At 45.3% G+C, this 125871-nt stretch overlaps 2 protein-coding genes and 1 pseudogene across 7 annotated transcripts; 1 reads left to right on the top strand and 2 right to left on the bottom strand.

Annotated features, from left to right (window-relative positions):
* Positions 1 to 59095: 59095 nt before the first annotated feature.
* Positions 59096 to 103992, top strand: TICRR (TOPBP1 interacting checkpoint and replication regulator). 3 transcript variants are annotated; one of them, XM_055326406.1, is made up of 23 exons: positions 59096 to 59819; positions 64561 to 64840; positions 65769 to 66007; positions 67129 to 67363; positions 68334 to 68463; positions 72290 to 72429; positions 73213 to 73416; positions 75737 to 75888; positions 77621 to 77718; positions 78062 to 78155; positions 78240 to 78319; positions 78487 to 78726; positions 79224 to 79320; positions 81776 to 81833; positions 83660 to 83806; positions 95045 to 95135; positions 96239 to 96300; positions 97374 to 97508; positions 98072 to 98229; positions 99976 to 100376; positions 100872 to 102118; positions 102250 to 102375; positions 103130 to 103992. In XM_055326406.1, the coding sequence occupies exons 1-23, from the start codon at positions 59157 to 59159 to the stop codon at positions 103240 to 103242; spliced, it is 5190 nt and encodes a 1729-aa protein (XP_055182381.1). In that variant the 5' UTR covers positions 59096 to 59156; the 3' UTR covers positions 103243 to 103992. The 3 variants fall into 3 exon arrangements, with proteins under 3 accessions (XP_055182381.1, XP_055182380.1, XP_055182379.1); XM_055326405.1 differs by having other exon boundaries at positions 65769 to 65998; positions 99976 to 102118; positions 103130 to 103983; XM_055326404.1 differs by having other exon boundaries at positions 99976 to 102118; positions 103130 to 103982.
* LOC129510542 (serine/arginine-rich splicing factor 10-like) lies at positions 87140 to 87951 on the bottom strand (annotated as a pseudogene).
* A 251-nt stretch (positions 103993 to 104243) lies between the features above and the next one.
* KIF7 (kinesin family member 7) lies at positions 104244 to 123506 on the bottom strand. 4 transcript variants are annotated; one of them, XM_055326408.1, is made up of 19 exons: positions 123411 to 123506; positions 121396 to 121747; positions 119375 to 119575; positions 118659 to 119049; positions 117962 to 118511; positions 117367 to 117483; positions 116659 to 116877; positions 115779 to 115918; positions 115293 to 115408; positions 114976 to 115128; positions 113392 to 113594; positions 109072 to 109269; positions 108623 to 108748; positions 108286 to 108459; positions 107150 to 107365; positions 106368 to 106574; positions 105497 to 105695; positions 105254 to 105400; positions 104244 to 105039 (listed from the first exon to the last, which is right to left on the bottom strand). In XM_055326408.1, the coding sequence occupies exons 1-19, from the start codon at positions 123486 to 123488 to the stop codon at positions 104666 to 104668; spliced, it is 4161 nt and encodes a 1386-aa protein (XP_055182383.1). In that variant the 5' UTR covers positions 123489 to 123506; the 3' UTR covers positions 104244 to 104665. The 4 variants fall into 4 exon arrangements, with proteins under 4 accessions (XP_055182383.1, XP_055182386.1, XP_055182385.1 ...); XM_055326411.1 differs by having other exon boundaries at positions 104245 to 105039; positions 108286 to 108462; positions 114976 to 115125; XM_055326410.1 differs by having other exon boundaries at positions 104245 to 105039; positions 108286 to 108462; positions 115779 to 115915.
* Positions 123507 to 125871: the final 2365 nt, after the last annotated feature.

Genomic DNA, 125871 nt, shown 5'->3' with positions numbered 1-125871 from the left:
AACCTCGGTGGGTCTCCTCCGTTCCCCGCAGCCTGCCTTTCCGCTTTTGTTCGGCGCATCAGGATCCGAGACAGAAGAGGCCAGGTTATCTGCCTCCTACAGAGAGAAGAACGGAGGGATTCCTCGACAGCGCTCATCAGCATCACCAGCATCGCCACCATCCCTCCCTTTTTCTGATCCCAAAGTTCCTACAGGGAACATGAAAAACCAACAAAAGTGTAAGAACCAGCATAGACCAGAGAAGCCTGGAAGAAGCGTGACAGTTCATACAATTGGTGAATTGTATCCTGGAACAGAGAGACGATGTTAGTGGAAAACCCGGTGAAATCCACATAAAGTCTGAAGTTTAGTGTTGTTGTTGTTTTTTTTTTAAGATTTTATGTGTTTATTCATGAGAGACACAAAGAGAGGTAGAGACATAGGCAGAGGGAGAAGCAGACTCCCTACAGCAACGGGGAGCCAGATGCAGGACTCAATCCCAGGACCCCAGGATCACACCCTGAGTGGAAGGCAGACACTCAACCACTAAGCCACCCAGGTGCTCCAGGTCTGAAGTTTAGTTAATAGTTATTGTGCCCATGTGGGTTTCGTGGTTGTGACGACTGTACCAGGCACTTATGTGAGGTATTAGAAGGGGAAACAGAGTGCCTGGTAAAGGTGAACTCTATATTGTCTTTGTAATTTTTCTGTAAATCTAAAATTATTCCTGAAAAAAAAGGAAGGTATTAAGAAAAAGAATTATATATATATATATTCCTTAGCGGGTCAGAGAGTGGAGTGTGTGTGCGGGGGGGGGGGGGGGGGGGGGGGGGAGCAGTGTAGCCATTACCATAAAAGGAGATATAGATAGGATAGGAATTGAGAAGAAATACTCCAACCTCTACCTGCTCCCAGTTGATAAGGGAGCCACAGCCACAGGTACGCAGTCCCTGGGGGTTAGCTGCTCAGGACACAGGGCAGGACTGAGAAGGGCAGATCAGATACTTGGGGTGAAGATGGGCTAAATGGAGCATAAACAGCAGGGGCCTTTAGGTTTTCTTTATATATATATATATATATATATATATTTTTTTTTTTTTTTTAGTTGTTCTTGATCAGGAATTATTTTTTGGTTAAGATGTGTGATCTTCAGGTGAGGAAACCAGAGGGTTTAAGTGAAAAAAAAATTTTTTTTTGGTTTAAGTGAAATCTATGCTTAGTCTATATTTTGTCAAAATAAATTTGATTTTCTAATTTTTCTTTATAAAAGGAAATACTCGGGGCACCTGAGTGGCTCAGTGGGTTAAGCATTTGCTCTGGTCATGGTCCTGGAGTCCTGGGATCAAGCCCCGCATTGGGCTCCCTGCTCAGAGGGGAGTCTGCTGCTTCCTCTGCTTCTTACCCTACTCGTGTGCGTGAGCGCTCTCTCTTTATCTCTCTCTCAAATAAATAAAATCTTTGAAAATAAATTTAAAAATTAAAAAGGTAACACTGTAGAGATTTTGGAAAATACAGAAAGTAACAAGAAAACCAGCTGTAATTCCTCTACCTATGGACAACCCTAACATGAGACAGAGAAAGGGAACAAGAAATCCATACTGTAATACTGATATCTAGCTACTTTATCCACTTAGTATTTTGTAAACATTTCCTGTATTCTCATTCTTCTATACCATTTTTAATGGCAGGATATACCATGCCTTATTTAGCCAACCCCCTAGTGTTAGACAATGGGGTTGCTTTGGGTTTGTTTGGTATAATAAATAACCCTGTCATGAACACCCAGGTGTATAGGTCTTTGTATGGATTTTCTGTGAGTTTCCAGAGGCTAAATTGCTTTGATACATATTGCTAAAGGTCCTCCAAACAAAGCATGTGTGTCATGTGCTGCATGGCACCTGTGCACCCTCACCAACGCTGGATTATAAAAAACCACTGCCAGTTTGAATCCCAGATTTGTAAAAGCTGGGAGTGCCATGCAGAACATCTGAGCCTGAGCTCCTGATCAAGGTGCTGGAAACTCAGGACGCCTGGGCGGCTCAGTGGTTGAGCATCTGCCTTTGGCTCAGGGCGTGATCCCAGGGTCCTGGGATCTAGTCCCACATTGGGCTCCCTGTGTGGAGTCTGCTTCTCCCTCGACCTCTGTCTCTGCCTCTCTCTGTATGTCTCTGATAAATAAATAAAATCTTTTAAAAAAAAAAAGATGCTGGGAACTCAAATGTGGTCCCATTGCACCCACATAGGCAACAGGGTGTCCCCCATTCCCTTAGCAAGAGAAGTACTCGGCTTCAAGACACAGCCAGACATGGAAGAGCGATACTGGCAAGAGGGGCCATTTTTTACATGCTTGCTTGGCCCAACCTTTTAGATTCATTCTAGTTCTCAATGAAACTCTTGCAAAGTGGATGATGGAGCTCCATCCTACAGATGACACTGAGCTGAGATTCAAACTTAGGGCTGTCCTAAGTCACCACATATGCTGCTCACCCCTGCTCTGGGCAGGGCAGAAGAAAGGTTTGGTTTCAAGTACCCACACCCCCTGTTGCAGAGAGAGAGGTATCTAAGCACACAGCCAGGGGAGAATGAGGGGCAGGAGGCAAGGGCTGGGGATGTTTGGAGATGATATCCTGGGAGCACAAAGACTCCTGGAGTCATCCATTCCTCAGGGGGCCACAAGTTCCTTTAGGAGAGGAATGTATCTTACATCTAACTCTCTCCCCTGCCCACAGCACAGCTACATGAAGAGCAAGAAGGTTGAAGGAGGTGGAGGATAATATTCTTTGAGCACCTAACTGTATCCCAGGCACTATATTCTAGGTGCTAGGAGGTAAATCCCTGTCCCCATGGAAATTATTGGGGTGGGAGGTGACAAAAGCAAGCACAATAGCGAAGTACAAGGTATGTGCCAGAGTGACAAGTGCCAAGCAGGACAAGGATGTGGAAAGTGGACTGTGGGAGGGCTGGGAATGTCAAGTAAATGCAGGGACCAGGGAAGGTTACACTGGGGAAGGAGGGATAAGATGTGGAGGGAGGAGGTGAGGGAGGGAGGGAGGAAGTGAAAGAGGGAGGGAGGAAGAGAGAGAAAGAAAAGATTCTTCTGCTGGCTCTGGTCCCACCTCATCCCTGACCTGGGGACATGGCCCCCCTCAGCAGCGTTTTGATGCTGCTGCACTTTCCTGACTGTCCCAGAGCAGCTGTTCCCTTCGTTGGCTGCTGCCCATGGTGTTCTGGTAGACTGCGCTCTCAGTGCCCACCCCTGGCCCCAACCCTCACCAATGGCCAGCAGCTTTATTTCTGGTGCCCCTGGGGCAGGGGGGATGGCCACTTCTCCTAGAAATCTAGAAAAAGAATCTCCTTCCAGATTGTTTTCTCTGCACCTACCAAAGTAAGGCCAGGCCAGCAGGCTGCCCCACCTGTGATGAGGCTGGCCCCCTGCAGAGAGTCTATCCTCCCCGCTGTGATGGGGGGCTGGAGCTGGGGCAGGGGGAAGATGGGAGCTCTCTCCTCTGGGCCCTTTGTTCACTTTCTTCTATCCCCAATTGCCATCTCGTGCATTCATCTCATCTTTCCTCTTAGCACTGGCCTCATGTGATCTGCTCCTCTATCTGTCTGTGGTCTATCCCCCTGTACCAGAATGTCAGCCCCCAGGGCAAGGGCCCCTAGAAGAGAGTCTAACTCAACATAGTTACTCATTAATGACTTTTTGAATGAATGAATGAACTCTTTCAATGTATTCGGTAATCCGAGTGTGTCCAGAGCACCTACTGCATACATAGTTCAGTATTAGGCCTGAAGAGTCTCACAAAGATGCCCCCTACTTTGTGCTATACAAGAGGAGGCACAAGTGATTTGTCCTGGTGGTTAAAGCAGAATCAAGGACTTTCTCATGTAGTTGGGAAACACGCCCCTGTGCCGATCAGAGTGGGCTTCCTGGAATAGGAGAACTGATCTAGGATGTGCAGAGCAGGTAGGAGATAGACCTTTCCTTCTCTGCTGTCTGGCTTGTCTTGTCTCACCTGTCCCCCCAACCAAATGATTCCAGGCCACTTCCCCAGCCTGACCTGGTGCTTCCTCTGACCACCAGCAGGCTGGAATTCTGGGCATGTCCTCTGAGACCAGGGTTCAAGAAACTGGCTGCTCAGGTCTATCGGGCCAGGCAGGGGTTTGCCAGAGGAGCTAGCCACTTCCTCCTAAAATGTGGGTGACTTGACAAGTGAGGATGACGGGCAGGAATGATGCATTGAGATGGCTCCCTCCCCAGCCGGAGAGCGGGGTGTGGCAGTTATATGGTCTGGCAAGGTTGGAGGTGGTGGTGGTGGCATGGTTTGGGCCAGAGGTGATTCAGATTGTCCTGCTTTGTGTCAGGGTCACCCTGCTCCAAGCACGGTGGCCATGCAGTGGGAGCTGTGCTGGGATAGTCACTGCCATGGCTCTTCCCTGTGCCAATCCCTCAGGGCAGATCACCATCAGCACCTTTGGCATCTCTGGCCTGGGTCCCACAACCCACCTGAGGGTGTGCCAAGGGCACTAGGCCAGGTCTCACAAGTTCTTGAGGCTGATTCCAGTGCTACTAATTTGCCAGTACACACAATCTCTCTGGGCCTTATTTCCTCCATCTGCAAATGGGTACCTGCCCTGCTCACCACTCCAATCTGCTGTGATGCTCCAAGGAGAACAACAGTGTGGTGCTTAGCACCTTGGCCCAGAGAGAGTTACAAGGGGGCCAGGGCTTGAGGGCCAATGCTGTTACCTCCTAGCTGGGTGAACTTGGGCAAGCCATGTAACTGCTCTGTGACTCCATCTGGTGCAACATAGTACTCACCTCTCAGGATGGCTAGGAGATCAGGATGACTCTAAGGCCCACAATATTTTAACATAGCAAGGCAGTTTCTGCAGGAAACGGTAGCTCTCATTTGCAAGTAGAAATGAATGGGAAAGTCCCTTATAAATTGCAGAATCATAAATATAATTAGGGGTGACTTCTATGAGCTGGCTGATGGCATTCTCCTCTGGTGCTCTTTGAAAATTCTGCAGAAGGGTCCTGGAGGGGGAGTCCCATGCCCTCCCCAGAACCGCAGAGCTGGGACCAGGGGTTAGGGCCCTGGGAAGCAGTTCTGGCTATGCACCATCCCCTTCATTCCAGTAGAGCCACAGAGAATGCCACCTCCCCACACCCATGGGGAGGTCTTCAGTGTGGCCAGCCTGTGGGTAAGGGAGAGGATGCAGCCCTCTCTGCCATGTTCCCTCCTCTGTGACAACTTGTGGGATCAAAAATATGGCCTCCGATAGTGGGAAACTGGCCATCTTATTTTCTCTGCCTGGTGGGCTGCTCTGAAAAGGACATAGCATCCCATCCATGCTATTCCTGCCAAAAACACTTGCCCTGAATTCAGTCATGCAGAAGCAGCAGACAAACCCAAACCAAGGGACAGTTTGCGAAACGACTGGCCTGGATTCTTAAAAAAAAAAAAAAAAAAAAAAAAAAGTAGATATCTCAGATGATCAAAGAAGGGGAACTGAGTTATGAAGGCATGACACACACAATGCTTCGACTCATCTGCGCCTGGCTCCTGGATCAAAACAAGGGCTATTAAAAAAAAAAAAACACTATTGGGGGCACCTGGGTGGCTCAGTCAGTTAAACTTCTGCCTTCAGTTCAGGTCATGATCTCAGGGTTCTGAAATGGAGTGCTGCATCGGGCTCCCTGCTCCTGGGGAGTCTGCGTCTCCCTCTCCCACTCCTGCTTGTGCTCTCTCTCTCTCTCTCTGTGAAATAAATAAAATCTTACCCCCCCCCCAAAAAAAAACCCACTGTTGGAACAACTGGGGAAATCTAAAAATGAACCATCCACTAGCTGAGGGATTTATCAATGTGAAGTTTTATGAGTATGATTATTGTTTGGTGGCCGTCTAGGAGAATGTTCTTGTTCTTAGAGGGTGTCTGGGGAAGCATTTAGAAGCAGAATGTCATATCTACAACTCTCAAGTGTGTGTGTGAGTGTGTGTATACAGATTGAGAAGAAGCAAGAGTGGTGAATCCAGGTGAAGGGCAGGCGCATGTGCACATTGGACTATTCTCGTAACTTTTCTGGACGTTTGAAATTTGTAAACAACGTTGGAGAAAAGCCCTATGGGGCTGTCATTGGAAATCTCTGGATCTGTAGGGGAAAAAATTTGCCTCCCCAAGGCCTGGGGCAGAAGCCACAGAGTCCTAGCCTCAGGGGGAATCCCATGCACACACTTTGCCTGATTACCTTTTAAACCCTGCAAGACCCACAGGGCTCTCTGTGTTCCTTGCTGCCTAGGGGCTACATATGAGGCGCCCACCCACTCCATGCTAGGGCTGTGGGTGGTGGCCCTCGTCGACGCAGAGAATGGTGTGAGTACAGGAGTCCAAGAACTCACCAACAAATTAGAGGTGGGGGTGGGGTCCAGGGAAGGCAGACACAGAAATTACGACAGCAGCTCTGTGAACTGGGAGCTCCTAGGAGCCAAGCACAGAGCTAGGCCTTCCCTGGGCATCACTGTGTCTCCTCCTAACAATGGCTGATCATGCAGGTGGGATTTTTTTTTTTTTTTTTTTAACAGGGTGGAAATTCTGACTCTGAGAGTTTAAACCATTGGCCTAATGTCTCACAGCTAGAGGATGGCAGGTGTGGGAAAGGAGGTGATGTGATCTCAGCCGTGAAGGGGTTTAACAAGCTGGCTTAGCAGAGCAGGGCATGCCAGGTAGGCAGTGGGACAATTTAAGGAAAGATGTGGAAGGACAAAGGTGTGTGTGTGGGGGGGTTCTCAGCTTGGGCATGGTGATATTTCCAGCCCCATAAATCTCTGTTGTGGGGTCTGTCCTGCGCATTGCAGGATATTTAACAGCATCCAAGCATCCTGGATGCCAGTGGCCAGTAGCACGCTGCACTCCTAGTTGAAACAACTACAAATGTCTCCAGACATTGCCAGACAGTGGGGCAGAGCATCTACGTTATGCCCTAAGCTGAAAGGCAGCTCTTGGCAGGGCCCTGCTCTGGGTTGGAGGGCTGAGCCTCTGCTCCCAAGGTGGGCAGGCGGACAAGCCCTGGTGTGAGTTCTGTGCTACCTCTGCAAGTTCCTCCCACTGAGCTGGGAAGGTGAGGCTGGACCTGGCTTTTCCACCCATGCTGCTTTTGCCTCCATTGCTGCCCTGGTTGCTGTCCTTGGGGAGTCCAGTGAGTGACAGAGTGACACTGAAGACAGAGTGACTTCACTCACTTTATCATTCAACCCCACTGGGACAGGTGAGATCCACCAGAGACAGGCCATGCCCTGCTCATCACCCTCAGGGCCAGGGAATATCTCTCCTCTTCTGTCAGTGCCTCATTGTCCCAACCTGTAACATGCTTCAGGGGGGTCCCAGTGGTCCCAGGGTTCCTGACCAGGCCTGGCATTGCAGACAGTCAGATGTAACAAAGGGCAGGATCTTACACAGGGGCTGACCTCTATGTCCCCAGGCAGGGGCAGCTGGAGTTCTCTCTGAAGCCCAAATGGAGGTGCTTCTCTCCATACAATTTAAAAAGGACTCAGCCCTTGGACAGCCAGGCCTCTGGGAATTTGCCATTGGCACTAAAGTGCAGCCAGTACGCAGTGGTATGACCAAACCAGCGTGCTTCTCCACCCCAGCTGACCTGGACCCCTGGCTTCCTCCAAACCAGCCACTGAAGACTCAACACTCTTCTAATAGGGACCTTCCAGAACCCTCACCCCTACCCCAGCCCTACCCTGCTGCCATACTGGTTGTTAGAGATTTTGACCATCTCTTCTTCACTCACTTTATCATTCAACAAACTTTTTTTTTTTCATTCAACAAACATTTATTGCAAACCTACCATGAGCCAGGTCCTATGCCAGGATGTGTTCCTGAGCTCCTAGGAGAGACAGACATCCAAATGCCATAACATATCACAGTAGGTGTAAAGATAGAGGCCTGTAGAGAGTCTCCTGGGGGCACCGTGGAGGTAGGAAGATCCTGCAGTAGAGTCTCAGAAGAGGTGTGGAGGGTGGCTCTTGAAGAATAAGTGGAAGTTCATAGTGAAAGACAAGGAAAGGGAAATCCAGGAGAAGGGACCAGCATGTGCAAAAACACAGAGGTCATAAGATGTGGAGAGAAGATATTAGAACTTGTATTTATACTCATTTTTAATCTCATATATTTTCTATTTTATAGACACTTAATGATGCACATGACATTAACATAGTTATATATATATATGGTTTATTTTTAATATACATATTTTGAGGTGTTCACCCCCACATTTTTGATTGATGCATAATCCAAATTGTTGCCAAGCCTGGTTTAGGATGTGTTGTATTTGAAAGCATATAAATGCCCAAGAGGGGATGTCTAGGCTTGGAGCTAGACATGGGTGTGGGTCAGGGAGACAGCCTCGGGTGCTGGGTGCGGAGGAAGGGACAAGAGTTTAGATTGAGTGGAACAGAGCAGGGTGGAGGAGGAAGCAAGTGAAGCAAGTGGTTCTCAGCCTGGCTGCCCTTTGAATCAATTAAGGAGCTTTTAAAAAGTACACACTCCCAGCTTCTTTGATTTTTAATTGGCCTGGAATGAAGCCCAGGCATCATCTTTTAAACTCCTCTAAGTAATTCCAATTGTAACCAGACTTGAGAAACACTACCCTAGATCACATGTCTCCAGACTTTCATGCTTGTGTGCCCGCTAAAAGGATTTTAGAAAACAACATACTCCCATGTTTTTAAGTTGATGTCTATATTTTTCATCATAATTTTATTTTTTAAAAAGATCTATTTAGGGGCACCTGGGTGGCTCAGTGGTTGAACATCTGTCTTCAGCTCAAGGTATGATCCCAGGGTTCTGGGATCGAGTTCCACATCAGGCTCCCTACAGGGAGCCTGCTTCTCTCTCTGCTTATGTCTCTGCTTCTCTCTCTGTGTCTCTCATGAATAAATAAAACCTTTTTTAAAAAAGATTTATTTATTTGAGACAGCATAAGCAGAGGGGCAGAGAGAGGTAAAGAGAATCTCAAGCAGACTCTGCACTGAGTGTGGAGCCCAACTTGGGGCTCAATCTCATGACCCTGAGATCACCACTTGAGCTGAAACCAAGAGTCTGATGCTCAACCAACTATACCACCGAAGGGCCCCTAATCATAATTTTAATAGCTGCAAAAACATAACTTCCTGCATCTTATATATATTTTTTCCAGAAGCTCAGAGTTTCAAATTTGGTTAATTTATGGAAAAGGTCTGCCATAAAGCTAATTAGCAAAGCCAGAATTCATTGCCAAACCAGTCAGTCCAATGAGACTCTCTGTCAAAAGAAAATCTGGATACATTTCTCAGTTCTAATAAATATATTACTACATAGCTTTGTGACAACCATCTCACTTCCATATTCTATTTCTTTTTTTAAAAAAAAGATTTTATTTATTTATTCATGAGAGACCCAGAGAGAGAGATTGAGGCAGAGACACAGGCAGAGAGAAGCAGGCTCCATGCAGGGAGCCCAATGTGGGACTCGATCCGGGGTCTCCAGGATCACACCCTGGGCTGAAGGCAGCGCTAAACCGCTGAGCCATGTGGGCTGTCCCCATATTCTACTTCTAAGCTAAATAGTGCACAGAGTCTTGTCACCGAGAATTGGTCCCTTCAATATAATAAGATGCTGCCCTATCAATATTTATAGCTGATGCTTGGTGTGCTTTTTTGAAGGGGTCTCTCCCTCAGAAGTACACACACTCTAATTGACCCTTTGTTTGGGTCCCCAGTGGTTTGTACACATCTAGATGACCCACCATGGTCAGAGTGGGATTGAGTGAAAAGTAACCCTTACTTGGAATGCTAAGTGAGATGAGAAGGAAAAACTGGCTTGATGTTTGACTGTAGAGAAAAACAGATTCATTTTAGAAAGGAGAACCTAGAGAAGTTGAGGGTCTGGAAATTATTATCTTTAAAATTGTTCATGATAGAGTGATACATATATGGTAACTTGATTTACAACAAAGATGCCTATGCAATTCCACGAGGGACAGAGTGGTTTTTTCTATGCATACTCATGAGGGAAAAAAAACCAGTGAGATCTAATCCCTTCCTTGCACCATACACATTAATTCAAGATGGGTCCTAGTCCTAACTGTGAAAATTAAACCAGTAAATCTTCTGGAAGAAAGCACAAGAAGGAATCTTTATGAAGAGGCAAAGATCTTTTGAGCAGGACATAAAAGGCACTTACTATAATTGTTTTTAACTTTTAACTTTTAGTTACAGTACACTATTGGTTGTAATTTTTTTAATTGCAAATTAGACTTCATTAAAGTAAAAATCTCTGTTTATCAAAAGATGCCATTAAGAGAGTGAAAGGACAAGTGCCTGGGTGGCTCAGTTGGTGAAGTGTCTGCCTTCAGCTCAGGTCATGATCCCAGAGTCCTGGGATCAAGTCCCGCATGGGCTCCCTGCTACTTGGGGAGTCTGCTTCTCCCTCTCCCTCTGCCTGCTGCTCCCTGGGCTTGTGTGCACTCTCTCTCTCTGTCAAAGAAATAAATAAATTCTTTTTAAAAAGGCTATGAAAGGGGAAGAGACAACTTTCACAAAACATATATCAGACACAGGACTCATGTCCTGAATATATAAAGATCTCTTTCAAATCAGTAAGAAAAGGACAACCAACCTAACAAAAATGTGGGCGAAAGACTTGAAAAAGAGGCTATTCAAAGGAGTAGTAAGCATATGAAGAGGCTCTCAACACTATTAGTCATCAGGGAAATGCAAAATAAAACCTCAGTGAGATTCTATGATACTCATCATAGACTAAAATTGAAGTGATCAGCAGTAAGAAAATTTGTCAAGGATATGGAGCAGCTGGAGAACTCCTACACAACCAGCGGGAGAATAACCAGTAAAAACCAGACATACCCCTACTCTAGTCCCAGAAATCCCACTCTTAGGCATATATCCAAAGTGAAATGGTAGCTGCAGTTGAATTAGCGTGCAGGCTGTAAGGAGGTGCTCGTAGAGAATTTAGCAGTAATAAAAACAACTAGAAGTCAATCTGCTTTGGGGGCTTCCAGCTGGCTCCGTCAGTAGAGTATTTGACTCCTGATCTCAGGGGTTGTGAGTTTGAGTCCCACACTGGGGGCAGGGTTTACTATAAAAAAAAAAAAGTTGGGGCACCTGGGTGGCTCAGTGGTTGAACATCTGCCTTTGGCCTAGGTCCTGGGATCAAGTCCCGCATCCAGCTCCCCATAGGGAGCCTGCTTCTCCCTCTGCCTATGGCTCTGCTTCTTTCTCTGTGTCTCTCATGAATAAATAAAAAATAAAGTCTCAAAAAAACAAAGAAGTCAATCTGCTTTTTCTTATCACTGTGCACCAGGATCAGCCATTCCAAACAACAGTAAAGTATCCTCTGCCCCAGAACATCTATTTTGGTCTAAGGTTCTAAACAATTGCTGTGATTACTGTGGAGTTTTAAAAATACATTTATAAGCTTCAAATTAGCATATTTACAGTACATAAGCTTTCATTAACATTGCATTCTACATGAAAGTTAATTTGGAGGATGTCCAGTTATACACATGGCCCCTAACACATGTGGGTTCTGGGCATTTATTTATCTATTTACTGAGAGATTGTTTTTTATTTTTTTTTTAATTTTTTTTTTTTATTTATGATAGTCACAGAGAGAGAGAGAGAGAGGCAGAGACACAGGCAGAGAGAGAGGCAGAGACACAGGCAGAGGGAGAAGCAGGCCCCATGCACCAGGAGCCCGACGTGGGATTCGATCCCGGGTCTCCAGGATCGCGCCCTGGGCCAAAGGCAGGCGCCAAACCGCTGCGCCACCCAGGGTTCCCTGAGAGATTGTTTTTAATTGTGGTAACATACATGTAATCTACAACTTGCCATTTTACCCATGTTTGAATGTACAATTCAGCAACATTAATTACATTCACATTGTTGTGCAACCCTCACCACCACCCATCTCCAGAATTTCTCATCTTCCCAAAGGGAAGCTCTACCCATTAAACACTCACTCGCCACCCCTTCCTCCATCTTTGTAATCTCTAACATATTTCTATGAATTTGTCTACTCTAGGTACCATGTGTAAGTGGAATCCTATAGGATTTGTCCTTTTATGTCTGGTTTATTTCACTTAGTATAAATATTTTAAGGTTCATCCATGCTGTCACATGTATATGATTACTTCATTGCTTTTTATGGCTGAATCATATTCCATCATACCTGCATTTATTTTGAGAATAATTTCCTAAAGGTACAGAACCATGCAACCTTTTTCAGATTACAGTTCCTGTCTCCGGTCCCTGTGGTATGGCACGACCTGCACTTCCTGGGTATTTGAGATAATGTTAGCGCCATGATTTTAAAGACAAACAGAACCTAAGGTACTTTAGTTCCATCATTTTATGGGATTACTGGCATTTTTGTGTTTAAAATTGAGAATGGTAGGGGCACCTGGCTGGCTCAGTCAGTGGAACATGCAACTCTTGGGGTTGTGAGTTCAAGCCCCACATTGGGAGGGGAGTCTACTTAATTAAAAAAAAAAGTTAACATACTTTTTAAAAAAAGATTTGAGAGAGAGAGGGAACACACAGACAGAGGGAGAAGCAGACTCCTCATTGAGCAGAGAGCCCAATGCAGGGTTCAATCCCAGGACCCTGGGATCATGACCTGAGTTAAAAGTAGACCCAGCCAACCAAGACACCCAGTGCCCAAAAGTTAACATACTTTAACAGTATTAATCCTGTTTCTGGTATGGTAATATTTATTGTATTTTTAATTTTTTTGCTGGTGTGATTACATGTACATGAAGTGCAATAAAATAAAAGTGTCTCTTTCCTTGCTATTATTATTATTACTATTCATTATTATTGCTGAAACTAATTTTGTTGCATAGAGGACTGGGAGCATTAAAAATGATCCATTCATTGGGCCTGGGTGGCTTAGTGGTTTAGCGCTGCCTTTGGCCCAGGGCATGATCCTAGAGACCTGGGATCGAGTCCCACATCGGGCTCCCTGTAGGGAGTCTGCTTCTCCCTCTGCCTGTGTCTCTGCCCTTCTCTCTGTGTCTCTCATGAATAAATAAATGAAATCTTAAAAAACAACAAAGAATATGTGCCTTACAACTCCATTTACATCAATTTTAAAGACAGGCAATTTTTTAAGTTTTAAATTCCAATTAGTTAACATACAGTGTAATATTAGTTTCAGGTGTTCAATATAGGGATTCAGCACCTCCATACAACACCTGGCGCTCATCACAAGTGCCCTCCTTAATCCCTATCACCTGTTTCCCCCACCCCCCACCCCCTCTGGTATCAGGAATGTGTTCTCTAGACCTAAGAGTCTCTTTCTTGGTTTACATCTCTTTTTACCCCTTTGCTAATTTGTTTTGTTTCTTAAATTCCACATCAGTGAAATCATATGGTATTTGTCTTTCTCTGACTTATTTCGCTTAGCATAATACTCTCTAGCTCCATCCATGTCGTTGCAAATGCCAAGATTTCATTCTTTTTATGGCAAAATAATATTCCATATTCCACATATATATATCACATCTTCTTTATTCATCTATTGATGGACACTTGGGCTGGTTCCATAATTTGACTATTGTAAATAATGTTGCTATAAACATAGGGGTTCATGTATCCCTTTGAATTAGTGTTTTTGTATTTTTTTGGGTAAATAGCCAGTAGTGTGATTGCTGGGGTGTAGGGTAGTTCTACTTTTAATGTTTTGGGGAACCTCCATACTGTTTTGCACAGTGGCTGCACCAGTTTGCATTCCCACCAACAATACAGGGGGGTTCCCCATTCTCCACATCCTCACCAGCACCTGCTTTTTCCCTGTGGTGTTGATTCTAGCTATCCTGGCATGGCATGTGTGAAGTGATATCTTATGTAGTTTTGATTTGTATTTCCCTGACGATGAGTGATGTTGAGCATCTTTTCATGTGTCTGTTGGCCGTCTGGATGTCTTCTTTGGAAAAATGTCTATTCATGTCTTCTGCCTATTTTTAAATTAGATTATTCATTTTTTGGGTGAATTTCATAAGCTCTTTATATATTTTGGATACTAGCCCTTTATCAGATATGTCATTTGCAAATATCTTCTCCCATTCCATAGATTGCCTTTGTTTTATTGATTGTTTGCTTTGCTGTGCGAAGACAGGTAAATTTAATTGATGGTGAAAGAAGTCAGGAGAGTAGTTAGTTACCTGGGGTGTGGGGGGGCAGTTATTGACTGGTGGATACTCAGATGTATACATTTATAAAAATGCATCAAGCTTTACACTTAGAATTAATATATTTCACTATATGTAAATTATTCCTCAATAACAAAGGAAAAAATGCAAGCTCCAAAAGGGCAGAGCTTTTTGTCTATTTGGTTCAACTCCGTATCCTCAGTGATTAGAGCAGGGTGTGCATATGGTAGTACAAGGGAAGTACTGAATGAATGAATGAATGAATGAATGAACTTAAAATTGCTCTTAGCATACCATCATTTAAGTCTTGCAAGTCTACGTTTATGGATCTGTCTCCCCAGTTCATTTCTGACCTTCGGGATCAGGGACTTGGTGGAGGGGGGTGAGCAGTGAGGCTGGTCTGTGCCTGGGATCTGGACAGTTTCAAGACCTTGGTACTTTTCCCCCACCCCCAACTCCCTTTATGGGAAATTATGATGGGCTGGTCTCTGGACCTACAGAGCATTCAGGATGCACTCCAAAGGCTTTGAAATGGATCATCAAAAAAAAAAAAAAAAAGAAAGAAATGGATCATCAATGTTAATAGAATGAAGGAAGGAGAGAAATAAAGGCTCTCTAGCCACACTGGCTCCAAAGCCCTTCGCCTTCCCCAACTTTAGACCATACTGTAGGCAATGGTTCTTCAGCCCAGGGCCCCTCTGTCACTGCTGGCTCAGGTGGGAGGTTTGCCTGGGCAGCTCTTCCAGATTCTTTCCCATCCCTCTCCATGGTGGATGCTCCCTTCTGATCGCCTCCACCAGTTTTCCCGCTGATCACTCTCTTTTCTTTTCTGAATAGAATTTATTAAAATGTTATTTCTCATCACACAACCATGCATATTGTTGTTGTCCTTTCTTTAAAGCAGTTCAGTGGGTCTCTCTCCTGTCCCCTGCTCCAAACCTCTCATCCTGGTCTCCAGCTCCCATGTCTGACCTCCAAGAGTGACTCATTCTGAACCTGACCTCCCCAAGGCCCTGTGTTCACATGGAATGCCTTTTAAAACCAAGAGAAATTTGGAGAGGGCGGTGGTTTTATCCACAAGGGTTAATAATCCCTGCTTAAGTCTTTTGTTAAATTATAATCCAAATGTGACAAGTGGATCAGGATGGCCAGGAGGGGCCCTTGGCAGAAGTGACAGCAGTGAGAAAGATCCCCAAACACATTCTTGGTCCCTCGCGTCTTGGCTTAAAGTGGCTCCAAAAGCTGAGCAACGACAGAGACACACCTAATCGTGCCTGTCTAGAACTGAAGAGCTGTTCTCCAACAGAGCAAAGAGACCTGCTTTTTGTTTTCAGTTTTTAAATCCTTGAGGATGAAGCAAAGGCCACTGGATTAAAAGCAGCAGGAAGGATTTGGGCTCGAAATCAGGCAGAATTTCCAAATTGACGGTGAGAACACGGACTTAGAGCATGAGCCGGCAGGAGCTGTGGCGCAAGCCCCTTCTGAGAAGCCCTGAGCACAAAGACAATTCCTGATTCAGCTGAGTTTATGGGCTGAGCCTGAGCCAAGCCCTGTAGTCATGGCCTACCACTGTTGCAGGGCCAAGCAGGCTAGTCGCCAGAGTGACAGGGGCATGAGATGGCCAGGGAGTCTGCCCCAGCCAAGGAGGGCTTCTGGGCAGGGTCAGTTCTGTAAAGGCCCATCAGAAGCCTGAAGCAACAACAGATTTGCCCATGAAGGTTGGCTGTTGTCTCTTTTCTTTCCTGACTAGCTTCTCTGCATCTGTCAGGATCCAGCACAGATATCACCTCCTCCGTGAAGCCCTCCCTCAGGGCTCTAAGCACACAACAGGGCACTCTGGAATTAGTTGCTTCCCTCTCCAGACTGCAGATCCCTTAAGTGGGGACAATGGGTGATTCATCATCGTGTCCCTCGTGTTTGACTGGTGCTTGGAGATGAGAAGGGAATGAAAGAAGGAAAGAGGAAGGGATGGAGGGAAAAACAAAGGGAGGAGGGAGAGAGGAAGGAAGAGAGGTAGGGAAGGAGTGAGACAGAAGGATGCAAGGGATAGAAGAAAAAGGAGGAAGGAAGGGAAGAGGGTAGCAGGCAGGGACTCCTGTGCCCAGAGCTTACACAGATGCCCAAGGATCACCCCTGCTCCAAAGACAGTGGTTCGTCCATAGCAACACAACCCCAGGCTTTCTGGCAGCTGGGACATGGGCTGCAGGCCCAGCCTAGGGAGAGGGTCAGCCCAGGCTGGCAGTTGCTGAGCATCAGAGCTGGGGTTTGCAGGGGTGGTGATGGGCACAGGCTGGCAGGTGAACGCAGACAGGAGAGCTCAGATTGTGATTAGATCTGATTCTTGTTCCTTTCTACTTTGATTCACATAATTTCTGAACTGTGTTCTTACAGAGAAATGTGCTTTCATTTAATTTAATGTTTTTCACAAAATGACGCTAGCATTTTTGTTTTTCCTGAATATAAAGAAAAGAAAGAAAGCACATTCTAGCAAATCTACACAAAGGAAAGAACACAAGAATGACCTGAAATTCCAGAGGCAACTATTGTCAATATTTTGTTGCATATTATTCTAGAATTTATATATCCACGTATGTACATTGACATATTTAAATATATAAAAGACTTCTGAAAGCAAACACAACTGGAATCACACCATACATAGTGTTTTTTAACCTGCTTTTTTGTCCATTCAGTAATGCCCTACGAACACTCTTCCGTATCAGCAAGGGCAATTTTGCATCATGGTAATGGCTGCCAATATTTTGAATGAATGAAGTTCCCATCATCTATTTATTTAACCTCTTTGAACATTTAGGATTCCTGCCTCCCCTCGCCCCCAGTTTTTACTGCTAAAAACAACTTCAGGGAAGATGCAGCCCTCACAGCATTATTTTTAAAACACACAGACACAAATGCACTACAGAAGATGGTGGATTTTGAATCACCAGTTTTAGAAATAACTTACTTGTACATCAGCAACCACATCATTCATTAAAGTCAAAACTTGTGGTAAAAAACAAGAATTTCGGACTCTCTGAAATTAAGATGATTGAGAGTGAGATGAGAAAGGGAGAGATTTCGTCCTGAAAGGAACACTGGGGAGATTGATCGATTGGTCTATTGATTATCTGTCTATCTCACTCTCTTTTTTTTTCTTGCAAAAACAGACCTCTCCACATAGCTTTGTTTTGAACAAACCATTGCCTATAATCATTCTGTCTACCAATCTCTCTCTCTCTTTCTCTTTTTTTTTTCTTTTATTGTGTCCTCTGAGGGCATGCCTGGTGCAAGTGTTCACTAGGGATCCTTTTCTGTTCCAGGCACTGTGCTGGGCTCTGGGGACAAACGAGTGCACAAGACACATCCACTTTTTGCCTCCTAACAGGCTTTGTGGAGGAACAAAGGAGGCGCTCACATCTTTAGTAAAGATGGCACAATGGGTCCCTAAGAGCCAGTCTTCCCCCTTCTGTGTTCTGAGCAGCTGCTGTGATATTTTTTAAGAAGTTCCTGGGCGCTGGTTCTGTGCTGCCCACTCCCGGGGAATGGGAAGAGGCTTCTCCCAAACAGGACAAGGTGTTGGAATCCGCTGCCTCCCCCTTGCAGCTGCTCTGAAGTTACCTGCCCCTCACGGCACACACCTGCCACCCAGACCGTTCAGGCACATGGTGCTTAAAGGTCGCCTTGCCTAACTGACCTGGTCTGCTGAGGACTGAATCTTATCTTTGATCCCCAGTCTGCCTTCAGGGGACACCTTAAGTGGCAAGAAGCATTTTATCTCTCAACGTGGCCCAATTATTCTCTGGATACCATGGACTATTTATTGATCCATTCAATCAAATGTTATGTATTAAGTACTATATACTGAGCACTTACGATACACTTAGTAATAAATCAGTGAATAAAACAGACAAAAATCTCTGCTCTTGAGAATGTTACCTTCTAATGGGGAGAATAAACTTTAAACAAAGCAGGTAAATTATAAAATGCTAGCAAGTAATAAACGCTATAGCAAAAAAGAGGAGGGGTAGTATGCAAAACTAGGTCAGGAATGGGAAGGATTAGGGCAGCCCTGGTGGCTCAGCAGTTTAGCGCTGCCTTCAGCCCAGGGTCTGATCTTGGAGACCCAGGATCGAGACCCACGTCGGGCTCCCGGCATGGAGCCTGTTTCTCCCTCAGTCTGTGTCTCTGCCTTTCTCTCTCTCTCTGATGAACAAATAAATAAAACTTAAAAAAAAAAAAAAAACGAATGGGAAGGATTGGATTGCAATTTTAACTAATATCAAAACATTAGTAAGTGTTATTATGTATTAACTAATATTAATACGTTTAGCTAATTAGTGAACTTAACAAGGTCATGGCATATAAGTTCAATATACAAAAATCAAACTTATTTCTATATATAAGCAATAAACAAGTAGAAATCAAAACAAATTTTGTTTGTTTTTTAAAATTTTGTTTTATTTACTCATGAGAGATACAGAGCGAGAGAGAGTGAGAGAGAGAGAGAGAGAGAGAGAGAGAGAGAGAGGCAGAGACACAGGCAGAGGGAGAGGGAGAAGCAGGCTCCAGGCAGGGAGCCTGAAGTGGGGCTTGATCCGGAGTCTCCAGGATCACGCTGTGGGCTGCAAGTGGCGCTAAACCGCTGCACCACCGGGGCTGCCCCTCAAAACAAATTTTGAAAACATCATTTACAATAGCACCAGAAAACATGGAATACGTAGGTAGAAATCTAACAAAACATGTGCAAGATCTGCTTGCTGAAAACTGCAACACACCGGTGAAAGAAAAAGAAAGCTGAAAACATGTAGTGATATATCATGTTCATGAGTTGGAATCCAGGCTTAATAAAATTCTCCCAACATCAATCTGTAGATTCAATGCAATTGTACCAAAACTTCCATCTTTTTTTTTTTTTTTTGGTAGAAACCGACAAGCTGATTTTAAAGTTTATTTGGAGGGGATCCCTGGGTGGCGGAGCGGTTTAGTGCCTGCCTTTGGCCCAGGGCGCGATCCTGGAGACCCGGGATCGAATCCCACATCGGGCTCCCGGTGCATGGAGCCTGCTTGTCCCTCTGCCTGTGTCTCTGCCTCTCTCTCTCTCTCTCACTGTGTGACTATCATAAATAAATAAAAAAAAAATTAAAAAAAAAAAAAAAAAAAAAAAAAGAAAACATGGAATACGTAGGTAGAAATCTAACAAAACATGTGCAAGATCTGCTTGCTGAAAACTGCAACACACCGGTGAAAGAAAAAGAAAGCTGAAAACATGTAGTGATATATCATGTTCATGAGTTGGAATCCAGGCTTAATAAAATTCTCCCAACATCAATCTGTAGATTCAATGCAATTGTACCAAAACTTCCATCTTTTTTTTTTTTTTTTTTTTTTTGGTAGAAACCGACAAGCTGATTTTAAAGTTTATTTGGAGGGGATCCCTGGGTGGCGGAGCGGTTTAGTGCCTGCCTTTGGCCCAGGGCGCGATCCTGGAGACCCGGGATCGAATCCCACATCGGGCTCCCGGTGCATGGAGCCTGCTTGTCCCTCTGCCTGTGTCTCTGCCTCTCTCTCTCTCTCTCTCTCTGTGTGACTATCATAAATAAATAAATAAATAAATAATAAATAAATAAATAAATAAATAAATAAATAAAATAATAAAAATAAAGTTTATTTGGAAAGGCAGTGGAACTAGAATAGCAAAAGAATTACGAATAAGAACAACAAAGTTGCTCAATTCACTCCTAACTAATTTCATGACTTACTCTAAAGTTATGATAATCAAGACAGTAGGGCATCTGAGGGTGCTCAGTGGTTGAGTGTTTGCCCTCAGCTCAGTTCATGGTCCCAAGGTCCTGGGATTGAGTGTCCCCCCACCCCCACATTGGGCTCCCAGCAGGGAGCCTCCTTCTCCCTCTGCCTATGTCTCTGCATCTCTCTGTGTGTCTCTCAAGAATAAATAAATAAAACCTTTAAAAAATCAAGACAGGGCAGCCCGGGTGGCTCAGCGGTTTAGTGCCGCCTCCAGCCCAGGGCCTGATCCTGGGGACCCGGGATCGAGTCCCACGTCAGGCTCCCTGCATGGAGCCTGCTTCTCCCTCTGCCTGTGTCTCTGCCTCTCTCTCTCTCTCTCTGTCTGTCTCTCATGAATAAATAAATAAAATCTTTAAAAAAAAATCAAGACAGTGTTTTAGTGGCAAAAGATAGCAATGGAACAAAAGAGTCCAGAAATAAACCCACACATACATGGTCAATTGAATTTTGACAAAGCTGAAAAGGCATTTCAGTGAGGAAAGGGCAAACTTTGAATAGAATGATTGGCTAGCCATGTAAAAATATATAAAATGGGGCACCTGGGTGGTTCAGTCGGCTAAATGTCCAACTCTAGATCTCGGCTTAGGTCTTGATCTCTGGGGGTCATGAGTTCAAGCCACATCTTGGGTTGCACACTGGCCAACTTAAAACAAAACAAAACAAAAAACCCTTAATCTACGCCTCACACTCTCTAACAACATTTACATCAAAATGGATTTTGGAATTATATGTAAAATTAAATACTATAAAAGTTCTCAAAAAACCAGGAGAAAGTCTTTGTGGCCTTAGGCTAGACAAAAATTTCTTAGATATGACACCAAAAGCATGATCCATAATTTTTTTGATAAAATCAAAGGTAAGAACTTCTGATTTTTGAATGACGCTGTTAGGAAAATGAAAAGATAAATGACAGACTAGAAGAAAATATTTGCAAGTTACATATCTGATAATGGACTTGAGTCTAGAATATGGAAAGAAGCCTCAAAACTCAATAATACAAAACCTCAAGAAATTAAAAATAAAGTGACCAGGGGAAGCCTGGTTGGCTCAGGGGTTGAGTATCTGCTAGGGCGTGATCCCGGAGTCCTACATCGGGCTCCCTGCCTGGAGCCTGCTTCTTCCTCTGCCTATGTCTCTGCCTCTCCCTCTGTGTGCCTCTCATGAATAAATAAAGTCTTTTAAAAAATTAAGTGACCAGATTAGTCAGTAATTCCACTTTTGGGTATGCATCCAAAAGAACTGATGGCAGAGTATACAAAGATATTTGTATCTCCATGTTCTTAGCAGCATTGTGCACAATAGTCAAAAGGTAGATGCAACCCAAGTGTTCACTGATGGATGAAGGGATAAGCAAAATGTGGTATATACATACAACGGGATATTAATCAGCATATAATGGATGCATATAATGGAATATTAATCAGCCTTTAAAAAGAAGAAAATTCTGACACATGCTACAACGTGGATGGACCTTGAGGTCATTTTGCTAACTGAAATAAGCCAGTCACAAGAAGACAACTACTGTATGTTTGTATTTACACGAGGGACCTAGACTAGACAAATCCACAGAGACAGAAAGAAGGATGGTGGTTGCCAGGGGCTGTTGGGAGGGGAGAACTAGGACTTTGTGTGTAAGGGGACAGAATTTCAGTTTGGGAAGATGAAAAAAGGATGAAGAGAGTTAGTGATATTTGTATAATATGAATGGACTTCATGTTACTGAGTGGTACACCTAAAAACAAGTTAAAATGGTAACTTTCATGTTATGTGAATTTTGCCACAACTAAAAGTTAAATTTTAGTTTTAAAAGATTTATTTATGTATTTAGAGAGAGAGTGTGTGCCTTTGCGCATGCGAGCAGGTGGGGATGGGTGGGGAAGAGCAAAGGGAGAGGGAGACAGAGAATCTCTAGCAGACTCCACACTGAGTGCTGGGCCTCACACGTGGGCTCAATCCCACAGCCCTGTGGTCATGACATGAGCTGAAATTAAGAGTCAGAGGCTGAACCAACTGAGCCACCCAGGTGCCTCTAAAAGTTAAAATTTAAAAACTCAAAAGGAGGGGTGGCTGGCTGGTCAGTTGGAAGAGAATATGACTCTTGATCTCAGGGTCAGGAGTTTGAGCCCCACATTAGGTAGGTCTAGAGATTACTTAAATAAATAAAACTTTAGAAAAAAATAAAAAAACAAAAATCCAAAAGGAAATAAACCCCTGTGGGAGCATATACAAGTCACTACTAAGATCAGTGTCTGGAGTGAAGGTGGGGACTAGAGTGAGAAATAGGTAACAAGGGGATAGCATTAGGAGGTAGACTTTCACTGTGTGCCTTTAATACATTTCCAGTGAATGTATTGCCTGTTCAAACATTAAATACATAATAAATTATTTTTTAGAAAAAAGAAAATTCTTTTTGATATTGAGCCAGAGATCTGTCCTACAACCACGTTGAGCAAGACAAATGCCTCCTCTAAGTAACAGCCCTTTAAGTCCTTAAGACAATAGTCTGCTGAGCATCCTCTGCAGCATTCTGTTCCTCCTTCTCAGTATTGGGGACCGATCACTGCAGAAGGGTATCTGAGTCTGTGGACTCTCTGGTGGACACCTGTGGTTTGGGAATACCCAGTATCTAATTCCCCTGTCCCATAGTACCCTGCCTCTCCTTTGGAGAGTCTCCCACTGTGCATAGTCTCTGAAAAGGATGCCCCAACTTCCCAACATGAAAGCAAAATGTAGCAGTGGGTCCTCCCTCTGTCTACACTGACCCAATTAGAAGGAAAGCATGTGACTCAACCCATCAACTCACTTTTCCTAGGCTTTGTTCTTCAGAGTACTGCAAGGAATCTGGGCACCTAGAGGTCATACGTATTCTAGCAGTGAATGGGCTAGGCTATTTGTATTGGGCAGTCCTTATGCTCCTCCTTTGTGGGAATACCTGCTGCCCAGGCTTCCAGAACTCCTTGGTTCTGGGCCATTTGCCAATCCTGGCCCTCCAGCCTCCATAAATTGTGAGCCCTAAAGGCCTTACCGAAATTTGTTGCTTCAGTTAACCAGAGCCAACTTCTGTAGCATATGAGCAAGAATCCTGTCTGATTAAAAAGCCCTGATTGACATATGAATTTGGAAGATGTGATAAATTGCATTTTCCCAGGATGGCCTCAACAGTTTCTCCTATCCCACGTGCTGATTGACAATATAGCAGTGCCACTCCTTCCCTGGAGAGGTGGAGTCTGTGTCCCCTCTCTTGAGTCGGAGCAGGCTTCCATAGGTAAGGTATAACAGAAGTGAATGCTCTGTGACTTCTAAAACTAGCCATGTCTTTTTTGTCCTGGTCCTTTTGAGATGCTTACTCTGGTGGGGAAGTCAGCCCCCATATAAGAAATCCAACCACCCACATACTGGACAGTGCTAGATGGAGCTCCCAACCAAGAGCTATCATCAACTGCCAGCTGAGTGAGTGTATCATCTTGGACATCCAGCCCAGTTGAGCCTTCAGATGGTGACAGCCCCACTCAACAATCACCTGGGGGAACCTCAGCAAGAACTTTCCAGGTGAGTCTTTTCAAATTTCTGACCTATTATGAACAAAAAAAAAAAAAAAAAAAAAAAAAAATTTAAAGTAGGCTCCACCCCCAGCATGGAGGCAATGCAGGGCTTGAACTCATGACCCTGAAATCAAGACCTAAGCTGAGATCAAGAGTCAGATACTTAACCCACTGAGCCATCCAGGTGCCTCCTCCCAAAAATATTTTTTTAAGGTGCTACATTTGGGGATTGCTATGCAGTAATGGACACTAGAAACTCTGGCTTACTTGCTTGCTTACTTTGCCCCACACAAAATTGCATAGTCTCAGGAAAAAGAAAGATAATGGGATAAAAGCAATAAGACCTACATTTATTGAGCTGGCTACAGGACAGATCCTTTCCATACACTACCTCATGTAATCCTCATGATTCTGTGAGCTGAAGACCATTATTCCCTGGATGAAATGAGGAAGACACAATGCTGCAGTTAGTAGTCAGATTTCAGAGCTGGTGTTCTTCCTGCTGGAACAAAGCACCCAAAAGCAAGAGTAAGTCAAGGAAAGAAGGTTTAATGTGACCACATGATGTTGTGAGAATAAAGATGACTACAGTTATGTGATCTTTTAAAGGGATTGACGTGCCCACGTTGCTTTGCCCCACGCATTAGTCAAATGAGTGGCAAAACATGTTGTCTACGAGGAATGAGAATTTCTGCAGAAATTTCTGGGGTTTTCATGCTTGTAAATTACCTCCATTAGTTCTCAGGCAACTCTGCTAAGACCTAGGCCAAGCTCACCAGCAGGTAGTTGACTCTAAGATGAAGAGATAGAATGTATTAACATTAAGATGGGAAATACAAGGTTTAGTAATCCCTGTGTGAGTTCCTACCATGAGCAGGGCACCTCATGAATATTATCCCCAAGTGCCTCAATAGCAACACTATTACTCCTTGTGGAGGGAGACACAACTGCAGCTGATTATTTGTCCTAAACATCATACAACAAGGAGGTGCAGGCCACAGAAGGGTCCCACTGGGGTGGGGTGTACAGACGCAGAAGGCAGTGGATGGGTAGCAAGGCTCTGCTGGCATGGAACCGTAGGCAGAGACACAAGCCTAGGGCCCCCTTGAACTGTGGGAACAGACAGAGGATCTGTTGGAAGAACTAGCAAAATGTGGGGTCCCCAGCAGGCCACGAGGTAGGTCATCAATGCTGGAGCAGGGGCAGTGTCCCCATTGACCTAAGGATGTCCCTCCTCTGACCCTCTCTCAGCTCCTGCTCACTTACTTCAGAGCAGTCATCATAAGTTGGCATTGGTCTGTGTGTTTGTTACTGATTGTGAGAGGTTGGTACAGTCTGCCCCAATTCATTGTCTGGTGAAGCTTCTTCTCATAATGACAGGGGCCCAAGCAGGGATTGGCATAGACCTATGGCACACTAGCAAGATGATGCAGTCACAGGCGTGAAAAGCATGTGTGCATGGGGCTTGCCCTCTTGGAACACTTCTGTCAAGTGAAGAAGCCCAGGCTGGCCTGCCTAGAGATGATCCTTCTGTTAGAAAAATGTCAGCCTCCTGCCTGTATTTCCAACCTGTGCAAGTGGGAAAAAAAAAAAAAAAGGTAGGAGGAGGGACAGTGCTCTAGCAGATTCAAACTTGACAACATAGAGCTTTGGTTCAGTGGGTATCACCTAGAGGGAAGCACCCAAAACCGGAGCTCTGCTGGGCACGGCAGGGCACTTGCCCTCTGCTAGGCAGGAAGAGTAAAACGGGGCCTCTGTTTATGTGTACACAGCTCTGAGTGGGTAGGGAGGCCACCTACAGAGCAGCCAGTTCTAGGGCACCCTGGAAATCTCTGGGAAGACCAGACCCTCAAAGCTGGTCCTCCATCCCCTCACTGGGCTCAGAGAGTAAAAACAAGTTCTCAGGTCCCTTTAGTCATAAGGCTATGGAGAAGCTTTCCTGGTGGACAAGTGGGTGGCATTCAGCTGTCATGCTAGAGTGATCATGTGTCCCATTTGCCCAAGGCAGGCCTGTTTACACCTGCTGTCCTGGTGTAATTATTAATAATGCCCTCTCTCACTCTATGGTTTTGGTGATAACTAGGGTCACCCTAGTTATGGTCCAGGTTTGATCCCCGGAACCAAAGGAAGAAGAATTTTTTTTTTTTTTTAAGAGAAGGAGCTGGGAAGGGGCAGAGGAGAGGGAGAATAATAAGCAGGCTCCATGCCCAGAAGGGAGCCTGACTTGTGGCTCAGTCTCACAACCCTGAGGCCATGATCTGAGCCAAAATCAGGAGTCAGATGCTTAATGGACTGAGCCACCCAGGTACCCCAGGAAGATGATTCTAAAAGAGAGCTGGTCCAGAAGTGGCAAGACTCTTGTCTTGCCCTGCTGCTGACAAACACGGGACCTTGGCACGATTTCTGTGTGTGAACTGAAGAGGTTGGATCAGACAGGCCCCTTCTAGCTGGGGAGTTAATGTCAAATGTGGGTCATTGGGGTTTCTGTTTTAAGGCCTTTCTGATACAAATAAGACCTAAGACAAATCAGTAAAAAACAAACAAAATAAATAAAATGAGCACTCTTAATAGTGGTCAGGGAAAATGTTCAACAATTGGAGGATGTGGTAAAACACTGAAGGGAAATCTGTGAAGTGCTCCAGAAGGAAGTCTGTCCTGGAAGTTGGATAGGACCTGGTAGGAGGGGAAGAGAAGGAAAAGAAGAGGTTTAGGAAGGAGGAGTTTACAGCGTCATAGAATTAGGAGAGGAAATGGGAAGGCTCCAGGCAGTAGCTTCGAAAGGTATGAGTCTGTAGGGTGATGAACCTTCCCAGAGCCACCTGGACCTTTGGAATTTCATCTTACAAGGGTCCTATGGGGGCCCATCTGCAGCATCCCAGGCATGTAAAGAAAGATTTCATTATCCTCTATCCCACCTCCCACTTAAATTGGCTGAGCCCACTTGCTCTCACTCTGGGGTGTCTCTCCATGGTCACATCCAAAGGAAACACCAATTTTACTTTGAATGTCTTGTTTATGCATTTCCTGGAGGTTTTCCGGGATTTGGGGTCAGGGCAGCAAAAGAGAAATCATCTCCCCCAGTGTCTGCCAAAACCCTCCTTACCCATCTCTACCCCTAGACACCCACTTCTCAGTGAGGCTTCGATTCATTTGGATCCCATTCTCTGTAAACTCTAAAGCGGTGGTTTTCAAAGCATGATCCCCAGACCAGCAGCCGTCAGCCTCATCTGGAAGCTTGTTAGAAATGTAAATTATTGGAACCTGTGGTATGTAGCATACTGGCCCCCATTCTTAATCCCCAGAACCTGTGAAAATGTTACTTTACTTGGCAAAAGGGACTTTCAGATGAATTAAATTCAGGATCTTGATCTGGGGAGATTATCCTGGATTATTTGAGTGGGCCCAGTGTAATCAAGAGGTTGCTTATAAGTGAAAGAAGGAGGCAGGGGTGTTAGGGTCAGAGAGGGGGATGTAGACCAGGGGAAGGAGGGCTCTGATAATGGAGGGAGGGGCCATAGCCAAGCCAGGTGGAGGAGCTCCAGAAACTGGGACAAGCAAAGAAACCGGCCTCCTGAAGAGCTTCTGGAGGGAACACAGACCTGCAGCACCTTGATTTCAGCCCACTGAGGCTCACTTCGAACTTCTGACCTCTAGCACAGAATGATAATTGATTTTTGTTTAAGCCATTTAGTTTGTGGTGATTTGCTAGAACAGCAATAGGATGGACCTAGAGGGTCTTATGCTAAGAGAAAGAAGTCAGAGAAAGACAAATACCATATGATTTTGCTTACAGGTGGAATCTAAAAAACAAAGTAAGGCAAAAAAAAAAATCAGAAACAGACCTATAAATATAGAGAATAGACTCATGGTTGCCAGAGGGGAAGGTGGGGAGGAGGGATGGATAAAATGAGTGAAGGGAAGTGGGTGATACAGGCTTCCAGTTATGGAATGAATAAGTCACGGTAATAAAAGGCAGAGCTATATAGGGAATATGGTCAATGGTGCTGCAATAGCGTTGTATGGTGACAGGTGGTAGCTACACTTGCAGTAAGCATAGCTTCACCTATACAGTAAATCACTATATTGTACACCTGAAACTAATGTAACACTGTGTGTCAACTAGACTTCAATTAAAAAAAAAAATGCAGCAATAGGTAACTAACCGCTCTATCCCAGACCTGCTGAGTCAGAAACCATGGTGGGGCCCGGCACCCTACATTACAAGCCCTTCCAGGGATATAGAGGTGAGCTAAAGTTTGAGAACCAGTGCTCCCAAACAAGGCTGCTTGACTTTCATTGTGCATCAGACTCATCTGGGGAGTTTTTAAAAAACACGAACACCCAAGTCCACCCCCTGGAAGTTCTGAATTAATTGGCCTGGAGGAGGGTTCAGGCACCCTGTTCTCAAAATCTCCATTTCTAATTCTGGTGCCCTGCCGAAGTTAAACCCTGGGATTCCCTTTCGCCTTCCTGCTTCAGCCTCTGCTCTTGCCTCTCCCCTGGGTATGGGTTTCCTCTTAGTCTTCTAGACTCCTCCCAGGACTGAACAGTGAGACGTGAGACTTCATCCTGGGATGGTTGGTAGGGGACAGGCTTGCCAATATTCTTAATTAAAGAAAAAAATATATGTCACAAACTCAACAAGGAGTGCAGGGTATAGATTTCGTCACACACACTCCTAGAAGGAAAAGACCTTGGAGAACTGTCTGATCCAGCCACATTCTTCCCAGTTGAGAAAACTGGGGCCCAGAAAGAGGACGTGACTAGCCCAAGGTTGTCCAGTGAGTGAGGCTCAGAGCCTGGGGCAAAATCCTAGTTTGTAACCCATTGTCCTTTCCAATCCACATGTCACTTTGACCTAGTGCCCTGGCATGGAAAGTGGAGAACTCCAGGATGGGAGTTGGCTCTTTAAAACCATCCCCCACTTCAAGCAGAAGGGGGCCTGTGCAATTAGTAAGTGCTGAATCCTCTGGAGGTGACCTTGGGTTGGGGGGGGGGTGGCCAAAGCATGGGAGATTCTGATCGCCCAAGATAAGGGAGCTGCCGGGGAGGAGAGGCAGCCAGCTGAGACTATCGCCTGCCTGAGGAACAGCTAGCCTGTTCCCAACCACCCACACACCACCCTGGGTTGTGGGGGATGGGGGAAGAGGAGAGGGCAGAGCGGGGAGGGAACAAGGGGCAAGCACTTGCAAATAAATGACAGGGGCCTCCAGCTAACAGGGGCAGAGCATCACTGTGAGGCCTCTGGTGCCCCCTTAACCCTCCCCTTAATACCTGCAGGACCCTCCCCCTGCAAGAGGCAAGGAGGGCACTCAGCTTGGCTGCAAAGTGGCGAGTTTGGGAGGGGCAGCAGCTTGGTGTCTTTAAAAGCACAGGCAAAAAAAAAAAAAAAAAAAAAAAAAAAAAAACCCCAAAACAAAAACAAAAACAAACAAACAAAAAATAAAAGCACAGGCAGTCTTTGGAATCACACAGATGTGAATTCAAATCCCGCCTATGCCAGCACTTTCAACTGTGTGATCTGGGCGTTTCTGAGTCAGTTGGCCTTCCTGTGAAATGGGGCTAATGATCCCTGGTCCTTGCAAGAATTTTGAGAAAATTCACATCCATGTATGTACACGTGTGGCTTGAAAACAGAAGGCAGCATGAAGAAGGGTCAGACTCCTAGGTTCAAATCCCAGCTCCGGTTCTATCTGGCCCAGGAATGCTTATTGCTCTACTGGAAAGGGGAGGGGAGGCACCCACCTGACAAGGGTAAGTGAACTCCTAGGTGTGAAAGGCTTCTGGTCGGGGGTGGGGGGGGGTCGCTGCTCAGTGGGTGGTCCAAGGTGGCAACCTCATTTTGTTGCTCCTGCTCTGTGGTGACCCCAGAAACTCTAGACACAGCACAAGGCCTGCCAGGTTTTCCTATCCACAGAAATATTCATAAAACCTAGAAAAAAAAAAAAAGATTGGCTCCAAAATATGAAAGGAAAACTGTAAAGTCAAAATTAGTGAATGCTTTGTTAAATGCTCACAAAACATGCTATTATTTTAACATTATAAACTGTGTTTGGGGGCCCCTGGGTGGCTCAGCCAGTTAAGCATCTGCCTTCAACTCAGGTCATGATCTCAGGGTCCAGGGCTCCCTGCTCAGCAGGGAGTCTGCTTCTCTCTCTCCCTCTGTGTCCTCTTTGTCTCTCAAATAAATAAATCTTTAAAAAAACCCAACTGTTTGTAAACATTTAATAACATCTGAAATTCATTTATTGGCTAGATTTTCTCATCCTATGAAAATTGCAGTGATATAGGAAATCAGACCAATTATAATTTGAGTAATTTTTAACACCCAAATAACCTGAAATGCAAAAACTGTAAAAATAATTTTAGTCGATCACTGTGATAGAGTTGAAAAATGCAAAAAAATTTAAATCTGTTTAAAAATATATAAATATTTATATATAAAAAGTTTAAAGAAATGAATGGAGATAGTACATTCCCACATCAGCATGGTAGATTCCTCCAAGGGAGGGGAGGCGTATACAGAGTGTTTCAACTATCTTGGTAACTTTTTACTTCTAAGTGGGTGAGTACTGCAGACTTGTATTTTATTATACTTTTTCTCTTTTTTTTACATATGAAAATGCAATGAAAGTTTAAAATATGTTTTGGTACCAAAAAGAGGAGAAAGAAATGTTCCACATCATTTATTTTTATTTTTTAAAAAGATTTTTAAAGGTTTTTTATTTTATTTTATTCATGAGAGAGAGAGACAGAGACAGAGACACAGGCAGAGGGAGAAGCAGGCTCCATGCAGAGAACCCGACGCAGGACTCGATCCCAGGTCTCCAGGATCATGCCCTGGGCCAAAGGCAGGTGCTAAACCGCTGAGCCACCCAGTGCCTCTTTTTTTTGTCCCTACATAATTTAAAACAATTTTATGGCAAATGTCTATTTAATGTAAAATGTGTATGTGTGAGGGGTCCTTTAAAATGTTCTATATAATGTAAGGCAGGGCTTCCAAAAGTTTAAGTCCCCAGGGCTGACTCTGCCAGGGCACCTCCATGTCCCAGACCCCTTACCTGGGATGGATGATCATCAGCTGCCCACTGTGCCCACCCACCCCCACCGCCCTGCACAACCCTGTGGGGGGTTTGTTTTCTTTATTAAGTGTGTGTCTGTCTAGGAGTGGATATATCTGTCTCTCCCTATGTACGAAGTTGGGAGATCTAGGTACATGGAGTTGTAAGAAAGCCAGTTCCAGAAAAGTAGGAATTGAGTAGACCTGGAAGTCTGAGCAGACCTGGGCTAGAGTGGGTACAGCTGCGTGGGACAAGGTGCTGGCTCAGCCTGACGGCCTGAGAGCGTGCCTCCTTCACCTCTGGGGACTGGCAGTGGCTGCCTGAGCCCTGCCAGTTATAGGGAGATGCTGATAAGGTATCTGGGGAAGGGTGAGCCATGAGACTTCAAGGGGAAGGAAGGCAGAGAGGGGAACAGTGTGTGTGTGTGTGTGTGGGGGTGGGTGTGTGGGAAAGAGTCTCAGAGATGAAAAACCTGGAGAAAGGGGGTTATTATCAGCAGTGTGATGAAGCCAGACTCCCCAGAGCATCACTGGGCCCCACCCAGGGCCCTGGCTTGTTGGAGCTCCCCAGAAAGGGGAAAGGTCCTAAATAAGAATCTGGGGGGGCACCTAGGGGGGCTCAGTTGGTTGAGCATTGGACTCTTGATCTCAGCTTGGGTCTTGATTTCAGGATTGTGAGTTTGAGCCCTGTGCTACTTAAAAAAAAAAAAAAAGCTGGATAAAACCTTCCTACTTCTATGGAAGATGCCAAGGAACCTCTAGGCCAGTCTTCTGGGTGGATCTGACTTGGGGCCTTGTTTGGCTTGAGGTTAGAAGCCAGAGTCCAGGGGGACCTGGGTGGCTCATTTGGTTAAGCGTCCGACCTGATTTCAGCTCAGATCATGATCTCACGGTTGTGAGATCGAGCCCCAGGTTGGGCTCCATGCTGAGCATGGAGTCTGCTTAAGATTCCCTCTCTCCCTCTCCGTGGCTTCTCCCACCCCAAAGTGCACTCTCTCTCTCTTAAAAGAAAAAAAAAAAAAAGCCAGCATCTAAGGAAGAGGTCAGCTGACACCTGATCCCTGATTCCTGGGTCTGGGTAATGACTCCTTTGGTCATCGACTCCTGAACAAAAAGTAAGATAAAGATGGGACATTAAAAAGAGAAAGAAGAAAGAAAGAAAGAAAGAAAGAAAGAAAGAAAGAAAGAAAGAAAGAAAGAAAGAAACACACACATCTCTGCTCCAGTTTCCAACTTGGGGCTCCCAAAGACCCTGTAGATTGCTAAGTGATAAGAGCAGGAAGAACATCTTTTGTTCTAGTATTTGGTCTTTGACCCTAATTCTTGACACAGAGTTCCCAAATCCCTTGGAATGTCCTAAGTCATAGAAGTGTCTCTTGTTCTAGTGTGGTGACTCTGGGTGGGCTCCTGGATAGCTTCTGGGCAGGGGCCACTCACCAGACAGACCAATCGGAGATGGGAAACTTGGAATTTTCAGTAGCGACTGATCCTCTAGAGAGAGGAGAGGGGTTGGACATGATCCTGCCTATGTGAGGAAGCTTCCATAAAATTCCAATAATGGGGGGGTCTGGCGAGCTTCCAGGTTGGTGAACACATGCACACGGGGAGGGTCATGCATCCCAGCGCCATGGGGACAGAAGCTCCTGTGCTTAGGACCTTCCCAGTCCCCACCCTATATGTCTCTTATGTGGCTGTTCATCTGCATCATTTGTCATGTCTTTTAATAAACTGTAAACGTGTTTCCCTGAGTTCTGTGGGCCACTCTAGCAAGTAATTGAATCCATGGGGGAAGAGGTCACAGGAACATCTGGTTGATAGCTAAGCCAGGCAGAAGGTGTGGGTTACCTGGGGACTATGCCTTGCGATTGATACCTGCGGTGGGGGCAGTCTCGTGGGGCTGAGCCTGTGGGATCCAAGGCTACCTCCAGGTAGATGGTGTCCAGGATTGAGTCAAATTGTAGGACACCCTACTGGGGTCACAGAGAATTGGTTGGTAGGGGGAACCCCACACATGAAGTGTCAGAAGTGCTGTGGTGGTGGCCATGTGTGACAGTACAGAAGACACAGGAAGCTTTCTATACCAAAAGTTTCCCCCTAAATTCTTATAATCAACCAGAAGAAGGGCCAGAGGGTTAGATGGGGGTGGGGGGGTGCAACTGAAGGCTGGACTCCATGCAGCCTCAAGATAAGGAAGGAAGCCTGGAGCCTTGGCTAACATCAGTCCTCTAATAAATGAAACCCTGCGGAAACAGTCTAGTTCATGGCAGGTGCTTCCCTGTCAGCAAAGGTCTGAAGTCCAGTGGAGAGGGAAGGTCAACAGACAGGTAAGAAAGAATATAAACACACTGATGACTTTAATTTATGAAAACCTAGAGGAAACATCATTCTTTGCAGGGAAAATAGGTAACATCTCTTAAAATCCAGATGAAGGGGGCACATGGGTGGCTCAGTCGGTTAAGTGTCTGCCTTTGGCTCACGTCATGATCCCAGGGTCCTGGAATGGAGCCCCACATCCCATCAGGCTCCCTGCTTAGGGGGCAGTCTGCTTCTCCCTCTCCCGCTGCCTGTTGCTCCCCCTGCTTGTGCTCTCTGGCTCTGTGTCTCTGTCAAAGAAATAAGTAAAATCTTTAAAAAAATCCAGATGATGATCACCAAGGCTTGCTACCACCTTTTCTATTTAGCATTGTGCCAGAGGTCAGGTCATAAAATGAAAGGAAAGGAAAAAGGATTTGGAAAGAAGGAGATAAACCATCCTTGCAAATGATGTAATTGTCTGCATGGAAGGCCAAATGAATCCACAAGCAAATTATTAGAAATAATAAGAAAACTTAGCAAGATGGTTGGCTACATGATCAGTAATGGACAATCATTTTCATTTTCACTGACCTCACATCATGCACTATAATAATAATAATTAACCTTTACTGGATTAGGGGCACCTGAGTGGCTCAGTGGTTGAATGTTTGCCTTTGGCTCAGGTCCTGATTCCGGAGTCCTGGGATTGAGTCCTGCATCAGGCTCCTCACAGAGAGCCTGCTTCTCCCTCTGCCTATGTCTCTGCCTCTCTCTGTCTCTCATGAATAAATAGGTAAAATCTTAAAAAAAAAAAAAAACAACCTTTACTGGATTAACTTTTTCCAGGTGCCATGAGCTTTATATTTATTCTGCTAAGTGCTTTCTATGGATCAGCTTGAGTCCTTATAACAACTCTGTGGGGTTGGTACTATCACCATCTTCATTCTAAAAGTGAGAAAGCTAAGGATCAGAGAGGTCAAGTGAATTTCCCATAGTCACACAGCTGGTATGTGGTGAGGTGGGACTCACCCCAGAGTCTCCCTTTTAACCACTATACTATCCTACACACTCAAGGCTGCCAATCTCTGACATCCACAGTGGGACTCAAGATCTAGGATCCTTCTTCCATTCTCCACATGTCATGAAAGTTGCCAAGATTACTGTGTGAGCAGAGGGGGATCAGTGGGGGAAGGAGAGAAGGAGGCCCTGGGAAGGACTGAGACTGACTGTCCCTCCAGTCTGTTGGGAGTCAGGTAAAAGCTGATTTCAAGAGAATAAGCAAGTATGATATTTCTCGTGCCCTTGGTAGTAGCTGCAAAGTCCTGTCTGTACCTTATTTAACTCTCAAAGGAAACGTGTCTCCATTTCACTGATGAGGAAAGTGAAGTTGCTAGAAATTCAGAGACTTGTTCAAAGTCACAGAGCTGGGAAGTGGCAGAGGCAGCATTCTAGCCTGAGTGCATCCTTCTTAACTTAAAACTGTTTAGACTTTCCCTAAAAAACTAGAAGGGAAGGTGGGAAGGGAAAGCATGTCCATAGAGCCATGCATGTAGCAAGGGTACAGAGCAGGAGATGAGCAGGCCAGGCAGGGCAGTTAAGGAGAGGTAGAGGGTCACCTGTGTGGCTCAGTGGTTGGGCTTCTGCCTTTGGCTCAGGTCATAATCCCGGGGTCCTGGGATCGAGTCCCACATCGGGCTCCCTGCATGGAGCCTGCTTCTCCTTCTGTCTATGTCTCTGCCTCTCTCTGCCTCTCTCTCATAAATAAATAAATAAATAAAATCTTAAAATAAAAAAAAGGAGGGGTAGAGACCACTTCCTGGGAAAGGTGGCCTTCAAGCCAGACTTTTGGGGATGAATAGGAAGGAGCCAGCAGAAAAGGGGGAGGGTGGAGAGAGCATCAGGTGTGAAGACCCAGAGGTGAGGGAGAAATAGCAGGTTCTGTGAACAACTAAGAGTTCAGACCAGAACGGAGCTGGCTGAGGACTCACCTTCTGTAACCGCCAGTGACCACTGGCCTAAGCCACAGGCAGGCCCCTCAAGAAGCAGCCCAGCGGCTGGGACCTCAGCCATTTGGACAATGCCCATTGGACAATACAAGTGGATGGCTGGGAGCTTTGCCTGGGGTCAGCTCTCAGCAGTCCCAATTCCTTAGGCGTGGCACCCTTCCATTCCTCCAGTCCAGTATTCCTCAGTATTCCCAGTGGCACCCTTCCACTCCTCAGTCCAGTATTCCTGCACTGGCCAAGGGAACTCACAGTGCTGCCTGGCCCTGGCTTCCTCCCCTAGTCCCCCTGAATTATATCATCACATTCTCAATACCCCTCCTGACCAAGCAGGGGCAAGTCACACCATTTACTTCAGTGCTTCTCAAACTTCAAATTATGTTCCAATCACTGGGAATGGCGTGAGATGCAGATCCTGACTTGTCAGGTCTCGGATGGGACCTGACATCCTGCCTTTCTGTCATGATGTCAGGTGATGCTGCTGGTCCAAGGACCAAACTTTGAATGGCATCATCCAGGAAACTATACTGATCCCCTGAGATCTGCCAGGCATTGTGCAAGCTGCCTTCTACACTTTTGCTACATACTAATTACAACAATGCTCTGAAATAGGACTTAATGTATACTTTTCAGAATAGGGAACTGAGGGTTAGAAAGGTGAAATATATTACAAAAGAAGTATCAGAGCTGGACTTCAAACTTGAGTCTGTCCAACTCTCTAGCTGATGCTGGGCCTCCGGGTCAGAGGGACTGAATTGTATCCCTCCCCAAAACTCAAATGTTGAAGCCCTAACTCTTAGCAGGGCTGCATTTGGAGTAAGGAAGCAATTAAAGTTGAATGAGGTCATAAGGGCGGTACCTTGATCCAATATGACTAGTGTCCTAATAAAAGGAGACATCAGAGAGCTCGCTTTCTCTCTCTGCCACGGGAGACACAGTGAGAAGGTAGCCAGCTGCAAGCCACAAAGAGAGCTTGTACCAGGAACCAAACTGGCCGGCACTTTGATCTTGGACTTCTAGCCTCAAGAACTGTAAGAAATAAATTTCTGTTGTTTAAACCACCCAGTTTGTGGTATTTTGTCCTGGCAGCCCTAGCAAACTAAGACAGGGGTCTGGCTGCTACCAATGAGCCAAGGCTACTGATTAAAATGAATGGCTCCCCTTGCGTGGAATGTTGCTCTTCCCAAACTGAGTGGGACCGGAGGAGAACCAAGATGGTGGTGATGGTGATGGTGATCACAGCGATGCTGGTGACAATGACAGTGATGATGATGGTGATGGCAACAATAATTCACATCCAAACCAAAGCCACCCCTACCATTCCCCAAATGAAAACTCAACAAGCTCAGAACAATGTAGCTGTCCCAAACCTCACACTCTAAATCCACGCATATTTCATGAGAAGACAGGAAATGGCACAGTAATTAGGTACCATCCACTAATTTGCTCTCTGTACCAGGATGACCCAGTCTGCGTCCTCATGGGGTGGATGGATAAAACGAATAAACAAAGCCTGCTTCCTGGGTTAGCCAGGCCCCCTGTGCCTGCATGTCAGTGGAAAACGGGAATGTGGTAGATGAAACACCTGAAAGAGTCTTCTAGGGAAAAAACTAAAAAAACTGAATGCTGAGTAAAAGATTAAACACTATATATATATATATATTTAAAAGATTTTTATTTATTTATTCATAGAGACAGAGAGAGAGAGAGAGAGAGAGAGAGAGAGAGAGGGAGAAGCAGGCTCCATGCAGGGAGCCTGACCTGGGACTCCATCCAGGGTCTCCAGGATCACCCCCTGGGCTGCAGGTGGCGCTTAACCACTGCGCCACCGGGGCTGCCATATATATAGATTTTATTTATTTTAAGATTTTTTTATTTGAAAAGATTAGAGATTTAAGATTTTATTTATTTGAAAGAGAGCACATTAGAGAGACAGAGCAAGCATGAGCTTGCGCTTTGCTGCCGCCCCCCGCCCAAGAGATTAGAAGATAAATCACAGGGTCCTCAGAGGATGTAGGGAAAAATGTAAGCACGTATCTATAGGTACATTTTACTGATACAAAGACTGTATGGCACTCTTTTATAAATAGTAATAAAACCTCTTTCCTGTAAATTCTACATAATTAATTCACACAAAATGCTTTTGTTGATTTTTGCCAAACTCTTGTATCCCTAGCCAAGACACAGCTGTCGATCTTTGTAACGACAGTTGTCGTTCTAATGTAAATGTTGAGGGACACTTCCCTGATTGATGTGAAGGAGGAAGAGGAAATGAAACAACCAAGACATGTTGGAACATCACTCAATAGTCAGTAACGTGAGCTGCTGCTTGGTTAAAGCAGGTAATTATTTTTGAATGGTGGGAGAATATTTCCTCAGGCTTCTGGGTGTGAGTGTGTATGCATGCATGTAATTCACAGTGTAATGGCCACAGACATAACACATTTTTTAATTAAAGTTTTTATTTATTTGAGAGAGAGCAAGAGAGCAAGGGAGAGCACAAGTGGGAAGGAGAGGGAGAAGCAGAGGGCCTGATGGGGGGCTCGATCCCAGAGTCCCAGGATCACTACTTGAGCCACAGGCAGACATCCCACTGACTGAGCCACCCAGGCGCCCTCATACATTTTTTTTAAGATTTTTTATTTATTCATCTGAGAAAGAGAGAGAAACAGAGCACAAGCAGGCGGAGAAAAGAAGCAGACTCCCCACTAAGCTGGGAGCCCAATATGAGACTCCATCCCAGGATCTGGAGATCATGACCCGAGTGGAAGGTAGACACTTAGCCATCTGAGCCTCCCAGGTGGCTCAACATAACACACTTTTAAGTTTAATATGAATTATAAACATTTCCCCATCACTTAAGGCTAGACGATCAATAAAACACTAAACCAACACTTGATTTGTGGTTCTTAGAATACTGCGTGGCAAACTGAAATGCTGGCTGTTATTTATTATTATCATCTGTGGTCCAAGTCACCCGGTGACGACGCCTGAGTTTGAGTACAGCTGGCTACTAGATTGTCTCCATATGTGCCTGGAGAGCTACATTCCTGGTTCAAGTCCCAGAGAAAGGCAGGAACGTGGGTAGACACAGGGGGTTAAGGAGGAGTTTGGGCTGGGAGAGCAGAAAATGCAGTGGATCACGGGAAGTGAGAGTCTTGCCCTACCGCCCACTGTGTGCTGTGAGGGGCCTCTGGATGGATGGCTGAGGCCCAGGACATGCATGGGTTTCATCCCCACAATGGCATCAATAGAGTTGAGTCAGAACACACTGTTTAGACTTGGCTGCTATATATCATTCGGTTAATTGATTTGGTTAACTCTTTCTCAATATTCTGAATTTATGGGTGTTGATTTTTTCCCCGCCTCCCTGCCCCTCACATGTAGTGCACTTTGGTCTTTGGGAATCTTGGGGATCAAAGGTTCATAGGGTCCTAGGACCTAGGTGATACTATCCTGAGCTCTGAGAGCATCCGGAAGGAAGTATTCGTCACACAAAATTCTTAAGTTTCATACAGGGCCCAGGGAAAATCTTCTGGGTTGGCTTGGAAGACAGTCAGCTCTCCTTTGTATGATCTAATTAAGGAGACTAAGTCTTCTGTGCCAAGAAACATGAAGGTAATTGCCAAGGTAGACAAGATAGTACTCTTTTTTTTTTTTTCCAGACTTCACCAGTGGAACAGTGATTCCCTCACTCAGCAGCCGTCTTGATGATGCCACCCCAGACCCCTGGGGATTCACATCTCTGTGGGGGCTTATTCCCCAAATGACTAGGGCTTGGGACATGGAGGACGTGGATGAAAAGCGCTCTGGCTACATTCTACCAATGTCTTCTTCACTCTTCAGTCACAGGTCTGGAGAGATTAGGTGGCAAACACTCAAAGCTGTTGGTTGGAAACAGAACTCCTTGGGACAGGTGTAAGCAGAAAAAGGTTTTGGATGCCTCTAAGAAGCACCAGGAGGATGTGAGGCTGGGTTTGAGAGCTTGGACAAGACAGAGCCGCTATAGGGACGCCTGGATGGCTCAGTGGTTGAGCATCTGCCTTCAGCTCAGGGCATGATCCTGGGGTCCTGAGATCAAGTCCTACATCAGGCTCCCCACAGGGATCCTGCTTCTCCCTCTGCCTATGTCTCTGCCTCTCTCTCTCTCTCTGTGCCTCTCACGAATAAATAAATAAAATCTTTTTTAAAAAAGCTGCTGTAGGGGGATCCCTGGGTGGCGCAGCGGTTTAGCGCCTGCCTTTGGCCCAGGGCGCGATCCTGGAGACCCAGGATCGAGTCCCACGTCAGGCTCCCGGTGCATGGAGCCTGCTTCTCCCTCTGCCTATGTCTCTGCCTCTCTCTCTCTCTCTCTGTGTGACTATCATAAATAAAAAAAAATATAAAAAAAAAAAAGCTGCTCTAAGGAGATATCATGGCCAGGCATGGGCACTCACAGGGCTGATGCTGGGCACCTAGCTCTGCTGCTGCTGCTGCTTCGGGCAGCTGGATGCTTCTGCCACTACGGCCCCCAAACTGGCACTCACTTCCCAACTGTTAGGCTATCAGGTTGCATCTGATTGGTGGACACTGGTCACACAGCTATGCTCTAACTGCAAAGGAAGCTGGGAAGGTACGTTTCTAGTTTCTACTTTCGGGAGACATAGAAGGTGGAGGCCATCCTAAAACATCTGAAAAGTGTTTGTGGGCAGTCAAGAGGAAGGATAAATATTCACACATAATCAGTAACCTAACATCACATGACTAAGACACCCCCAGAGCTAACTGCACTACCTTGAGAAAGGGCCCTGGGTCCTGTCCCAGTGCCTGGATCCTGAGGTTCTCACTCTGCTCTCCTAAAGCTGGTCCTGCCTCCTTCCCAGGAGCCTTAGTTTAAATGAGAAGTGATGGTTTAATTATTGCTTGTGGGTTTGGTTGGGTCTTTGTAGGCAAATGCAGATGCCTTCAAGGGCCAGGCAGCTAAATCAGTGAAGGAAGTGAACAGAAGCAGGATGTGCTGGAGACAGAGGGACTGATGGAGAAGCTACTCTCTAGATGTTTCCATTTGGAAATATGGAACTAGTGGCCAGATACTCTGTGGATTTCTTTTTATTTTTTTTAATATTTTATTTATTTATTCATGAGAGACACACAGAGAGAGGCAGACACACAGGCAGAGGGAGAAGCAGGCTCCAGTCAGGGACCCCGTCGTGGAACTCCAACGTGGGACTCCATCCGGGGTCTCCAGGATCACACCCTGGGCTGATGGCGGCGCTAAACTGCTGAGCCACCGGGGCTGCCCCTTCTGTGGATTTCTTTATGTGAACTATCCAGATTTAACAATAATTAGCCAAATATTCTCGATCTGATAAAAAAAATTTTATTATAAAAAACTGCAAAGGTACAACAAAATAGAATGATAGTATAATGAACACCCACATCCAAATAAACTCATCACTCCGATTTAACACTTTTAACACTTTTCAATGTTTCATCTAATTTTTTCCTGCCTAAGCATTTTTTTGTGTAAGTTTTTTTTTTTTTTTTTTTTAAGTAATCTCTACACCGATATGGGGCTCGAACTCACAACCCCAAGGTCAAGAGCAGCATGCTCCACCAACCAAGCCAGCCAGGGTGCCCCATCCTGGTTAAGTATTTTAATGCAACAAAATCAGAGGAGCTAATAAGGTATCTTATCCTTAAATACTTCAATAGGCATCTCTTCAAAACATAGATATTTTTCTAAGTAAAGCTACTTAAAATTAACAAATGCTTTGTCTTTACCCAGATTTCTTTCTCTATCCCAAAGATGACACTTTATTTATTTATTTTTTAAAAAGATTTTATTCATTTATTCATGAGAGACCCACAGAAAGAGGCAGAGACATAGGCAGAGGGAGAAGCAGTCTCCTTGTGGGGAACCTGTTGTGGGACTCGATCCCAGGACCCCAGGATCATGCCCTGAGCCAAAGGCAGAAGCTCAACCACTGAGCTACCCAGGTGTCCCAAAGATTATGCTTTAGATGGATTGTTCAAACCAGAATCCAATTGAGGACTAAGAATTGGATTTGATTGTTATGTGGCTTAATCTCTTTAATCTAAAAGAGACCTGCATTGTTTTGTTTTGCTATTTTTTGTGTGTGTTTTTACTGACATTGATTCGAAGAACTCAGACCAGTGTCTCGACTGTCCTATTTATCTAGATAGGTCTGATTGTTTCCTTGTGATGTCACTTAACTTGTTCCTTTATTTTCTGCATTTTCTGCAAACTGGAAGTTAGATCTAAAGGTTTGATTAAATTTACATTTGCATTTTGGCAAGAATGTATCTCAGGTGACGCTGACTGCCTAATCCATGACCTCAGAAAGCACAGGATGCCATCCTCTTAGTACAGATGTCAGATGAAAGACCAGGTTGAGATCATTCCCTACCTTGTAACTTTGCATTTTCTTCCTTAGATCCACCATTGCCCCCAGAGACATTTCATCTAGTGGTTTTAGCATCCATTGATACTCCTTGCCTGAATCAATTCCTTTATTAGGGATTGCAAGAGGGTGTTTTCTAATGCTATGTCTTTGACATTTATTAGCTGGCATTGTTCTGTAAGGAAGAGCATTCTTGTGTCATCAGCTGGGACTATGTGGTCATCCTGAAACTGGCAGTACTGGTTCCTACTGGAAGGCAGAAAAAAAAAAATGCATCGTGTTTTGGCTTTAATGAACATTTCTCAGAGTAAGGAGTTGGTGTAACAACCTTGGCCAATCCAGTAGTCCTCCTTATTCCTGGGGGGTATGTTCTAAGCCCCCCAGAGGATGCCCGAAACTGTGGATAGTACTGAACCCCATATACTATGTTTTTTCCCTATACATACATACCTACAATAAAGTTTAATTTATAAAATAACACAGTAAGAGGTTAATGACAATAACTAATAATAAAATAGAACAATTGTAATAAGACCAATATACTCTATGCAATATACTATATATGTTATGTACTGTAATAAGAGTTATGTGAATGCAGTCTCTCTTTCTCTCAAAATATCCCATTGTTTTGTGCTCACTCTTCTTATGATGATGTAAGATGATAAGATACCTGCATGATGAGCTGAAGGGAAGTGGATGACGTAGGCTCCATGACTTAGCACTAGGCCACTATTGACCTGATGATGCATCATCTGCTTCCAGGCTGTGGTTTACTGAAACCACAGATAAGGGGTGGGGGAGATTACTGTAATAACAAAGTGTTCTCCTTTTGTAAGTATCCATGTATTCCATGTTGTATAATCAATTACAGCCTTTTTTTTTTTTTTTTGACAGAAGGAGAGAGGGAGCCAGAGAGCACAAGTTGGGGAGGGGGGTGCGGAGAAGACAGCAGAGGGAGAGAGAGAGAGAAGCAGGCTCCCTGCTCAGCAGGGAACCTGAAACGGGCCTCCATTCTAGGACACTGGGATCATGACCTGAGCTTAAGCCAGAAGCCCAACCGACTGAGCCACCCAGGTGTACCCTTTTCCAAATATTTTAAAGGCAGTGGACAAGTTAAGTAAACCATGCTCCTCTGCCGGATACAGCCTATGGCATGCTTGTTTGCCACCTCAACTTTTAAGTTTCTGTAGTTTTATGCTACAAGACACAGGCAATCAAATGTCTCTGCATTGTTGTTGTTGTTTTGTTCTTAATTGTTGATTACTTTTTCTTAAACATAATAAACATCTGTGCAGGATCCACCTATCCATTAACTACCATGCTCGCTGTAGCCTGTGAATACTCTCATTTTGTAAAGAGTTCTAAGGAATAATTTTCTGATAATATAGGTTTACCTTGTCAGTTCCCAACTTTGGTCTCACTTATTTAGGATTATGCTGTGTCCCTCTCACAGCTTCATGACCCACAGCATTTCAGAACAGCTGGCTGCCTAGCTGACCAGGTGAGAAATCCATGGTATACTATTAAGTGGGTGCAAGGAGTAGGGCCTTAGAAATTGGCATTCTCATCCCATGCTATTGGGATCATACATTTGCATCACTTTTCAGGAGGACAGCATTGAGCATTGTTCAGGACTCCACTTACAAATGACAGCAACTCATACAAAACTAGCTTAAACAAACAAATGATATTCATTGACTTAATTAAGTGGGAAGACCTAGGGAGGGATGGCTCCAGGCACAGCAGGATTCAGGGGCTTGGGGAAGGTCATCAGGGCTCTGACTTCCTATTTCTTGACTTTCCCTGACTGTGTTGGCTTTGCTCTCATGAGACTCCAGTTACGTGGCAGGGAAGATGGCCTCCAAGAGCCTCAAGACTATATTTTTGTGACTTCTGGTCCAAAAGGGAGAGAAAGAGCCTGCCTTGCACAAAAGCTTCATCTAAAGTCTCAGGGAATACTATGATTAACTTTGGGTCTTATGCACATCTCTGAACTGAACCCTGAAGTTAGAGTAAGACAATACTCTGGCTACCTCAAGTGATATTCAGCCCTGTAGAGGAGAGGTTCATAGAGTCACTGACAGTCCACAGGGGCCACAGAGAGTAGGGGAGGTGTGGCTTCCCAAAGGAAAAACAAAAGGCTGTTCTTAGAAGAAGGAAAGAATTCTGAGCAAGGAAGCACATCAGATGTCATTACATTTAGAAAAAAAAGAAGAAGTCAACAAAGACTTTAAAGCAGTCCACCTTCCATCTAAGAGAATAATTCCACATGAAAGAGTTTGTGAGAAAAGGAAATAATGGACAAGGGCAGATTTGTGTCCAAAGATGTCTATAATCACAGTACTGTTTATAATAGCAAAATACTTTAAGAATCTAAATGTCCACTAAGAGGAGATTAAACAACTTAGTACACATCCATGTTATTGGGATGCTAAGCATCTGGTGAAAATGATCATTATTTCCTTGTATTTCATGAAGGAAAGACCTCCATGATGCACTGTTAAGTGGAAAAGGCAGGCTACAAAGCAGCACACATATTATAATCTAATTTTTTAAATTGGGTATATACCCATTAGGAAATAAACCTTGTCAGGAAACACACTGCAGGCTTAATAGAGATTACCTTTGGGTGATTATTTCAATTTATTTAATTTGCTTATCTGAATTTTCTATAATAAGTACATATTATTTTTTAATAACAGATAATTTTTTGGAAAAGAAATCAGGATAAACACACAAAGACACTCGAAGAATAGACATAACAAGTAAGGACACAAGATTGGGGGTGATGCAGGACCAATGCCCACAAGGTCAGAGAGGCTCAGATGCAAGGATTCCAGGCCTGTAGGTGCCTGTGGGGACATTGCACACCTATTCATCACCTCTCCTTCCCTGTCATCTTTACGACTCACAGTTATGACACTAATCACAGGGTAGGGTTGGCAGGATGGGTTGACCAGGGCAGGCTGCCACTGGCCTCCAGCAAGTCATCCTCATCTTTTTCCTCATCTGGCCCTGCCTGTGAAAACTACCTTTTCTCAGCTAGCCCTAACTCCACTCCAAGCCCTGCCAGTTCTGGCAAGAGCAGCTCAGGCTGGTCCCTGTGCTTTCGGGTTAACTGAGCAATCACCCAACCTGGTAGTAAAAGCCAGCAGGCCAGTAGGCAGGGAGGTGCCATTGTGACCTGGGAGGGTTGGTCGCATTGGCCTGATGCCCTTATGCTCAGCTCCCTGGTACTAGCTCAGCAGACCCCACCCCAACTCTTCCTTTCACTCCCCTAGGGGCTGGGATAAAAGGCTTCCTCCTTCCAAAGACCTCAGCTCCAAACTAAAGTCAGTCTCTGCACAGTGCCTATTGCCAGGTGCTGGGCCTTCTGGCCTTAGGTTACTTCTGTGTCTCCACTTGGGGAATGCTGAAGGATTTGTCCTCCAGAGGCCTTGATATTATCCAAATAGTCAACTATAACTGATTACCTTTTTTAGACAAGCACAGTGGGCAGTTCTCTTGAATCTTCAGTAGCAGATTAAAACTGCCAAGAAGCAGAATCTACAGAGAGAACAACAGCCCCCAGCACAATTTGCTAGACTTGTTTCCCAAGAGAAAAGAAGAGGAAAAAAAATCACTATGATTAAGTGTTGGGAGGAAGGGGCACTTCAGGCCAATAAAGGGAATATATTCAAGAATTGTCTGGAACATTCCTGTTCTATCATATAAAGTTCACAAAGATTTTATATGCTACTCCATGAAATAGCTATGTCTTTTTTTCAACATTTTTAATTAAAAATTTCAAATATAATGAAAATATCCCTATACCCATTTCTATTAATATTTTACTATTTCTACTATTAATATTTTATTATATTTGCTTTATCATATATCTCTTTACCTCTCTATCCATCCATAAATACATGTTATTTTTCTATGCATCTCAAAGTAAATTGTAGACATTAGGTACTTCCCCCTAGTTACTTCAGTATGTTTATCTTTAACCAGTATTACTAGTTTATAGTTTTTTTTAAGATTTATTTATTTATTTATTAATGGTAGACAGAGAGAGAGAGAGAGAGAGAGAGAGAGAGAGAGAGAGAGAGGCAGAGACACAGGCAGAGGGAGAAGCAGGCTCCATGCAGGGAACCCGATGTGGGACTCGATCCTGGGTCTCCTAGATCGCGCTGTGGGCCAAAGGCAGGCGCTAAACCGCTGAGCCACCCAGGGATCCCTACTTGTTTATAGTTAAAAAAATTTTTTTAAGTAGGTTCTATACCCAATGTAGGACTTGAACTCATGACCCTAAGATCAAGAGTTGCATGCTCAACCAACTGAGCCAGCCACGCACCCATTTATAGTCTTTTGAAGTGAAATCTATAAGCAATGAAACACAGAATCTTAAGTGTGCATTCATCCAATTTTCACAAATACATAAAGTTGTACACTCCAACCTCTGTCAAGATATAGACCCCTACCATCACCCCAGAACATTTCCTCATGCCCCTTCCCAGTCAATATCTGCCCCCAATCTCTCAGAGGACACCACTGTTTGTATTATTCCCACAATAGGTTAGTTTTACCTGTTCTAGAACTTCACATATAGAATCATACAGAATATATTCTTTTGTGTAAGGCTTATTTCACTCAATATAATGGTTTTGAGTCATTTCTGGTTTTGCACGTACCAGTAGTCTGTTCTTTTTTGTTTGGAGTAATATTCCATTTTATGAACATAGCACTGTTCCCCAATCTCCTATTGATGAATGTCTGGGCTGTTTCCAGCTTTTTGGCTATTATGAGAAAGCTGCTATAAACATACAAGTCTTTTTTTTTTTTTTAAGATTTTAGTTATTTATTCGTGAGAGACACACAGAGAGAGGCAGAGACATAGGCAGAGGGAGAAGCAGGCTCCTGCAGGGAGCTGGATGCAGAACTTGATCCCAGGACCCTGAGATCACACCCTGACCCAAAGGCAGATGCTCAGTCACTAAGCCACCCGGGGCGCCCCTGTTCAAGTCTTGTTGTGGACATAATTTCATTTCTTTCAGGTCAATACTTAGAAGTAGAATTGCTGGGTCATAGGGTTGGTGTATAATTAATTTTAAGAGAACTGACCTGGGGATCCCCGGGTGACTCAACAGTTTAGCACCTGCCTTTGGCCCAGGGAGTGATCCTGGGGTCCTGAGATTGAGTCCCATGTGGAGCTCCCTGCATGAAGCCTGCTTCTCCCTCTGCCTATGTCTCTGTGCCTCTCTCTCTCTCTCTGTCTGTCATGAATAAATAAATAAAATCTTTAAAAAAATAAGAGAACTGACCTTTTCCAAAGTGGCTGTATTATTTTTATTATTTTTTTTTGAAATAAGGCTTTGATTTGTTTTTTTTTTTAATTTTTATTTATTTATGATAGTCACACACACACAGAGAGAGAGAGAGAGAGAGGCAGAGACACAGGCAGAGGGAGAAGCAGGCTCCATGCACCGGGAGCCCGACGTGGGATTCGATCCTGGGTCTCCAGGATGGCGCCCTGGGCCAAAGGCAGGCGCCAAACCGCTGTGCCACCCAGGGATCCCCACTGGTTGTATTATTTTATACTCCCAATAACAATATTTGAGTTCTGATTGCTCATTATGATCATTAGTCTTTGTTGTGGGGGGAAGTCAGTCGTTTAAATTTTAGCCATTTTGTTGCCTATGTAGTAGTATCTTATTGTTTTAATTTGCATTGTCCTGATTATTAATGGCATTGTCTTTTTTACATGCCTATTATCAAGTCATATATTATCTTTTGGGAAGTACTTGTTCAAATCTTTTGCCAATTTTTTAATTTTTTAAAATTTATTTATGATAGTCACAGAGAGAGAGAGAGAGAGAGAGAGAGAGAGAGAGAGAGAGAGGCAGAGACACAGGCAGAGGGAGAAGCAGGCTCCATGCAGGGAACCCAACGGGGGACTGGATCCTGGGTCTCCAGGATCAGGCCCCAGGCTGAAGGCTTCGCCAAACCGCTGAGCCACCGGCGCTGCCCTCTTCTTCTTCTTCTTTTTTTTTTTTTAAGTTTGTTTGTTTCTTTCTTTCAGAGAGAGAGAGAGAGAGAGTGAGAGAGAGAGAGCACAAGCAGGGGGAGCGGCAGGCAGAGGGAGAAAGTGAAGCAGGTTCCCTGTGGAGCAGAGTCAGATGTGGGGTTTGATCCCAGAACTCTAGGATCATGACCTAAGCTGAAGGTAGATGCTTAACCAACTGAGCCACTCAGGAACGTGGGTTGTAGAAATTCTTTTTTTTTTAAATCTTTTTATTTATTTATTTATGATAGTCACATAGAGAGAGAGAGAGAGAGGCAGAGACACAGGCAGAGGGAGAAGCAGGCTCCATGCACCGGGAGCCCGATGTGGGATTTGATCCCGGGTCTCCAGGATCGCGCCCTGGGCCAAAGGCAGGCGCCAAACCGCTGCGCCACCCAGGGATCCCCTGTAGAAATTCTTTATACATCTTGAATACCAGTTCTTTTCAGATATATTTTGCAAAATTTGGCCCCAGTCTATAGCTAGCCTATTTTTTTTTTTAAGATTTTCTTCTTTTAAATTAATCTCTATGCATATATGTCATGGGGCTTCAACTCACAACCCTGAGATCAAGAGTTGTATGTTTTACTGACTGAGCCAGTCAGGCACCCCTTGCCTTTTTTTTTTTTTAAATAATGTATTTGATGAGCTTAAACTATTGATAAAGTCTTATTTATCTGTTTTTTTTTTTTTTTAAACTTACGGCTATTGCCTTCCTAAGAAACATTTGCTACTCTCAAGCCACAAAGATATTCTCTGTTTTCTTTTAAGAGCTTTATGGTTTTGGCTTTTATGTTTGCATTCATGATCTGTCTTGAGTTACTTTTTGTGTATAGAGTAAAATAGGAGTTAAGGCTCATTTTTTTTTTTTCTATTTGGATATCCAGTTATTCCAGCCCCATTTATTGAAAAGGTTTTTCTCTCCCCCTCGGATTGCTTTGGCACCATTGTCAAACACCAAATGACTAAATAAGTGTGAGTCTATTTTCAGTTCTCTGTTCTGCTCCGTGATTTACTAGTTGTTTCTTATAACATTACCACACTATGTTGATTAATGTAGTTTTATATTTAGTCTTGATGTAAGGTAATGTAAGTCTTTAACTTCTTTTCAAGATTGGTTTGGATATTCTAGATCCTTTGCTTTTCTGCATAAATTTTAGAATTAGCATGTAAATTTCTATAAAAAAGCCTATGAGGTTGTGATTTATGAATTAAATCTCTAAATCAATTGAGAAGAATTAACAGTATTGAGTGTTCTAATCCATGAACATGGTATGTCTCTTCATGTGTTTAGATCCTTTAAGAATTTCCCTCAGGAATGTTTTGTAGTTTTCAGTGTGTAAGTCTTGCAATCTTTTGTTAAACTTATTCTTAAGTATTTCCTGTCTTTTGTTTTTATTGTAAATTGGATTTTTTTAAGGGAGGAGGGGTAGAGGGAGAGAGAGAGAGAGAGAGAGAGACTCTTTTTTTTTTTTAAGATTTTATTTATTTATTTGAGACAGAGAGGGCCCGAGTGGTGGGGAGGGGCAGAAAAAGAGAGAAGCAGACTCCCTACTGAGCAGGGAGCCCAATCAACTGACCAGAGCTCCATCCCAGGACCCTGGGATTATGACCTGAACCAAAGGCAGATACTTAACCAACTGAGCCACACAGGTGCCTGGAGAAAGAGAATCTTAAGCAGCCTCCACACCCAGTGTGGAGATTGGTGGGGCTCAGTCTCACAACTCTGAGATCGCGACCTGAGCTGAAATCAAGACTTGGACACTTAACCAACTGACCCACCCAGGAACCCCCAAATTGGATTTTTTATTTTATTTTTAAATAATTTTAAAAAAGATTTTATTTATTTATTTATTCATGAGACACACAGAAAGGCAGAGACACAGGCAGAGGAAGAAGTAGACCCTCTGCAGGGAGCCTGATGTGAGACTTGATCCCAGGATCCCAGGATCACGCCCTGAGCCAAAGGCAAATGCTCAATCACTGAGCCATCCAAGTGCCCCTTGGATTGTTTTCTTTAATTTTACTTTTCAATTATCAATTATCTACTACTAAAAAATGTGGAGTGCTTCACAAATTTGATGTCACCTTGGGGAGGAACCAAGTTAATCTGTATCATTCCAGTATCAGTATACAGGTTGTCAAAGTGACATTGTATATGTTTTTAATAAAAACACAATATGATCTACTCCTGTGAGTTTTTAAGATACACTCCAGGCAAGGAAGTCCCTTCTTTCCTGAGGCTTCTTGTGCTCCTAGCATACTGCTGGGACTCCTAGACGGAGCATTATGGGATCTCTGCCCAAAGTGCCTTTTCTGGGTCATTATCTGGCTCTCTGAGGTTGGATACCTATATTCTCCACTACAAACTCCACACAGTCACATCAGCTGTGATTTTGTAAAATGATTGATCAGTCCTAAAATGTGGTGGTAAAAAATGCTTCCTGAGTCAGGACCTGATATCTATTGGTTCATTCCTCACATGCATCTCTAAATATTAGTGGATAAAGAAAATCCTGTCTCATGTACCTAAGGATAGCTAGAAAGAGTGAGAAGAGAGGCACATCTGTCAGGCTCCTTAAGATTTATTTCTAACCCCTTGGGTGGGTCACTGTGAGGCTTGAGGAAAAGACAATGCCTTCCTCAAAAGTTGGGTGGCCACAGTCTGCAGGTGTTCTTGGAGCACATGGAAACCTTCCTTCAGACTCAAATGAGACTGGCCTGACATGCTTTCTAAGCTAACAACAGTTTCACATCCTTCTTTTTTAAATTGTAGTGAAATATGCATATCATAAAAGTGTTTTAACAATTTTAAAGTGAACAGTCTGGCAGCATTAAGTAAGTACACTCATACTGTTGTGAAAATAAGCATCACCCCCAACCATCTCCAGCACTGTCTCTCATCCCATATCACAGTTCACCTTATAAAATATTTTTCATCTGACCTATGCTTTTGAAGAATGAGTTAAAAGCAGAATCCCTAGCCTTCCACTCCTGAACCACTTGGCATTTCTGGGGTTCACAATGTGATAGAAATCTTTCCTCATGGTACCTATTCGCGGGTCCAGGCCTCATTGGCTCAGCCCAGCCCGGGCCTGTGAAGCAACAGTTCCCCTCTCCTGAAGGGGGATGGGTATATTCCTAGGGAATGGGGCCTCCAGATCAGCTTCTATCTTCTCTGGTCCAGCCATGGATCCATTAGGGAGATTGCAGTCCTGCCCACCCCACTAAATTGTCTGGGATCTCCATCCCTTCCCACCCTTCCACCAGGACCTCACAGCTCTCCTGAGCCTCTATAAGCCCCTCTAAGTGTAGGGAGGGAAATTTGAGGCCCTTCCTCAAAGGTGAGTCGACCCTCTGTTGGGCAGAGGTTGAGGCTGATGATCATTCTCAGAACTGTCCCAATCTTTGTGGCAGACTCAGGTTCTGTGCAGTATAACTGACTCCAGAGAAGGAGTTTGATTCTAGAAGGAGTTCCAGTCTGCTTAGTGGCTGCAGAACCACTGCATTAGCCCCATCTCCTGATGGATATCTGTGAGGAGCCCGGGCTGCCTTCCCAGGAGAACTTCCTTTCATCCTTGGGTTCTCACATCAGTGAATGGACCCAGTGTTCCAAGCCATTTCCACAGGACCCAGGGTGAAGGGTTTCTGAGCTCTGTGTAGTCCTGATAAGGCAGGCCTGGGCCATGCCTCACCGGCTTCAGCCACAGCTTGGCCTTCTCAGGCAGAAAAGAGCGTCAGTCCCATAGGACTCTGGGATTGTACTGGACCTCAGAATTGGTTTCCCAGGAAGCACTGTGCTGGGGTGGGAGTAGAGGTGAAGTTTGAACAAGAGATTAGGGTCCCAGGCCTTAGGCCAGCAGGACTCAGAGAGATGACAGGGCAGGAGTGAGGCAAGTACCACCCAGCCTGTACTCCTGCACCCCACTCTACCACACCTCTGAACCACAGCCCTGCCCCTCTAGTAAGCAGAGGGACCACTCAATGAGCTGTGTGATGTCCAGCAATTTACTTAGCTTTCCTGGACTGTTAAAATGGAGATTTAAAAAAATACTTACCCAGAAGGGTTTTGGAAGATTAAATATGAGTGTTCCTAGTGCAATGCCAGGCACTCAGAAAGTGTATGATAAACATTTTCCTTTCTGCTTTCTCCTCCCTAACAGCTTTATACATACTGCTCTGCCTCTATCAAGGGAGCTAGGCAAGCTGGCAGTTCCCAGAAGGCTCAGGGAAGCCACTGTTCTTTCTCCATGCCCAGAAATACCACTGCAAATGGATGGCTTCTCCAGAGACCACCAGGGAACACTGGAGCACTTAGGCCTGGGCAGAATGGAGAGTTGAGCAAACAACTCCTGTGGATGATAAACAATTTCCTCAGAAGACCCACCCCTTATCTAGACCCACCAAGAACACATACTCTTCATGGCATTGCCAGTAAAAATCCCCAGACCTGAGACCTTTAAGGTCCCTGCCCAGGTCCCTGCCCAACGGGAGCTGGAGTTGTCCAGATACCTCTGCTGCTTTCCCAAAGGAGGGGGAGGATAGTTTTGTCATCATCACCCTCAAGTAAGAACCAGAATCTCAGAACTGGGAGGGACTTTATGTGACATGCCCGGCCCTACCGCCACCCAGTTCAACTAGAATCTTTGGGGGGTAGGGCCAGCTTTGAATAGTTTTTTAAAGTCCCCAGGTGCTTCTAATGTATAACCAGGGTTAAGAACTTCTGGTTTAGTCCAACCTCCTCATTGTAGAGATAAAAACACATAGGAGGAGGGGTACCTGGTGGTTCAGTCATCTTGATTGTAGCTCAGGTCATGATCTCAGGGTTGTGGGATCAGGCCCTGCATTGGGCTCACATGCTGGGCATGGTACCTGCTTAAGATTCTCTCTCTCTCTGAAAAAACAAAAAAGCAGATAAACCCCATGCACAGGGGAAGAAAACCCCAGAAAGGTTGAAAGAAATAAAATTTTTAAAGTGAAAGAGTATAGTTCAGATTAGTTGTGCCAAGAGGGAAGCTAATATGATTTCTTTATTTCTAGTATTGCCCTAGACAGCTGGCCTTATGGACATGTGCCTTGTACAGTCACACAGGCTTTCATGCTTAGAAGGGCCCCATGCTTTGTTTAATGCTCTATTCTTGCTGTTTTGAAATTTTTATTTTTTTTAAGATTTTATTTATTTATTCATGAGAGACAAAGAGAGGCAGAGACACAGGCAGAGGGAGAAGCAGGCTCCATGCAGGGAGCCAACGTGGGACCTGATCCTGGGTCTCCAGGATCACACCCTGGGCTGCAGGCAGCGCTAAACCGCTGCGCCACCAGGGCTGCCCTGAAATTTTTAATTTTCTTAATAAGGAGGTCCCACATTTTCACTTTGTACTAGGCCTTGCTGATCCTGGCCTTAGATCACACAGTTCTTAAAAGCAAAGTGGATTATCACCCCCATTAAAGAAAGATGAAGAACACAGGGCTGAGAGGCTTGTTGGATGTAGGGCTGGCCTGGCCCTGCATTGCCAATGACTCCCTTCCCTGGTCTACTCCATCTTCAGGAGAGGAGGCTGTCCTTGGATCTCCTGGGGGAAAAGAGCATAAACGTTTCAGTGTTCCCTCTTACTAGCTGTGAGAGACCTTCTGAGCCTCAGCTTCCTCACCTGTAAAAGGCAGGAAATAATGTGTGCTTTGCAGAGAGAGATTCTTGTGAGAAGAGCCTAGAATCATGACTGTCTCTCTGCCCGCTGGAAAGATGTGACATCCCCTCCCTTTATGAGAACATAGAACACATGGTTCCCTGAAAGAATGGGACCCATGGGCTCCAGGTACGGCCTTGACAGCCACCCCCAAGGTCCTTTCTTCTCCCTGAAAGGCCCAATTACAGTAAGTTCCCAGTTCCCTTTCTCACCCAAAGGAAGGATAAGCAGGTCTGTGCAAAGCTTTCTTTCTGGAATGGGGGCATGGGAGCTGCGGAACCCCTAGGTTGCTGCTACTGCCCTCTGGTGGTACTATAGACGTATGTGCACAAATTCCTAATGCTTGACGCTGGGAAATGCTTGATAACATACTCCAATTACAAAACTTGTTTATTGCTGCTCTGCTAGGTACTAGGGATACCAAGACAAAGCACAGTTCTTGCCTCTAAGAACTCACAGTTTAGAAAGTGAAGCAAACTCTTAAAGAGATAGCTGGAATGCAGTACAATGTGATGTTATAATAAAAAAGACACCCGATTTTTCATGCTAGACAAATGGGGTAGACATATTTATTCCTATTCTTCCAACTAAGTAAAGCTAACAATCCCTGGACATTCTGTATAAACAGATGCATGAAGGCTCTTTGAGGTTGAGAGAAGAGGAGGATTTGCTAGCGACCTGAAGACTCAAAGATTAACATGGCGGTGACTTCCTTGGGTTTGCTTTTGCCCTTTAAGATCTGACTGGATACTGGAGAAGCTGGCAGCTTAATACATCAATGGATGTAGATCCCAAAAACCTCAAGAAAAGTCTGCTCTCTCCAATCAAAGGACCAGGAAAGGGGCACAAGCAAGACAGAAAACTTTTTTTTTAAAGATTTTATTTATTTATTCATGAGAGACACAGAAAGAGACAGAGACATAGGCAGAGGAGAAGCAGGCTCCCTACAGGGAGCCCAATGCGGGACTCAATCCCAGGACCCCAGGATTACTACCTGAGCCGAAGGCAGATGCTCAACCACTGGGCCACCCAGGTGCCCAAGACAGAAAACTTTTAGACAATAATGGATCTAGTCCAGTCAAACTCCAAAAATCCCAAACAAACAAAATTATATCCCAGCCCCATCAGCAAAGACTGAATGGGAACCTACACTTGCCCCTTTGCTAGGCATAATAAGGCAGCCCCTTCCCCACCAGGGTGATACCCGAGGTGTAGTGGGGAGCTGGGACTTTTATCCCCACCTGATGGTAATGAGGCCCAACTACTGCATATCCGGGGAGGTCCCTTAGGGAACATGAACTCCCAAATCCATCTGTTGGGAACAAGAGGCTCTCCCTGCCCTTGCTAGGGTGATGTCAGAGGAGGCACAGGGGAGAAACAGGACTGGCACCACCACTCATGATAAGGCAGCTCCCCCACCTGCAGGGTCAGAGGAGGCCTCAGAGCGCCAGCGGGGAAGCAGTACTGCATTTTTCAAGTGATGGGGTGGGGGGGAGAACTGTCACCCCAGAATTCTATAGCCAGCGAAAGTCCTTCAGGAATAAAGAGAAAAGGGACACCTGGGTGGCTCAGCTGTTGAGTGTCTGGACCTTTGGCTCCGGGTGTGATCCTGGGATCCGAGATAGAGTCTTACATCAGGCTCCCTGCAAGGAACCTGCTTCTCCCTCTGCCTGTGTCTCTGCCTCTCTCTCTCTGTGTCTCATGAATAAATAAATAAATCTTTTTTAAAAAATAAATCTTTTTTTAAAAAAAGGAATAAAGGGAAAATAAAGACCTTCTCAGATGAAAGAAAATTAAGGATTTTACTGCAAGCCGACTTGCCCTAAAAGAATGGCTAATGGAAGTTATAAAACAACAACAACAACAACAACAAAAATGGTAAAAGAAGGAATCTGAGAACATCAGGAAGAAAGAATGAACAATGGAAAGAGTAAAAGTATGGGTAAATACAATAAAACTTCCTTCCCTTCATAAGTTTTAAAGTTAAGTTTGATGGTTAAGGCAAAAATTATAACTAATATGGTTACCAATATTTATAAAGGAAATAAAGACAATTTTAAGTGAGAGAGGGAGAAGGACTCAAAAGGAGGTAATATTTCCATACTTCACTACAACTATACTTCACCAGACCATGGTAAGTTATATGTACATATTGTAACACTCAGACAAAACACTAAAAAATCTGGACAAAGAAATACACTAACAAACAAAATTGATCAATCACAATTGAATTAAAAAAAAAAGCCCAGTTAACCCTGAGGTAAGCAGGGGGAAAAACAGAAAACCAGAACAACAAACAAAAACAAAAAAATAAGATGTCAGACTTATGCCCTAATAATCAATAATACATTACAGAGTCTAAATACATCCATTAAAAGATAGAGACAGGCAGAACAGATATTTAAAAATGACTCAGTTAGATGTCACATAAAGAAACTCACTTCAAACATAATGATATGGACAGGTTGGCAGAAAAAGAATGAAACCAGATATACTATGCAAACACTAACCAAAGAAAGCAAGAGGGCATCTGGGTGACTCAGTCAGTTAAGCATCTGCCTTCAGCTTGGGTTGTGATGCCAGGACCCTGGGATTGGGCCCCACATTGGGCGCCCTGCTCAGTGGGGAGACAGCTTATCCCTCTCCCTCTGCCTCTCCCTCTGACTTGTGCTCTCTTTCTTTCAAATAAATAAATAAAATCTAAAAACAAAAGCAAGCAAGAGAGCTATATTAATAGCAGACAAAGTATTTCAAAGCAAAGAAAATCCCCAGTTACAGAGAGGGATATAACAGTGATAGAAGAGTCAATACACTAAGAAGACATAAAAATTTTAAATGTGTATGTACCAAACAACTGAGATGCAAAATATATAAAGTAAAATAATGATAGAACTGAAAGGAGAAATGGACATATTCATAATTACAGTTGAAGGCTTCAACATCTCTCTCTCTCTCAGCTGATAGAAAACTAGACAGAAAGCACAGATACAGAAGAACTCAAAAATACCACTAACCAGCAGAATCTAATCAGTATTTATAGAACACTCAACAATGACAGAATATACATTGTTTTCAAATGCTCATGGAGCATATATGAAGATAGGCCATATCCTGAGACATAAATCAAACCTCAATAAATTTAAAAGAATTGAAACCATAGGGATCCCTGGGTGGCGCAGCGGTTTGGCGCCTGCCTTTGGCCCAGGGCACGATCCTGGAGACCCGGGATCGAATCCCACGTCGGGCTCCCGGTGCATGGAGCCTGCTTCTCCCTCTGCCTGCGTCTCTGTCTCTCTCTCTCTGTGTGACTATGATAAATAAATAAAAAATTAAAAAAAAAAAAGAATTGAAACCATACAGAATGTGCCTACCAAGTCAATGGAATCAAACTAGAAATCAAAAATAGAAAGATGACAGGAAATCAGCAAACAACTGGAAACTAAACAACACATTCTCATTAATCCATGGGTCAAAGAGGAATTCTCTAGAGAAATTTAAAAATACGTGGATAGGGAACCCTGGGTGGCGCAGTGGTTTAGCGCCGGTCTTTGGCCCAGGGCGCGATCCTGGAGACTCGGGATCGAATCCCACGTCGGGCTCCCGGTGCATGGAGCCTGCTTCTCCCTCTGCCTGTGTCTCTGCCTCTCTCTCTCTCTGTGACTGTCATAAATAAATAAAAAAATTTAAATAAAATAAAATAAAATAAAAATACGTGGATATTAGTGAAAAAAAAAAGGTGTCCAAATTTGTGGGACACAGCTGTGCTGAGAAGAGAATTTATGGCACTACATACCTTAGAAAAGAGGAAAACTCTCAACTCAATAAGTTGCATTCTCATTTAAGGAATCTAGAAAAAGAAGAGCAAAATAAACCTAAAGCAAAAGGAAGGAAGAGAAAAATAAAGAACAGAAATTAATGAAATGGAAAAACAGAAAAGAGAATCAATGAAATGAACTCATTCTTTGAAAAGATCAATAAAACTGATAAACCTCTAATAAGATTGATATTAAAAAAAGAGGGATCCCCGGGTGGTGCAGCGGTTTAGCGCCTGCCTTTGGCCCAGGGCACGATCCTGGAGACCCGGGATCGAATCCCACATCGGCCCCCGGTGCATGGAGCCTGCTTCTCCCTCTGCCTGTGTCTCTGCCTCTCTCTCTCTCTCTCTCTCTCTCTGTGTGACTATCATAAATAAATAAAAATTTAAAAAATATATATATTTAAAAAAAGAGAACACATATTACTGATATCAAGAATGAAAGAGAAGTTTCACTGCAGACCCTGCAGTCAGGTGGAGTCCTGCACTGAAACCGTAGCTCTTTTTACCAAGCCTCCCAATGTCATCCTTATCATCTGGATTTTAACCTCTGACAGCTCTGTATATCCCCTGGGCTGATTCCACCCCCTTCCCTTTCCAAGCTCTCCCTATAGTGTACCGTAAACAAACCCCCCTTGGTCTCAGCCTCTACCATGAATATTCCCTTTACCTTCTTGTAAGCCTGGCTTCTTCTATTTGCAACAGGAATACTTTTTTTTTTTTTTAAGATTTTATTTATTTATTCATGAGAGACACACAGAGAGAGGCAGGTAGAGACACACAGGCAGAAGGAGAAGCAGGCTCCGTGCAGGGAGCCCGACGCGGGACTCGATCCTGGCACCGTGCGATCACTCCCTGAGCCGAAGGCAGATGCTCAACCTCTGAGCCACCCAGGCGTCCCAGGAAATACTTTTTATTCATTAAGTATATTCCCCGCTACTATAAAAGTAACAAGGAAATACAAAATTATAGACAATTTAGAAAAAAGTAATATAATTTAAAAAAGTAAATCAGCATAATGTCATCACCCAGAAACCATCACAGACAACTTTCTGTACAGTTTTATCTTAATAGTTTATTTATTTTTTTTAATTTTTATTTGTATTTTAATTTATGATAGTCACAGAGACAGAGAGGCAGAGAGAGAAGCAGGCTCCATGCATCAGGAGCCCAACGTGGGATATGATCCCGGGTCTCCAGGATTGCGCCCTGGGTCAAAGGCAGGCGCCAAACCGCTGCGCCACCCAGGAATCCCCTATCTTAACAGTTTAAAAATATACACATAGATGTTCAGCGGTTGAACATCTGCCTTCTGCTCAGGGCATGATCCTGGGGTCTTGGGAACCAGTCCCCCATGGGGGCTCCCTTCGAGGAGTCTGCTGCTCCCTCTGTTCGTGTCTCTGCCTCTCTCTGTGCCTCTTATGAATAAATTAATAAAATCTTTAAAAAATAATAAAAATATTCACATAGAAAATCCAGGGTTCTCACTGCATGCAGTTTGGTAGTCCTTTTTTTTTTTTTTAATCTACTATTACATATAAAAAGCTACAGGATGTTCCTTCCCTTTAGGGTGTGCCATGCATTAACCATTGCCAGCTCCCATTTGAGCTGTTTTCCAATTTTTCTCAAGTTAGCTGACTCTGATAAACATACGTCTTTCATTTGTATCTAATTATCTTCTTCAGAGAAACTCCTTGAAATCATTGGGACAAAGGAAATGAACTTGTTAATACTTTTTTCTTAAATCACAGAAAACGGAAGTCTTTACATCAGATTCTACTCCATAGAAAGCCTGGGGTGGCTTCATCCCAGTCTGAATCAGACCATCTCCATCCAATTCCCTCCCACTACCAAGTTTGCAAACTCTTAGTAAACTCCTCCCAACAGCCCGCACCCGCGCCTGCGCACAATCGCCCAAACGCGGGCCTCCAGCCCAAAAGGGAAACTTAAGGACACGCCCCCGAAGCACAACCTCTTTAAATTTTAAAACGAAGGCCTCAGCCAATGAATGTGCAGTTTCTCCCGGAACACGGGGCCCCGCTCACGGCCACGCCCTCCACCAATTAGGCCGACGGCTTCTCCGTCTCCCTTCCAATCAGCGCCCAGGATGGAAGTTACTCTCGTAAGGTACGTAAGGCAAGCGACCAATAGGAGCTGATTTTGGGGGAGGGCTCCGCCAATGGCAGGAGCACTCGGAGAGCGCGGGAGCTTTTCCACCGCAGCTCCTGAGGGAAGCGGTGAATGGCGCTGGTTCTCTGAAGCGAGGCCCGCGGCTGGAGCTCCGGGGCTGCGGCGCGGGCGCCATGGCCTGCTGTCACAACGTTATGCTGCTGCTGGACACCGCGGGCGGTGCCGCCGGCCGGAGCTCAGTCCGGCGGGCAGCCCTGCGCCTCCTCACCTACCTGAGTTGCCGGTTCGGCCTGGCCAGGGTCCGCTGGGCCTTCAAGTTCTTCGACTCTCAGGGGGCGCGGGGCCGACAGTCCCGCGTGTCTGACTTCCGTGAACTGGGGGCCCGCTCCTGGGAGGACTTCGAGGAGGAGCTGGACGCCAGGCTCGGGGCCGGCGCCCACGGCGCCCACCTGCCGGGCCCGGCGCCCAGGGCCAGCCACACGCACGGCGCCCTGATGGAGACGCTGCTGGACTACGAGTGGGACCGGCCCGAGATCACGTCGCCCACGAAGCCGATCCTTCGCAGCAGCGGGAGGAGACTGCTGGACGTGGAGGGCGAGGCCAGGGAGGCCGAGGCTGCGCTCGGGGGCTTCGTGAACGCGGTCTTCCTGCTGGCTCCCTGTCCGCATTCGCAGAGGGAGCTGCTGCAGTTCGTGTCCGGCTGCGAGGCCCAGGCCCAGCGCCTGCCGCCTCCCCCGAGGCAGGTGATGGAGAAGCTGCTGCCCAAGAGAGTCCAGGAAGTCATGATCGCCCGAAAAATCACCTTGTACTGGCTGGATACCACCGAGTGGCCTAAGGTAAGTTCGCGGTGAGCTCTGACTTGGTGCGCGGTGTCCTGCTGGCTGACCGGGACCTGGCGGCGTCTGCGCAGAGGTGGGAAGACCCAGAACGAGACTAGCACGACCAGCGTGTGTCTCCTTCAGAAAGAGAGTCCTGTGATTACGAACTGGGACGATAGGTAAGTAGATCCTTGGTACATCCTAAGGCCAGCATTTAAGGTCCTTCATAATTTGGGTCCTGTCTGCCTTCCCCGGTTCTATTTTTCCTACGAATCCTCCAGCATATTATTATTATTATTATTTTAAGATTGTATTCATGAGAGAGAGAGAGAGAAAAGTAGGCTCCATGCAGGGAGCCCGATGCAGGACTCGATCCCGGGACTCCAGGATCACGCCCTGGGCGGAAGGCAGGTGCTAAACCGCTGAGCCACCCAGGGATTCCCCCTCCAGCATATTATTGAAGCATCCTCTAGTCGTTCAACAAATCTTGACTGCTTGTTCTGTCTTACCAGTCACCCTGAATGCCAGCGCTCACTCTGCTATGCCTGTTTAAACTCCTCTCTAATGCCTTGCCCCGTGGCAACTACTCAGCCTCAACTGAATTTCCATGCACTTTTGTGGCACCTACCCTTTCCGGGTTATAGGTTCCAATTGTGCAAATCGCCTTTCATTTAGTCTAAAAATACCTCAAAGGCAGGTACACACACACACCTTTGTATTCCCTGCAGATGCATGTCGCTGAACATTGTAAGTGTTCAGTAAATGTTGACTAGTGGAATGAATTTGGGTACTTACAATGGTAAATGGCTCATTTAGATCTCTATTGAGCCAATGGGAGCTCTGCTTCCGTTAAGTACACAGAGATAAGTATGTACTTTTACCCTCAGCATTTTCCTTCTGTCATCTTCATTTAGTGAACAAATAGTCATTGAGAGGGATGCCTCGGTGGCTCAGTGGTTGAGTGTCTGCCTTCAGCTCAGGTGGTGATCCTGGGGTCCTGGGATCAAGTGCCAAATGGGGCTACTTGCAGGGAGCCTGCTTCTCCCTCTGCCTATGTCTCTGCCTCTCTCTGTATCTCTCAAGTATAAATAAATAAAATCTTAGAAAAAAATCATTGAGAAGCCATTACATCCAGTGCCCACTATACTGTTAGAGCTGTGGAGGGGTGTGGTGGTCAGCTGAGGTGGTTTACCTTCTAGTGAGGAAGATACATTAAACAGATAAGAATAAACAGGTGAGCAGGAAAAGGTAGAAGGGTGGGGGACTGTTGTATAAAGGGTCGGGAGTGCTCTATGAGCAGAGGAGGTGACAGGAGGAACAGGAAGGTTGGGAAAGAACATTCCAGGCAAAGAGCAGGTATAAAAATTTGAACTGAAAATAAGCTTAGTTTGTTTCAGAAAGCACATGTCCTTTTCTAGACAGTAAAAGTACGCATTTTCTTCTAATTGCTGGGCAGTGGCTTAACCAGGTCAAATAAGTGGGCATGTGTTTCCACTTATTGGAAACACATGTCATTAAACTAGGAGTGGGTTAAATTGCAAGATTACAAGACCAGTGCTCTAACCACTGAGCTATGGAGCCAAAATGAGCAGGTACTTAAAGAATGATAATACAATGTTAAAATTTCCAACATGCTTTCATACACAAAGCTCAAAAAAGACATCGTAAATCCAAAATAAGGCAGCAGTGGCTTGTCAAAGAAAAGGAACAAAGGTCTTCAAGGGGATTGTAAACATTTGAGAAAATGGAATTCTAGAACTTAAAATTTGTTAAAGCAACAAATCAAGTTTTGGACATAGTACATAAGACCTAACTGCTTGATTTGGGATAACTGACACCAAATCACACCAAAAACTTTATTCTGGAATTATATCAGAAACTGGCTAGAAATAAATCTTAGCAGATGGGGCTTGGAGATTTTTCTCCTTTTTCTCTTTTTGGAATAGCATTGCAATAAATAGATTGACCGAATCTTTTTAAAGCTCTCTTTCAGTTCTCACATTCTACCATCTGAGGGAATGGGTCTTCTCTGAGGCTTTCCTTCTCACATCTGCTATGTTGTTTCCCCTAAGAAAATGCCTATCAAACTTTTCTGGGATTTTTTTTTCCTGGTTAAGATTCATCTTTTCCTATTTGGAAAGCCTCTGCCCAGCCACACTGGAGACAAAAGGGAGCTTTAGTTTCTGTCCTTGGAGACCTCTTGCTGTAAGGAGTAGAGAAAAATCCATGTCCTGTCTTGTGGAGCTCACAGTCTGGGAAACAACTGGAGGAAATAGAAGTGAACTCACAGACTAGGGGAGGAGGGATCCAAGCACAGGACTCTTGCAGGATAAAAGGGAGCATGGGAGATCACTGGCACGCTTTTGACTTTATGCCTCTCATTTATTCACCCATTTATTACATATCTGCTAGATGTGCTGGATGTACCATTAGTGAACCAGACACGTGTAGTTCCTGCTCTCTTGGAGTTTATAGTCTTTTTTTTTTTTTTTTTAAGATTTTTTTTTAAAGTAGTCTCTGTGCCCAACGTCGGGCTTGAACTTAACCCTGATATCAAGAATCAGATGCTCTACTGACTGAGCCAGCCAGGTGCCCCTGAATTTATAGTCTTGTGGACATTTATAAGTCTCCAAATTTTAAACTATCACTAAGATTTTCCTCTCACTTAATCTGTAATATGCATAGAAGTGAAAAATGTAACCATATTCTATATACTGATTTTTTTAAACCTGTGCATATATTACTTCTCATCAAAAGTTGATATCTTTTCAACTCTTATTAAAACTTTACCTTTCAGCTGACAAGCAAAAAAAAATAAAATAAAATAAATTTTTTTTTTCCTGGATGTCCTCTAGCCAGAATTTCTAACAACTTCAACAAATTTTTTGTTTCTCTTCGGCAGAAAATCCTTCCTAATCAGGATCTCTGGTAGATGAGCCAGCTTACTGTTGTCCCCCATAGCAATGAACACAGGCAAGGACATATGAATGGTTAACAGCACATATTAATTGATTAATTTCTAAACTGGCATGCATAGCTGAAACAAAAGTTTTACAATATATTGTTTATCTACACTATGAGATATTTTCTTTTGGGCTCTTATACTTTCTATTCTGTTTTTTGTTTTTGTTTTTTGCTGTTGATCTTGAGCCAATTGATCCATCAAAGGGTCATGACCCCTATTTTAAAAGCACTATCCTAAATCGTTCTTGGATCAGTTTGTCCTTGTCTTGCTATGATCTTTAGCACTCTTATGCCCCTTTTTAAACTTGAGTAAAGGAAAAGTTTGGAGATGACCTGGAAGACCTTACATTCCATAGCAACCTATGGTTTACAGTTGTTAGCTCCTGTAGAGTAGGTAAACCAGCATAATAGCTGTATTTTGGGGTAGATGCACTTCTATCATGTTCCCATATTACTTGAATATTGTCATGTTATATTGTGCTGTTAAATATTTCTTACTATTGCTGTTTTACTCACTCCATCCCCAACTTTAAGATTTTAGAAGACAGGACTGGGTCTTGCTAATCCATGGTATATAAAAGTTTGTTAAAAGAAGATTGAACACTTTGCAGTGAGGAAATAAAGACTGACTTTTACAGAGAAAGCAGGATTTGAGCTAGATTAGCCAAGTTGGAGAAGAGGGGGAAAGCACGGGAAACAGAACGAATGAACCAAAGTGTGGAAAATAAGTTAGGTGTGTTCTGGAAACAGTAAATGGTTCAGTGTGCCTGGAAGGTAGTGATGGGTGAGGGAAAGATAATGTCTTTGGAAAGGTTGTTTAGGACTGGGCTATGCCCAAGAGTTACTTTATCATGGAGGCAGTGGAAAGCCCTTGAAAGTATTTGGAGAAGTAACATGATCAAATTTGTGATTTGGAAGAATACTTAGAACATGGAGGACAGATTAGAAGCAGGACACAGACTTCAGTGGCTGTACAGTAAGAATCCAGGCAACAGATGACGAAGGCAGTAGTGAGAGCAGGCTGTACAGTAGCAGGATACTAGCCATTATTTGTGTTTGGCTTAAATACAGTAATTATTTCATTTGATCCTTTAATGTAGATATCAACTTTACTCTCTCCCGCTCTCCCCAAGCTTTATTTGTGGATGCCCCGTTTGTTTATTATTATTTTTTATTATTTATTTTTATGGTGAAAACATTTAGATTTATAGCCAGCTGGACTCAGTTTAGACGATCCCAATTTTGTTGGCAACATAAAGCATCATAGTCAGGAGCCAGTCGAACATATGCTTTCTTCTCTCCATCAGGCCTGATCAAGGTGTTGACCTTGGCCACATCAATGTCATAGAGCTTCCTCACAGCCTGTTTGATCTGGTGCTTATTGGCCTTGACATCCACATGAACACAAGTGTGTTGTTGTCTTCTATTTTCTTTATGGCTGACTCAGTCAGGGGGAACTTGATGGCGTAGTGATCAAGCTTGTTTCTCCTGGGGGCGCTCTTTCGAGGATATTTGGGCTGCCTTTGGGGACACAGGGTCTTGGGTCGTAGGAATGTAGGTGCCTTACAAATCTTCTTTTTTTGTGACTGTGCCGCCTTTCAGAACTGCTTTCTTAGCTTTGAAAGCCTTTGCTTTGGCTTCGGTTTTGGGAGGGACAGGGGCTTCCTTCTTTGCCTTCGGTGCCATCTTCAGTGAAAGGGATTTCCAAGGCTCGTTTCCACAGGCTTATAGAGCTGAGTCTCACCCGGATGCCCAGTTTATAACCACCTGAGGTTCGTTGTCATTTTTATTTTAGTTGTGGGAATCCCCGGACCACGTTGGGTACTGGACAATGTGTGAACTGCTCCACCTTGTAGGAGGCACTATCTTACCCTCCGAAACTTTCAGCCAGGATTGTACAAAAGCTGGGAAAATACTGCTTGGTGGTGAAAAAAACCTGTCAAGTGAATCTCCCCTCTCTTCATGGATTTCAATTCTGCCACCTGATGCCACTTTAAACTGTTTACTCTATAATTCTCCTGCATACGAAGCCTCATTTCCACGGACTGAAGGAACGTTATTTCTCCCTCTTGAAGGTAACCAGATACTCTTTTGGGAGGGAGGCTTTATGGTCTCAGGCATGTTGATTTCTTCAAGGCAAGTCCATCCTTTCCACTTCTTTAGAGTTTCCCACAGTCTAGGCACTCAGTGAATGCTTATAATTAAGATGTCTGTGCAGGATCAGGTACCACAGGAAAGTGGTAAACACGGGCACAGGATAACTACCAGCCCACCTATAAAAAGAACTAGCAAGTGATTTTTAAAGAATTCTCCAGCTATTGCAAAGAAGGTAATATTGTTCAGGTGCCTAAGCAAAGGGGTGGCAAGATTTCCTGCCTCATAGACAAGACTGATAAATTGAAGACCACAGAGAAGCAATGATTGATGAAGAGAAGAAACAATAAATTAGTCAACAGTTTGTAAAAATGGTGCTTGTTACCATGTTAGACTTCATAAATTTGTTTTATTGTATGATCTGTATAGTGAATCTTCTTTCTGAATCCCATATTCACACAGGAGTCCTACCATATAGAGATGTATACATAAAACTATGTTATATATTATGTGCAGTTTAAGGAAATCTCAAGAGTAGTTTGTGTAAGCAGTTTTGTCATAATCTTTAGAATTTAACATTCTCATAAGATGTGATATATTGTATTTATGAATTCAAGAAGCAATAATGTATTTTTTTGTAAGTAATGAGCATTGCTTAAATATTTATTTCTAAGGCATAATTATTGAGAAGTGCTAGCATTTAGTTGTACCCTCACTGTCCGTTCATTTATAGCTCTTCCTGTAGAATGAAATGCACTTGCTATACTAGCCTGTTGGCAGTAGAATGAGGGTTGAAGTGTGAAATGACAATACTAGTACCACAACTGACAATCTCATTTTTTTTCTTACTATTAAATCTGTTTTTAGTAACTATTACATTAAAATTTTAATATTCTTTATTTCTAATAGGGAAAGAGATTCAAGAAACATGGACAGTTACTCTAGAGCCCTTGGCCATGCATCAGAGACATTTTCAGAAACCAGTCAGAATTTTTCTAAAAGGCACAGCAAGCCAGTGGTCTCTCCCAGCAAGTAGCAGTTTGGGCACTGATAGCTGGATGCTGCAAAGTCCAGAGGAGAATAAATCAACTCAAAGGATGTTATTTCAGCAGCTGATAAGCAGACTGACTGCCGACGAGGTACACTTGGTAGGTTTCTGGCGCATGCTAAATTCTTCTGGTCTAGAAGCACACTGATGAGGTGAGATTAGTGTGTTTATGAGATGCCAAGGATTGTTCTACAAAACGTAGTTTCAGTGATGCATGTAGCATCGTGACAATGCTCATTAGTGAAGAAACAGCTTATAAAATTGCCTGTACCTTGATTCCAATGAAGTTAAATTATATTAGCAGGGGGGGAAAAGGTAGTGGACTGAATGGAATGCAAGTATTAGTTTAGGGTGGTGAAATAATGCCTGATTTCTCGTTATTCTGTAAGTGTTCTATTATAAATTTTTATATAATATCATTTTTAAAAAGCCCTACAGTGTAAAATTAGATTTAATAGTGTTTACTAGTTATACAAATTTAGAAATGTCTTCTGAAAAATACATACATACTCAGATTTGATTGAAAGGTGATGATTATTTATTTATTTATTTATTGATGATTATTTTTAAATGACCAAATTTCTTACTTTGTCTTTTGCCTTTGTAACCTCAGAAGGCTTCTATCTTCTGGATCCCATTGTGAGACATTTAGAGAAGAACTGTATAGTCTCTGAACTGATGTTCTAAGAGTTGTGTGTTCTGATGGGAAGAGCACTTGGGGCAGGAGTCAGGCCGTTTGGGTTGGTCTCAGCTCTGCTGCCCAACCTTGTGATCTGAGTAAATCCCTTAAGTGGTAGTATTGCCTCATGGTTAAGAGCATGGGTTTTGAATTCATATGCACCTGCCTTCTGTGTCTTACTGAGTGACCTGAAAGAGGTTATTGATTCCTCAGCCTTAATTCCTCCTCTGTAAAATGGATATAATAATCATTTTTACCTCAGAGTGGTTGTGAGGACTCAGTTATAATAGGCACATAATAAGTGCTTAGTAAATATTCCTGGTAACCTTAGATTTTTCTTATTGGTAAATTGAGAGATTAGCATTATATGGTCACTAAATTCAATTCTAGCACTAATACCTATCCAGCCTGTCTTTTCCACAGTTTTCTCTTTTATAATAGTAATCATTGGGGGATACTATCATTTTTTTTTTTTTACTAAGCTGCATACTTCTTAGCCATAGGTCAATAATCTTCTCAACTAATTAGAACTTCTGATATAGGTTGCCAGCGTGGACCCTGGTGAAGGCTGGCCCCCCATCACAGGAGTTATTTCCCCCCTCTCTACCAATGCTACAATTCTCACTGTGTTCCGCATTGAGGAAGCTGAATTTCAAAGACATTTTTTCCAGACAGTTGTGGCAGAGAGCTCCCAGGATACAGCTTCCCCTTTTTCTGATGTTATGGATATTGTATTACATCAGATTCACAATTCACTTGAAGATCCAGCTACCTGCGGTAAGCTATTGAACCAATAACTTAGATACTCCAGGACAGTGGTTTATAGTTTTTTCCGCCATCAGAATTTTTTTTCACTGTGCTCTTAGTAAAACCCCAATATCTATTATAAAACAGATAAGAGCAACCTACAGTAATACTTTAGGCAATTTAAATCATCATCGTTTATAGAAATTTTGAAGTGCTTCTGAGGAGTCTAAAAGCTCTGTGAAACTGGTTTGAAATCAAAGGTATAAGATGAAACCTGTTTTAATACATTTAATTAAGACTGCATATAAAATTATTATAATTCTGTCTATCTTCCAATTTGTTGAATTGTCACTAATATGATGCAAACCTTATTTATGCTAGGTATATGTAAGTATAACCAATTTAATACTTATTTCATTTATTCAGATTTATTGAGTGACTGCTATGGCAGGCACTGTTCTAAATGATGGGAATATCAGAGAACAATATAGACCAGAGTCTCTGTTCTTATATAGTGTACCATTTAGTCAGGGGAAATAGGACAATAAATAAGGAAATTGCATAGTATGTTTGAAAGAGATAAGTGCCATCATAATAAAGCAGGAAAAAAGGAATAGGAAGTGTCGGGTGGGAGGGTTGCCATTTTAAACAGTCTTGTTGATAAAGTAGTATTTGAGCAAAGGCTTGAAGGAAGTGGTATGGAGAGAACATTGCTGATAGAGGCAACCCTAAGCACCAAGACTCTGAGAAGGGTACATGTCTGTTCTGTTTGAGGATGTGAACAAACCTGCAATTGTGGGTTATTGGAGTAGCATTTTTCATAGACAACATAAGCTGATTGGAGTTGGTAGTACGGATGAAGGAAGGTTGTTATTGATGTGGCTTTGTGTGTCCTTTGTAAGAATGCCACCAGTGTGAGGGAGGAGCACTTAAATTCACCACTTTGGTCCTAATGCCTCTTTTTCTGTCCTTTCTCCCATTTCTGCCCTTGTCCCTATAGCTCCTCTTGTTCCAGAGTGGGCCCAACAGGAGCTTGGCCGCACTGATCCCTGGAATGCAGCTGTTGTGGAGAAGTGGTTTCCTTCCTCCAACCTTAGTGGTGCCAGTTCAAGTTTGATGGAGTCATTTTGGTAAAACTTTTTTCTCTGGATATTGATTGATAAAATCAGCTCTCACCTACATATGGGCTTGTTTGTTTAGCATATCACGTTTTCTTAGTATTATTTTCAATAATAACATTAAAAACTAATTACAAATGGGGAGCACATTGTTTACTCAGTTTAGAGTTTCAGTTTTACAAGATGAGAATTCTGGAGATGGTTGGAGGTATCGGTAGCACAACATTAGGAATCTGCTTAATACCCCTGAACTGTGTACTTAAAAGGGATTGGATGGAATGTATTCATGGGATGTATATTTTACCACAATAAAAAAAAAATTGGAAAAAATTAATTACAAAAATAAAATGCTCTCATTATGAAAGTCAGAAAATATTTAGTATTAAATCTCAGTAAAAATGAAAAATAATACATTTGTATATGCAGCTAAGTTTATACGTCAGGGAAGATTTATAGAGCTTAAACTATCTTTTAAGGAAGAAAAGTTAAAAAATCAATTAACTAAGGTTTCAGTACAGGAAATAACACAAGAGAATAATAAACCCAAAAAACAAGACCGTAATAAAGATAAGAAAAATATGAATCACAGAAACAGTAGAAATCAACAAACCTAAAGTGATTCCTTGAGAAGCCAAGTAAAATAATCTATAACAAAATCGAGCAATTTTCTTTTTTTCAAGACACAAACCATATTAGAAATGTGGAAGAGGGGTGCCTGGGTGACTTGGTTAAGCTACTGACTCTTGATTTTGGCTTAGGTGTTAATCTTGGGGTAATGGGATTGAGTCCACATGCGGCTCTGTGCTTGGTAGTGAGTCTGCTTGAGATTCTCTTTTTCCCCCTGCCCTCTATCCCCTGGGTGCACTCTCTCTAAAATAAAAAAATAAATCTTAAAAAAAAAAAAAAAGAAATCTAAAAGATAAAGCAGAAATTAAAAAATAGTATTAAGAGATAAAGTGAAGATTTATTTTTGCTATAGAGATAACCATTTGTTCAAACACCATTTGCTAAAAGATAATCTTTTGCTCACCGAATTACTGTGGTACCTTTGTCAGAATCCATTCACCACCATCTTACAGGTCTATTTCTGAAAAGAATCTAGTCCAGAAATTGTTAATATCACATTATCTGGAGTACTGTAATCAGGTAGTCTTAGTCCTTGCAACTTTGTTTTGTTTTCAGAATTGCTTTGACTATACTAGATCCTTTGCATTTCACTGTAAATTATAGAATTAGTTTGTTAATTTCCACCAGAAAAGCCTACTGGGATTTTTGACCAAGAGCGCACTGAGTCTATAGGTCAATTTGGAAATAATTGACTTAATAAGGAGTCTTCTGATTCATGAACACAGTACAACTCAAAAGGGCTAAGACAGAACAGGTGCTTTTTCCCCTCTATGATAGCAGTGTTTACCGTAAAGCTCTAATGAGTAAGGCAGTGTGGTATTGGTGCAGTGATTGACAGAGAAACCCATGCAACCCTAGAGAGCCCCCAAAATGACCCACACTTGTATGGGAGCTTGGTATATGACAGAGGCAGAATTATAAATCTGGGAAAGAATAGACTGTTTAATAAATGGCAGTGTGGCAATTGGCTCTCCAGAAGAAAAAAAGATAAAAATTAGATTTCTACCTCACAGCATACACAGTGATAAATTCCTAATACATTTTAAAAAACAAATGTGAAAACTTGAAAGTTGTAGGAAGGGCATAGAACTTACTTGAAAAAAAAATAATGCTCAGTTTAGGCAAATCAAAATGAAAACTCCAATAAGAAAAACCCCACAAGATTCTATCTTATACCCATTAGATTGTCCCAGGTCAATAATTCTGATCTAGCACACAGAAAAGTAAGAACACTGTGGATGATGGGATTGTAAATGGCTGCAACCATTTCAGAGAGCAGTTTGTATTCCTAGTGGAGCAGAAACGTCACATACTGACAGCCAGCAATTCCACCTGTATGTGTTTCTGTTAAAGAAGTATTTGTACAAATGAGAGAGATATACTCAGTTGTTCATTGCCAGTCATTCAAAGTGAAAAAGTGGAAAGAACCAGCTGTCTCTCAGTGGGAAGTGGATAAACAAACTGTGGTTATATGATAAAATATTATAGATTAGTAAACTGAATAAACTAGAGCTGTTTATATGCTCATGAGAAATATGTGGAGTACAGACAGAAAATTGCAAAAGGATGATGTATGATATTTTTAAAAACTTAGAATGTATAATAGCAATTTATGTTGGCTTTGATACATAAGTATGTCTCTATAAAAGACACGCGTCTAGGAAACCTCTGGAAAGAAGGTATAGGAAAAGATTGGGACTTTTCTATGTATAATGTGTAATTTCATTAAAACAGTCTGAAATAGAAAGGGTAAATTGTTAGCAAGTATTTAGTCTTGCTGAGGGGTACATATCTAATAATGCTTTCTCTACTTTTCTGTGTATTTGAAAAGTTCAGAAGTTCTAAAAAATTAACAGAAAGAAAAACCCCTCAGTAAAAGGTAATCCCAGCACACTTAGGGACAGTCTGCTTTAGATCTGCTGCACATGTGAACCCGAGGGTCCCAGCAGATTCAACTAATGTCACCATAACTCTCCTCTAAATCAAATCATATCACAAAATGGAAGATAGTAAAATACAAGTAATACATTTTGAAAGTTGGGTGAGTTTCCTAGTTTGCTTAGTGACTGATAGTAGCCCTAGGCAGAAAAGCATTTAATAACCAATCATCCCCTCTGCCCCACTTCTCCCTTTCTCATCAATCCCAAATTAGTTTATACTATGATGTGAAAGAATTATTTATTTATTTATCTATCTATCTATTTATTTATTTATTTATTTATTTATTTATTTATTTATTTTAAAGATTTTATTTATTCATGATAGAGAGAGAGAGAGAGAGGCAGAGACACAGGCAGAGGGAGAAACAGGCTCCATGCCAGGAGCCTGATGCGGGACTCGATCCCGAGATTCCAGGATCATGCCCTGGGCCAAAGGCAGATGCTAAACCACTGAGCCACCCAGGGATCCCTGAAAGAATTCTTTAGAAGCTGCTGTGACACTTATTATACTGTTATGTCATCTTATACTTTAATGTTTGGACACTGAGTAAAAAATAACTGGAAAAGTTTCATTAGACATATACCTGAGGACATTAAGAATCTTATTAATAGGGACACCTGGGTGGTTCAATCAGTTAAGTGTCTGACTCTTGGTTTTGGCTCAGGTCATGCTCTCACCATTGTGGGATTGAGCCCTGTGTCAGGCTCTGTGCTCATTGTGGAGTCTGCTTCAGATTCTCTCTCTCTCTCTCTCTCTCTCTCTCTCAAATAAATATGTAAAATCTTTAATCTTATTAATAAAGCTGTCAGTACCACATGTAATGATTACTGATTTTAAGAACAGATATTTTCTGTTCCTGAGTCTGTTTATTTTTAAATATTTATTTATTTTAAAGATTTTATTTATTTATTCATGAGAGACACAGAGAGAGAGGCAGAGGGAGAAGCAGGCACCCTGCAGGGAGCCCGATGTGGGACTTGGTCCCAGGACCCAGGGATCATGACCTAAGCAGAAGGCAGACACTCAAACCACTGAGCCATCCAGGCCACCCCTCCCCCCCAAGTGTTTAAATCCTGAGAAGAGACAGACATTTCCCTCCTGAGAAGATATTGTTTTATTTTGTTTTTGTTTTTGTTTTGAGAAGATACATTTTTGAAGACTTCTTGTGCAGACGTCTTTTGATTAGCTTTTAAAAGGATAATGCATTATTAAAGCATTTTGGAAAAACCAGAATTTCAGCTTTATACTAGACCTCTTGCCTTCTTCACAGGTTACTACAGGCTGCCTCATCTAATAAGGAAGAGTCTTCCAAAACTGAAAGTGAATTAACGTGTTGCCTGTCGGAGCTCTACCAAAGAAAGTCTCGGGAGGAATCCAGTGTATCCAATCAGGAAGACAGCAAAAAGAAACGTATGCACACAGACTTTTTCTTGAGGCAGTCTTTTTTGAGTGTGTATGTTTTAGAAGACTGGCATTCCCTGAAATGAGGTTGAAATGGTAACTGAATAAGAGAAGGATGAGTTCTTAGATTTCAAATTTGAGAATGATTACATTAATACAAAAGTGATGTTAAAAATTGCCCATAATCCTACCTTCTTAATAAACCATTTCGATTTTTACTTATAACAGAAATATAAATACAACTTTGTGTGCTACTCATAAATACTAATCTGCCTTGCCTTTTTAGTTACTATTTCACCTCATTGCGTCACGAAATTTATGAAATTCTTACATTATTGAGCAGATTGTTTTCAGTTTTTGTTATTATAAATAATACCGTAGTGTACATCATGCATGATTTATTCTTTGAGCGGCTTCATTAGAATAAGTTGTCAGGGTCAAAAAGTGGGAAAAAGTAGCTTTTGATGAAGACTGCTCAGTGGCCCTTCAGAAGCTTCCTCACAACTCTGACCATGAGGGATCACCGAAATGGAGCTATTTGGCATTTACCTTACTGAAAATCATCTGATCCTGTTGCAGTGTTTAGTTCCTAAACTTAATTTTAAAGAAGAACTTTCTACTCTATATTGTAGCTACAAAGAGTTGGAAGAACCACCTAATTCAGATCATCCTGAAGGGATATACTTTATTTCAGTATTTTTTCACAGAATATTAAATCTGAATTAAAGTGGCTCCTAATTCTGCAGAAGTAAAAGCTATTTTACTCTTCATCCCATGATGCTGTTTCCATAGGTGGGGTCCCTCGTACTCCAGTGAGGCAGAAAATGAATACCATGTGCCGCTCTTTAAAGATGTTGAATGTTGCGAGGCTGAATGTAAAGGCTCAGAAGTTGTGTCCGGATGGCAGTCCAGATGCAGCTGGGGAGAAGGGGAGTCGAAGGACAGCAGATAAACTGGAAAACCGAGGAAGGATACTAAGAAGCTCTAAGCCTAAAGGTATTCCTCAATTCCATTGCTTTTGGGTTAAGGCCATGTTTGCTCTTTCATACCCTCAATTTTTTATAAGTTTTGATCCTGTCTCTCAATTAACGAACATTTATCAAATGTCTGCTGCATTCCCCAAAGTGTGTTATGGGGAATACGATAAAAGTAAGGTTGTGTCCTGTTCTCAGTTTATCCCAACCACAAAGATGATGATGATAATTCATATGTGTAGACATATACGCACACAGACATGTATAAAATACATAGTAAACTAATGAACGTAATACATAAGAGAGCCAAGAATCTACAACAGGAAAGACTTGCTTGTTGGGGAAGTAAAGACAGTAAGAGTTGAGAATGGGAAGGTCAGCCTTGGGCTGGAGCAGGTTGAGGAAGTTTCTGAAGAGTCAGTGGAGCCTAGGCTAGCCATTGAGGAGAGAGCAGAGTTGAGATGACAGGAAGATAAGAGAGAGTGTGCCAGATGGGGAATAGGCATATGCCAAAGTCACAAGAGGGGCCATGGCGTGGCCGTAGAATATATGGTTAAAGAAGCTTTATACATTTAGGAATAAAGAGAAAGGGAAAAACTTTGTGAGTGCTGTAGGGTATTGCAATCTTTGAGAGTTGGGAGGAAGAATTTCATCCAGTAACGTTAATTTTCCTATTCTTTATTTCTTTTCTAAAAAATGGATAGAATTGCAGTGGGTTTCTCATTCTCAGGGCGCCTTCTTAGTTAACGCTGCCAGAGCCAATCCTGTGAGAGGACTTGTAAAGATAGCTTATGGACCTTGAGCAGTAACTGCATAATGTCACCTTTGATATCTTTTGAGAATTCTGGAATAAAATTTTTCTGCTCCTTGAAAGTTTTGGTCTTTCTTTTCCCTCCCTCCCTCCCTTCCTTCCTTCCTTCCTTCCTTCCTTCCTTCCTTCCTTCTTTTTTTGCCTGTGGAATGCTAGATTCATAGATGATCATCAGTTTGAATGAGACAGAGCATCTTTAATGAGCTAGTAGAAGTATTTGAGGATGTGGATGGTCCATTCAAGGGGGAGCATAATTAACAGCACTCAAGACCATGTGCTATAATTAACACAGTTTCTGGACTAGATTCTGAGCATAAATAGAACTGTCTGACAGTGGCACATTGGCTTTTGACAAAGGTGCCCCAGTAATTTAGTGGGCAAAGGATAATCTTTTCAGCAAATGTGCTGAAATAAATGAGTGCTTTTATGGAGAAAATGAACTTCAACCTTGCCTCTTACTAGTTATTTCAAATGTTTGCTCTATTTTTTTCATTTTAATATTGCTTATTTATGCTTTCCCTTGTTCAAAATGGCTCAGTGTTACTATTGGTTTCTGTATTTGGCTTTTCAGAGAATCATTTTTTTGTTTCTGTTGACATCTCTTGTTTCTTATTTTTTTTTCCTATTCATTTTTGTTCCTATCTTTATCATTGCCTTTATTTTGAGGGCTTACCGTAACTCATATCATTTCTTGGGTTGGACCCTCAGCTAATTGGTTTTTATTTTTTCTTTGTTGAAAGATTACTTAAGTCTATGAATTTTCCTTTAATTATAAATTTAATTGCATTATACAAGTTTGCCATATTCTGTTTTCATTGATACTCTTATTATTTCCTGGCACATATCATGTAAGGAAATTTCTTAATCCAATCTGATAGTTTCTACCTTTTACCCAGCAAGTGTATTTGTAAAATAAATGTTTATAATTACTGATAAGCTTGGATGGTATTTGGTGTCTTATTTTGTACTTTCTAAAGTTTTTTTCCTTTTTAGCAGGCTATGGGATTAAGTTTTGTTTATTCCTCTTTTTTCTTTCTGTTAGGTTGGAGGTTATATAGTTATGGTGGGTTTTTTTAAAGATTTTATATTTAAGTAGTCTCTACACCCAGAGTGGGGCTCAAACTCACATCTGTCTGATCAAGAGTTGCATGCTCCACCAACTGAGCCAGCCAGGCACCCCTATAGTGTATTTTCCGTTAATGGTTATCCTTAAATTTATAACATGCACACTTGATTTGCAAAGCGTTAAAATGACCATCTCTGTAATTGCTCAGCCTCTACACTATTGACGTTTTGGGTGGGATCATTCTCTGTTGTGGGGGCTGTCCTTTGTGCTAGGAGATATTGAGCAGCGTCCCTGGGTCTCTGGCCTCTGCTCACTAGATGCCAAGAGCATCCACCTTGCCAGTCTGGTAACCCAAACAAAGCCAGGTGTCCCCCAGGAGGCAAAATTTTAGTTGACAACCACTGGCTTAAACAGTACAATGACTTCAGTTGGATGTCATGATCAGTTTGGTTGTTTTTTTCACAGATTTTAAAACAGAAGAGGACCTCCTATCTTACATACATGAAAATTACCAAAAGACTGTGGCTGCAGGAGAAATCACATTGCATTCATGTGCTCGGAATATGATCTCAACCATTAAAGCGTTCCTAAAGTCCAAGGGCACCAAGGAATTAGAAGTAAGAGAGTATGGATGCTGCTGTCATAGATGGAATGGTTGGTTGCTCACTGGTGGGTTTGGTTCATTTGTCCTGGGAAGTGACTATTATGTGATGTGTGGTTCACAAGTAAGATTAAGCAAGAAGGTGAACATAAGTCCAGACCTTGGAAGGTAGACATGGTGAAACTGGTAAGACAGAAACTCAGGAACCAGGCCAGGTGAGTGGTAATAACATGTACTTGTTTTCTAACGAAATCTCTGTCCTCCACTGCATGATAGCTGTATCAAGCCAGTGGTTCTTCCCCAGAGTCACTTAGAACATTCTTTTAAAATGCTGGTGCCTGGCTTCCTCAAGACCAACTGAAACGGATCTCTGGGGCTTGGGTCCTGGTCATAGGAACTTATAAAAAGCTTGCTAGATGATTCTTTTGCACAGAGAGTGTTGCACACCACTGGTTTAGACTGTACTATCATTGTCTTTATTCATGGTTAGTGGTGAAAGCCAGCTGCCTCTTCTAAAATGGATAGGAGGGGCAGCCTGGGTGGCTCAGCAGTTAAGCGCCGCTTTCAGCCCAGGACATGATTCTGGAGACCCAGGATTGAGTCCCATGTCCGGCTCCCTGCATGGAGCCTGCTTCTCCCTCTGCCTGTGTCTCTGCCTCTTTCTCTCTGTGTCTCTCATGAATAAATAAATAAAATCTTTTTTAAAAAATAAATAAAATAAATGGATAGGAGTTGTTTAATCCTTAATTACTTTTTTTAAAGTCGGTTCCATGCCCAGTGCAGGGCTTGAACTCACAACCCTGAGATCAAGAGTTGGATGCTCCACCAACTGAGCCATCCAGATTCCCCTATAGTCCTTAGATTTCTCAGTTACTCTGTTAGGGATTTTTTTTTTTTTTTTTTAAGAAAGGTCAGATATGTAGGCTTGTTGTATGTATGCCTCATCCCCTTCTTTTTTTCTTTCTTTTTTATTCTAAGAATTTTATTTATTCTTTTTTTTTATTTTTTTATTTTTTTTATTTATTTATGATAGTCACACAGAGAGAGAGAGAGAGGCAGAGACACAGGCAGAGGGAGAAGCAGGCTCCATGCACCGGGAGCCCGACGTGGGATTTGATCCCGGGTCTCCAGGATCGCGCACTGAGCCAAAGGCAGGCGCCAAACCACTGTGCCACCCAGGGATCCCCAGTATTTTATTTATTCTTGAAAGACACAGAGAAACAGACATAGGCAGAAGGAGAAGCAGGCTCCCTGTTGGGAGCCCAGTGTGGGACATGATCCCAGGATCATGACCTGAACCAAAGCAGATGCTCAACCACTGATCCACTCAGATGCCCTCCAATACCCCTTTCTCTTAAATACTTACCGTATTCCTTTTGAAGATATGAAAGAATGTTTCTTTTTCTTTCTTTTTTTTTTTTAAGAATTTATTTATTTAGTGAGAACATATGAGTGGAGGGAGAGGGAGAGAATCTCAAGCAGACTGCATCAAGTATGGAGCCCAATGTGGGGCTGGATCCCACAACCCCAAGACCAAGACCTGAGCTGAGACCAGGAGTTGGATGGCTCAACTGACTGAGCCACCCAGGTGCCCCAGATACTCATTTCACTATTTTCCATTCAAGTGAAATAAGGAAGCAATTCATAAGGGAATGTACTTCCCTTCTTAGGGCATTAATCAGTTGTGAAATAAATTAGAAATAATAAGTAACACAATATTCTCTTGTGTAATAATTTTGTATTTTCAGATGACCTGCCTGAATCAAGTAAAAAATAGCCTCTTAAAAACTAGCAAAAGTCTTCGACAGAATCTAGGGGGAAAACTGGATGAAGATAAAGTCAGAGAGTAAGTAACTACCTTGATTTATTTACTTGTTTTTTTACTGTCACTCCAAAACAGCTCCAAGATTTACTTGGATGAATTTTAAATTGATTGATAAATTGATAAATAAATACATCAAACTAGATTGCCATTTGCTAATTAAGGCTTTTTGTGGCTGATTCTTTGTGGTGTTCTTATGTGTAGTTTGAGTTACTTATTTACCTGATAACCATATCATCATTTGGAGAAAGCAGTGGCTCTTCTTCTTGGTTGTTGGTTCTTATGTAAAGAGATCTTTGCTTAAGGAAGGAGCTTTTAGTAAAATGGCACTCAAGATATATCAGACCAAGTATTTTTTTCTGTCAAGGTGCCAGCTTCAGGTATTTCTTCGTTTGGAGCTGTGTCTGCAGTGCCCTTCTATACATGAAAGCATCGTTGAGATGGAGCAGGTGGTGAAGGAGGCAAGTATATAACTTAGTGCCGCTGGAAATAAGCCTGAAAGCTTCCCTGCAGAAAGCATGGTAATTTTCAAATATCTTCTTCAGGTGACAGACTTGCTGCGCATGGTGTGTTTAACTGAGGATTCGGCATACCTAGCAAAGTTCCTGGAAGAAATTTTGGGATTGTGAGTTTGATGACTACTAGCTTTAGAACAGTTTTACCTGGAACTACATGTGGTATTATGTGAGAATTATGAAATTGTAAAGGCTGTTTCTCATGTCATAAAGATGAGGGATGGAACAGGAAGGGTGGAACGGTGACTGTTGCATATTTAACCAATCTATTCCATAGGTATATTGACTCCATCCCGAAGACACTTGGAAACCTTTATGACAGCCTAGGGTTTATGATTCCACAGAAGCTGGCTGGTGTCCTTCCTCTAGATTTTTTCAGTGATGACTCCGTGACACAAGAGAACATATCACCCCTCCTTTCTGTGCCTCTTCTGTCAAGTGCTCATAAGTCAGTGTTGGGTGGCACTGAATTTGATCAGTTGGAAGAGCTTCGTACCAGATCAGCTAAGAAGAGAAGGTAGGAGCTCAAGGAATTGAGGGAATTACCTGCACTTTTGTAGTTCTGACAGAGGGTGGTTGGCTTGGTATAGAATTCCTTGAATTACTAGTTGCCCTTCTGTTTGAATCCCAGAAGCCATCTGTTGGCATTCCTAACATGCAGTGTCTGGCACCCTTCTTATTATCCAGAGAATATACAGTATCAATTACATAGTCCACGTTGCCCTTCTTGCCTGTCCACATGGGGTCTCCAGGAGCTAGGAGCTTTTTATGAGATAAGCTTAGAGCTTCAGCATACTTTTTGTTTTCTTTGATGCCCTTCATTGTTCATAACTAGTTGAATTTATAGTAGTTAAGGTTTGGAAATTGGGAGGTTGGCATGTTTTGCTACAAATTCAGACTAATGCCAAGATAACTGATTTTCATTTAATTACTATTTTATTTTCAACTCTGATTCTTTTCAAATTTACTCACAACCTCTGTTGAATGTATATTGGTTGTTTCTATTTTTAAAAGGAAAACTGCATTAATAAGACATAAAAGCATTGCAGAGGTTTCACAGAATCTTCGACAAATTGAGATCCCCAAAGTGTCTAAGAGAGCTACAAAAAACGTAAGTTATTTCTAAGGGACAGGAAATAGTGCTACCAGATCTGTTCTTCCAGCATGGGTTGATGCAATAAATAAGCTTGAAAGGGCAGTGTTTCTACTTTGAGGAAGTGGACAGTGGATGATACAGAAATAAAACAACATGTTTTTATGAACAAGTATTCAGCCGGCATGCAACAACTAGAGAACTATAAATTTGTTAAACATAAACCATCTTACTCAAAAGTATGATGGTAGAGATGATACAAAGAAAAACAAAGGAGCAAATAAGTTCATTAAAAATCTTGAGATTAAAAAAAAAATCTTGAGATAAGAAAACTCAAAATAATAACTTAGGCAAAGAGACTATTGAAAAAGAATGTGCACCATAATAGGACTTTGGTTGCAGACCAGAAGGTATCAGTGCGTTTTACTTTGGTAAGGTGGGGCAGGGGATGGCTGTGGTGAAGCTGGGTGGTTGCTGTTATTTTGGTGGCAGTAGATGTGAGAACTTGAGGCTTTGTTGGTTGCAAAAAAGAAAAACCCAGCTGGAGTCTGTTAAATTGAATTGATGTCTTGGAAAGGAAGGAGACAAAATGTGTTGAAACTTTTTGAACTGCATGAACTGAGAAGAGTTAATTCTGTAAGAACTAGCTTTAGCAGCATTAGTCATCTCAGCAGTGGTTTGCACTGTTTCTAGAGATTGATAGCTGTCTTTTGGAATTGGAAGTGTGGTTGTTTTAAGAGTTAGTGGTGTTCACTTCCTTACCATGCCTTAAATGTAAGTGAAAAAGAGGCAAATCTCGTGTTATCTTGGAATCCTATTTAGAGTGGGGAAATCCAGAAGTGGATGGCCACAAAGGTGTCAGCCCTCCTCTCTCTAGATGTTAACAATGATTTGCAGTCCTTTCTAGCACTCCTTAAGTCAGCCTTTATGTGGTAGTTCCTGCTTCAAGAAGTGCATTGGCATAATTGGAAAGAAACAAAAGCTTTAAAAACAATTCCATTGTTTAGATGCATCTAAATTTTGACTATTGAGTAGCAAATACATTAATACAGATAAGTTCTTAAGAGAAGTCATCCTCTAATATATATGGGTTTTCCCTTATTTTTTAGTTATAAAAGGTATACGTAATCATCATGAAAAAAATAGAAAATCCTATAAAGTTAAAAGTGAAGAAGGGGGATACTTGGGTGGCTCAGTGGTTGAGTGTCTGCCTTCAGCTCAGGTCCTGATCCTGGGGTCAAGTCCCACATGACGCTCTCAGTGGGGAGCCTTCTTTTCCTCTGCCTATGTCTCTGCCTCTCTCTCTCTCTCTCATGAATAAATAAATTTAAAAATCTTAAAAAAAAAAAGAAAGTGTCCCTCCTCCATTCATTCTTCAAAGAATAATTTTTCTTAAAGATTTATTTATTTATTTATTTATTTATTTATTTATTTATTGAGAGAGAGAGAGAGAGAGAAAGGCAGGTACATAGGCAGAGGGAGAAGCAGGCTCCCCAAAAGGAGCCCGATGTGGGACTTGATCCTGGGACCCCGGGATCATGTCCTGAGCTGAAGGCAGACACTCAACCGCGGAGCCTCCCCGATGTCCCCAGAAAATAATTCTTGAAGACCGTTTGCTGTGTCTGTCCCAGGTTGTTTTCTATATATACAGCAGTAGCACACATCAAAGGTGTCATCTGTCATACACACATATACGCATTAAAAACAGTTGTACAGGGCAGCCCTGATGGCCCAGCGGTTTGGCGCCACCTTCAGTCCAGGGCATGATCCTGGAGACCCAAGATGGAGTCCCACGTGGGGCTCCCTGCATGGAGCCTGCTTCTCCCTCTGCCTGTGTCTCCGCCCCTCTCTCTCTCTCTCTGTGTCTGTATGAATAAATAAATAAAATCTTAGGAAAAAAAAAGGTTGTACAAACCTGCTGTACTTATTCTACTTTTCTTTTTTCCTTTATCCCCATCATGAGCTTGTTTCTGTGTACATAGATAGGTCTTCTTTCTCTATTTCTAGAAGTCTTCCTGATCTCTTAATGTCTGCATTGGATGAATGTATCAAAATTTGTTTCACTCTATGGATACTGAGGTGTTTTTTATTTTATGTTACAATGCAGGCTTCAGTGTCCTTGGAACATATATCTGTTTTTGTGCATTTTTTTTTAATTTTTATTTATTTTATGATAGTCCCACAGAGAGAGAGAGAGAGAGAGAGAGAGAGAGAGAGAGGCAGAGACACAGGCAGAGGGAGAAGCAGGCTCCATGCACCGGGAGCCCTACGTGGGATTCGATCCGGGGTCTCCAGAATCACGCCCTGGGCCAAAGGCAGGCGCCAAACCGCTGCGCCACCCAGGGATCCCATGTTTTTGTGCATTTTACAAGTGTTTCTGTTAGGGATTCCTACAAGTGAAACTGCAAGGGTCAGAGGATTTCACGTGGAATTCTTATTCTTTTAAATGAATGCCAATTTACTCCTCTTTTAGGAGACCTCTCGTTCTACTGTTCAGCAGCCTCCACTTCCGGTGAAAGATCCAGTACAAGGTAAGCTGTACTCTCCTAGCGCACAGATTTATTAACTAGCATGACAAACTTAGTTTAATTTCATTTATTTTAGCAACTGTATACAGTTATAAATTAGAATTTTGTATGATTATATGAATCGTTAATTATATCCAAATACCATGTGCTAGGAGAATAAGAGTCACATACATAGTCTCAAAATATTGCATTCTATAAAATCTCTGGCCAGAAATCTTTTTTTAAAAACACCATTATTATGAAAGCCACAAAAAGGAAAAGAAGCAGTGATAAACTGGTTTAGATGAAAGCGCTTTAAGTGTGGCAGCTGAATGCACTAGGTGATCCCTGTTTGGATCTTAACTTCCAGGAGGACAGGGTCTTTCATGAGACCATGAGAGAAATGGGAAGCTGGATAGTATGCTGAGTGACTTGCCCTTGTTTTTGGGAGATCTGTGCTGAAGTACAGGGAACTGAAGGGTTGAGATGTCCCCACCTTACCATGCCGTGCTTGGATATGGCAAGAATTGTGTAAATGTAGAGAGAGAGAGGTGGAGGGAGAAAACATATGTTGACAGTGGATTTTAGTGATGATTCTCTGTGTGATGTATTCTTTGAAACTTTCAATATTAAACTTTTAAAAAACTTGGGAAAACAAAGTAGCAAATCAAATTTGGCTGTCAAGTCATAAATTCATTTCAGGCACTTTTTTTTTTTTAACTTGGGTATTATTGATGTCCTTAATAATAATGTTGGTCCCGGTGGGTAATATAAGGGCTCCTCCCAGCTTGTGGATCATGGCTAGTTTGATTTGTATTTAAGTGACCTGCTCTCAGAAGAGTTTATCCTTGGTGAGGTTTGAGGAGCCTTCAGTAGGCTGTCTTGCTTCAGATTAACATGCCACCCTGCTGGCTTTGTCAAGTAATTTTTGACTCTGAAGCTATTTCTCCTAACTTTGAGTCTAAATGGCCACAAATTCCCATGCTCTGGAGTCAGGAAGAGCATTTAAAATAACCTAGTAGATTGGTAAAATATCCTAAGAAGAAAGATTTGTGGAATTGAAGGAACAGTTTTCTCCTTGGAGCTAAGCTGAATACAAAGCAGTTAAAAGGCCAAAAGTGAGGAAAATCCTCATAACACTGGCTTTTATTAAAATGACCCTGGAACACCTGTGTGGCTCAGTGATTGAGCATCTGCCTTTGGCTCAGGTGGTGATCTTGGGATCAAGTCCCACCTCCTCTCAGGGAGCCTACTTCTCCCTCTGCCTGTGTCTCTGCCTCTCTCTCTGTCTCTCATGAATAAATAAAATCTTTAGGAAGAAAAAAAAAAAAAGACCCTGATCTACATTAGCCAGTCTCTTAAGGATTGTATCCACTTTACAATGAGGATAGCCTCCAATTTAAGCGATGGCCTTCCTTATGTTCCTTATGAAAAGTTGGATTGAAACTGAATTTCTTTTTTTTTTTTTAATTTTTAAAATATTTTATTTATTTATTCATGAGAGACACAGAGAGAGGCAGAGACACAGGCAGAGGGAGAAGCAGGCTCCATGCAGGAAGCCTGACGTGGGCCTCGATCCTGGGACTGCGGGATCACACCCTGAGCCAAAGGCAGACGCTTAGCCACTGAGCCACCCAGGTGTCCCCAAACTGAATTTCTAAAACTAAATAGTTTGAATGCACCATGTGAATATAATATTTAAGGAAATCCTATTAGTAAATGTGAATATAGAAGTCGGTCTATAGAATACTTTCCTTAAGCAGCCTCTGAGTATCTTTCTTTTCCCAGATATGGCACATATTAGTGATAATATTAGATGCTTTGTTTTTTTGTTTTTTTTTTTTTTCCAGAAGTGACCAAAGTTCGAAGAAATCTCTTCAACCAGGAAATGATTTCTCCTTCAAAGAGATCGGCAAAACGGGGGTTACCTAGAAGCCACTCTGTGTCAGCAGTGGAAGGTCTAGAGTGTAAACTTGACAACTTCAAGAGGACCAAAGGTACCATTTTTTAGGGTAGCCAAGAGAAGGGGAGGGCTTTTGGATCCAAAGCAACCTCCAGACTCTGTTGCAGAAGCTCATTGAACTCCTGTTTTCCTCTCTAAGTTCCATTAGTTTTCCCCTGGGGGTCTCTCTCCCTCTAATCTTGAATGAAGACTTAATCCTAGTATCTGCTCAGTCCTCCCCTTCCTGTCGTTCCCACAGACAAGCATCTATTTTACAAAACCAATGAAAAGGAAAATGAAAGATAGTGACCGGTTATTTTCTAGTCTTTTGGGGATTTTTTTGGCTTGTTTTTGTTTTTTCTTTTTTGTTCTTTTAGTAACTGAGTAAAATATGTGATTTACCTGTCTTCATTATATTCACAAAGTTGTGCAACCATTATCACAAATTCCAGATTTTCATCATTCTAGAAAGAAACCACATATCTATTAGGAGTCATTCCATTTCCCCTGACTTTCCCAGCTGGAGGCAACCACCATTCTACTTGCTGTTTCTGTGAATTCACCTCTTGTGGGTATTTCTTATAAGTGGAATCCTACAGTATACACCAGCATCTTTCATTTAGCATAATGTTTTCAAACTTTGTATGGGTGTCGTGGCACATCTCAGCACCTCATTTCTGTTTATTGCCCGTAATATACCATTGTATGGATAAACTGCTTTTTATTTATCCCTTCATCAGTTGGTGGACATTTGAGTTGTTTCCACTTTTCAGCTGTTACGAATAGTGCTTCTGTAAACATATATGTACAAGATTTTATATAGACATGTTTTTAATTCTCAGGCACTTGCCTTGGAATGAAATTACAGAGCCATATGGTAACTCTCTTTAACTGTTTGAGAAACTACTGCATTGTTTTCTAAAGTGGCTAAACCATTTTACATTCCTACTATCAGTGTATGAGGGTTCCATTTTCTCCACACCCACCTTCTGTTGTCTCTCTCTCTCTCTCTTTTTTTTTCTTAAGTAGGTTAGGATGCCTGGGTGGCTCAGTTGATTACACATCTGATATTTTATTTCATCTCAGGTCGTGATCTCAGGGTTGTAAGATGGAGCCCTGTGTCAGTTCTGCACTCAGCATGGAGTCTGCTTGAGATGCTTTCTCTCCCCCTCTCCTCCTCCTTGCCTCCCTTACTCCCTCCCATGTGTGCACTCTCTGTCTTAAATAAATAAATAAGGGGTACCTGGGTGGTGCAGTTGGTTAAGCCTCTGACTCTTGGTTTCAGCTCAGGTCATGATCTCAAGGTTGTGAGATCAAGCTCTGTGTCAGGCTCAGTGTGAAGTCTGCTTGAGTTTCTCTTTCACCCTCTCCCTTTGCCCCTCCCCATGCTCTCTCTATCTCTTTCAAATCTTTAAAAATAAAGTAAATAAATAAAATCTTAAAGTATGCTCCATGCCCAGTGTGGAGCCCATATGGAGCTTGAACTCACAACCCTGAGATCAAGACCTAAGCTTAGATCAAGAGTTGGACACTTAACTGACTAAGCCAGCCAGGTACCATGTTGTCCCTCTTTTTTAAAATAAAAAAAAAAAAAATTTTTTTTTTGTTGTCCCTCTTTTTGATTCTAACTGTCCTCCTGTGTGTGTATGCAGTGGTATGTCATTGTGGTTATCAGTTGTATTTCCTCGATGACTAATGTTGAACATCTTTTCATGTGCCTACATTTGTGTGTCTCTTTTAAAGAATGTCTATTCAAATTTTGCTCATTTTGTAATTGAAATATCAGTTAAAAATTGTCTTGCAGTTGCTGAATTGCAAGAATTCTTTATATATTGTAGATATTAGTCCCTCATCAGATACATGATTTGCAGATATTTTATCCGATCTGTGGGTTGTCTTTTCACTTTGATAGTGCCCTTCAATACACAAAGTTTTTAATTTTGATGAAGGCTATTTTAAAGCAATTTATGAACTTTTGTCATTGCTTATGCTTTTGGTGTCATAGCTTAAAAAAAACAGTACTTAATCCAATTTTCGAGTGTAAGCTGTTACATTTCAGTCTTTGATCCATTTTGAGTTAACTTTTGTGCATTATTTTGTGTGAGATGGGAGCCTAATGTCATTCTCTTGTATGTGGCTATCCTGTTGTCTCAGTCCCATTTGTTGAAAAGGCTTCTTTCCTCATTGAGTTATTGTGGCATCTTGGTCAAAAGTCAGTTGACCACATATTTTAAGGTGTTAATTCTTTTTTAAATGTCAGGTAGAATTCAGCAGTAAGCCATCTAGTCCTGAGTATTTCTTTGTGGGAAGTTTTTTGATAACTAATTCCATCCTTTACTTGTTACAGGTTTATTTAGATTTTCTGTTTCTTCTTGAGTCTCTTTTCAGTGTTTGTGTCTTTCTAAGAATTAGTTTCTTCTTGGTGATCTAATTTGCTGTTAATACAAGTTGTTCATAGTATTCCCTTAATAGTCCTTTGTATTTCTGTGAGGTTGGTATCTATGGTCCTTCTTTCATAGTAGTTTGGGTTTAACCTCTTGGTCAGTCTAGTTAAAGGTTTGTCAATTTAATGATCTGTTCAAAGAACCAACTTTTGGTTTCATTGATTTTTCTGTTTTTAATTCTTGCTTTCATTTATTTCCTATGCAATCTTTATCATTTCCTTCCTTCTACTTGCTTTGGTATTAGTTTGATCTTTTTGAGCTTTTAAGGTTAAGTTGAGGTTAATGATTTGAGATATTCTTCTTTTTTAATACAAGCATTACAGGTACAGATTCCCTTCTAAGCACTGTTTTAACTGTATCTTGTAAGTCGGGGTTGTGTTTTCATTATCTCAAAATATTTTCTAATTTCCCATGTGATTTCTTCTTTGACTCATCGGTCATTTAGGAGTACGTTGACCTCCATGTATTTGTGAGTTTCCCAAATTTATTTCTGTTGATAATTTCTAATTTCATTCCATTGTGGTTGGAGAACAAACCTTGTATTTCAGTATTAATTTTATTAAGACTTATTTTATGCTTTCCCATTTGTCCTGTAATGGAGAATGTTCTGTGTGTATTTGAGAATAGTGTGTGTTCTGTTCTTGCTAGGTGGAGTGCATTACTATTCATCTGTTTGACCCATTTATTTTATAACTGAAAATTAATTCCCTTTATCTTTTTGATTCATCCCTCACTTACCTCCCCTCTGGCAACCACCAGTTCCATGTATGTAAGAGTCTGGGGTTTTAAATTAAATTAAATTTTATTTTATTTTAAGTTGAGTTTCCTTTTATTTGTCCTAAAATGCTTACTTTCAAACTTGAAGGGACTTCATTTATTCCATGTAGTTTTGATAACATTCTTTTTTATCTTTTCAGACCAGAGTCAGAATATTTGTACAGTATTCATACTGCATCTTCCATCCACCCTTTGGTCACTTGAACTGCCCTTCTTTGGTTCTTTTTACGCTTTCTCAGATCTGTCTTGTAGTAAACAGAACTGTACTGAGTATTCCAGCTGTGGTTTGGTCTATATTGTCGGAATGGCTTCTGCTATGCTGTGGTCTTCCAGCCAGTCTACTGTTTCTAGGTCTCTAAGATCTTCTATGGTTGTAATCAAAGGACTGGCTTCTTGGGATCCCTGGGTGGCGCAGTGGTTTAGCGCCTGCCTTTGGCCCGGGGCACGATCCTGGAGGCCCGGGATCGAATCCCACATCGGGCTCCCAGTGCATGGAGCCTGCTTCTCCATCTGCCTATGTCTCTGCCTCTCTCTCTCTCTATCTGTGTGACTATCATAAATAAATAAAAATTAAAAAAAAAAAAAAGGACTGGCTTCTTGATCTTCTTTCATAACTTGAGCTTCTAGAATGTCTATATCTGTCATAATCATCATAGCATGAAGAACTGTACTCATTCCTCCCTTCCTTGACTTTCATTTGATTTGGAGTCTTCCGATCCCCCTATGCAAACTGTATTTCAATTTGGTGTCTACAAATCCATTTTTTGTCCAAATTATGTAAAGCATCTTCAGCATCATGGACATCCTCAAATTGAACATAAGCAAATCCTCTTGGATGGCGTGTGTAGAAATCAAGTGGAACATACACATCAACTATAGGACCATAATGACCAAATTCTCATCGTAAATCTTCCAACCTGGTATTGTCAACCACGTTCCTTATGAACAGAGACATGTTGGGGCGCAGGTAGCAGGACATGACGGCGACATGAGTCTCAGCAGGGGGAACTAAGAGGCTCAGTAAACCGTTCGCGGATCTGGCAACATGGATCCTCAGACAGCCAGAGGGCTCCACTACCTGTTTTGTGTTTTAGATTCCACGTGTAAGTGAAACCATATGGTACTTGTCTTTCTCTGACTTAATTCACTTAGCAAAATACCCTGTAGGACAATTCATGTTGTCATAGATATCAAGATCTCATTCTTTTTAATGACTGAGTAATATTCCATTTTACATATACCACATCTTCTTTATCCATCCATCTATCAATGGACACTTGGGTTACTTCCATATCTTGGCTGTTATAAAGCTGCAGTAAATATAGGGGTGCTTATGTCTTTTCGAATTAGTGGTTTCATTTTCTCTGGGTAAATACCAGTAGTGAAATTATTAGATCATATGGTAATTCTATTTTTACTTTTTTTTTATTTTTATTTTTTTTTTATTTTTACTTTTTTTAAGGAACCTTCATACTGTTTTCCCCCAGTGGTTGCATCAGCTTGTATTCCACCAACGGTGCATGGGGATATCCCTTTTTTCCCCATATCCTCGCCAACACTTGTTTCTTGTGTTTTTGATTTCAGCCGTTCTGACAGATGTGAGGTGGTATCTCGTAGTTTTGATTTGAATTTCCCTGATGATGAGTGATGTTGAGAATCTTTTTATGTGTCTGTTTGCCATCTGTTATATCTTTAGAGAAATATTTGTTCATGTCTTTGCTCATTTTTTTTTTTTTTTTGCTTTTTTTTTTAAAAGATTTTATTTATTCATGAGAGACAGAGAGAGAGGCAGAGACATAGGCAGAGGGAGAAGCAGGCTTCCTGTGGGGAGCCTGATGCAGGACTCTATCCCCAGACCCTGGGATCACGCCTTTGAGCCAAAGGCAAATGCTCAACCGTTGAGCCACCCAGGTGTCTCTCTTCTGCCCATTTTAATTGGATTATATTTCGGTTCTGACTTGTCCTGAGTCTTTATATATTTTGGATAGTAACCTTTTATTGGATATGTCATTTGCAAATATCTTCTCCCACTCAGTAGGTTGCCTTGTGATTTTGTTTCCTTTGCTGTGCATAAGCTTTTTTATATTTTGATGTAATCCCAATGGTTTATTTTTGTTTTTGTTTCTCTTGCCCAAGGAGACATATATAGAAAGAAGTTGCTAAGGATGATGTCAGAGAAGTTACTGCCTGTGTTCTTTTTAGGTTTTTTATGGTTTCAGGTCTCACATTTAGGTCTAATCCATTTTATTTTTTTTGTTTGCCATGAGAAAGTGGTCCAGTTTGATTTTTTTTTTTTCATGGTGCTGTCCAGTTTTCCCAACACCATTTATTGAGGAGATTGTCTTTTTCCCAATGCATATTTTTGCCTCCTTTGTTGTAGATGAATTGACCATATAAGTGTGATTTATTTCTGGGCTTTGTATTCTGTTCCTTGATCTATGAGTCTGTTTTTGTGCCAATACCATACTGTTTTGGTTACTGTAGCTTTGTAGTATATCTTGAAATCTGGGATTGTGATACCTCTAGATTTATTCTTTCTCAAGATTGCTTTGGCTAATTGGGGTCTTTTGTGGTTTCATATAAATTTTAGTATTATTCTAGTTCTGTGAAAAATGCTCTTGTTATTTTGATAGGGATTATATTGAATCTGTAGATTGCTTTGGATGGTATGGACATTTTAACAATTTAAAATCTACCAATCCATGTGTCATCTTCTATTTTTTTCATCAATGTTTTATAGTACTCAGAATACAATTCTTTCACCTCCTTGGTTGAATTTATTCCTAGGTATTTTATTCTTTTGGGCACAATTTTAAATGGGATTGTTTTCTTACTTTTTCTTTCTTCTACTTTATTACTAGTATGTAGAAGTAGAACTGATTTCTGTATATTAATTTCATACTCTGCAACTTTACTGCATTTATCATTTCTATTAGCTTTTTAGTGGAATCTTTAGGGTTTTCTATCTATAGTATTGTGTAATCTGCAAATAGTGACAGTTTGACTTCTTCCTTACCAGTTTGGATGCCTTTTATTTCTTGTTTGATTGCTGCAGCTTGGACATCTAGCACTGTGTTGAAAAGTAGTTGAGAGGGGCACCTGGGTAGCTCAGTGGCTAAGCATCTGCCTTCGGCTCAGAGGAGTCCCGCATTGGGCTTCCCCTAGGGAGCCTGTTTCTCCCTCTACCTATGTCTCTGCCTCTCTCTGTGTGTCTCATGAGTAAATAAATAAAATCTTTAAAAAATTTTAAATTAAGAAATTATTTGAGAGTAAACACTCTTGTCTTGTTCCTGGTCTTGAAGAAAAGCTCTGTTTTTCACCATTAAGTATGATGTTAGCTGTGGGGGTTTCTCATCTATGGCCTTATTACATTGAGGTATATTCCCTCTAAACCTAAACTTTGCTGAGAGTTTTTATCATGAATGGATATTGTAGTTTGTCACATGCTTTTTCTTTTTTGGGATGATCATATGGTTTGTATTCTTTCTCATTTGTGTGAAGTATCACATTAATTTGCAAATATTGAATCAGTCTTGCATCTTTGGAATAAATCCTACTTGATTGTGGTGAATGATTTTTTAATGTATTGTTGTATTCAGTTTGCTAATATTTTGTTGAGGATTTTTACCTCTATGGTAATCAGAGATACTGGTCTGTAGTTATTCTAGAATATCTTTGGTTTTGGTATCAAGGTAATGCTGGCCTTCTTGAATGAACTTACAAGTTTTCTTCCTCTTTTATTCTTTGGAATAGTTTGAAAATTTGGTTTCTTTTAATTTTTATCACTTTATTGATATTCTCATTTTGTTCATATATTGTTTTCCTGATATCCTTTAGTAATTCATGATTTTCTTGAGCTCATTAAGCATATTTAGAAAACTTGATTTGATGTCCTTGACCAGTGATTCTGATGTCTAGGATCTCTTGAGGATGGTTTACATCAAATTCGTTTTTTTCCTGTGAATGGGCTCTACTTCTCTATTCTTTGTATTCGTTGTTGAAAATTTGACATTCTGAGTATTATAATGTGATAACTCTGGAAACCAGATTCTCCCACTTGCTAATCGTTGTGTATTGAGAGCATTAGCTTTGTTTTTTTTTTTTCTCTCTCTCTGTTTTCTAAGCTTTTTGTAAAGTTTGTATTCCATGTGTGTGTGGTCACTGAAGTTTGTTCTGTTATCTCTGTGGTTAATCAGTGACCTGACAAAGATTTCCTTAAATGTCTTGACTCCAAAAAGGGAAAAGCAAGAGGGTATACTTGTCTCTTAAATCTTCCCAGGGGTGGGGAACCGGATGGCTCAGTGATTTAGCACCTGCCTTCAGCCCAGGGTGTGATCCTGGAGACCCGGGATCGGGATCGAGTCCCACATCAGGCTCCCAGCATGGAGCCTGCTTCTCCCTCTGCCTCTCTCTCTTTCTCTCTCTCTCTGTCTTTCATGAATAAATAAATAAAATCTTAAAAAAAAAAAAAATCTTCCCGGGGTGGGGCACGTGGATGGCTAAGTTGGTTAAGTGTCTGACTCTTGATTTCAGGGTCATGAGATAGAGCCCCATGTTGGGCTGTATGCTCCATGTGAAGTCCACTTGAGAGTTTTTCTCTCCCTCTACCCGTCCTCCACTTACTCGCAAGCATGCTCACTCTCTTTCTCTCAAAATCTTTAAAAAAAAAAAATCTTCCCAGGAGTGCATTGAGGGAAAACTACTGCATCCTGAGAAGTTCAAAACCAGGGCAAGCACCTGCATCAGCCCTTCAGGGATCCATCAGATTGACCAGAACACACAACCCCAAGTTTGGAAGACAGGGTGTCCACTGTCTGTCTGCTCTACCTCGAGCCAGCTGCTCCCAGAATGTGGACCTCTCCCATAGAGGTGGAGCGAAGCTGAGGAAAGGAGATCATAGCTGTTTATGCATGGCATTCCCTTACCAAAAATCAGCATCTTCCTTTCATATAAAACATTTTCCTCATTGTTATAAGTATCCAGTTGGGCTCCATAGCTCCAAAATATTTGATTCTGATCATTTCTCCCCCTAGTTTACTAATTGTTTCAGTGGGGAGACCAATCCTAAGAGCTTCTTACACCAGTGTTGTGTGACATTACCCCCCTGCCCCGCCCCGCCGGGGATTATGATTAATATCTTGTAACAGCCTCATTCAGATGAATACCAATTTAATTTCAGTAGTATTGAAGAACTTTGCTCTTATAAATTCAGTTGTTTCCTACCTCCTCCTTTGTACTATATTGTCATACACATCACATCTTTGTACATTGTGTACTTATCAGCACCAATATATTTTTTATTTTTATTTAGGTCTTTTTTTTTTTTTTTTTTTTTTTTTTTAAGTAGGCTCCATAACCCAGTTTGGAGCCCAACACAGGTTCAAATTCAGGACTCTTGAGATCAAGACCCAAGCTGAGATCAAGAGTCCGACACCTAACCAATCAAGCCACTCAGGCACCCCCATCAATACCAATTTATAATTATCACTTTATCTTTTAACTCCTAGGAGAAAAGAGTTACAAACAAAAAATGCTTTTGTGCTATACATTATATTTATTTATGTAGTTCCTTCACTGATACTCTAATTCTTTCCATGGATTGGTCTCACTCTTGAGTGCCCTTTCCTTTTGGCCTGAAGGACTCCCTCTAGTGGGGCAGATCTGCTACTTAAAAATTCTGTTTTGTTTTTGGGGGGAGGGAGTTTGTTTCTAATCTGGGAATGTGCTAATCTCCTTCATTTTGAACAATAATTTGCTGGATATAGATTTCTCAGTTGAGTCCTTTTCAGCGCTTTGAATATACCATCACATTATCTTTTGTCCTTTCTTTCTGTTGAGAAATCAGCTTTAGCCTTCTAGAGGATCCCTTATACTTGATGAATTCCCTGCTCTTTGGCTCCTTTCAAGATCCTATCTTTGACTTCTGACAGTTTATGATTTGTGCAGGTGTGGATCTCTTTGACTTTATCCTTCTTGGGTTATTGAGGTTCTTGAGGTCTTTCATCAGACTTGGGATTTTTTTCAGCCAGTATTTCTTCAGATGTTCTTTGTGCTTCTCTCTCCTCCTCAGACTCCCAGTACGTGGATGTTATGCTTGATGGTGTCTCACAGATGTCCGAGATGGTTTCTCTTCATCCTTTTGCTTTCTGTCCCTCGGACTGGTTAATCTGAATTAACCCATCTTCACATTTGTTGATTCTTCTCCCACCTCCTATTTAATAAGTTTTTCATTTTTCAGCTTTAGAATTTCTGTTTGGTTCTTTTTTAGGATTTCTGTCTTTATTGACCTTCTCTATGGGGCAAGTCTTCAGTCTCATACTTCCCTCTGGTTCTTTGGATGTGGTCTTTGTATTTCAAACAGCTTTTTTAAAGTCTTGGTCTAACAGATCTGATGTTTGGAATTCCTCAGGGACTGCTGCTTTTTTCCTGCGCCTGGGCTAACCTCTGTTTCTTTGCATGTCTTATTTTGTACTGAGCACTGGACCTCACAAAGGCAGTTCTGACAGCCAGACCTGTCCCTTCCCAACCAGGGTTTGTTGTTATCGTTAGTGCTTTTGTTGGCTTAGTAACTTTGCTGAACTACCTTAAAGTCTGTTCTGTCTCATGTGGCTACTGACGTCTGCTCACTTAGCTTAAGTGATCCCACTAACGATGCGACAGATTTCCTTTAATGTCTGGAACCAGTTAGTTTCTCAGCTCCTGCTGAGGGCCCTAGGTGAGCTGGCTCATTCCTTCAGAGAGAACGAAAACTGCCTGGCTAAATGTGGGAGACCTCGAGGGTAGTCATGGGTGACAGCTTCAGCCTTAGTGGTTTATTCTGGGCTTATTATTCCCAGGAATATGGTGGAGGTTTGCAGAGGCCCCTACAGATGTCTCCTTTCCCAGTGTTCCCCTTTAAACTTTTGGTTAGCCTGTTGTTTGCCCCAGCTGTTAGCAGTCTCTCTGGCAGCAGTGATGTTTACAGTTGCTGCCGACTGGCTTCAGTAAGTGTTCCCTGGAAAGAGGTTGTTTGCACTGGGTGAGTTCTGAGTCGGGTCAAATAGAGACCACTCCTGCGTGTGGGGTTTTGCAGGAAACTGCCAGACGGGACAGATAATGAGATCTGGGAATGGTGTTTTGGAGGAACCTTAGCCCTGTTCAGAGGCCCCTGGGCTGTTGGTTTGCACAGTGATTGCAGACTGTTGGTTCTCAAGGCTGCAGGACTGGGGAGAGGGGGGACCTGGGCAAGATAAAGTTCTGTGAAGCTCACTCTTACTGGGATTCACTGTTTTTGTTGGATAAATACTCCATGGATTGTAATAAACTGGTTAGTTTCCAGAGTTCTAAAAAAGCTGATTTTGCCTATTTTTGCCCAGTGTTCTCATTCCTTTTATGGAGAAGAGTTATTTCAGAGGTCCTTATGCCACATTCCTGCCAAAATCACTTCTCTTCCTAGTCACTTGTAACTCCTTTTAAACTAGTCTACCTATGAGCAGCTTGGTTACATACTCTACTGGGGAAATTTATGCCAGCTAGCTGGATCTTACTATTAAATACCTTAATATCTGCATGGCATATCAGCATTTTCACATACTTTATTTCATTTAATCATAAATGAAAGAACTGATGAGTGAATGTATTAGCTTTAATAAGTGTTTTTCATTTTTTTCAGAATTGCTTATTAGAGAATAATTTTAGGATTTTATTTATTTGAGAGAGAGAGCGAGAGAGCACAAGCAGGGAGGAGAGGGAGAAGCAGGCTCTTTGCTCAGCATGTAGGGCTTGATCCCAGAACCCTGGGATCATGACCCAAGCTGAAAGCAGCCGCTTAACCCACTGAGCCACTCAGGCCCCCGAGAATAATTTTACGATATTTTACATTGGCTTACTATTTAATCTCTTATGCTGATGAGCTGTTGTATCATGTTAAATTGAGTCCTATAGTGAGACTTTAATCTAAAAACCATTAAGTGAAAACAAGCAAAAACCACTCTAGTATGAGTAGTAAGTCATACATAAGTTCAAACTGCCCCTTTTGCCTTGTTGGTGCTTCTGGATAAGGTTAAATGAAGTTTATGCCATTTACATTTTAGGTTATCACAGACTGTTGACTAGGAGTGTGGCTGAAACTCCAGTACATAAGCAAGTGTCCAGAAGGCTTCTTCACAGACAAATCAAGGGCAGGTGAGAACATCCTTGTCTAGCTGCTTTGTGTACCCACACGGCCTTGCTAAAGATCCTGTGGGCCACTGTCCATCATCTCAACCCTCTCATGACGTAGGTCTTAACTGTCTTATAACCAAAAAGCATTTAACATTCTATAAATTCCATGAGGGCTGGAGAACCATACAGAATGTACTTTTTATTTCACTTACTTCATTTGCCATAATTGAAATTTATCCGTGGTGTTGCATATGTCCACAGTTCATTCTGTGTGTGTGTGTGTGTGTGTGTGTGCGCGCGCGCTGAGAAGCATTCCATCAAATGGATATTCCACATTTTTAAAAAGCATTCATAATTGGACGGAGGGAGTCCTCATTGCTGCTGGGCAAGCCTGGAAGTCTAGGATCTCAGCTTGGCCTCTGGGTGTGGTGGGGCCACAGTTTTCCGTGGCAGTTAGCATCTGAAAGTTTGTCATGTGAGGCTGCTTCTTTCCTGGTTCTTTCGCTAGAGAGAACTGGCTTTCCTTAGGGGAGTTTTTGTTCCTGTTCATATATCTGGGTTGTCTGTTCCCCCAGCACCCAGTCTGGGATTTATGGAGCAAAAAGGGATCTCTGGGAGCTTATTGCCCTGTCTCACCTGGGGTTCTGAGGACCTCAGCCAGTTTGCTTCTTCCTGCCACCTTTTAGTCTGTAAGTCATTCTATATATAAGAATGTTGTTGTTATCGTTAGTGCTTTTGTTGGGGCTTTTTATGACCAGGGCTTTTTAGCTGCACTTAACAGAAACAATAGGGAGGGGCTTGTCAAGGCTTCTTCTAGACATTATTTGTGTACAGACTTTATACACTTGTATAAGATATCTACAGGACAAATCGCAAGAAGTGAAATTGGTAGTTTAGAAGGCATACATATTTCTAATTAATTTTTACATTGTAAAACTGCTTCCCGAAAAAATGTTCTGTTTTACTTTGGACAGTAAAGCATATGAGAGTGCGTGCCAACACTGGTGTTATCAAACTCTGTGGTCTTTATTGCTTTGTGAGGCGAGAGGCTCTCTCTTTAATGTGCATTAAGTATGTTAATAATGAGTGATGCTGAATAATCTTTATGCCTTTTGTTCCTTAAGGTCCTCTGATCCTGGTCCTGATATTGACATTGTTGAAGAGTCCCCAGAAAAAGGAGCAGACGGTATTTACCTACAGTTGCTTTTTGTTGCTTTTTTTTTTTTTTTTAAGTAGGCTCCTCACCCAATGTGGAGCCCAACTCGGGGCTTGAACTCACGAACCTGAGATCAAGACCTCAGCTGAGATCAAGAATCAGATGCCTAACCCACTGAGCCACTGAGGTGTCCCTGTTTTCTGTTGCATTTTAACTAGTTTCTATGAAAGCCCTTCTGTACTTGTGCTATCAATTAGCATATCCTAGGATATTTTACAGACATTGTGATAGCTTTGGGCCCACAGTATAAATTAGTAAATGGTCTCTTACACAGAATTTACCCAAGGGATTTCTGGAGAAAATTTTTTTACACAATAGAAATGGATGTCAGCATACAGTCTAACCACTGTGTAATACAAAAAAGGGCTATTGTTTATTTTAAAAGAACATGTAGGGGCACGCACCTGGTTGGGTCCATCAGTAGAAGACAGAGCTCTAGATCTTAGGGTTGTGAGTTTAAGTTTCGTGTTTGGTGTAGAGATTACTTAGAAATAAAATGTTAAAAAACAGGTGATACAGAAGTTTCCCCCAAAACAAGAAAACCACTTCTTTTTTAATGATTCAAGTAATTTGTTTATTGAAGAAAAATTAGAAGCCAAGTTTTTAACAATTGCTTGATAATCCCACAATTCAGAAATACTGTTAACATTTTAGTTTTAGTAATACTTAGAGGTGTTGTTTCTATACAAATGTATATAACATAAACATGAAAACTGCAATTCCTAAATTAAAAAAAATTTTACAAAAGTCATACTATACACACCTTTTTTTTTTTTTTTTTTTAAACCCAACATGATGGTTAAAAGGGCTGCAGTGTGAAACTTCTGAAGGGACTGTCTGGAGGGTCAGTGGTTGTTTTGGACTTTGGGGCTATATATCATACCCCTTGTAGCTTTGTTACAATACTTTAGAAATCTCAAAGTTAGTAATTTGTCAAATTTTTATCATGTGTGTGGCACTACATAAATTTGACCCATTTCATAAATGGAAAATGTAAAGTTTGCATTTCTACCTCGTTATAAACTACAAATCTGCTTTTGCAGAAGTAAGCTTGAGACGAAGTCCTCGAATCAAGCAATTGTCATTTAGCAGGACAAATTCTGGTTCCTTCTACTCTGGGTCTCAGCCAAAGTCTCGAAGTGTGCAAAGAGTTCACTCATTCCAGCAAGAAAAGTCAGGTAACGTGCTTGACATCTGCCTTCAGAAGTCGGTGCCTACTTGGTGGGAAGTGTTTTTGGGAAGACTACAAAATTTGACATTTTCTTTCTTGACATTGGAGCAGTAGAATAGGTATGCCCATTAGAGGTTCAGGGTGATGAATAATCCATGGCCTTCCTTAAGTGTCCTCCCTTTGGATTCTTACAGCTGGTCCATACTATCCTTAAGAGGTAATTATTCATTTAACAGGAATTACCCATTATTTCCACCTTGTGTTCATATTCTACACTCGGTGTCCTAGGTGGAAGGTGATATGTTTGTCCTTCATGCTTTCATCCATCATTGGTTTGGATCCTCAGATACATTTACAAATAGTTTTACTTGCATAATGTAAGGGCTCAGGTTAATATGGAGTCTTTTTAAAATTCAAGATGGCAGGAATAATTGTAGCTGCTGGCATAATTAGGTAGGTTCCCTCTCCACTCCCACTTGCTCTAAAAAATTGTCATCTTGTATGGACTGGCTGTTCTAATAGTACTGGGAGGGCAGGAGTTAAGCAAGAATCACTGTTTTTGACTTGCAGACCAAAGAGAAAATTCTCCAAACCAAAGTATTCGTTCTCCTAAGAGGCTGCTTTTTGGGGCAATGTCTGAGATGGTCAGCCCCTCTGAGAAGTGTTCAGCTCGAATTCAAAGGCCTTCAAGAAACCCATTGGGCTCTGACATACCCACTGCATATCAGGTATAACATGTCTATAATGTTTAAAATTGTGTGGTCGTGAGGGGGAAACAGAGACATGGCCAAGAAAACCCACTGAGTCCATTAGGGAAGAGAAGATAGGTGATCTATAGAGACTGATAGCTACTTGGAGGTCATTGGGTGGATCCAGATGAATGATGATTGGATATGTGGGGATGTAAGACAGCAGTCTGGTAGAGGCCAAGAGAATAGAAATGATCTCCCCTGGTCTGTTGGTTTCATCCACCATTTTTATCATGCTATGTATATATATTTTTGAAATGGGCAGGGATCAATCCTCTGTTTCCCTTACATTGCCCACCCAATCCAGTCACCCACATTAGAAACGTGGGAGTCTCTCTGGACTGCTTCCTCTTACCAGACTAAGCCAATCAATCAATCCTGCCAGTTTACAGACTATTTGATTGCGTTCCCTCTTCTCCATCCCCTGCTATTCCTGCCTTACTTCAGTTCTACTTGTAACATTTCATTCACTTTTTTCCTTTCAAGTCCGTCCTGCCCCCAGAGGCTACAGTGATCTTTTCAGACTGCATCACTTTGCTTAGAGCTCTACTACTCTTTGTTAAAGCAGGGTTTCTAGGTTTTCCTGAATTGAGACCATTGTGTTAAAAAAAAAAAAAAAAGTAATTGTTTGTAAACCTAATAAGCTGCTTAGAGGTTGAGGGAGGACTATGGGAATGGGTTTGAAGACCACTGATCTCCAGGACCAGGTTCAGTCCTCCCCAGACAGGCACAGGCCTCTGTGGGCTGGCTGTGGCCCTTGCCCCGCCCCTGCTTTGTCCTCCATGTCCCTGGCAACATCAGGCTGCATGCTGGTCTGCACACAGCTGGTGCTGTTCCTTTTAGGCGTAGAAAACTTTAGAGCCCAAGGCACAAGAGTTCCCTCCTCCCCATCTTTTTCCTTTACCTGCTGACACCCATTCTTAAAGACCCAACTATTCCTGTCCCCATTTCCTGCTAGCTGGGTTAGACAGCCAGCCTGTTCTTGTGCCCCCATGTTGTCCCATGCATGGCCCTGTCAGTGCACAGGCACCACTGTGTCATCATCTGGCTGTATACCCCGTTGAACATGAAATGCTCACCAAATCAGTATTCCCTTGAGATGATCGAGCAAGTTTGTAGAAATGATGGGTGTCTGATCTCCTTTACCTGTTGGGATGTTTAACTGCATGTTGCAGGAAGGGAGGGAAATTTTTTTGCTGGGGTGTCCTTCCTGAGACGTTATCTGTGTTGCTGTACCTTATGGATCTGTATATTCCATACCCCTCCCGCCCTACCCCCCCCCCACACACACACAGAGCCTGGCACATAGTGGGTGCATAGCTGGCACATGTTTGATGCAGGTGAATAGCAGGTGATGTGATATCTGGAGGCCACATTAGGCAGAGACCAGAAGGCGCTGTCTCGTTGAAGAGAAAAGTAGCTGGGAGTGGAGTGATATATCGTTAGAGGCAAAGCCTATTTTAGCTGGAGCATGCATACTATGAAAATTTTGTCTTAGAATCAAGATTAGATTCAGTGTTTGGTGCTAGAAAAAGTAGACAAGTGAAATCTGGGTCATGGTTAGAAGTGGAAATGTGTCACTATTTGAGATCCAGCTTACGGTCATTTGTTCAGCTGCCCAGAAATCTCCCATCTGTCTTTCTCATTGTCTTAGAGATTATTCTAATGCTCGATAGAGAATATGGGTCATGCTGTGTATGCACTGAAACAAGTATCTCTTTACAGACTCCTAAGAAGAGTTACCGAAAATCTCCAGGCTCCTCTAAAGCTACACCACAAAGGTTCCCCCGTACACCGCAAACTCCACTGTACACCCCTGAAAGGCGGCAAAAAAACCCTACAGAAGTGACCCCTAGCAAACAGGTCATTTTTAAGGCATCCTTAAAAGACTGCTCACCTGGCTGGGATTCACCATCTCCACCAAAAGTCACTCCTCGGAAAGGACGCTCCCTGGCAAAAGGAGGAACCTCTCCTCTTGAAAAAAAGATACCAAGAACTCCCAAAAGGCCAGGTGGTCAGCCACCTGGATTTCTGAATTCAACTTGGCCACCTTCACAGACTTCCAGTCCAGAAAACACCTCCAGCTGGGCAGCCATGACCAGGAGTGAGAGTCTGACTTCCAGCAGGTATGCCCTAAGAACTCCTCCGAGAGCAGCAGCCTCAGGGCTACAAAGAGAAACCCCTGTGGATCAAAAGCTCCCCCATCCCTGTGTCCCCTGGGCTCCTCAGGTAGAGGAGCTAGCCCAGAAATGGAAGGATAAAGCTGTTTCAGTCCCCAAGACACTGGAGAGTACAAATCTGATTTCTCTCCCACCTCCTCCTCCAGAAAAACCTTTGACCTCTCCCTTAGGTGAGATTTCCACAAAAAGTCCATTTTGGAAATTTTCGATAGAATCTCCTCCCCCTGAAGAACTGGATTGGGAAGAGCCCCAGAAAGCACCCACTGTATCCTCGTCTCTCTCCTGCCCTGTGCCCTCAACGCCCCCCAGAACCTCACTGATAGCCCAGTCTGACCCCATGCCCCCTTTGTTCCCTTCTAAAATTGGAAAAAGGCAGAGAGACACCTCTAATCTTGAAAGCAGCTCCTTGCAGCGTCAGCCTAGTCCCTTTGCTGCTCCTAGGGTTACCACAGCTAGCAACCTAGCTGCCATCACAGATGCCAGAAAAGACCAGAAGGAAGCAACCCTCTCTCCTCAGCCTTCTCCTGAAAGACACAGTTACTGTGGGACTGGCTTCAACAGTGACTGGCGTCTGTCCTCTCCTCTGCTTATTGTGAGCGACACAGAGTATCTCACTCTCCTGGACGAAGCAGAGCACCATGGCAGTAATGGCTTACAAAGTCATGTCACACCAGCGGAAGAAGGTGAGGCGTCAAGGATTGTGGTTACCTGTGAGCAGCCTTCTCTGTCGCACCACGGGCTTCCTCCATCCCCTCAGCCCGGCTCACCTCCGACCCTGTCATATGACCTGCGCTGCACCGCAGACAGGAGGCAGCGCCAGGCAGCCTCCCAGCTAGAGAACCTGCGAGCTTCATCTTGGTTTCCCAAAGCCTCTGCCAGCCCACAGACCTATGAGGTGGAGCTGGAGATGCAAGCTTCTGGCCTTCCTAAGCTTCGAATTAAAAAGGTAGACCCCGGCTGTCTATCTGAAGCTGATCCACCACAGAAGGTGGGCTCCCTGGGAGAGGAGAGCTCCCTCCCTGGACTCAGCAGCATGTCCCAGGCCAGTAAGGCCTCAGGTAAACCTGAAGCCACCTACATGTCAACCCCCTGCCTGCGCCCCGCGCACAGCACCCCCGGCAAGAGCGGAGGACAGACCTACATCTGCCAGTCCTGTACCCCGACCCGCTGCCCCTCCAGCACCCCCTCTCCGTTTCAAACAGATGTCGGTGTTCCTTGGACCCCGTCTCCCAAGCACGGCGGGAAGACCACTCCTGACACCATTAAAGACTGGCCCCGGAGGAAGAGGGCAGTGGGCGGCAGCTCCGCTGGCAGGAGCGAAGTCGGCACTGACTTTCCTGCAGGCGTGTCCCTGCTCGAGCCGGAACACAGGGAGCGAGCAGGCCTTGAACTCAGCAGCTGTAGGACTCCCCTCTTGGGGGATTTTGAGCTTGAGGGGGTGTGCCAACTGCCAGATCAGTCACCTCCCAGGGACAGTGTGCCTCAGGCTGAGGAAGCCTTCTGGGGACAGTTTGGGTTGGGCTCCAGGAAGAGGCTCCTTCCTGCCAAGGAGGAAGCGGAGTGTCAAGCCAAGAGAGCGTGTGATGAGCAGAGAGGAGACACAGACCATAGCAGGAGTGAGGAGCACTCTCCGAGTATGAGTGGGCGGCACCTCCCCTCCACAGGGGACAACGAGGTGTTTATTTCTAGTGAGTCTGGGGCCCTTGGCTGGCAGCTGGCCGGGCGGGCAGGGAGGTGCTTCCTGAAAAGGCTCTGGCTCCCTGGTCTGGGGTGCTGCGGGGCCGCGCTTACCCTGTGCCATCGCATGTTGTCGCTGTAGGTTCCACACCCCCGGCAGGTTGTGCGGTGCGGAGCTGCCTTTCCACCAGCAGCCTGCAGGCACTCACCCAGTCTCCACTGCTCTTCCAAGGGAAGACCCCTTCTTCGCGATGTCACGAAGCCAGAGGTAATTTGTCCATTAATGGTCCTGGAGACTTACAGGATCAAACCTGTGTCCTTTGGGTGACTCCCCAGAGTTAGCTCAGGGTTGCCAGGTAGCTGGATGGATGGTGGAGGAGTCAGATGGCCCGAGTAGGGGACAGATGACTGTCCCTGTGGTATCATGTACTCTTCCCAGAGAAACTCCACCTGAGAACTCCAGTGTGTCATTAAGCAGACCTCAGTTCCTGCTCTATTTTCTTCAGCTTCCTTAAGCAGTGACAGCTGTGGACATAACCACACACCACGTGGCTCTAGTCCCTGGAGCCTGAGGAACGCGTGTCAGGCAGCATGGGACACAGGTGGCACACTGGCAGCCAGCTGCTTCCCTCCAGGGGTGTACACTTCTGTACACAAGCTAGGATTAAGGACTGGCTGGCATGCACAGCCTTCAGACTCAAGGATTCCCTTTACTGCACCTGACCTGGGGAAGGACTTGAGTGTCTAGAACTGAAGGGGAGTGCAGGAGATAGGGGCCCTCCAGTGATTCCCTTCCCTCAGGATATAAATCACGCAAAACAATGTACAATACAGCTGAGGGAATTCAACCCACAGCACTTTACTTTTTCAGTTACTTACTGTCACAAGCTCAGTGCTGATGTGGGGGCGGAGAGCCTTGTGACAAGTATGGGCAGTGCTTCAGCGGCACTCAAACCTGCAGGGTTTAAGTCCACCTGTGTGTGTATCACTCTCCAGTTCAAGCCCTTTCTGCCTTTTTCTAGATGAGGATACAGAGGTTTTCCCCACCACGGCTGAAGAATCTCCGTTCAGCCGAGCAATCTCCAGGAGACGCCCCATCAGCAGAACTTACTCACGAAAGAAGCTGATTAGCTAGTTAGGACAGAACTGGCCAGGGGACTTATAACAACACTACCAAGCTGAGCTAGAACCCCTATACTCCCTACACAGAGGAAGTGTGCCAGGAGCAGTTTTCTGTGGACAGGGTAGGAGTTCAGGCTCATACCACAGAGGAATTCTTACATAGACACTCAGTTCGCTGAGCCAGGGCCCAGCTTATCTGTCCTACATTAACCCTGGGCTTGCTGCACAGAAACATGAAGAACCAGGGCTCCGTGGAACTGAGGAAGCTCAAAGATGGAAGTCAGCCCAGTCCCTGTGAGCATAAAGGAACAGGGGGGGCCTGGGCCTGCACCTCTCTTACTGTCCTCTATCAATTCTGACAAGAGTGCCTTAGGGGTTTTAATCCTCTTGGAATGTGTCCTTCCCACCTGGTACCCCAATCCCCCACCCTAGCCCCCTTGTTAGGGAGGTGGTATAGCTGGTGCCCTAACTCAGCCTGGGGGTTGGGGGCAAACGGAATTGTAGGGGCTCCCATTCCAGCCCTAGCCTCTGAGAGACCAAGGCAAGTCCGACAACCCCCCCATCTCACTTGTGAAGTAGGAGAAAGGGCTCCCCACAGGTCCCTTGAAAAGTTGAAGGCTGTGTCCCATGGCAGAATAAATTTCTTTCATTCCTCATGTAATAAAAAAATCCTCTCTGGCTACTTAGTTAGCATTCTGGGCCTTTCTGTTTAAGCTCACAGTCTCTGGTTGACTCACTCAGGCCGAGCGCTAGTGGTTCTTGGAGCAGCTGCGTCTCCGGGTCAGCCTGAAACCCAGCCCGGCCCCGGCCCCATCCTCACTGTGCACGGGGAGATGCCTGTGTCATGGAGCAGCCAGGAGGGTCCTGGGGAACTGCTTGCTGGCAGTCTTGGCCAGGGGCAGGACTAGGGCTTCTTAATTAGGCCTGTCTCAGGAACTCTGAAAAGCTTTCAAGCCCATTGTGTCCTCCAATCTGATTCTCTTGGCTTGTACATCAGACCAAGTCAAAACTCCCATTTCTTCCTTCAGAGATTCTCATTTATTATAAAATGGTTTTACAAGATTCTAAAAATACACAAAGTTTCCCACCATAAAAACAAGACCACTTAACACACAACCCTGTTGTCACTAATTGTTCTGTGTCCAGCACTGGCTCAACCACAGCCACACAGTCTTGAGACCAGAACTGCCTTTTGCGCACATTCAAGCCAAAAATGGCAATCTGGTACCAAAGCTCAAAGGAAGTGGGAGGCAGGACTTAGCATATTTTTTAAAAATTGAGTTGAATTCATTTGGGCTGTAACCCAATTTTGCTGACTCCAATTGTGTCAAGATCAGGACCTGGATCTGCAGTGGGAGGTAAAGACTGCCCTTCCCAGAAGCAAAGGCAGGCAGCTGGACCTTGCTGCAGGCCTGGAGTGTCCCCTGCCCATGAGCCTACAGGGGGTTCTTCCTGACGTCAATCATCCCTGGGCTGCCTCGGCGCAAGTCCCGCCGGGGTGTGGCCAAGGGCCCGAAGTTCCAGGGCAGCCCCAGCTCACCCCCAGGTAGCACCCGTCCCACCAGGGGCTCAGTGGCCTCCCGAGGCCGCAGCTCCTCCAGAGAGCCAGGCTCCTCACCGGACAGGCTCGAGCGTTTCCACGTCAGTGGCAGTGGGGCCCGGACCACATCCCGCACCTCATCCCGGGCACGGGGGACGCTGTCGGGCAGAGGCTGCTGCCAGAGCAGTTCAGGGCCAGTGGGGAGCTCCTCCTCAGTTCCAGGGGGTGGTCTGTTCTCCAGGCACAGGGTCCTCTTCTCCCCACCTGTCACTGGGAGAAAGGATGCGCTCATCAGAGGTGGAGGCAGTGCCTTCCAGGGCAGCCCCACTTCTTCAGGCCCCAGCCCAGGAAGCCATGCCATGTGTGAACTACCCTGGGAAGAGCTGGAGTTCGCACAGTTTTAAAGCTTCCCCCAGGGAGGGAAGCCTGACACTACAAGGCAGGGCAAAACGTGGCCCAGCTCGCAGACTCAGGTGAGAATTACCCCTGCTTGGGCCTGCAGCATTCCAACTGCTGAGTTTCTGTTTCAGTTCCTGGTTCATCCACATGTGGCGGCCCAGTTCCTTCTCCAAAGCTTGAATCCTGGTCTCATATTGCCTCTTGCTGTCTGCTAACCCCTCACCAAGGTGATCTGGAGGGCAGAGACCGAGGAGGTGGTGAGACGCTGTGGGCGGGTGGGTAGCCAGGGGCTGGGCCCAGGGAGTGTGTGGGGCCTGGGGTGCCTCACCTCGACTCTGCTGGAGAAGGAGCTGGATGTTCTGCTCATGCTCCTTCTGCTGCAGGGTCAGCTGCCGGTCCATCTCCAGGCGCTGCCGCTCCAGAGCCACCTCCAGCCAGTAGACCAGCCTCTGCTGCTCCTCCAGCTGCATCTCCAGCTCCGAGAAGGCAATCTGCTGCTGGTGCTGCTCCTCTCGGAGTGTTACTACCTGTCCCAAACCCAGACACACTCAGCCCCAAGCTCTGGCTCCCTTTGCCACCAGGGACAGCAGGTATTCGGCCAACTTGCCACCATTGCCCCCCGGGGCAGACGTCACTAAGAAATTGCCAGGGTGTTCCACTGAGCCAAGACTTGGCCTCAGACACCTCAACAGTGTCCCAGCTGGTGACTTACTGTGATGACAAGAGTCAGCTCTCAAGATGAAGCTTACTTTCTATCCCTGCCTCAATCTCCTTCCTCTTCAGGTGCTCCTAGGCTCCCAGGCAGAGCCTCAAGCTGTGGGATCTCACTGAGGCCAGGATATCTCAACTTGGCACTAGTGACATCGTTGGCAGAGAACTGTGGTTGTGGGGGTCTGACAGCATCCCTGGTCTCTACCCCCCCACTACTGTGATGACCAGAAGCATCTCTGGACCCCTGGGGGCAAAACCTCCCTGATAAGAATCACTGATCCGGGTCCACTGGAGGGGCCAAGCAGGGGAAGGTGGTGGGGGAGAGTACTGGGTCTTAGTTTCACTAAGGCAGGTTTTAGAAAGCAGAGTCCAAGGTGGCCTGGAGTTAGCCTGGGAGGAAATGGAGCTACCTCTGCAGCTGTCATCAGACCCACCCTCACCTGAAGGCCAGAAGGCGGTGGCAGGGGGTTTGGGGGCCGCAGACCCACCTTGTCAAAATACTTGCAAAGCAGGGCTCTGGTCTCTGAGGACGAGAGGTAGCTGAGCTTGGCCATGAGATTCATCTCACACTGGGAAAGCAAGGATGCTGAGGCCCGCAGCACCCGCTGGCGGCATGTGATGGCCTCGTTCTTATACTCGATGGCAGCGTCCAGGGCCTCGATGGCCTCATCCAGCTGGAATAGCGTCCGTTCCTCCTGCAGGACAAGGCATGTGTTAAGGGGGAGGCCCGGCTTCTACCACACGCACCCAGCGGTTGAACGACAGCCCAGGGCAGACAGCAACAGCTTGTAGCCACAAGGGAGATGTCGTGTCCCTTCGTCCTGAGCACGCAGTCAGCACAGCAGGGACAGGAAGCTTCCATTACAGCCCCAACCCCAGGGGGAGGCCAGGGCTCTGGGAGGCTACTTTCTGCAGTGCACCGCCTCACATGATCTCTAGCAGGAAGCACAGAAGACCCTTTGCCCAAGGGAAGCATGGGGAGACTGCTTCCGAGCACAGAAGTTTATAGCAACAAAGCTCTCCCTGCTGCTCAGGGACTGGCCACCAGGTGCGGGGATATGCTGCCGACACTCATTCCCACACAAGCCCAAGCATGTAACACGTGGATTGACACCCAGGGCCCAGCCTGTGTGTCCCAGAGCTGACGACAGGGCCAGGCCAGCAACCCTAGGAGCCACCCCCCTCTCTGAGTCTCACCTGCGGAAAAAGCACATTCAGGAAGCAGCAGGGCCCGGCACCAGGCTGGGGGGAGGCCAGCCACAGGGCTCACCTCGGGTGATAGCAGGCTGCCCCGCCGCAGCTTGCTGTCAATGTCCAGGCGCTGCTTCAGCAGCGAGTCCTTCTCCTGGCGCAGGGCATCGATCTCGCCGCGGAGCCGCTGCTGGCTCTGGGCACTGCCCTGCCGCAGCTGCCCGCTCTTCTCTGACAGCTCCTTCTCCAGGTGCTCCAGCCGGCTGGACACACGCACGATGTCCTCGCTGAGGGCCTGGGGGCAGCCCCGCCGGGGGTCAAGGAGGGAGCAGGAGTTATGGCAGCGACACTACCTCACCCCGCCCTGGGATGATGCCCTTCCCTCAAGCCCTAAGATCCAGGAGCGCTGCTCAGCGGGGAGGCCTGCGGAAGCTGAGGGAGTGGAGCCCGAGGGACTGGAGCCTCTGAGGAGGGGCCCCCATCGATGGCCCAGAAGGACACAAGACAAGCACATGAAAAGGCACTCCTGGCAAAATGGGGGAGACCCAGCTGGAAGCAGAGCAGAGCAGGCCCTTCTGGGAGCCCGATGTGGGAGGAAGAGAGGGCTCTGAGGGCAAAGGGAAGTTCCAGACAATCCAGCAGCGCCCTGAAGCCCCTTGGACTCAAGTGTTCTAGAATGGCAGCAGCAGTGGGGCTGGACCCCTGCAGGGACCTAGCCAGGCACCTGCTCCTGGCCCCGCCCTGGGCTTTGTGTTTGACATACCCCCTTCTCATCTGCATGGCAACACTGTGACTCCATTTGACTGAAGAGGCAACTGGCTGAGAAGCTCCTTATTTAAAAAGAAGCAATGATGCAGGGTGGACGGAGGTGACCAGGCCACGTGCCCAGGTCTGTCTGCCTCCAGCACCACTGAGTGCCGGTGCTCCATGGTCAGCCCTCCTGTCTACACCTGCTATTCCTTGTTCTGCCTGCATAGCCGCACATCAGAACCTGCATCATAAACACCCTAAGGTGGTGTAAGCCCTGTAGGACCGAACTTCACATAGCTGCAGCTTACATGGCCATTACATGGGACATCACCCAGAAGAACCTCACCTGGCAGGGTTATTGTCTGGAGGGACCTCAAACGGAAGGACCCACCTAATGGAATCTCACTTGGAGAAACCTCAACTAGCAGAAACCCAGCTGACAGGTTTCTCCTGGCAGGACCTCACCTGGCTGGACCGTAGGCGCTTGCTCTCCAGCCCCGTCTTTTCTTGCATCAGTGCCTCCTTCTTGGCCAGGATAGCCTCCCGCTTGTGGAGCTCCTCCCCCAGCTCCTCCAGGGCCCGCCGCTGCTGTAGGACTTTCTCCATCTCTTGATCTAGCCACTTCTTCTGTTCCTCGATCTTCTGGGGGAGGGTGGGGGAGGCAGGGAGGGAACTCAGCTCTCACCCTGGGCCAAGGGTCCGAGGGGGAGAACAGCGAACCTGCCAGCTGAGCCCCAGGGGCCTCTGGCAACCCGGAGGGCTGCGGGTACTCCCAGGGATGCAGGCCCAGCCCAGGCCCCACCTGTTGCTGCTCCAGGCTGACCACGGAGCCATTGCTGCCGCTGCGCCGCTTCCTCTGGAACGCCGCGATCTCTTCCGTTTTGATCTTCAGGATCTTCTGCTGCTGCTCATGCCTCCGCTCCAGCTCCTGGGGAGGCACCAGGTGAGCAGCTCAGAACTGCCTGTGGTCCACAGAGCCCCCCTGGAGATGGCCTCACTGCCCTGCATCTCTGGGGACCAGCAGCAGCAGCACACGCTGGCCTGGCTCCTGCGAGACGCCAGTCAGTAGGCACAGCTTGCCCCTGGGACCCCTGGCCCTCCCCTTTTCCAGGTAGAAGAACACACCCCGGGAGGCCAAGTGACCTGTTTATGAGGTCACACAGTCACAAGTCGGGGGGCTGTGATGCAGCGCTGGCCCACCCCCCAAGCCGGCCTCTTGCCCAGACACCTGCACCCCAGCCCCAGCCTGACCTTGACGCGGTGCTGCCGCTTCGTCATCTCTGTCTCCAGGCGCCGCTTCTGCTCTGTCTCCTCACGAAGCCGCCTCTGCAGCTGCCCCTGCTGCTGCCGCATGAGCTGCACGTGCCTCTCGAGCTCCTGCAGGCGCTTCTCGCTCTGGGCAGACAGCGACACCAGTCGCTCCGTCGCCTGCTTCTTCTCCTTCAGCACCTGGACCAACACAGCCTCTGCTGGGTCAAGAGCTGTCACCACACTGACACAGCCAGGGTGGGCAGGACCAAAGGAGGAGAACAGATAGAGGGGCAGACAGAAGGGGACACAGGCCACTGGCTAATGTCAGAAGGCGAGTGGTGGTGGCTAGTCTGACATTTCCTATGTACCAGGCACAGACCAGGTGCTCTGTGTGTAGCAAGTGATCCTGACTATCTTATGAAAAAATAGGATTAGAATTATCCCTACTTTGCAGATTAAGAAACTGAGGCACAGACAGGTCAAGAAACTTGACCAAGGACCCAGAGCTAGTAAATAGCAGAGCTGGGATTCACACCCAAACAGTCAGGTTCCAGAGCCCACATTCTCAATCATTCTACTGAAGTGTCTCTCAGACACCTCAACTGAGAAAAGGAAGGAAGGAATGAAGGATTGACAGCTGTATGGATGGATGGAAGGGTGGGTGGTGAGATGGATGGGATCATATAAGGGTAAATGTGTTGGGGAATGTCACTGAGAGATGTGACCACTGGCTAACCCATGAACTGGACTGGGGTGATTAGGGCACCTCACCCCTTCTCGGGCCTTGGATCATGGGTTCCACTTGCTTTTCCTGCTCCCAGAGGTGGCTCTAAGGACCCACCCTTGAGATGGGATGTGGAGCTGGACAGCCACATGCAGAAAAATGAAACTGGACCACTTTCTTATACCATACACAAAAATAAACTCAAAATGGATTAAGAACCTAAACATGAAACAAGAAACCATAAAAATCCTAGAAAAGAGTATAGACAGTAACTTCTCTAACACCAGCTATACCAATATTTTTGTAGATCTGTCTTCTGAGGAAGGGGAAACAAAAATAAACTATTGGGACTTCTTCAAAATCAAAAGCTTCTGCACATCAAAGGAAACAATAAATAAAACTAAAAACCAACCTACTAAACAGAAGATATTTGCAAATGACATATCTGATAAGGCGTTAGTATCTAAAATATATGAAGAACTTACACAACTCAACAGCAAAAAGACAAATAATCCAATTAAAAATGGGCAGAAGACCTGCAAATGGCCAACACACACATGAAAAGATCCTCAACATTACTTATCACTAGGGAAAAGCAAATCAAAATCACAATGACAGGTTACTTCATAGCTATCAGAATGGCTAGAATTAAAAAGACAAGAAGTAACAAGTGTTGGTGAGGATAGGAGCAGCGAAAAGGAACTCTTGCAGGGAACACAAATCAGTGCAGCCACTATGGAAGACAGTATGGAGGGTCCTCAAAAAATTAAAAATAGAAATGCCATATGATCCAATAATCACACTACTGTGTATTTACCTAAAGAAAATGAAAATGCGGGGATCCCCAGGTGGCTCAGCGGTTTAGCGCCACCTTGAGCCTAGCGTGTGATCCTGGAGTCCCAGGATCAAGTCCCACATCCGGCTCCCTTCATGGAGCCTGCTTCTCCCTCTACCTGTGTCTGCCTCTCTCTCTCTCTCTCTCTCTGTTTCTCATAAATAGATAAATAAAATCTTAAAAAAAAAAAGAAAATGAAAACGCTAATTCAAAAGGATATAAGCACCCCTATGTTTATTACAGGATTACTATTATTTTTTAAAGATTTACTTGAGAGAGATTGAAAGAGAGAAAGGACAAGCAGGCAGGGAGAGGCAGAGGGAGAGGAAGAAGCAGACTCTGATGAGCAGGGAGCTCGACATGAGACTCAATTCCAAGACCCAGGACCATGACCTGAGCCGAAGCACACTCAACTGACTGAGCCACCCAGGTGCCCCCTATTGCAGCATTAGAGCCAAGTCATGAAAGCAGCCCAAGTGTCCCCTGATAAATGGATGGATAAAGATGTGGTCTTTACAACACAATGACTATCATTCGGCCCTAAAAAAAGAATGAGATCTTGCCATTTGCAACCATATGGATGGATCCAGAGTATTGTGTTAAGTGAAATAAGAGAAAGATACAATATGATTTTGCCTATATGTGGAATCTAAAAAACAAATGAACAAACCACACAGAGACCCAGAAATACAGAGAACAAACTCATAGTTCGTGGGGTGGGCAAAATGGGTAAAGGGGTGTGGGAGGTCCAGGTTTCCAGCTATGGAATGAATATATCATGGGGATGAAAGGCATAGCATAGGAACATAGTGGTATTGTAACAGTACCGTGTGGTGACAGGTGGTAGCTGCACCTATAGTGAGCACAGCAAAACATACAGACTTGTCAAATCACTGTGTTGTACACCCGAAACTAATGTAACCCCGTGTCAACTACACTTGAGTAAAAAAACTGAAACCAACCAAACAAAAAGATTAAATTATTAGCAGATAAAACCAGTCTGGCTGAGTGGACTAAAGTACTGCCCAGGCTTCAATACATTTGAATGATCAACCAGTAGGGCCAGTTGCCCCATATGCCAGACTGGGGACCCCTGCCAAGGCACCCAATCCCATGAGGATATGCAAGACATGGGAAACAGCCATTGTCCCAAGTCTTACCGTGGAACAATATGCTATGCTGCTGAGAACACCAAGCCCCCCTATCATACCCAGGAAAGGGATTACCTACCAGAACATGCCATGAGATGTCCCATCAGGATGGGTGGGAGACTTCACACCCCCAGGTGAGAGGGAACCATCCAATCTCCACTGGCTTTTTTTTTTTTTTTTAAAGACTTATTCATGAGAGAGAGAGAGAGAGAGGCAGAGACCTAGGCAAAGGGAGAAGCAGGCTCCCTGCAGGACTCGATCCCAGGACCCTGGGATCACAACCTGAGCCAAACGCAGATGCTCAACCACTGAGCCACCTAGGCGTCCCTCCACTGGGATTCTGTTGTCCTGCTACAAGCTGGACCAGCTGAAATTTACTATATGTGGAATAGAATACATACCATTGAGCCAGGGAAGGCAGCAAGGGTGGGCATATCCCACCCCAGTCCATCTTTACACGCCTGACAGCGCTGCCTCCTCCAGCCAACATGTATGGTATGCACAACCAGGTCAATTTCCTAAAGCTGCCAACCTGCCTCTCCCTGTGGCCAGGTGGACACCGTTTTCCAATAGTATGATCATGTGGCCGCCATCTTGGTTCCCTCCATGGCCTGGAGGTTACAGCACACATGGAAGCCCTTCCTAAATTCATCCAGCAAGCCTTCGATAATAGCCAACAAAGTCTATCCTTATTGAGAACACTGAAATGTCTCTGATGAGAATAGCTATCCTCCAAAATAGGACAGACGGCCTTGGACATGATTGCTCCAAAAGGAGGCACCGGTGAAATTATCCAAACAGAATGTGGTGTGTTCCCCAGCTGAGTCTACTAATGCATGATCTTTATTAAATCACATAAGGACAGAAGTGAACAACACCCTGGGTGATCCAATCCCCAGCCTGGGGGAGTTAATAAACCAGTGGTTCGGATCACGGGGCTCTTAGAAAAAGTGATCACTGATTTTGGAATCCATGTCTCAATCTGTATTCTCTCGGACATGCCTATGTTGTTGCTGTGGCATCCAGAGCGCCACCAAAGGAGCCACCTTCAAGTGAATCAAAACCCCTTGATGATGGCTCAGAGAGGTACCTGTGGAAAGGGGCACCCAGGACGAGTTCCATTGCTTAGTAAACTTGCCACTTTCCTCATTGGAGTGGCTGTCTCTCTTCCATTTCTCCCTGACCTCCAAGTGTGGGGACCCAGTTCAGGTTACACCTGGGAAACTCCAGAGGGGAGTTAGGAACCAATTAAATGAAATGGGGTATGGATGAGACAGACATATGGACTGGTGGGCAGAAAGAGGGAAGATGGAATGGAGAGGCAGGTGGCCAGGGAACTGGGAGGCGATGGTTGCATGAATAAGAGGTACCCTGTTTTCATACCCGCCTACCCACCCCCGCTCTCCAGGCAGGACTGGCCTCCCTGCCTCTGCTGTGTTTAAAGCTGAGCCAACTCCCAGCGCTGCCGACTTCTTTGTCACCCCAGCCTCACCCTGGGAGGCCGCCAAACCAGCCAGGGGCTGGGGCACCAGGGCCTGAGCATCCATAGGTCCCAGTGAACTTGGGCCCCAGGACCCACGTGTCTGGATCCCGGGACTCCCAACACTGACCTGCACCTGGCTCTGGGCAGCAGCCACGCGCTGGCGGAACTCCTGGAGCTGGGACCGCTCGCCAGGATCCTGAGGCTCCTTGCCCTCGAGCTCCCGCAGCTGTCTCTGGCTTTCACTCAGCTCGGCCCGCACACGTTCTGCCTCCTGCTCCAGCTCCCGGATGTGCTGGCTATGCTGGCGGTTCAAGGCCTGGGCTGCCTTCCCTGGAGGGGATGGGGGCTTCATCAGCACAGGAGGCCCCTCCCACCGGGAGGACCATCCTTTCACCCCCCATTCCCGAGAGGTGGCCACCTGCAAGACGGTACCAGTACCACAAGTTACTGAACGTATTTTCCTTTAAATCACTTGCTTTTCAAATTAGCCTCATCCGTCAGTGTCCCAGGGAAATTATGGATTCCGCTGCCTTTATTTTTATCTAATACATACTAGCAAAGACCTAGCTTGGGCCTCCATAGAATTAAGCCTCTAGAACTAACTTCCATTTGCAGGAAATCTGAGGACAGAGGACAAGTTGAATAACACCCCAGGGAGCAAATAGGCAGACCCAGAACATGGCAGGGTGGGGGGCTGTGAGACATTCCTCAGGACTGGGAGAAAGTACTGGAAGGGAGACTTCAGAGGCCTAACAAGCAAACAGTGTGTGGAACACATGTGGAGCTAGGTTCTAGCAAACCAGCTGCCGAGGAACCGAGGGGACAGGTCTGTGCTCTGGGCATCCGGGTGACATTAAGTGTTGTTAGATGCACTCATGGTATTTTGGTTAAAGTGTCCAAAAAGAGGCACAGCAAAAGGTATGGGGGCAAAATGACAAGATACCCGAGATTTGCATCAGAACGCTTCAGCAAAGGGAAAAAGAGAGATGAATGCAGGGCAAGACATTGTAACGTGAAATCTGCGTGACGGGTGTGAGAGCCTTACCAGCCTTTCCTCACGGGTTTGAAAGTTTTCACAATGCATTTTTTTTACAATGCATTTTGTAATAAACTTAACTACTAAAATAAAAAGGCTCAGCTGGCCACTACCTCAAATCTCTCCCAGCCCCTTTACATGCATCACCAGGGCACAGCCTGGGTGGCTCAACGTTTAGCATGGCCTTCGGCCCAGGGTGTGATCCTGGAGTCCCAGGATCAAGTCCTATGTCGGGCTCCCTGCATGGAACCTGTTTCTCCCTCTGCCTGTGTCTGTGCCTCGCTCTCATGAATAAATAAATAAAATGTTGTGTTTATATGCATCACAGCGGCAGACACAACATGATTTGGGGACATTATTTGCTCCCGAAAACCAAGAGAGTGTGAGCACCAAGGTGCCTCACACAGTAGGCAACTGATAAAATGCAACCGCTACTGATAATGCTAGGTAATGCTTCCTGAGAACCAGTCTAATTACTTACTTCAGCTGAATTAATTCACTTCAACAACCCTTGAAACAGGTACGATTACTATCCCCACTTTAGAGATGAGAAAACTTGAGTCCCAGAGGAGCTGTCCTACCTGCTCAAGGCCACACAGCTGGAAGAGGCTGAGCTGGTTACCAAACCTAAACGACCATCCGGTGGGAGGCCCACCTGACAGACCAGCACCTCACCTGTGCGGACCAGCTCGCCAATGAGCTCCTCCTTCATGCGAATGTTGATGGACAGTTCCCGGATCTTCTGTTGGGCCTGGGCCAGCCGCCACTCAGAGGCCATGGCAGCTGGGGTCTGACGGGGTCGAGCCGGGGCCTTCCTCCCACCAACTACTGTAACAAGCACACTGCACTGTCAAGGCTGCTGCCCCAGCTGACAGTGGGGGAGGCGGGCGAGGGAAGGGGCAGCCAGGGGTGATGTGTGGACTGTCCAGGATGGCCAGTCCAGGACGGTGGAGGGGAGGGTCAGAGCCCTCTCTGCACCCGACCCAGCTCACCTCTGGGCCCTGGGATGGCTGCACCCAGTTCCTCAAGGTGAAGCTCTGGGCCCTTCCTGTCGAGTGGACTCCCCGGGCAGGCCCCCTCCCTATGGCTACATTTGTTGATGCCATTTCTGGAAGACAGAAGCAGGAGTCATATGCTTCCCAGCCAGAGGAAGGCAGTGAAGCCATTGGGTCAGTGGAATCCCAGAGTGTCAGTCCAGCAGGACAGAGGCCAGGGGGGCTGAGTCTCAGGGGCACTGGGCTGTTGGGGGCACCGAGGGCCACCTTGAAGGCTGAGGACCAGGAAGCCCAGGCCCACCCAGCAGCACATTCACCCCAGTGAGAACTCTTGGTCCCAAGTCCACCGCCCCCATCTGTTCTTCCCAGCTAGATGAAGCAACGTAGGTGAGGGCACCCTGAGACCACACACAGCAGGACCCTCCTCCAGCCCTGCCTGGGCCTGTGGCGGTTCTGGTCAGGTGGGCAGTTGGTCCCACTCGCCTGCGCAGGTGCAGGTTCCGCTGAGGCAGCTGTTCCTCCTGCTCCTCCTCCTCCTCCTCCGATGCAGCTGAAGAGCCGCTTCCTGGCCTGTCTACCTCCGCCAGCAACTTGGCTCCAGTCTCTTTGCCATTTGTCACCTGCTAGGGGAGTGCCAGGGCTTCAGGACAGGAAGCCTCTAGGGGGCCCTCCGTCAATCATTTCCCAACACCAGTCTTTGCTTCCGACCAAACCCTGCCAATCCCAGGGTGGAGGAGGAGCTTCCTCCCTGCCCCCCTCCACCCCTCCCCTCTGCCCCACAGCACCTGGGACTCCCCAGGTGACAGTCTGCCCTGTCTTTGTATACAGGTCATCTGCACCCAAGTCTTATCTCACCAACACCGTGCCCAGGTGGTGTGTGTATGACAGACTCCTGCCAAACTCACGCCCTCCCTCTCCTCCATGCCTCAGGCTTTTACAGCTGAGATGACCCAGCGCTTTCAGGAAGATGCAGGAACAGCATTTGTCCAAAAGGTCCCAAGTGAGTAGGCAGCCAGGCTCAGGGAAATTAGGGCTCATGGAAAAGTAAACTTGCAAAGACAGAAGGGGTGACCTCAGAGGTGCTAAGCTCCCCATCTCTAGAGGTACGTAAGCTTCCCATCCAGTGCTGGAAGTCAGAAGCCCGTCTGTAACCTCCTCACTCCACAGTCAATCTCCAGCCAGCCCAGGGATGCCCAATGGCACCAGATCCTTCACAGCGGCCCTAGAGAGTCACCCAAATTTTGGCCTTTCCTCAGAGCCAGTTCCAGGAAAGCCTGGAGTGAGGAGCACGTTCCCCAACACTGCCTTTCCCCTGCCTGGGCCCGTCTAATTCAACAGACACCCAACCTTGCCACCTCCTCACCTCTCCCCAATTCTCGGGGCCAACGTCATCTCCAGGAAGGCAGGCAGGGGGCATGACACCCAGTGCATGACTGTGGGCACCCCCCAGGGGGGCCGTGTGAGGCCGGGGCACAAAGGACCCGGGAGGCAGGAGCCCTGGGGCCCCCCAGCCAGGCCGCACCAGTTCTAGCCGCAGCCGCAGCTCTGCCATCTCCTGCTGTTGCTCACGCAGCCGGTCGCTCTGCAAGACAAATTCAGGTGCTAAAGGGAGATGCTGCAGGGATGCCGACAGGCAGAGGAGGCCACCCCCGTCCCTGAGCCAAAAAACTCAGAAGGGCCAAACATCTCTGACCACCTCCTGGTCTCCTTCCCCCCAAAACACACACGGACACACACACACACCCCTACAGACCTAGCTCTCACCCCACCGTTAGGTCCTATCCCTCCCTCCGAGTCCGTCCTCCACTTTCAGGCCAATCACTGCCGCCAGAGGGCGCCCAGGGAAACGCTGACTCAGTTACCTGGGACCCATCCCTGCCCCTCCAGCCCCACCTCTCACCTCCGCTCACCGGGATCCCCCACAGTCACTGCACCATTCAGTTCCTCACCTTCACGCAGGTGCTCAGCTGTGCCTCCCCCATCTCTGCCCACCCTGTCAGAAGCGTGCCCTGGCTAACTCCCTCTTCTCCTCGGGAAACTTCACCTCAAGGAAGCCTCCCCCCCCAAACACCTGTAGTTTGTACTGTTCCATGGCGTCCTCCAGCGCAGCCAGAAAGTCTCGGTTCTCCTCCTCCAGCCGGGCCACCTGGCTCTGCAGGGCAAGCAGCTGCAGTGCCCCTTCCTCATCCTATGAAGCAAGGAAAGAGGTTTCAGGGGCAGGACAAGACTGCCTGTCTCTGGGACACCCCAGCTTGCTGCTCTGCCCTTAGCTCCGCCTGCAATTGGGGCTCCAGAGCCCACCTCACCTGCGATCCCCTCTGCAAGCTATTTGGGCCACCTCAGGTCATTATTAATCATACTGTTATTAACGATATCACCACTCTTAGTAGGAACCCAGACTCCACTAACGTGCTGGGTGGGGTACCTGGTGCACCTTCGGCCCTTACAACAGCCCCGGGAGCCCAGAAGGTAGATACTAGCGTAATCCCCTTTTCACAGATGGAGACCCTGAGGCTCGGGGATGGACAGGTAGAGTGTGATCAAGGTCACTGGCAGAAGTGCCTCTGAATCAGGAATGTGCTCTGCCGGCGGGGGCGGGGGCAGGGGTACCGCCGGCTGGACGAGAACCCTTTCCTTCCCCGCTCCCTCCCTCCCCCGGGCCACACCTGGCCTTTGGCCACCTTCGGCCCGCCGGGCCCCTGCGTGGCCGGCTCCTCGGCGGAAGCGCTCTCGATGCCGCTGTCCGGCCCAGAGGCGGAGCTCAGGGCGCTGCGCTCGCCCTCCACGGCGCACAGCCAGTCGCGCACTTTGCGGACGGCGGCGCCAGGCAGCCCGGGCTCGGCCTGCAGCTCGCGCAGGAGGCTGTAGGCGGCGTCGGTGCGGGCCCGGTAGCGCGCGCACTCGGCGCCCAGGCGGGCGGCGGCGGCGGCGGCGACAGCGGCAGGAGGGGCCTGGGCGGGGCCGGGGGCGCGCCGGCTGCGGTGGATAATGCGCGTCTCCGAGCGGTGCCGCGGGGGCCCCCGCGCACCGGCCGCCACCTCCTCGGGCGCGCGCTCGGTCTCAGGCCGCCAGTTGACCGTGGCGCGGTTACGGATGTTCTGGGCGCGGCTGGCGTAGTTGAGGGTGTTGAGGGTCTCGTCGAAGTCGGAGGACGAGGGGCTGACGCAGGCGATCATCACCGTCTTGGCGTTGCCCCCCAGCGAGTCTTTGAGGATCCTGAGGACGCCAGGTGGGGTGCGTCAGGAGCCCCGGCGCGCCTGGACTCACCTGCCGCCGCACCCCGCGGGCCAGCGCCCCGGGAACACACAGGACCCATCCCCTACTGGCCTCCCCTCACCCAGTGGCCCGCCCGGGGACCCTCACCGGGTGATCTTGGAGTCCCGGTAGGGGATGTGGCTGCCGCGGCGCTGGGGGTCACCCAGGGCGCTGATGACGTTGCCCAAGGCCAGGAGGCTGCTGTTGATCTGGATGCTCTCCTTGAGCCGCTCGCCCGTGCTGCCCGTCTTGAGCACCCTCTCCGAGCCCGCCAGGTCCACAAAGTGGAACTTGGAGACTAGCAGCTGGCCGGCCGGTCGGGGCAAGCGGCTGGGGGCACGCCCCCGCTGCTCCAGGGTCACGGTGAAGACAGTGTGGGAGCGGCTGGACAGGCGGTTGAGGTGCGTGGCCCCGGTGTGACGCGCCGCGTTGCCCATCTCCAGGAGACTCAGCACCTCGTCCAGGCCCTCAACGTCCACCTCCTTCACGCCACACAGCACTGCGGGCATGGAAGCCTGTGAGCTCGGGGTAGGGACACCCCGGGACTGGCCAGCCAGGAGGGCAGGCGGAGCAGGGCTGGATCTCTGCAGCATTCCCAACCCAGGGGCCCATGGAGGGGGGGCGGGGGGGAGATCCTGCCCATCCTGACTCCAGCCTGAGGGGCTCCAGCTTGCCCCAGGCCCACCTCAATGCCTTGCATGCTGGGCACAGAAGTCGATACTGAACTCAGTGGAGACAGGAGACAGGAAGGCAAAACCTTCCAGTGCCACCCCTCAGCAGCTGCAGCCCCACTCCCAGCCAGTGGGGCCCCCAGAGTTCCTCACCAACATTTCCCCGATCATCCTCCCGAAGCTGGATGTCACGGCTGGCAGTGCCCACCTCCAGCAGGTCTCGGAACTCCTCCTTATACACTTCCAGGTAGGACACGTGCACCAGACAGTCAAGCAGGTCATTCTCATCGATAAGCTTGAAGGCTTCAGCCATGGCCCGGGGGATGATGCCCTGCTCGTCCTCATGAAGGGAAGCTAGGGAGACACCACAGAGCTCCTGCCACCATGCCTTCAGACGGACATGGCTCAAGGCCCCAAGGCCCCTGCCAGCAACTGGAGGATGGAGCTCCAGCATGCACGTAGCAGCAGAGGCCAGGATGGCTGGGTAGCCTGAGCCGGGCCATGCTCTAGGATGGTCAGGCAGATTTATAGAATTTCAGAGTTGGAAGCATCCTCTCAAGATTCCACCAACCCCTTTCATATTGTAAGCATCCCCTTCACTACATTCCTGCTAGATCATCAGATACCCCTGGCTTGATTACTCCCTGGGGCAGGGAGCTCATTGCTATAATCTATGCTCCATTATATAAAGGACCTCCTAGGGGCACCTGGGTGGCTCAGTTGGTTAAGCATCTGCTTTTGGCTGAGGTCATGATCCCAGGGTCCTGGGATTGAGCCCCACATTAGGCTCCCTGCTTAGCAGAGAGCTGCTTCTCCCTCTACCTCTGCCCCTCCCCCTGCTTATGTGCTTTCTCTCTCTAAAATCTTAAAAATAAATAAAAGGAAAGACTTCTTAAATGTAACCCAAAAAAGTAATGAGAGGATATTCAGAGCAGCACTCTTCATAACTTCAAAAAAATGCAACCATCCTAAGACCCAATAGAGGATGCAGTTAAATAAACTATCTTATATGCACAATGGAATACCAAGCCACCATTAAAAAACTGGCTTGAGGGATCCCTGGGTGGCGCAGTGGTTTGGCGCCTGCCTTTGGCACAGGGCGCGATCCTGGAGACCCGGGATCGAATCCCACGTCGGGCTCCCGATGCATGGAGCCTGCTTCTCCCTCTGCCTGTGTCTCTGCCTCTCTGTCTCTGTGACTATCATAAATTAAAATTAAAAAAAAAAAAAACTGGCTTGAAGTATATTTAGTGATACAGAGTAATATTTATGATATATTGTTAAGAAAATAAAAAAGGATATAGGGATGCCTGCATGGCTTAGTGGTTGAGCGTCTGCCTTTGGCTTAGGACGTGATCCCGGGGACCTGGGAGCGAGTCCCACATCAGGCCCCCTGTGAGGAGCCTGCTCCTCCCTCTGCCCATGTCTCTACCTCTTTCTCTGTGTCTCTCATGAATAAATAAAATCCTTTTTAAAAAAAACCCAGGATAATAAAAAAATGGGTATAATATAATCCCATTTTTTTATATAATCCCATTTCTTAAAGGTAAAATAATTTCCTCAGAGAGAGAAACTATAATGCTAACAGGGTGATTGTTGAAAAGCAATTATCAAGTAAGTTTTCTTTTGTGCTTGTGTTTTTCTGTATTTTCCTAATTCGCCATGACAAACATGTATACCTTTATAACCTAAGAGAAAGCAGTCTGTGCTACTTAAAATGGGGCAGACCCTCCAACTGGCCCAAAGCGTCTCTCCCAAAAGTCTGTTCCCTCACCAGGCATCAGCCAAAGCACAGCTTTCCCTGGACCCTCCCCATTCCAACTACGACTAGAACACAGATTCCTGACGCTTGGCAGCCATCCTGACAACCTCCAGAGACAAGCCAACTTCTTTTCCCTTTCTTCCCACTGAGATCACCAGAACCACACAGTGCGACCTCCTTTCTACAGAGTTGAAAAGCACCCCCTGCCACATCCAAGGACTCATCCTTCCTACCCTGGTCAGCCCACTGATATGGCTGGTCCCACCCTGGGCTGCAGATCTGATGAGGAAACCTGCTCCCCCCAGCACCCCTATCTTCAACAGGGAATGGCAGCAAGAGGGCAGGGGCAGAAGTTCAGGAGACACGGAGTCCCCTCGATGCGGGCACGGGGCCCTCAAGCAGGGTCACTCACCCACACTGGCCTCCCCCATGGTGTACGTCTTCCCAGAGCCGGTCTGACCGTAGGCAAAGACGGTGGCATTGAAGCCCTCGAAGAAAGCCTCGAGGAGGGGCTGCACACAGGCCTGGTACACGGCCTCCTGCCCGGTGTCCTCATCCAGCACCACGTGGAAGCCAAAGTGGCGGTCTCGCCCCAGGGTGATGCGGCTGTGCTCGGGCTCCACCCGCAGGCAGCTCTGGTGCCCGTGCAGCAGCTCCTTGGGCAGCAGCGGACGGACTCTCAGGGCCACCCTCACGGGGGCCTCCTCGGCCCCTGGCAGCCTCTGGGTCTCCAGCCCCATGTTGCAGGAGGGCTCCTCCTGGCCCTGCAGAGAGAGGAGGAGGCCCCTATCATCACCCCCTGTACTCTAGGGGCAGGACTCAGCCCGCAGGTGACCTGAAGCCAGATCCTGGGGCTCCTGACCTTGGAGAGATGAGATGAGAACGTCCTCCTTGCAACCCTGGTGCCCAAATACTGCAAGGGCCAACACAGTCCTACACTGTAACACTCAATGGCTCCCATCACTGGCAAAATAAGGCCCTAACTCCTCCACTTGACTCCCAAGGGCTTCTGTGTTCCAGTCATACCCTTCCCCTGGGGCCCCATCTCCTAGAACACATACACACCCCACTACCACCACCACCACCACCACCACACCAGGGAACTCCTTTCCCTAAGACCTACTGGGGTCTCCATAATCTCTGCCTTTGTCACCCCACACCCCCTGCCCCACCTTCTTCAAAAAAGATCCTTCAAGACTTTCCTTCAAGCTCCCACCACCAGATCTGCCAATTCTATCTCCTAAATATCAAGTTCACCTGCTTCTCCCCATACTATTGCCAAAGCCCGGGCCCCTGCCACGGGCCTCTTGACAGGATGACATTTACCAGCTTTGTCACTGCTCTTGGTCTCCCTGTGCAGTCCAAAGGGGCAGCCAGGGGCATCTTTCAAAACTGCAAATGCAATCCCGTCACTCTCCCACTTAAACTCTCTTAAAAGGCTCCCCATTGCCCCTGATATTCAAAACTTTAACATCCCTGCCTACCTTGTCTACTCACTTCCTGCACCCACCTTGGCTCACCTTTCTCTGCAACACACTCCCATCTCTCCCGGCTGAGGCCTGCTGGGTGTTCCTCAGGGAGCCAGGGAAGCGCCTGTGTTCTGTGTCCCACCACTACACACGCACAGCGCCCAGGGGTGCTCCCACCAGCCACGGGCCACTCTGTCGCAGAGGGGGCTGAGAGGCAGGGACTCTGCGGTCCCGCTTCCTGCTGTATCTCCAGCGCCCAGCACAAGGTCGGACGCTTAATAGCCGTCCAACAATGATGATGAAACTGCACCCCAAAAAGCTTTCCCAGTCCCCTTCTCTTATCGCACTGGCCCCCTCCCCATCGGGCCCACAGCACTCCATTTGTCACTATTTATCTTTTCTCTACAGGTGTAACGGTTCGTTCGTTCCCTCACTCGATCACCCAGTCCCTGCTGTGTGCGGGGCCCTGGGGACACGGCGGTAACTACCGCGCAATCCAGTGGGCGCCTCCGCGCGCCCCGCACCCTGAGCTCTTCAGCGCCGCGCGGTCCCGGCTTCTCGGCGCCCCCGCGCGCGCACCCCGGGCGCCGGGACAGCTCCGCGGCTGCGGTCGGCGCTGGAGGGGGCGGGCACGAGACCGGAGCTCCCGGGAGTTTGGAAAAGTGATTACAGATGCGGAGCGGACCCTCGCAGCGTCGGCGCTCGCTCCTCCGCGCCAGGCCCGGGATGCTGGCCTCAGGCCCCCGACTTAGGGAACGGGGTGCTCCCGGCCGCCCAGGAAAGGGGCCTCCAGGAGGCTGGTATGCAAGCAGCGGGGGGGCTCCTCGTGCTGGCGCAGAGCTCCCCAGGTGCCGGCTCCCACTGCCACCCCGCCCAGGCTTGCGCAGGGAGGCGGCGAGCGCGCGCCTCCCCCACCCACCCGGTCCCCGACCTCCACCCCTCCCCGGCCCACACCCACCTGCTCGGGTGGGAGCGCGGTGCCCCCGCGGTGCAGTCGGGCGCCGAGCCTCCGCGCGGCGCGATCGGATGCCGTCATCGGGACCCCCGCCCCCCAAAACATCCCGCCCCTCACCCGCCACCCCGCCCGCGCGGGCGCTCGAGGGCGGAGGCGGGAGCCGGGCGGCGCCGCGGAGTCTGTCCGCAGACGGGGCGGGGCCGGGAGCGGAGGGGCGGTGGGAGGGGCGGCGTGGGGGCGGGGCCTCGTCCGGGGGCGGGGCCACGGTGGCGGGGGAGGGGGGCGCCCCCCAGCGCCGTCCCCGCCTGCAGGCGCTGCACTCTGGATTCCCGCGCAGACTTGCAGAATTCTGGGGACTCGGCGGACGCCAAGGCCTGGTGCTCCGAGCTGGAGAAGCCCACCTGCTCTTCGAGCGGGGCACCTAAATCTTAAGGCAAGTTGCAACAGGTGAGGAAACGAAAACTAACTGGGAGACTTTCGCTCCACGAGGAGAGAGGTTGGCTTCTCCAACCCTAGACTCTGAATAACAGCGGACTGAAGATAAGCTTCTATTTGTTCGTGAATTCATTCGTTCGGGTGCAGACCTTCCCTCCTCCCGTCGTTGCTACCCGGGTATCGCAGTCCTCCCTACACCCACTCAGACCTCAGCAAAGCTATCCCTTCCCCAACCTCAGAAAGCCTCCACCCCACTTTTCTCGGATTTCACTACCCCTTCTAAAAAAGCTGAGAAGGATCCAACCCCCAGGAGATTTTCCAGGTAGGGCTGGGGGCCCACTCCACCCTGTGTGAAGGGGCTCTGGCTGCACCCCCTGCACTCACACAAGGGAGTCCTCGCTGTGCCCCTTCTTCACCAAGACCCAAAGTGACGTAGAGGGTGGATGGATGAAGCCACCAGGGACCGGGCATGCCAGACAGAGAACAAGCTGGAGACTGCCCCTGGGAGAGCCTCACCAGGGCAGGCCCTGACAAGGCCTGGCACCCCCCAGCACTGGCTTGGAAGCCCCCAGTTTAGAGTGAGCAGGGGAACCACCTGTCCATTGGTAGACTGCACCGCCACCCAGCCTCAGATTCCTGGATGCCACAGTGTCACAGTTCCCCGGGAAAGAGGCCGCTGGGAGGTGAGGTTTTTGGAGAGTTCTCAGCCAACCTCTCCAGTTTGGGAGGTTACTCTGGGTGAACAGCTAGTGGGACCCTTGCGGAGGTGTTCATTCTGAATCTACCCAGGGAAGGTGCTGACCAAGGGACTGCCTCCCACCATCTAACCCAGCACTCCAGCCATCCTTGTCTCCTCCTCTCATCCTTTCTGCCAAGGAGCCCTGACTTTCCCCTCCTCTGTAGCTTCCAGTCCAGGCAAAGCTTTCTCCTCTACACCCTGGCCACCCAAATCATCACTACCTCTCATCTGGGCCACTGCAGAGCCTCTTCACTGATCTCCCTCCTGTCCTTGCAACACAGGCCAATTTAAAATAATAATAAAAATAAGCATGAAGTATGAAGGAGACAAATAAGAATACTCAGTGTCTTGGAGGGGTACCCTTCCAACTCTTATTCTCTATGTATCTTAGTCCATTCAGGCTGATATAATAAAATATCAAATGCCCAGACTGGGCAGCTTATAAACAGCAAACATTTATTTCTCAGTTTTGAGGGCTAGGGAGTCCACGATCACAGCCATGGAAGATTCAGTGTCAGATGAGGCCCCACTTCCTGGGTGTCCCTAGAGGGCCCAAGCCACAGCGTGCTTATGTGGTAGAGACAGGCTAGCTCCCTGAGGTCTCTTCTATAAGGACACTGACCCCTTCCACAAGGCCTCCACTGTCACGACCTAATCACCTCCCAAAGGCCCCATCTTCAGTATCATCACCTTGAGGGTTAGGATTTCAATGTGCGAACTTGCAGGGGGACACGAACATTCAGACTACAGCCCTACCATACACAAGCACTTGCATGTGTGTTACACATGCATATTATACACATATTATCACTTGCCCATTTTACCTGCTAAACTGAGAGGTCCTTGAAAGGAGAGTGCACTATTTACCCCATGTCTCTTTCCCTTGGCCCACAGCCAAACACCATCACTCCATAGAGGTTTTCAGTAAAAGTTATAGAAGAAAGGAAGGAAAACCTTTTTGCATTAGCAGAAATATGGATATGGATCACTGTGGCTCATGTTTTTGTATTGTAGGCACAAAGTGATAGAGTGCCACGTAGGATGTATCTGGAGAGTAAGGAAGGAAGCGTCCACTTAGAGCACCTGGGTGTCAGTTAAATATCTTCCTTCGGCTCAGGTCATGATCCTAGGGGCCTGGGATGGGCCCTGCATTAGGCTCCATGCTCAGCGGGGAGTCTGCTTCTCCCTCTGCCCCTCCCCCTGCTTGTGCTTTTCTCTCTCTCAAATAAAGTCTTTAAAAAAGAAGAAGCAGAAAAAGCATCCCTTTGATGACATCTTATGCCTTTAGAA

This window comes from Nyctereutes procyonoides, unplaced genomic scaffold (assembly GCF_905146905.1).
Source record: "Nyctereutes procyonoides isolate TBG_1078 unplaced genomic scaffold, NYPRO_anot_genome, whole genome shotgun sequence".
In the NCBI taxonomy this organism is placed as follows: Eukaryota; Metazoa; Chordata; class Mammalia; order Carnivora; family Canidae; genus Nyctereutes; species Nyctereutes procyonoides.
Note: the sequence above shows the minus strand (reverse complement) of the source record. Positions and strands in the feature narration are given on the sequence as shown.

Coding starts and splice junctions, on each gene's coding strand:
- TICRR (XM_055326404.1), top strand. CDS start 59,157: ATGGCCTGCTGTCACAACGTTATGCTGCTGCTGGACACCGCGGGCGGT. Junction 64,841..65,768: donor GTTATTTCTCCCTCTTGAAG/GTAACCAGATAC, acceptor TATTTCTAATAG/GGAAAGAGATTCAAGAAACA. Junction 97,509..98,071: donor ATTCCAGCAAGAAAAGTCAG/GTAACGTGCTTG, acceptor TTTGACTTGCAG/ACCAAAGAGAAAATTCTCCA.
- KIF7 (XM_055326407.1), bottom strand. CDS start 123,488: ATGACGGCATCCGATCGCGCCGCGCGGAGGCTCGGCGCCCGACTGCAC. Junction 107,366..108,285: donor AGCGCCTACGGTCCAGCCAG/GTGAGGTCCTGC, acceptor GGCTGCCCCCAG/GCCCTCAGCGAGGACATCGT. Junction 105,401..105,496: donor CCTTCTCCAGCAGAGTCGAG/GTGAGGCACCCC, acceptor TCTGCCCTCCAG/ATCACCTTGGTGAGGGGTTA.